At 40.1% G+C, this 101,857-nt stretch overlaps 7 protein-coding genes across 9 annotated transcripts; 4 read left to right on the top strand and 3 right to left on the bottom strand.

The window, feature by feature from the left end:
- Positions 1 to 2,197: 2,197 nt before the first annotated feature.
- LOC119740432 lies at positions 2,198 to 10,860 on the bottom strand. Of its 2 annotated transcripts, none has more exons than XM_038215745.1 (2): positions 10,548 to 10,860; positions 2,198 to 2,794 (listed from the first exon to the last, which is right to left on the bottom strand). In XM_038215745.1, the coding sequence occupies exons 1-2, from the start codon at positions 10,828 to 10,830 to the stop codon at positions 2,511 to 2,513; spliced, it is 567 nt and encodes a 188-aa protein (XP_038071673.1). In that variant the 5' UTR covers positions 10,831 to 10,860; the 3' UTR covers positions 2,198 to 2,510. The 2 variants fall into 2 exon arrangements, with proteins under 2 accessions (XP_038071673.1, XP_038071672.1); XM_038215744.1 differs by lacking the exon at positions 10,548 to 10,860 and adding an exon at positions 3,117 to 3,484.
- Positions 10,861 to 14,863: 4,003 nt separating this feature from the next.
- On the bottom strand, positions 14,864 to 15,736 carry LOC119741313 (alpha-protein kinase vwkA-like). The gene has a single exon (XM_038217062.1). The coding sequence runs from the start codon at positions 15,734 to 15,736 to the stop codon at positions 14,864 to 14,866; it is 873 nt and encodes a 290-aa protein (XP_038072990.1).
- A 2,345-nt stretch (positions 15,737 to 18,081) lies between these two features.
- Positions 18,082 to 19,376, bottom strand: LOC119741967. The gene is made up of 2 exons (XM_038217938.1): positions 18,950 to 19,376; positions 18,082 to 18,629 (listed from the first exon to the last, which is right to left on the bottom strand). The coding sequence occupies exons 1-2, from the start codon at positions 19,230 to 19,232 to the stop codon at positions 18,328 to 18,330; spliced, it is 585 nt and encodes a 194-aa protein (XP_038073866.1). The 5' UTR covers positions 19,233 to 19,376; the 3' UTR covers positions 18,082 to 18,327.
- A 2,566-nt stretch (positions 19,377 to 21,942) lies between these two features.
- LOC119741585 (sterile alpha motif domain-containing protein 15-like) lies at positions 21,943 to 26,174 on the top strand. Its single transcript, XM_038217395.1, has 3 exons — positions 21,943 to 22,095; positions 23,025 to 23,123; positions 24,160 to 26,174. The coding sequence occupies exons 1-3, from the start codon at positions 21,979 to 21,981 to the stop codon at positions 24,361 to 24,363; spliced, it is 420 nt and encodes a 139-aa protein (XP_038073323.1). The 5' UTR covers positions 21,943 to 21,978; the 3' UTR covers positions 24,364 to 26,174.
- A 5,415-nt stretch (positions 26,175 to 31,589) lies between these two features.
- LOC119741312 (putative ABC transporter C family member 15) lies at positions 31,590 to 59,673 on the top strand. Its single transcript, XM_038217061.1, has 32 exons — positions 31,590 to 31,707; positions 32,022 to 32,653; positions 34,168 to 34,377; positions 34,842 to 35,033; positions 36,047 to 36,199; positions 37,313 to 37,456; positions 38,175 to 38,309; positions 39,107 to 39,269; positions 39,861 to 39,901; positions 40,021 to 40,245; positions 40,421 to 40,504; positions 41,380 to 41,464; positions 44,788 to 44,890; positions 45,059 to 45,154; positions 45,785 to 45,950; positions 46,425 to 46,562; positions 47,688 to 47,850; positions 48,625 to 48,836; positions 49,566 to 49,720; positions 50,329 to 50,398; positions 50,813 to 50,970; positions 51,906 to 51,998; positions 52,238 to 52,340; positions 53,128 to 53,241; positions 53,941 to 54,052; positions 54,551 to 54,675; positions 54,959 to 55,037; positions 55,936 to 56,044; positions 56,521 to 56,627; positions 57,199 to 57,332; positions 58,298 to 58,360; positions 58,646 to 59,673. Exons 2-32 carry the CDS (start codon positions 32,060 to 32,062, stop codon positions 58,796 to 58,798), a joined length of 4,479 nt encoding a protein of 1,492 aa, XP_038072989.1. The 5' UTR covers positions 31,590 to 31,707; positions 32,022 to 32,059; the 3' UTR covers positions 58,799 to 59,673.
- Positions 59,674 to 60,588: 915 nt separating this feature from the next.
- On the top strand, positions 60,589 to 86,081 carry LOC119740677 (Golgi resident protein GCP60-like). 2 transcript variants are annotated; one of them, XM_038216050.1, is made up of 9 exons: positions 60,589 to 60,819; positions 72,116 to 72,257; positions 75,591 to 75,731; positions 77,022 to 77,135; positions 77,553 to 77,640; positions 78,844 to 78,955; positions 79,933 to 80,067; positions 81,093 to 81,383; positions 83,378 to 86,081. In XM_038216050.1, the coding sequence occupies exons 1-9, from the start codon at positions 60,654 to 60,656 to the stop codon at positions 83,593 to 83,595; spliced, it is 1,407 nt and encodes a 468-aa protein (XP_038071978.1). In that variant the 5' UTR covers positions 60,589 to 60,653; the 3' UTR covers positions 83,596 to 86,081. The 2 variants fall into 2 exon arrangements, with proteins under 2 accessions (XP_038071978.1, XP_038071979.1); XM_038216051.1 differs by lacking the exon at positions 60,589 to 60,819 and adding an exon at positions 69,270 to 69,391.
- A 4,382-nt stretch (positions 86,082 to 90,463) lies between these two features.
- LOC119741734 (transmembrane protein 251-like) lies at positions 90,464 to 96,513 on the top strand. The gene is made up of 2 exons (XM_038217606.1): positions 90,464 to 90,596; positions 95,580 to 96,513. Exon 2 carries the CDS (start codon positions 95,629 to 95,631, stop codon positions 96,028 to 96,030), a length of 402 nt encoding a protein of 133 aa, XP_038073534.1. The 5' UTR covers positions 90,464 to 90,596; positions 95,580 to 95,628; the 3' UTR covers positions 96,031 to 96,513.
- The last annotated feature ends 5,344 nt before the right edge of the window (positions 96,514 to 101,857 follow it).

Below are 101,857 nucleotides of genomic sequence, written 5' to 3'. Positions count from 1 at the left end.
AGTTAGTTTGCCATCCTATAATTTAAAATGGAGGGGTAAAGTTAATGAAATGTTTTTAGCTATACTGCCTCCTCCTCTCTCTTATTTGGGGCTTGGATACACCTGTTGGTTCGCAATTAACTTTGTCGATCACCTCAAGTTATTATATAACAAACAACTATTTTCAACCAATTTCAGAGTAAGTAAATTTGTAACAAAAAAGAGGGAGGGTTTGCTTCGATGGACCATGGGCGATACAATTTCGCTTCTGCTGCCACATAAAGCTGTGGGGAAAACGGTTGTGTAAAAAGATGATCCCGTGGTCCATCGAAGGAAACAGCAAGAGACTGACTGTTCCCCAAACAAAAGTTGCGTTTAAATCCTGAGACCGGCGAACAAGGGGAAGTCACATAAATGGAAGGCTCATATCCTTTTCTTGGTAGGCCCTATAATTGCTGACAAACTTATAATACAAAATTTAATCATATCTTACTTCGTCGCACAAAACGAGCCTTTTTAGTTTAACGACACTAGTCGTCGGCCCTACAGTTTCTTATCAATTGAGTTTTGGTGTCAATATAACTTTCCAAAAAGCCAGTTTTGTTTTGGGGAACAGTGGGTATCTCGTCGTTTGCTTCCACAGACCATAGGAGGTACCTTTGTTAGTTTATATGACGTTGTAAGCCTGGCTTTTGTTTAGGGAACACTCATGTTTTTAGTCTCTTGCCGTTTCCTTCGATGGACCATGGGAGATACCATTTCGTTTCTACTGCCAAATGAAGCATGTGGGGGAAAATAGGTTTTACGACTGACTGTTCCCCAAACAAAAGTTGCGTTTAAATCCTGAGACCGGCGAACAAGGGGAAGTCACATAAATGGAAGGCTCATATCATTTTCTTGGTAGGGAGAGAGAGATGTAGCAAGGGGCGTCATAGGGAAATTACCCTTTTAACTATTAGCATTATCTTGCATCACCTCAAGTTATTACATAACAAACAACTATTTTCAAACAATTTAAGAGTATATATAAGCAATTTTTTAACAAAAAGAGGGAGGGTTTGCTGCGATGGACCATGACAAAAGTTGCGTTTACATCCTGAGACCAGCGAACAAGGGGAAGTTACATGGATGGAAGGCTCATATATATAGTTTTCTTGGTTGGGGTATACGTTCATAATGACGTGAGGGAGGGAGAGATGTAGCAAGGGGCGTCGATAGGGAAATTACCCTTTTACGTGCGAGTAACTGGTTGATTTTTGACATTATTAGCAACGAATCGTGAGAAGTTGGCCCAGTGGGAAATGACATGAAAATTATATTATAATTCTTTGCTCGCGGATAGAAAGTCACTTTCTTTCCCATCTTCTCGTTTAGACGCAAAAATATCGGAAACAGTTGAATTCTGCGGGGAAAATAGTATAATTGGGCCAGAAAAAGAAAACATGCCAAAGTTTAATTGGAAAGGCGAAAACACTGAATTTGGATTTTGAAACTTCTTTTCTTTGCCACATACGATAAACCTATTTACAGGTCAGTGTTATTCGGTCTGGAATGTACGATTAATCAGCATACGTCAGAAGTTCAGTGAGGTTAATTCATGCATGGACGGCACGCTAAGAGATGAACCGAAAACCCTGCTCTAGAAGAACGCTGCATTCAGATTGTCAATTAAAAGAATGCGTTTTTGATACTCTTCAGCCAAACTGGCTTTTTGAAAAGTAAGATTAACACAAAAACTCCACTGAAGAGAAACTGCGTTGTCATCAAATGGAGGCTCGTTTTGTGCGACTTAGTCAGATATGATAAACTTGGTTTACCAGTTTGTAAGTTTGTTAGTTATAATGTGAAAAAATAGTAGGCGGCCTAATATGCTTTAATAAAATAAACAAACTAAACCATAATCCATGTGCATGAAAAACCGTGTTCGCTTAAGTGCGTTCTTACATTCAGTTTTTTTCCAAGACCTTTCTCATTAACGGTCCGAAGTGAGTAAACACTGATGTTAAGTACAAAATATACCAGTTTCTATTTATAAAAACTGTTTTCCCCACAAATTCATTTGGCAGCAGAAGCGAAATGTTATCTCCCATGGTCCAGCAAACGGCAAGAGACTGCAAGAGACATTCCAAACAAAAGTTGCGTTATACATCCTCAGGCCAGCGAACAAGGGGAAGTTAAAAACAAAAGGAACAAACAAAGTTTGTAAGTGCCTTTTTTTCCGATTTTAATATTCACCAAATCGTATTTACAATGCTCAAATAATGTACATTCACAGTCTTTCAAGACAATTGGTTTGTTGTAGTAATTATCTCGAAAGTTCGAATTCGAAAGTTTAATGAATGTTGCAACCAAAAGAAAACTTACTTCCAACATAGGTCTATATCATTTACAAAATGAAAATGTAAAATACAATATGCTGATTAACTTTTACCGCTGGAAGCCTGATATAAATAATAATAATGTTTATATCTATACATGCGGCCCAAATGTTTACAATTAAAAGGCACTGCAATCATGCACTTCATCTACGCTTAATTAACCGGTGAAAATGTCCGCAGAGTGGAGACTGTCACCGGAGTGAGAAGCGTCTCCATCAGGACTGGGGAGGTAGCGATCATCAGCTCAGGGAAGGAAGAAGGTCTGTGGAGGTTCGGTGACGACGAGTAGCTTGTCTCCATCAAGGAGGCTGGCGAGTTGCAGTCCGGTGATGATGATGTTGGAGAGGGTAGGTAGCTTGGGCTGACAGAGGGCCTGACGGGAAGAGGTAGCTGGCAATGCACAGGAGATGCTGGCTGATGATCGTCCATCTGGTCACCTGAAGAAAAAAAAAATACTTTCATACTTTGGATGTTTTAAAAAAAGCAGAACATTAGATAGGTACTGCGAGATTTTGATTCCACAATTGTGCATCCTTTTGGTTCTTAAAATGACATCACTGAGCTGAAAACTGATTGAGAATGAAATGCAGTACGAAATTGGAAAAAAATAGACACAGTGAGGTTTGGTAGTACAATCCTAGCAATGCCACACATTTGGAGAATGATCCAAGATTCCACAATTTAGGCTTTCTTTAGAGAGCTATAAATTAAAATACAAAAATGGGGGATTAAATCTACATCGTAAAAAATGGCACTTACCGAAATCATGCACATCTCGGTTCACCTGCTCCAGATCGAAGAGACGGAGAGAGAAGTCCTCTCTGCCATTCCCTGCCTCATCATCGGTGTCGTCACGTCCCGGAGACTGAGTACCGTCACTGCCCAGGTCGTGCGGCATCTCAGGGAAGTATCCGCCGTAGTGACACGGCCAACCATCGGGCCCACAGTCGGATGATGATGAAACCTCTTCGTCGTAGGACCGACGACTAAACCATACCAACTCAGGGGACAGGTTCAAAGCGCAGGCGATCTTGAAATCCATGGTATAAGGACTCGGATTGATAAACTTGAAGAACAAGGGAATATTATAGAGCAGAATATTTGAGCTGTCTTCACAGATGAGAATCTGAATCGAATGACAAGTTGACAAGATTGACTGGCTTTTTATCTCATCCCGTAACAATAGCTGTCAATCACAAGGCTTGTGTAACCTAATCAAGACTGATCGAGAAAAAGAGACCAAAGTACCGCCCTGACTTGTACCTGTACCCCCGGCTGGTGAGTGGCAACACAAGGCGACGATGAAAGTATTATGCGGTTAGCGGAAGCTTCAAAGGGCGGCGCGGCGCCGTCAGAAGTTCAGTGAGGTAATCTCATGCGCGGACAGCTGGCTCAGTCAGAGATGAACCGAAAAACCTATCCCAGAATAATGCTCCATTTGACAGTCAATTAGAAGAAGATAGGTTCTATACTCTTCAGCCAATCTGGCTTTTTAAAAAGTAAGATTGACACAAAAGCTCCATTGAAGAAAAACTGCGTTGTCATCAAACTAAAAAGGCTCGTTTTGTGCGACTTATTCAGATATGATAGACTTGTACATGTACTTCTTCAAAAATTCTACCCTGGCATTTTCGCGACTTGTGCTTCCATTCAATAATGCTTATGCGCATGCAAAATTAAAGTTATTTGTGAATTGTTTCATAGTAACGATGACCAACACATGTCATCCCACGGATTGTTGAAAAGTATCATTGTTTAATAATTCCTCGGCCACTTTTGGCTCCTTTCCCTCTTCCCTCCTTCCTGTATTATTGTAATTAATTTATTTCTTTCCTTGTAATATTACCTGATATAATTCAGTCTAGTGTATGACATAACTTATTAGCTTAATTTGTAATTACGGGTTCCAGGTCTTGTACAAGCATACGCTTTTTACCCGGATCCCTCGTATCATTTCTGTCATCTTGATATAGATGCTTGTTAATTATGTTTTGTGCCATGATATAAAAAAATAAACCATAAACCATAAACTTATTTTCAGGGGTATGGGTTCCAGCCCTGGTGGGTGAGGATCATGTTGTCTGTGTTCTTGGACAAAAAGACGCGTTGTCAGGGACTTTTTTTTATTGTGAGGAAAATTAGGACCGAGTTGTGTGGGGGCTTTTGACCACCCGCAGAACGGAACAAGCATGTGTGTATCTTCGAGGGGATATCCCTCGATCTGTCTTTCCTTGACCTGCTGCAGAAATTCGGTATGTGACAGTAACTTTTGTTAGTTGCATTTTTAACATTAAACCTACAACCACACATGATGCCGGCACCGTACTAACGAATATACTATTTGTTTTACCTTGTCTCGGATAAAAGGCATTTTTTTTGAAAAGGTGAGGACAAAAGAGAAACATAATACCGTCGTGTAAGCAGACTTGGCTACTGTGTTTATTTATCAACTACCTTTTAATGGAAACAGTTATTTAAACTTATTTAAAAAAGACATGATACCATAAAGTAAACAACTTTGGAATTTCCCGTTCCGTTGATGCTTACCGTAATAAAAGTAAAAAAAGTGATTATATATGGAGGGATAAAGTTTCTCCAAATACAGCAGTGCTAAAATACACAGAACACTGAAGCAAGGAACAAGGGGAATTACATGCCAATAAAATAAAAAACAAACAGAAAAACGAGGTGATTTATATGAAGGGATCAAAGTCTATCAGTGTTTAAGTACCCAGAACATTGAAGCAGGGAACAAAGTTCATAGCCGATAGAGGCTCAATTCACAATCTCGTGCCACTATACATACGGAAAATGTGTTTGAGTCTGTGTATAATACCAATGGATTTTGAAATCTTACTAGCAATATCATTGATGTGATGAGTCCATGTCAACTTGTTGTCAAGTATTACACCAAGGAACTTAATTTTGTCAACACGATGAATTGTTTCGTTTAACAACTGAATAGTAAGATTGGAAATATTGCAGTGTTTTCTTTTACTGTGGAAAATCATAAAACTACATTTCTTAATATTCAGAGAGAGAGAGTCGGTTGGCTTTCAGCCACTCACAAACATTAACCAGATTTAGATTGGCATTATCAAATAAGGTAGGGAGGTGCTTATCAGAAAGAAATATGTTAGTGTCATCTGCATATAGAATAAATGAAAGTAAATCAGAAGTAGATGAAATATCATTTATGTACAAAATACAAAGTAACGGACGCAGGAGTGAGCCCTGGGGGACACCATGAGTAATTGTATTAAAATCAGATATGTTATTATTATATTTGACACATTGAGAACGATTGTGAAGATAAGTTTTGAACCAATCATTTGCTATGCCACGGATCTCATAGTGATCAATCTTCTGTAAAAGGATCTCATGATTAATGGTGTCAAACGCTTCGGATAAGTCAAGAAAAATCCCCATGGCATATTTGTTGTCCTCAAAAGCATCGATAACCTTGTTGGTTAAGTCAATCAGTGCTGAAGACGTTGAATGGTTGCTTCGGAATCCATACTGGCTGTCACAGATTACATGGAACTTATCAAGAAACTTGATTGTTCTATCATACACAATTTTCTCAAGAAGTTTGAATAAACAAGACAGTACCGAGATTGGTCTGTAATTGCTTAACTCGGAATGGTTACCACTTTTATATATCGGCGTCACTTTCGCTGCTTTCAATCTACTAGGAAACACACCACAAGATAACGAGCTATTAAACACATGACATAAAGGCTTACTAATCGCATGAATAATAGATTTGACGACTCCCAGGCTAAAGTCGTTCACACCTGGAGCCTTGTTGTTCTGAAACAATCCTGCATTTCGAATGATTTCAAGCTCACTGATTGAATTGAAATACAGAGACTGCATGTTTGAATTTGTGAGATAGTCCCGGTAACTGGTTTGAGCTTGGGGGATTTCACTGTCCAACGTCGTACCGATCTGAGTGAAATACTGGTTGAATGCGTTTGCAATTTCACTCTGGTCACTGGTTTGCTTACCACTGCATTTAAAAGTGTAGTTGCGAGATTTCTCAGAAGTGGCAGGCTTCAGCATGGAGTTAATGATATTCCACGTTTCTACATTGGATTTAGCTTAAGAAAACTTGCCCTCGAAGCAGTTGATTTTTGCTTGCTTGATCACTGCATTTATTACGGTAAACTTTGTAGGTTTTTTCATTCTCCGCATTAGGCCTTTTGAGGACCTTCTGATGGTACAACTTATTCTTCGATTTGATAGACTTTAGAATGCCGTCTGTCATCCAGGATTTCAACTTCTTTTTGGGTTGAACTTTCCTCAGCGGGAATTGTTTGTTGTAAATGTAAGAGAAACGAGATGTAAATGCATTAAATCCATCGTCAGGATCATCAATAGAATACACATCGTTCCAATTAACAGTGGCCAACTGAATGATGAAGTAGTATGCTTAGTAATGTTCTTGTAGTAACACTGTGAAACATCTCTGATAATACGAGGTGAGTCATTCATCTGAGTGATTTGAAAAACTGGTAAATAATCAGTTGTATCATCAAAGGGAATACCTTGTTGTCCCTGTAAGTCATAACTATTACTAATGATGTTATCAATAAGCGTTGCAGAAGAGCTGGTTATATTGGAAACCCCTTCAGAAAACATTTTTTTTTGTAGTTGTGCCCTACTGGCAGTAAGACATATTACTATTAAAAGAGGTTGGGTAAAGATCCTTATTTGGGGTTAAAATTACATGTTTTATTACGGAGAGGCTTTACACTTGAACATTGTTTTGGCAAAATACATTCCTCTTCACGGTATTAAAACAATCAGACAATTTACTCGGGTTAATAAAGCGCTCTTTTTACAGTTTACTTGTGTGAAGAAAACGCCCGTGTCAGCCTTTTCACGGGGGATGACTCATTTCCTGCAAGCGCTGCTGCAATTTTGTTGTGATGTTTCCGTATTTGTTCATCCTCGAGCCCATGATTGCGCAACTCGAAATCGTAAGTTGAACCAGCAGGTCTGAGAGCAATAGCTCTATCAATGAAGCCATCTACTTCAGATTTCAGGTCTCTTGGAAGCCTGGATGTTTCGGGTTTGAGAAACCTTTCACAAATGCGACTGCATATGTGTGTCGAGAAGAACTTGATCATGCCGTACACTCCGAGATCGGTTGGACCGTAGTAGCCGTATTTCTTTTTCTTACAGCTGTGGATGGCTGGATCGGTGAACTTGTAGCTATTCCCTTTTTGAACCCCTTTTAAGTCGGTAACGAGAAACTCACCGTTAGACTTATGGTAGGTGTAGTGGCAAAATGCTGATGGGAGTTCAAATTTTCTTGGCTCCAAGACGAAGGAGGAATTACTCAGGAAGCACAAGTAGCCATCAAGGAAAGGTTCGATGATTAATGACGCACCTTTGTAGACCACTCCACGCTCGACCGAGGAACACTTTTCAACTTTGGTAAAGCCAGGATAAGGAAAGTTGATCGTTTCGTGGCTTCGTCTGGATTCATTAAACTGCTGTGCCATATTCATCGCCATTTCCGTGCGAGCTCGTGGCTGCCAATTGTATTCGTTCGCACTTTTTATCCATTCTTTTCTGTACATTCTCACAATGCAATTGTTGCCACTTTGGAACCAGTAGCTATCGATGGGCTTTATTATTCCCCGGAAGGTTCGTCTGGACTCTCCTTCCAAAATCCAGTCGTCTTCGTTGAATCTTGCGCACACCTCTCTTCCATTGAATGAAAACTGTTCAGATTTATGGCTTTGATCGTTACCCATCCTTTTATCCTCTGCGGATAAGATTGAAATGCATTTCATTTTACTTCGCGATTTCGTACTGAAAAATGTTTTGCTTGACGAATCCTGGCACATGAATACTGTACAACATTAGGCCCCATTCAATAGCGACACATAAAACAGCAACTGCCCTATGACGGAGATATCTAAACAATAGCTAGCGCAATGCTTTCGCCATGGAAGGTTTTTTTGTGTGATATACTTGATAGCAGGATCGAATTGATATATATAGCTCTTCTTGACTGAGTCACTGACTCACCGACTGCATAAATATCAAATAGGATTATGCCGCGTAACCCCAATGGATGTGCTAAATCCGGCCTTTATGCAATGCGTGTGCATAAAAAGAATTCTAGTGAGTAGCTAGCCATTCTGATTCGATTTAGTTTTTTCGTGCGCGCTGGGACAAGCTCTATTATGTTCCATAAGAAATCGAATTCTCTCATACAAATGAATGATACTTACATGATCTCCGAGACAATTATAGGATTGTGTTTAGATCAAATATATCCCTTCCAAAAAGGCACAGATGTCGTGTCGAGTCGGCTCTTTCAACCTTGTAGCGCGCGCACCGAATGAAACGCCAAACTGGATTTTTGGCTTCTAAAATTGAAGCTTTGACGTCATGGTATTGCGGGAATTTCCCGGTCATTGATCATACCCGTAATTATTAACCAGGGCGCCGTCAAGCCGCACTCGAGAGGTACGTGCTGAGCAAAAAGTCATTCGAGGTCGTACGGTTTGCTCAGCATGCAGCTTCCCACATATCCCGGTGTGTGATAAGTTTTTGCTGTTTTTTTTGTCTTGCGAGGCCATGAGGCAAATATCTATCCTGTTTGATATCGTTCGCATTGCGAGGCGAAAAACTCACCGTGTACGGTCAACGTGACTGAGCTATACGTGCTGAGCTAAAAACATTAACTGTCCAAGGAAATCGCGTACTCTGTACACGTGATATAAGATATTTTAAAGAAAATCTTCTAAAGCGTGCTGGTGTTAGGCCACATTTGTTATGGAGTGAGCAAGGAGCGTCGGCAGGGAAGTTATCCTTTTACTTGGGTAGGCCCCTAAATGATTGATTTTTGATACTAGGAGCAACGAATCGTAGGACGGTTGCCCAGTTGGTAGGTACATGAAAAACATGTAATAATTGACAGAATGTTTGACAGAAAAGTAATTTAAATAAGTGGTTGAAAGTAACGCTTTCTCTCTCCCATCTTCTTGAGTGGTGACTCCCGGAACGAAACCCAACTGAATAATCATTGCAAATGGTAGTTTTCTGCAGGAAAATTATAATTGGGCCATAAAAAAACCAGGCAAAATTTCACAGAAGCCCCGAAAACTCTGAACTCCAAAGGTCCCCCCCCGAAAAAAATTAATAAAAAATAAGAGAAAACGGTCGTACAGCTAAAAACATTTTAGTACCTGTACCGCTTTTTCGCATCTTAATTTGCACAAAATGTGATTACCTCATGACGAAAAACAAAAAGAAACCAACATTTTTTTTAACAAACTTTTTCTTTTTGATTTTAATATTCACAAAACCGTATTTACAATGCTAAAATAATTTACATTCACTGTCTTTTAGGACAATTGCATGGTTGTTGTAATTATCTATCTGTTTCAAGTTCCAATCAGGGAGCAAAGTTCGAAAGTTTAATAATTGTTGCAAGTAAAAAAACTGCAAGCCCACATTAAGCCTATATCATTTACAAAATGAAAATGGTAATAATTTTATAATGTTTATATCTATACATGGGTCCCGAGTATTTACCATTAAAAGGCATTACAGCCATGCACTTCATCTACGCTTAATCAGTACTATTCAACCGGCGAACATGTCCGGAGAGTGAAGACTGTCACGGGAGTGAGAAGCGTCTCCATCAGGACTGGGGAGGTAGCGATCATCAGCTCAGGGAAGGGAGAATGGCTGTGGAGGTTTGGTGACGACGAGTAGCTGGTCTCCATCAAGGAGGCTGGCGATTTGCAGTCCGGTGATGATGATGTTGGAGAGGGTAGGTAGCTTGGGCTGACAGAGGGCCTGACGGGAAGAGGTAGCTGGCAAAGCAAAGGAGATGCTGGCTGATGATCGCCCATCTGGTAACCTGGAAATACAAAACAAAAATACTATCATACTTCGGATGAATTTTGAAAACGCAGAACGTTAGACAGAACCGTAATGCAAAATTTTGATTCCCCAATTTTGCATCCTTTGACGCTTAAAACAACATCACTGAGATGAACACTTAATGAGAGTTAAATTGGAAACAAAATAAGATACATCAGGTTGGCAGTACAATACTAAAGTGGCAAAAAAGATTTGAGAATGATGCAAAATTCCACAACTGAAGCCTTCTTTAGGGAGCTGAACATTAAATCTATACATTAAAAAAATGGCACTCACCTAAATCATGTACACCTCGGATCACCTGCTCCAGATCTAAGAGAGCGAGAGAGAAGTCATCTCTGACATTCTCTGCCTCATCATCGGTGTCGTCACGTCCCGGAGACTGAGTACCGTCACTGCCCAGGTCGTGCGGCATCTCAGGGAAGTATCCGCCGTAGTGACACGGCCAATCATCGGGCCCACAGTCGGATAATGATGAAACCTCTTCGTCGTAGGACTGGCGACTAAACCATACCAACTCAGGGGACAGGTTCAAAGCGCAAGAGATCTTGAAATCCATGGTATAGGGACTCGGAGATGTAAGATAAAAAGTTAGTTTGCAATCCTATGATTTAAAATTGAGGGATAAAGTTAATGAACTGTTTCAAGCTATACATGAACATGTACTGCTTCCTCTCTCTCTTTTTGAGGCGGGGCTTGGGCTTGGATACACCTGAGGTCTCGCAATTAACTTTGTCGATTATCTTGCATCGCCTCAAGTTATTACATTACAGACAACTATTTTCAAACAATTTAAAAATAAGCAATTTGTTTTAACACAAAGAGGGAGGGTTTGCTCCGATGGACCATGGGAGATACCATTTTGCTTCTGCTGCCACATAAAGCTGTGGGGAAAACAGTTTATATAAAAAGATGATCCCGTGGTCCATCGTAGGAAACGGCAAGAGACTGACTGTTCCCCAAACAAAAGTTGCGTTATACATCCTCAGACCAGCGAACAAGGGGAAGTTACACTGATGGAAGGCTCAGAAATTTTCTTGGAAAGGGTGTACATTCATAATGGAGTGAGGGGAAAGAGAAAGATATACAGCAAGGGGCGTCGGTAGGAAAATTACCCTTTTACGCGAGTATTTGGTTGATTTTGACATTATTAGCAACGAATCGTGAGAAGATGGCCCAGTGGGGAAAAACATGAAAATTATGTAATGTTTGGCAATGGTTGTACCATCGAGAACACTTCTCTTGCGTTATTTCTTAAATGTTATCTTGCGTATGTCTGACCGAACACTTACATGCAAAGTACGTTTTCAATGCAAACCTTGAAAATACATCTTTGGTACTTGGTACTTGGTTGGTGGTCCTCCGAAATATTCCATCTAGAAAATTTAAACTGGAGGTGTGGCACCAGGGTTTACAAGGTGCTGCGGCCACTGCCAGAAACACCGGGGCGAACCCCTTCTCCTAGCGAGAAGTGTTTCTGGGTTCTTTAACGTGCATTACACAACACACGGGACCTACGGCTTTACGTCATATCCGAAGGACGAATCAATAGTGGTAAAGTGCCTTGCTCAAGAGCACAAGCACCATGTTCCCACGGCCAGGATTCGAACCCTTGTATCACGGCAGACGAGTCGACCACCGTAACCATTGGACCACAGTACCCCTCTTTGTGTCATATTTAACCTTATTTGCAAGTTTTATTTTCCATTTTGAGGGGTGTTTTTATGCCTTCTCCGTTTTTATGCTAATGCAATAATTCATATTCATTAGAAAACCTGTGATGGTTTTCCGGGCATGATTAATGTTACATGGCTATTGCAGCGAAAAAAGTTGCTACAATTTTGGATATTTTGCTTTCATAAATGTCTTTTATTTTGTGATTCTATGATACATGGCAGTAAGCCAATGAGCAACCCTTTCCCACAAATGTTTTCAATTAGCAAACTTTGGATGAATAATTTGAAAGAAAAACCCCTAAACTGAACAGTGTCTTCCTGAAATGACATCACAGTAACAGCGCGTTCATACGTAGTCCGGAAAAGCATTTAAACTGAGAAGTGCACTTTTGCAAAAAGATTAACCAAAGCAATGTTTTCAAATGTGTAGTTTTCTTACATTTCATAGTACAATGTAGTAAAGAGTTGCACAAAAGAATTCCTGAGAAAAGTTCATTGCACATACCCTTTAATTAAGAAAGAAAGGCATCTACAGATTTAAGACATCAAATATGATTTAGGCTAAGGATCATGCGGACACGTATTAAGTCTTAAAAGATGTTTGACAAAATGTGAAATATGTTTGCCCATTTAATAATTAAAATGAATGCCCGATCAACCCTCACTGCTGGTTCAGACGAAATTGAATGAACAACGCGATACATTTAATATGAATGCATCTTTGATAGGAACGAGTGAAGCTAAAAGGCGATAGAATGCTCGGATAGTGAAATTGAATGGTTCTTTTTGATTGTCGAATGCTGATCTAATTAATCTTTCAATTTCAATCTAAATCGAATAAGCCAGGCGTTAAATTTAATGAAAACTTATTGAAATTGGCCGGGAAAAGTTATATAATTTTGTGCACTCATAGAACAGCTGTACTATTTAATTCAACCTTGTTTTGGATAAAATACAGCATTTGAAAAGGTGAGGTCAAAAAAGAAACAGAATATCGTTTTGTAAACAGACTTGGCTATACTGCGTTTATTTGTTAACTACCTAATTAAAAAAAGCCATGATGCCATATATAATAAAGTATAGGTTTTCCCAGCCAATTTCCTAAAATGTTCATTCACTTCTGAAAATCGGTCATTCACTTTCGTCTGATTTGAATGCATCCCATTTCAATTCAACGAAAGTTCAATCGTTTTCATTGTCTGTGCATTTCGGTTTTGAGAAACAGACGACCAATTACGTTACCTGCGCATTCATTTACGCAAGCATACCTTTTCTTAATTGATTTCAGGTACAGCTAATTTGATCGACGGTTAATGAAAAAGAAACCCCTAATTGTATCTGCTGCCGAAGGCATTAAACTAAAAGTGAAATAGAATGGTGAATGTTTGAAATCGCCCCCTAAAAGTGAAAAAGAAGTCTTGTAAACGAATCTGAATGGACATCCATGGGCGTCGCCAGGATTTTTTTCTAGAGGGGGGCAAAGGCAAGTGCCCCCCCCCCCTCGCCCCCCCCCCCCTCGCGACGCCCATGTGGACATCAACGAAAGGTGCTGCTCAATCACTTAAATGATTGAATTGAATTGGAATCGAATGCTCTAGTAACGAAAACAAAACGCGTGTTTAGACCGATTCTCACATTCAGATGAAAATGAGTGACCGATTTTCAGAAGTGAATGAACATTTTAGGAAATTGGCTCGGAAACCTATAATAAAACATATGGAATTTCTCGTTCCGTAGTATACAATGCACTTTGATGTTTACCGTGATAAAGGCAGGAATTATAGGTGATTATACATGGAGTGATCAAAGTTTCTCCAAATACAGCAGTGCTTAAATACACAGAACATTGAAGCAAGGAACAAAAGGTCACAGCTGATAGTGGCTCGGATTCACAATCTCATGCCACTATGTGCCCTACCGACATTTATATGCAGTAAGACATACACATTACATGTTTGTCATTATTAAAATAGGTTGGGGTAGATCTTTTGGCAATGATGTCCATTCCTCTTAGAGGTATGAACATAATAATACTAGAGAACATTTATATAGCGCCAAAATCCGTCTAAAAAAGACGCTCAATGCGCTTTACAAGTTTGAAAAATAAACTAATAGTATAGCATTATATATATATTAAAAAAAGAGTAACTGTAACGTTAAAGTGTTTGAAAAAGTCGATACAAGGAATAAAAATGTCAAAGATAAAAATAGTAAGATAGAAAAACTTAATATACGCACAATCCAAAAAATATAAAAGTATCCAAAAATTACACACATTATATACACATACAAATATTATACACATACAAATTACCAACCCACAGAGACATTGACCGAAAGAATTGAAAATATAGCAGGACCCCCAATATATATGCACCCCCTTTAAAAACAAAGAAAAACTGAAATGTTTAAACTGAAAAACATAAAATTGATATATTGTATAAAATATACAATTTGCCAATAAAAACAACTGGACACATAATGAGACACTTAACTCTGGTTGGACAATAAAAGTGCCTTTTTTCTCAATCTTACATGGGTCATTTAATTCCTGACAACCAAGGTCGCCTATATTCAATTCTGTGATGTCACTTTTAATTAATGAAACATTTGAGAGTTTCTGGGATTTCTCTACAATTATAAACCAAACTTAAGACAATCACTAGTGCGCCGGGTATTATGGAATCCTTGATTCCATATACATGTGTGTGGCTTTCCTGGAATCCTGCAGTCTGTCGGGTGTGAGAAACCTTCACACATGTGATTTCATCTGTGTGCCGACAGGAACTTCATCGGTTGCCAAGATCGGTTAGACCGTAGTTACCGAATTTCTCTTTCTTACAGCTGTGGGTGGCTAGATCGGTGACGTTTAGCTGTTCCCTTTTTTTAACCTAGAAAACGCCTGTTTCACCCTTTTCACGGGGATCTATATCCTGCAAGCGCTGCCGCAATTTCGTTGTGAAGTGTCCGTATTCGTTCAGGCTTGAGCCCGTGATGGAGCAACTCGACATCGTAAGTTGAACCAGCAGGTCTGGCAGCAATAGCTCTATCAATGAAGGCATCTACTGTAGAATTCAGCATTCTTGGAATCTTGGATTTATCGGGTGTAAGTAACCCTTCACATATGTGAGTGCATATGTGTACCGAGAAGAACTTGATCATGCCGTACACTCCGAGATCGGTTCGACCGTAGTAGCCGAATTTCCCCTCCTCACAACTGTGGATGGCTGGATCGGTGAACGTGTAGCGGCTCCCTTTTTGAACCCCTTTTAAGTTCGTAACGAGGAACGCACCGTTAGACTGATGGTAGGTGAAGTGGCAAAATGCTGATGGTAGTTTTGTTGGCTCCAAGACATGGGAAGAATTGCTCAGAAACCAGGAGTAGTCATGAAGGTAACGTTCGATGATTAATGGCGCACCTTCGTAGACGGTACACTTGACCGGGGGACGAACCTTTTTAACGGTGGTAAAGCCAGGATAAGGAAAGCTGATCATTTCGTGGCTTCGTCCGGATTCATTAAACTGCTGGGCCATCTTCATTGCAATTTCTATGCGAGCTTTTGGCTGCCAATTATATTCGTTCACATTATCCTTCCGCCTTTTTGTGCACATTCTCACAACGCAATTCTTGCCACTTTGGAACCGGTGGCTATCGATGGGCTTTATTATTCCCCGGAAGGTGCATCTGGATTCTCCTTCTGAAATCAAGTCGTCTTCGTTGAATCTTGCGCACACCTGTCTTCCATTGAAGGAAAACTGTTCAGATTTATGGCTTTGAGCGTTACCCATCCTCTGTATGGTTCCTTTATCTGCGGATAAGATTGAAATGCATTTCATTTTACTCTGCGATTTCGTACTGAAAAATGTTTTGCTTGACGAATCCTGGCGCGTGAATACTGTACAACATGAGGCTCCCTTCAATAGAGACACCAGTATGCCAGTTATCGTACAAAACAAGTGCCTTATGCATATGACGGATTATCTAAACAATAGTTAGTGCAATGCTTTTGCCATCGAAGGGGGGGGGGCCTCTGTGATAGAATTGATAGCGTGTTCGGATTGCTACTATTTCTTGACTGAATCGCTGACTCACCAACTCATACTGCATGCTAACCAGAAATATCCAATAGGATTACCGCGTAACTCTAATAGATGTGCTAAATCCGGCCTTTACGCAATGCGTGTGCATACAAATTTAAAGACTGGCAGTGAATAGCTAGCCATTCAGATTCGATTCAATATATTTTGTTTCGTGCCCACTGGGACAAGCTCTATGTTCCATAAGAGATCGAATTCTCTGACTCATACAAATTAATGATACTTACATGACTTCCAAAAAAGGCACTGCCAACGCTGATGTAGTGTCGAGTCGGCTCTGTCAACCTTGTAGCCCAATGAAACCCCAAACTGGATTTTTGGTTTCTAACATTAAAGCTATGACGTCATGATATAGCGGGAAATTTCTGATAATTAACGAGGGCGCCGTCAAGCCCATCGCACACGAGAGGTATACGTGCTGAGCAAAAGTCATTCGAGGCCGTACGGTTTGCTCAGCATGTAGCTAACAAAATATGCCAGTGGAAAGAAGATGCTAGGTAACCATTATAATTAATTCTTGTTAGCACAAAGACGTATAACTGTATAACTCGTTTTAAGACCATAAGTTCACTGATATATCTTTGAAGTGACGTAATTAACATACAAGACAAATGTTTCACTTATGTGCATTTACACAAGTGCCCCTTTCGCGGACATAAATGTGCCCCCTCCAGCATAATATAATGTGCCCCTCGAGATGAAAAAAAAAACCTGGCTCAAAAATTTCGGATATGTTGTTGTCAGTAACCATTTCCCAAAATGATAAAGAGATTTCGGATGTGAACGAGGAATATGAAAACCAAGCCCCAGAACTTTTACAATGCGCCCTTCCAATCGTGGACCCAATTTGGAAAGTCGAATTACTGTTGCAACCAAAAAGAAAACTTATTACATATTCCAACATTAGGCCTATATCATTTACAAAATGAAAATGGTAATAATTTAGTGATGTTTATATCTACATGGGTTCCAAATATGTACAAATAAAAGGCATTACAGCCTTGTTGGTCTCCATCAAGGAGGCTGGCGAGTTGCAGTCCGGCGATGATAATGTTGGAGAGGGCAGATGGCTTGGGCTGACAGAGGGCCTGACGGGAAGAGGTAGCTGGCAACGCACAGGAGATGCTGGCTGATGATCGTCCAACTGGTCACCTGAAAATACCAACCAAAAATATAAATACATCGTATCATACTTTGGATGAATCTAAAAAAACCCCACAGAATACAGGACAGTATAGTGCCTAACGATTCCACAATTTTGCATCCTTTTGTCGCTTTAAGCAACATTACTGAGCTGAAAACTTAATGAGAATGCAGTACAGTACGGATTTGGGAGAAAAAAATAAGATACATCAGGTTTGCAGTACAATATATACTAGAAAAGGGCAAAGTATAAGGCAAAGTGATGACATGCGACGTGCAATTAACTAATCCTCATTATGCTCGAGACTAGCCAATGATAATGTTTGTTCTGAGATGCGGTAAAAGCACTAGCCAATCAGGCGTAAAGGGACCGCGTGCATCCATTATGGAAATGTGTCATTCACGAGGGTAGGTAAGGGGAGGGACAGCCCCCAATTTTTGCGTGTGACTCGTCACAACCCTTTTTAGGTCAGTTTTATTCGGTCTTGAATTCATGTTTTATCCACGAACATGTAGTTACTGAAGTCCAAACGAACATATCATTCGTGATAAAGATTTTTTTGGTTTAAAAGTTACTTGTCTATTCTGGTTTACTCTTAAATTCTTTGAAACTAGTTGCTATATAATAACTTTAGAACGAAAATGCGCTGCCCTGCGGTAACCAACCAATTAATTGCATACCCACAGGTACCCCCTTCCCAATAACCCCCCCCCCCCCAATAATAATAAATAAGAGAGAACGGTCGTATACAGCTTGAAACATTTTGGTAACTGTACCCCTCCATTTTGCAGTATATGATAGCAACTAACTTTTTTATCTTAGTTTGCACAAATGTGATTACATCATGACGAAAAACAAAAAGAAACAAACATTTTTTTAAAAAACTGTTTTCTTTTTTATTTTAATATTCACAAAATCGTATTATTAATATAATTTACATTCACATTTTTTAAGACAATTGCATTGTTGTAGTAATTATCTTTCTGTTGCGAATTAAAATCGTGGACCAAAGTTCGAAAGTTTAGTAAATTTCGCAACCAAAAAGAAAACTTTAAGCCATAATTAAGCCTATATCATTTACAAAATGAAAATGGTAATAATTCTATAATGTTTATACATGAGTCCCACATATTTACAATTAAAAGGCATTATACACCCATTCAACCGGTGAAAATGTCTGGAGAGCGGAGACTGTCACGGGAGTGAGAAGCGTCTCCATCAGAACTGGGGAGGTAGCGATCATCAGCTCAGGGAAGGAAGAAGGGCTGTGGAGGTTCGGTGACGACGAGTAGCTGGTCTCCATCAAGGAGGCTGGCGAGTTGCAGTCCGGTGATGAGGATGTTGGAGAGGGTAGGTAGCTTGGGCTGACGGAGGGCCTGACGGGAAGAGGTAGCTGGCAATGCCCAGAAGCTGCTGGCTGATGATCGTCCTTCTGGTCACCTGAAAATACCCAAAAAGTAAATACTATAATACTTTGGATGAATTTTGAAAACGCAGAACATTAGACAGGACAGAAATGCCAGACATTGGTTCCACAATTCTGCATCCTTTTGGCGACTAAACCGACATCACTGAGCTGAAAACTTTATAAGAATGAAATGCAGTACGATATTGGAAAAAAAACCCGAAGATACATTAAGGTCGCAGTACAATACAAGCATTGCCACAAATGTAGAGAATGATCCAAGATTCCACAACTTAGACCTTCTTCAGGGAGCTGTAAATTAAAATACAAAACTGTATTTAAAAATGGCACTCACCTAAATCATGTTCATCTCGGATCACCTGCTCCAGATTGAAGAGACGGAGAGAGAAGTCATCTCTGACATTCTCTGCCTCATCATCGGTGTCGTCACGTCCCGGAGACTGAGTACCATCACTGCCCAGGTCGTGCGGCATTTCAGGGAAGTATCCGCCGTAGTGACACGGCCAACCATCGGGCCCACAGTCGGATGATGCTGATAACTCTTCGTCGTAAGACTGACGACTAAACCATACCAACTCAGGGGACAGGTTCAAAGCGCAGGCGATCTTGAAATCCATGGTATTTCGGATTGATAAACTTGAAGAACAAGGGAATAGAGCAGAATACTGTTTGAGCTGTCTTCACAGATGAGAATCTGAATCGAATGACAAGTTAACAAGATTGACTGGGCTTTTATCTCATCTCGTAACAATTGTTGTCAATCACAAGGCTTGTGTAACGTAATCAGGACTAATTGAGAAAAGTAAACCAAAGTACCGCCTCTCATTTGTACCTGTACCCGCTGGTTGGTGAGCGGCAACACATACGCCTACCACTCGGCGCGCGATGAAAGGATCATGCGGTTAGCGGAAGCTTCACAGGGCGGTACGAGGCCGTCGGACTTATGGTGCGTGGGGTTCACTAATTGGGCAGAACATTTAAAGTTGAATTGAAAAACCCAACCTCAAAATGCTGAATTCTTACCGTGAATTCAAAGAAGATAGGCTTTGATACTCTTCAGCCAAACTGGCTTTTTTAATTAAAGGTCGACACAAATCCATTTAAGAGGAACTATGGGGCCGACAAAGTTGTCATCAAACTCAAAAGGCTTGTTTTGTGCGACTTATATTAGGTGATAATCTTGAACACTTTGTTTGCCAGTTGGAAGCATGTTAGTAATAAGCCAGATTTGTGATAAAAAGGATATAAACTCAAAATTATACATGGAATGCACGTGCTAAATAAGGGCGTTCTTATATTATTTTTTTCTTTTTCAAAGCTTATCACGTTCCTATGGTTAAGCACTGACTCTAAGTACAAAGTATAATATCCCTCCCTATAATTATAGGGAAATCCTGTTTAGTTTAGGGAAAAAGTCTAATTTTCTGTGCTGTTATTACCAAATAATATAGTCCGCTTTTAATCAGTCTTAAATGTATTTAGAACTCGCATATATACTGAAATCCGTGCGTTCATCTTCGGGAGTAAAAGGTCTTGAAATCCATGGTCTATTGGCACAACACTATTGCGTTCTTAAAATAAATGTTTTTTTTTAAAAAGTAACTTGAAAAAAAAAAAAATCCAAGACGTATCAGACAAAAGACATAAAGAGTTATGAGTTTCTGAAAAGAACCTAGGGACAAACGTTGAATATTTTTCCCTCGGTTCTTTTCAGAACCTCACAAACTCGAGAAGGAGATTGTCACCGTAAATCTGTATGTCTTTTGACTGACGTAAAAAAAGTCATCTTGGACCTTCATGCAAACCTCAAATTTGACCAAAAGTCATAATAACTTGAGATATTACGCAAGTCGTATCAATAAAAAAGACATTAGCTCGCAACTTGGGCCCATCTTAATTATCGATGTCTACTTAAGTTGTACCTCAGGTGGCGTATCTAGTAATTTGGAGGACGTTTTGAGGGTGAAATCTGATGTTTTTGTTGGGCAATGTTTCACGGCGCTGCTTAGCACAAAAATTTGCTTAGCACAAAAAAGTCTGGCCGCAAAACAGGTTATCAGCCAAAACTCCATGTGATTTTCATGCTAAGTAAACAAAAGCTGGATACTAATCACGAGCAATATATACCACGTGGAGTTTTGGCTGGTAACCTGCTTATATAAGACATACTTTTTGTGCTAAGCAAATTGTTGTGCTTAGCAGCGCCGTGAAATTGGGCCCTGATCAACCGTGTGTGACCCTACCCAGATCAAAGGCAAAGTGATGACATTCGACGTGCAATTAACCAATCATCATTATACTAGAGAATAGCCAATCAAAATGTTTGCTCTGAGATGCGGTAAAAGCACTAGCCAATCAGGCGTAAAAATACTGCGTGCATGCATCCACTACAGATATGCGTCATTAACGAGGGTGGTAAGGGGAGGGACCAACCTCGTACCCAGTGCTTACTTTATTTCCAACCGTGTTTCCAATAGTAAACCCTGGATAGGAAACTTTCTTCCTGTATCCTGATTGGATACCGCAATTGGCTAGTAATGGATTTTTATCGTGTACTTGGTGCTATATATTCACAACGTGCAGTACGTGTTTTCGCGATCATTCGTCCACGCCTTCTCGAAAATACTAATTTCCTTTCCAATTTGCTCATATTAATATGAAATATGATACTGCATGTTGTCTCGATAAGACCGTAACAGTTTGATTTCAAAAATAGTGTTTTCGTAACTCACGCCGTGCTCGCGCTGCTACGAATTGACTCTGTTTTTACCACAGACACCGCATACAAAAACAAACGCTAATGTGTAACGCATATCCAGGCACCAGACTGTTCCTCATTTGCATACGTGTGCAAAAATCTTGCACATGCAAATGATCCAATACCAGGGTGAGAGAGCAGGTAGTGGTGGGCGCGTACTGCTCGACACCCTGGGGACGAGATTGGGGAGGGACAGCCTCCAATTTGTGTGCGTGACACGTCACAACCTTTTTTTTACATCCAAACCTCGCGCCTGGTAAAACAATGAAGTACTCCGAAATGAATTTACAGTGTTATAACATACATGAAGTCCTACGGTCGGTGAAGGGCAAACACAATTATTGAATTTACATCACCCCGACGCATATCCATCTTATGAATATTTTACCCCATTTTGCTTATTTCTACATTAATTGTTTCACTTTTTTGTTTTCGATATATGCCACAACAGATTATTTTTGTTCGTCTCTATTTTCTTTCGTTAATAAGGCCCTAATTTTCCTTGATTCTGATTACTGAGCGCATTGTGAAGCCGCGCGCGCTAGCAGAGTACAACAAGTCAAGAGAGGGCGCACTTTAACTTTGGCATAGCAACAGACAACAAGATGGCGGAAACAGCGTCAGCGGCGATGAGGAAAGAAGCACTGGACCCGGCTTATTTGACTTGGTCTAGCCAGCAAGTGGCGGACTGGATGGCAGATCTGGGTTATCCACAATATAGGGTATGTTAGGTAGTCAAGCTAAGCTAAGCCTGTGTAAAATGCCACTTTTGTAATGGCTAAAATGCGAACGATTTCGAATGTTGAATATCGGACTTATGCATTTTGTCATGTGTATGTATAGCTCTACTGAGTGGAGCGTTGAATTACGGGTAGCCTACCCCTCCATACCAACGCTCCACCAATTTGCCATACTTTGGTGACACCGTCACAGTAGCATAGTCACAAACCCACGCGAGGACAAAAAGACCCCCCAAAAACGGTAAAGAGAATACAAATGAGAGAGACAGTTATCCTGGATTGATCTATGCCTACATTCTTGACATTCCATGAGACCCCTTATATTGTTCCCAAACAGCGAAAAATTTGAAAAAAACACAGCAAAATAGTCTGAAAACTTACAGCTCAATGTGTTTGCAGGGAGGCTCAGTTCTTGAATCGACTTGTCGAATGAGGTCGTCTGACGTGACGTCACCGTCGTTGCTCGATCGCGAAGAAAAACAAGTCGCGCTTTATCATCAACGACTGTTTCGTGTAATAATACGTGCTCCGATCCGCGCCACGCAGTACGACAGTATGGGCTTTGAACACACCCAAGGAGCATTCGATGTTAAATCGAAATAACTTGGAGAGTCACTGGTATTTGAAAATGTGCCAAAAACTGAACGTATGTTTTTGCTACCCCTAGAACTATGAGGCTCTGCAGCTGTAAGGACTAAACAAAAGAGGGGCCCATAACTTCGCTTACTTGCCTACATAACAGAAAGTAAAGAAGTCGTGATGATCTAAGTCTATAAAAGGTCTGTCTATACTGACTTTAATTTATAGTTAGTCCTCTATGTTGAAAATCTTTTTAAAACCTTCTTGACTGGCACCATTTTTTCTTGTGTTTTATTGTCACATCATGCCTTTTTAATATCTTTCCAATGCAGGAGTGCTTTACAACAAATGGAATTGATGGCCGTAAGCTTATTCTGGTCGATGCATCCCATCTCCCCTCTCTTGGTATCACAGATTTTGAACACATTAAGGTAATAACATAATTTTACTGAAAGTTATTTTTAAGCAAAATATATCCCTCCAGTGATTACATAATTGACTCTTTGTTGATAATCATTACATGAGCACATGACTCTTATCCGAAAAATACAGCCAGAGCACTGAAAAGTTTCTTCCAACAGTGTGTGAAATTGGAAGAGACATTCTAATTCAAATGTTTGTCCTGTCTTTTTATGAAATGTCACATATCGTTGAACAGGCTTTTTGCCAAAACAGCACAACTATTTTTTTTGGTCAGCAGCCTTTTTGTAGTTTATTTGCTATGTCTGTGAGAAAAGACAACCCAAAACACTGTGAACTACTGATAGAATGACAGCATGCGTGAATGTGAACACAGGCCGTAGTGGAGAAAAATGGAAAAAAAAAATAAACGAATAGAGGTGATTTTTTTTCTCGATTTTCAGATTTATTGATGTGTCTAATCTTTGATGTCTACTAGTACTACACATATTATAGCCCTTATTACAGTACTGAATCCTCCATTTTTAATATGATTTTACCTGCTAGGGAGTTACGGTTAAAAGAAAAAATATAAAAACTGTGAAATGAAAGTGTTTTTCAGGAAAAACAGTTATCTTTAATTTTCACGACTGCAATACAGTCAAGACTTTAATATCCGTTTTCCCAATATTTAACTTTTTGACATTGGTAAATGCAAACTTTTAACAGCCATAACTAAACGGAATGTCTGACTGAAGTGCAACAAATAGTATTGTATGGAGAAGTTTATTTTCTTTTTTAATGCCCACAAACCCTCATATCGACCTCAGCCCAGTTCTGTCTCATTGTACCAGAACGCCTCACATAAAATTATGAAGGTAAACTGCAATTAAAGTTAACGTGTGTTACCTTGGAATTGCCCATCAAATTATCCTACTCCCCTTTAACAAACCAAGATAGAAGCAACTGTAAGAATAGTGGTCACCATCTAACACACCATGATGGAGACATGGATGCACTATAATGGTATTGATGCGGGATAAAATGTTTTCTTCTCTCTACCCTCAGCACATCTCAAGGAGTGTGAGGGACCTACTAGCTATCGAGGAGCCTTACTGGAATCGTAGCATTTCCCTCCCCCATCGGGAGATGACGGGCATGTACCTGGAGAGGAAGAGCATCACAGGGCCCAAGGCAGACAGCCTGACATACGGCAAGTACCTCAAGGAGCTCAAGAAAGAGGAACTGGCCAAGAATGGAACCAAGAGGTAGATGGCAGCTGCAGCTAGAGATTGGGGAGGGATGGGTTGGGGGGATCTATGGGGGTGGGGGGAGGAGCAGAGTCGTCTCAAGTCAATCACGTGTCAAATCATCAGTCAGTCACTTTTTCATAAGATGGAATTTGTGTCGGGGTGAGGTAAATAAGGCAGTGTCTGGCCAAACCGACCTATCACTGTTTATTTTTACATTGTTGATCACTTCACACTTACGTTACAAAAGCACACCCGGTTCAGTAGGGAATCGCTTGACTGGAAACTGGTTGACTTGTGATTGACTTGTGAGAACTTTACAACAACCTTGACAGCTCTGTGGAAACGGAGGATGGGAGTATCCATCGTACTCCAATTTAAGATGAAAGCCATGAAGCCTTAGAAAGTTTCTAGACTTTACCCGTATCAACAGACCAATACTGAAAACCCGACTTAGTACACAACAACATGCAATGGCAGAGATTTGATCAAGAGGTCATAAGTTAACAAAAGTCAACATGCACAATTGCATCACAGGTCATCCTCTAGTCTCAAGTCGTGTGACAAGCAAACTGTATTAGTCATTCTTTTGTTTTGCTCCTTCTTCGTTACTTGCGTTACTTAAGTGTGATTTGACTCGTGAATAAGTTGTGATTGGCAAGTGCCTGACTGGCTAAAACTCTGGGAAATCGTTCCATGCACAGTTGCTGAGATTTCATTGGTTGCTCTACACCATGATGATCATTCCTTGAACTTTGATTGGACGAGTTCTGTAGTGCATTTAGATTGGAAACGCATTGCCTCTGTGCACAGGTGTAAGTGTTCAAATTAAATTGACCTCATGCCAGGGTTCATAAGTGTAAGAAACTGTCTTGAGAGCCCAGCCAGTGTAAGAGTCTGTATCTATTGACAAGTCCAGGTACATGATCACTGTACACTCAGGATGCCCCCTTCAATGGAGAAACCATTGTGCACGCTAATGCACAAAGCAACTGCCCCATGATGGATTATCTCAGCAATAGCTAACACAATGCTTTCCCCATTGAAGGGGGCCTCCATGATAGAGTTTATAGCGTGCCCAGAGTCAGATAGTGTATGCAGGCAAACCGAACACATTTGATTTCCCAGTTTGAAGACCCTGATATCTTAACTATCATTGTTTAAATTTGCCCCTTGAGAGAAAAGGGTGGGAATTTTCAGAAAAGAAGTGATGTAGATACTCCTAGACAGTCAAGGTTGTTGGAAAGAAAAAAAGTACATCACTGTACATTTGCCAAGGAGTGTCACAGGAGATTTGTAAACTTGGGTTTTTCTAAATTTTCTTTTACAGTATTTATTAGATGATTCCTGCCATCATGTAAAAATGTGTGAATCTGAGAGAGTTATAGTTTTATTCAGTTGTATATTTTGCTCACTAATAATTGAAGCTGGTCTCAATGGAGAAAGCTACCAGACAGTGCATGAAATCAATTTGAATTGATTGTATTTTAAAGAGTTTTACTTGTAGGGTCAAGATACGGGAGAGTGGGGGGGGGGGGATTTTGTATTCTTTTAAGCCCTGTCCGCACTGGACTTTTTTGGTAAAACTTACCAAGACTATGGGTACTTTTCCCATTTTAAGTCCAGTGCGGACAGCCTAGGACGTTTTCCTCTCAGTGACTTTTCCTGAGTCCAGCGGTTACTTCTACTGGCTAAAACTCCCATTAATCCAAATTGTTGATGTGTTGAAAAAAAGGTGCATCACCTAGCTTATGCGACTATCATTTTGTTAAAGAGTAGAAGAATCATTGAGGCCAACGCTATTATCAAGTATCGAATTTTTCTGAAAAATCTGATTTGTCTTTTTATTTTGAGAACAATTTTATTTTTTTATTGTACATGTACACCGTACTTGACGTTATAAACTAAATTATTGATCAGAAGTGATCGCAATATAATATGGACATGCTGGACTAAATTTTAGGTTAAGAATGTGCAAATTGTAGACCCCTTTTAATTCATATCTTTAGTCTGATTCCCCTGCCTCCATCATCTTTCCATTGCCTCCCTTATATAAATCATCTCACTGCGCCCATTGGCATCACCCTCCCCATTTGGCAAGTAGCCCGCATTCTGGCTTCACCCTGAAATTATTCATACATGTATTTTCATTTTTCTATTTTGTTTTTCTGAGAAGTTAATTTATGAGCACACCCATTATATTAAGTGTAGTATTTAGTAATATAAAGGCTGATAATTATTTCACATAGCACTATATTTTTATTCTGTGAATGTGATTGTCAGTATTACATTTATGTATGTTAAAAAGTATTTTGGAAAAGTATTGCAAATTTATCACTGATTTTCAAAATACTGAAAAAATTAATTGAGTTACATGTCAGGGCTTTCATTGTTTCAAGACGCATAGCGACCTTAAGAAATTGAAATGTACATACTAGGAATGCCACCTAACTTTTTGAAAAGTGGAGATCTAAAACATTAGTTAACCTTTTTGGGTCGGTATGATTGCGTGACTGAAAATAAACCAAAGCTGGATATTAAATCTGAAGACATTTCACTGGTGTTACGCTAAGTCTCATTTCTTCATTTATGTATCAATCATTGTCACATACACAGATCCAAATTCAGTCTATATTCAAATTGATCCATACTATCACATTATTTTCAACACTTGTCACTTGCACGGGATAAGCACGGATTCAGTTACAAGTTTACAAAAATAATAATTAAACCTACAGTATTAATTATAATCTTTGGCAAGTAAGGAATCGTGTTGTAAACATCTAAATCATAATAGTTGGTGTACTCTTTTCGCAGCAATAGGGTGACTTTCCCATAGACTTGTGCACAAACCTAAACTGTCACCTAACCCAAGTTCACCTTATGTTTTTTCCACGAAATTTAGTATTTATACTAATTGGACCATGAGGAATCGATCTATATGGTTAGCGACAGCAACATTCCTTGTCCTAAGGGTCGTTTTCATAAAAGGGCGACAGTTATTTTGTCGCCCCAATAAGGTGTATCGACCTATTGTGGACGGAGTTCGCAAAACCTGTCGCCCTATTACAGTAATAGTAGTAATAGAACTTCCCATGTTTAGGTACCTTTTGACTGCGATATCGAGAGCGCGTATCGCTGGCGCTGACGGGCATTACTATTGGATTTACTGCTCAAAAAGAGGTAAATTGATGGCATCAAGCACTCTCTCTTGCATTTTCTCCACAAATCTTGGGTCTGAAGACTTGCCCGTTTGCGAACTTGTTGGCCTACTCATAAGCTTTCGAAAACGTAATGGTCACCCGTAGTTCTGTCTTCAGCTTGGAACGTTCTTTCCTAAAAATAAATCTTTTGTCCTATATTGGGGTGTGTCTGTGAGATTAGCGATTACTGAATTGTCCCTTGTTGTTAATAAGGCCGGAAAAGGGATATCCCAAATATTTCTTGCTCTAGAAGTGTTCGCATTATTTCCGACAACGGTGGGGCTTAGGAAAGGTCTCTAATATTTGAAAATGCATGGACACTCCCATGGGCGTCGCCAGGATTTTTCGGGGGGGGGGGGGGCAAAGCACATTATTCCCCCCCCCCCAAATCCTTGTATTTTGTCTTGCATATTCGAGGGTGGGCGGGGGGGGGGGGGGACTTTGCGCACCCCACCCCTATTGCCACCCTGCAGACGCCCATTTTGTTCAATATGTATTTAATTAATAGCAAATATATGATTTCACACCTCTTTTTTTTTTTTTTTTTGCTTTTGCAGGGGGGGGGGGGAGCGCCCCTCGCGACGCCCATGGACACTCCACACCAATTATATCTACGATAGAAACACAATCTTGTGTAAACAACAATGAAACCAGTTTGCGATCACGTATAATATACCACCAGTTGTTGCAGTGTAAGGGGGGCCATTACACAAAACGATAGAGATGCATATGAGGTGCGTATTGTGCGTACGACTGCGTATGAAAAAATGTCAATGCGCAACTCATAAGGAATTAGGATACGCAGAAGTGTGACAGGGCCCTAACATCAAAATGTTGAGATGCAGATACGTGTAGTCATGTATGATGTGTCATTAACTTAGGCATCTGTTCTGCCACAAGATTATGGAATGCTTCCATCCTCGATGATCCTGAGCAAACGTCACCAGAGGGTAATGAATGGAAATCATTAACTGTCTTGAGCAGTGGCGGCGCTACGGGGCCAATGAAAGCATTAAAACATTGGTACTTAGGACAAAACACGTCACACATGCATTTATACAGTTTGGTACATTTATCATTCATAAAAACGACTACACGTCTAAGTTGCTCTATTGTGGCTTATTTCCGGACTATTGACACATTTCATTGCCCCCAAATTATATCCTTGCCCCCCCCCATTGCCCCCCCCCCATTTTTTTTGAGTCTGGCGCCGCCACTTGTTCTGAGCCAGGCGCGAATTTCTATTCCGTAGGTGATGCCATAAATTACTGTTCTTAGACATGACATCCACACAGAAGTTGCCAGCATCACCAGATTACTTGCAGACGATCGCCTCTTTTATAACACCATGGTGAGAACAACTTCAGTTTGATTAAAGTTTTAGCAGATCTTGAGCTGGGCAGAAACCAGTCTTGGTGCAAGAGCAGGATTTCAACTTTATTCCGGTCCCTGACTTCGCCCTGCAAACAGGACGCTGGGATACTCTGATGAATTCACGCTCTGATTGGTTGGTTTTGCGTGACCAGTGACCTGCGCGTCGTCAAGGTCATGACTCTGCAAGGTTTGAAACGGCCGTTAAGACTGATTCATTACTCTTTTATTCCAGTTTAGAGATTTTTTCACGTTGAAAAGCGTTATAATGTAGGAAATTCTGTAAAACATGTCTGTGTTGTAAATTTACAATTCCCGTCACTCGCTCAGGCTCCGTTTCGAATCACGAACGGTCGGATTGCATTATGCGACGCTCAAAATTTTGTCCACATGGTCCGCAATGAAACAGAAAGCACATCCGGTTTTGCAGCCAGATGCTTTATACATAGGTCAAGGGCCACTTCCTTCACAAGATTCTGTGAAGCTCATCAGAGTATCCCAGCGTCCTGTTTGCAGGGCGGGGGGTAGGGGCGAAATCGAAGTCCCTGACAAGCGTGGTAAAGCTGCAGATATAGAGGGCGCTATCAACAAGATCCAGTTCGCTCGTACCCCCCGCCCTGCAAACAGGACGCTGGGATACTCTGATGAGCTTCACAGAATCTTGTGAAGGAAGTGGCCTATGACCTATGTATAAAGCATCTGGCTGCAGCTGTTCAAGACCGCAGTTAGACAATGTGCGCAAATGCTATCCGAAAACTTCCCATAGAATTGCGCGCATTCAAAACCGGATATGCTTTCTGTTTCATTGCGGACCATGTGGACAAAATTTTGAGCGTCGCATAATGCAATCCGACCGTTCGTGATTCGAAACGGAGCCTGAGCGAGTGACGGGAATTGTAAATTTACAACACAGACATGTTTTACAGAATTTCCTACATTATAACGCTTTTCAACGTGAAAAAAAATCTCTAAACTGGAATAAAAGAGTAATGAATCAGTCATAACGGCCGTTTCAAACCTTGCAGAGTCATGACCTTGATGACGCGCAGGTCACTTGTGACGTAAAATCCAACCAATCAGAGCGTGAATTCATCAGAGTATCTCAGCGTCCTGTTTGCAGGGCGGGGGGTACGAGCGAACAAGATCCAGCTGCGCTACGCAGGAAATTCGCAACCTCGTCCCCAGTGCTTACTTTATTTCCAACGTTGTTTCCAATAGTAAACCCTGGATAGGAAACTTCCTTCCTGCATCCTGATTCGATACCGCAATTGGCTAGAAATGGATTTATATCGTGTACTTGGTGTTGTTATTCACAACGTGCAGTACGTGTTTTAGCGATCATTCGTCCACGCCTTCTCGAAAATATTCCTTTCCTTTCCAGTTTGTTAATAGTAATATGAAATGTGATACTGCATGTTGTCTCGTTAAGATCGTAACAGTTTAATTAAAATAAAATCATGTTTTCGTAACTCATGCCATGCTCGCGCTGCGACGAATTGATTCTGTTTTTATCCCAGACACCGCCTACAAAAACAAACGCAAATGTAACGCACAGGCAGGCACCAGACTACTCCTAATTTGCATACGTGTTCAAAAATCTTGCACATGCAAATGATCCAATACCAGGGTGAGAGCAGGTAGTGGTAGGCGCGTACTGCTCGACACCCTGGGAACGAGGTTGGGAAATTGGGGACCTCGCAAGTGTAATCAAGCTAACTGCGCGCGCGACGTATGCTCAACATTTTCCGGGTAACGCTGCCCACTGTTTCCAAGGGTTCACCCCATATAAATCCGTCCGCCGAGCTCATGAATAAAAGTTATACATTCAAGTTACATGTATTCTAATACAGAGTTTTGGGAGCCATTGAATTGGGGAATTGAAGACATTGCACTGCATGCTTGCACCTCTGGCCTTGACTTGGGGCTTTCAATTTTGAGCATTTTGGATGCAATTGGGCCCGAAAGTGGCGCTATTAGCCATGTTGTGGAGGGATCCTTTTTCAAAATGGCTACTTCTCCAGTTTGGGAAATATCATTCGTAGTCTTCTTTGGCTGACAATTTTTCAAAAAGTCATTGGGCAACCCACCAAAAATTGAACGGAAAATAAAAGACGACATGTTGAACATCATTGTCCTGTGCAACTTGAACACCTGTGAGTGTTTTGAGTAATTTTAAAAGAAATTTGAAGTATGGGGATTTATCACCGGTGTCTATTATGGGAATTTAGTTACGTGGGTGCAAAGTTTTGATTATAGTCTTGTTGATGGCGTCCTCTCGATCTCCCGCGGTGCCAGTTTTCCGTGCTAGTGTCAGGGACCGGCTGTTTTAGTGGAACTAAAATCAAATCTCGGACAAAGACTAGGCAGAAGAATACACTGTGCTCCTTTCCCCCTCATTCCAATTGGCAATGCATTGCCCGGCTATCACATGCAAAGCAGTGCGTGCCTATTTCAACTTTCGCTGGACATTGTGCACATCGGCCTTCGGTTTGTTTAATACTAATAATAGTAGGGTCATTGATGGCTCAGTGCTCGTATCACAAAGAGTTGAATAAAGCTCAGTTCCCGTATTATATAGAGTTGAATAAAAGGTCAGTTCCCGTATCATAATGAATATATAACACGGCGGCTTAACTGTTCTCTATAATTATATACATGTAGACTGCAAAGGTTCGGTGCCGGGTCGACATACGTACATGTAACAGTGACCAGCGATGTCAGACGCGCCAACAGTTTCCTCTCATGCCTTGCTTAATAAAAGTACACGAGTTTAAGTGAAGTCCTCCTGAAAGGTAGGCCTATAGGTACCGATCATCGTACCCTTTATAGGAGGAACTTTATTTATTTGCTGTTAAGATAATCGCACAAATACATCATGACTTGTCGGGGTCAAAGTCGGCTTGTACATATTTTGTCGTGTATACGGCCTACCTTTTTCCGTACCCGTTAAATCAAAGTGTCCTTGAACTGTGTTTTTGTACGAGTTGGGAAATCTCCAACAAATAAGGATATTTGCGGTATCATTTGTGTAGTACGCCCTACACTAGGAAATAATTATGACAAAGGGAAGGATGCAACATTAATGATGACGATTTTTCCCTACCAGATAGTTGACAACGAGGCTGTATAAATTGTCGTTCAAAGATGAAACTAAAGGAAGATATTTGCGTATCCAGTGATGACGCTAACACATCGATACACTGTATTCCGGATACCCGTATCATGTACATCGCAGACTACCTTACTGCTATACACCATGGTATTTTCATCGTGGTCATGTGTGCTACGTTCCTAGGGATGTGGTGGCGCTACCGACATTACAAGACACATTTACGATATGTGCGATTTCCTGGACACGTCTTCCGTTGGATCGTTTCAACTGTTCTACTGCTGTGTCTCCTAGCTTCGGTCGGGGAAAGCTTACTATCCAGCGCAACTTTACGCCAGCACATCAGCGCTGTCTGGCGTATTTCCTTACCATCCTTTTTCGCCTTGACTGCATTAGTATCTTCTTTAGTTGGCACCTATCAGATGGAGAGGTACCGAGAAAGACGCATGTTGTGGCTGCTCGGCATTTATTGGTTTGTTTCGTTGATAATGGAGGCAGGTCGGCTTGGATCGATGTTCGCGAGTGGATTGGCAGATATGAAGATAGCTAGGTGGGACCTGTCTATACTACAGCTATTTTTCTACCTGATTCTAACGTTCGTCGAGGTATATGTCATATTGTACACAAAGGTACGTTTCCAAAAGTAGCCTAGTTTTCCAAAGCGAAGGCTGGTTCATGCTTCATGCTGGCTGGTCCGGTCATGAGTGGTTGACATAAATAAGCGTCTGACATCCAAATGAAAATCAGTGCCATCTCACAATAAGCCTCTGTACTGATGACGTCACACTTTGTTTACGTGTGTGCTTTCCTATGGTGCTCAGTGGACCGTGGGCCCCCACTGGCTCCATAGGAAAGTGCACATGTAAACAAAGTGTGACGTCGACAGTACAGAGGCTCATTGTATTTGCCAACCATCGGCGGCGGATCGCTTTTCAAACTGGGGGCTATCACCAAAAAGGGGCCGCTGCTCAGAAAAAAGGCGCCTTCCGTCGGTGTGAATGAGGAGAATATTGTGAAACTATTTTCGTTCACATTGCAAGGAATACATGTTACTCGGAACAAAATTCACTAACAACATTGATATACACTTTTAAAATGTTTGCGTTAAAATTTTATTGTTCTAAAATATAAGGTAATTTTTCACTTGAGAGAGCCCTTCGGCCTCCGGCATACCCCCGGCAGTAACCTCTCTGGGTCCGCCTTTGAATTTGACTAGTTAGGCCTATGCAAAGGGCCATTTTTTTTCGTGAGAGGGGCACTGTTGCTTTTGATGGCCAGTTTGGTGACCATTACGGTGAAGAACACTTATTATTTTCAAAGGACAGTTGTTTTTTTCTTGAGAGAGGCACAGTTTTATTGTTGCAAGCGGGGCACCAACTGTGCTTTCGAGGGGCAGTTTTCCATCTCGATATGTTATCGCGAGAGGAGCACTGGTGTTTTTAATGGCCAATTTCCCATCTCGAGAGGGGCACAATAATATTTTATTTTTGCGAGAGGGGTATTTGTGTTTTCGAGGGATAGTTTTTCATCACTAGAAGGTTCACAATCTTGTTAATGCGCGAGGGGTATTTGTGTTTTGCGGGCACGTGTGGTCTAGAAGTGGAGCACAGGGTTCGCGATCGAGAGGTTGTGGGTTCGAGCCCCACCGTGGCCATGCGTGTTGTGCCCTTGAGTAAGGCGCTTTACCTCAATTACTCCTCTCAACCTAGGTGTTAAATGCTGGTACCAGCATTGTTCAATGCTGGGATGATGGTAACAGACTCGCTGCGGAGGAGGTGGGGCGACCCCCCCCCCCCCCACAGCAGCATATGAGTCTGGCCCAATCGCTTCGAAGGAGAGATGGGCACTCCGTTCCTGTGAATACAGGTTCGTCCCCCTTTATTTGTGTTTTAGAGGGGCACTTTTGCAAGCGCGATCATAATGCTTCATGTGTGCGTTTGAGGGGCAGTTTTGTTTTCATCTCGAGGGGGCACATTATTTTATGACCGTGAGAGGGGCAATTTTGTTGGCCTGGGAAAATCTGGGGGCACCTTGTCGTTTCATTTCATCAACTATAGTCTTATTCGAAGGTTGTTTGGAACCAATATACTCTTTGGAAATCTGCACCCATATATATTTCGTCTTTCGGTATCCACTGTTTTAGGTCACATCTGAAGCATGCGTGAATGATACTACCGAGACTCTATTTAGACCGAAGGAAACAACCTTACCGTCGGAGCTGTTTGCCTGGTGGCTGGGCTGGTTGTTTGACCAAGGAACTTTGACGACTGTTGACGAGTTGGGACAGCTACCATCAGAATACGGCGCTGAAACAATAGGCCAACGGTTCAAAATTGCTTACGAAGAAGAGAGGGTCAATCTTTTTTAATTTTTTTATTTGGTTTCAATTCGATTTGATTTGGCATAAAGAGTTCCATACCTGGACATCAGTTGACACCCTGTGCACAAATCCCATGAGACTGATATGAAAAACTTCGTGTTTTCTCAGTAAATGCTTCAATATTTTCCCTGCTAAATTTGACCTTTTTAGGACATGTTATCGCTTTCCGACGGTTGATAGGTCACAGCACGGAAAAATGTATGTCCATGTATGGAATTCTTCCCGAAATGCCATTGCAAAGACTTCACATGATCAAAATTTGACACACACACAAAAGGTAATTCCATGGACAGTGCATGACATTTTAACAACCTATTTGTTTATCCATGTAAATTTTGTTAGCTTGGCTTGGCTTGCTATTTTTTGCTAATCTGAGACAAGTAATTCTGAACTTTTAACGAGAAAAACAATCAGGTTTTTTTCCTCCTATGATACAGGTAAGAAATCGGCGAACGAGTCACCGCTACCCATCCTTATGGAGAGTTTTGTTGAAGACCAATGGCGTGGCAATGGTTACCGCAGGAGCATTTTTAATTGGAAACACCTGCCTGATATTAATTACACCATTCGCCCTCCATAGCCTTTTGAAATATGAAAAAGCGTACATATTCGGCACTACTGATGAAGAGGTAAGACAAAACAAATCGGAGGAAATACTGGACGTTCATCATGGAAAAGAAATTGCTACTTCAAATGCGACGGAACATACTACGCGTACTTTAAAATCTGACCGGTCTAGCCCTGAGGATCTTTTTGAATTAAAACAAAAATTAACTCTGATGACTGCATGCATAGAGATAATCTGGCTTTGACAAAATGATAACCTTGGAAGTAACTTATAAGTGTCCCTGTAGTTTATAAGGCCAAAAAGGTCTCCGGCTTCTGGTATGGAGCATGCCCCAAAAGTTGTGCGCTGACGAGGTTCCCCCCCCCAACTTTTGTTTTCTTCAAATGTCGGCCGATGTTGCAGATGACGCTTCGATCCCCTTAAAACTCTCAAAAATATCCTTCAGAGTGGAGCTTCAGGTGACCTCAGTAAGGCTATAAGGCTTGAGAAGTCTGCAACCACTTACGATCTCGACCGACACGGGAAATTTGGGAAATTTGGATAGTCGAGACAAAAATCAGAGAAAACGGTAACGTCTGATCATACAGCGACATCGACATCGTGCATGAGCTGCCAGGCTGGTTATTAGTCTGCTCCCTTACATATTTCGCTGATTAAAAAGCGTTTACAGGTTCCAGATACACGATCATCACTCCCTCAGTCTGGCTTCCAGACGCATTATTACAAAATCACAACACCGTCTGCAAATGGTGCCCGACTAAATTTGGTGCAAAATATAAGGGAGCCCAAAGAGGCCACATAAAGCTTATACTTAATCGTAACCCCATCTAAAAAAACACGTTAAAATAATTGTGCAGCAGCAGGATTCCAATCAAACCAGTGAGTTTGGCGGTTTTGAGACATCATCTTATACATTGATAAAAACTGTTTAATTTTGCCGACGCGCATGGCTACGGCGACGCGCGTGCAGACCAAAAACCGGGGACTTTTTTTGCCTAACATGTCATTTGTAATAAGCCTAATCAATGTTATGTAATCATAAGTATTGTGACAATTTTCCCGGTTTATTTTCAGGTACCACATTACGTCAGCGTCAGTGAGATGACGACAAATGTCTTCGTTCTGATGTTCGTTATATTCCTTGCCATGTTCTTCCAGGGGATATTAAATGCTTCCTATCGATTTACGGCCGGTATGGAGGCAGTGCGGATCATATCAGCATTACGGGTATGTTTATTATTGTCAACAGGCACTGAACACCCAGTCCACATATGATCTCGGGCAGGATTCGAACCCGGTGTACTCTGAAATTTGGACTCCATTAAATACGGACTCATTTATTGTAATGCGCATGCCCATTATAAGGACAGTGACAGCTGAGGTGTGAAGGTTATAGAATCCATATATTTATAAGGTAAAAGATACCAGATTTCATAAGAGTATACATTTCATATGACACTGGAGCACAGAGGTGGAAGGCCAGGAAAGGACCCCATGTGCCAACCTGCCTCCCCAAAGACACGTTTCCTTTACCAAAAAAAAAAAAAAGAAGGAGAAAAGAAAAAGTAAAAAAAGAGAACACTATTAAAAAAAACACATGACAAATTACCATAGAGACAGAGAGGTTGATAGTCCCGTAATAAATATCTATATACCATGTGACCTGTGACGTCTGTGATGGAAACCCAAAACATTTCAGCATCTTTTGCATGTTATTTGGCCCACATAAAACAGTATATGTCAACCTTTTTAAACCACTTACATTTCAAGAGATATACATCGAAGAAAACCGTTCACTGGAAGGTGGCATCACATGACCACAGCATCCAATTTGGTAAACAGAATCAATGTGACATGGTCTATGTCAGGCGGACGTCTCTATAGTCCGAAGATTTACCGAAGTACCATTGGTCCGAAGTCCCATTGGTCCGACGTCCCATTAGTCCGAAGTCCCATTGGTCCGAAGTCTCATAGGTCCGAAATCCCATTGCTCTGTACGTTCCATTGGTATAATCGTCCCATTTGTCTGACGTCCCATTGGTCTGACGTCCCATTGGTCCGACGTCCCATTGGTCCTAAGTCCCATTGGTCCGACGCCCCATAGGATTTGGGTTAGGGTTAGGGTTAGGGTCAGTCAACCTGAACCAGTGGAACTACACAGTATTATGTTTCATCGGACCATTGGGACTTCGGACCAATGGGACTTCGGACCAGTGGGACTTCGGACCAGTGGGACTTCGGACCAATGGTACTTCGGACCAATGGTACTTCGGACTATCGAGACTGAACCCTATGTCAGTACTCTGGGCTATGTGTTACCTTCCTTCAACCATTTTACAGCTAGCCGTTTTCGAGAAGTCGTTACGTCTCTGCCATGGGCTGGATATTTCTTCGGGAGAAATCGCCAATCACATGTCCGTTGATTGCGAAATGTTCTTTTACGTGGCGAGATGGATCAGCAACGTCTGGACGTTTCCCATTTATGTAGGTATAGCTTGTATGTCAATCCGCATAAAGACAATAACGCAACGCCTTCTGGTGGATGTGCTTGAAGAAATTGAATCGAAAATGGTATGGCTTTGTCCGATATACGACACGGCCTCGTCTTACAATCAATGTCTAGGAACGTCACTTGTAAACTGATGATCCCTTGAGATATGCATCCAGACGATTATTGGTCTCATGCCTGACACGCAGTCCTAATAGTTGCATACTGCCGACATTTGCCTGATATCTTACTTTCTTGTTTTTGAATGGTAATCGCCCATCACAATTAAGGCCAATAGAGGGCCACTCAAGGTGTGGGCTACATAGGAAAGTAAAGCGAAAATAGTTTAACTCAGAGAGAGAAGATATCTATTCACTTTTCTTTTGAAACAGGGATAGATTATAAATTGGTGGAAAACAGAACTCAGGTAAGGATTTCCAAAGTGCAGCAGTACGAGGAACAAAGCTAGAAGAATACATCACAGTACTGGCCTTTGGAACAGATACAGTGACGGGATGAGAGGAGATTGCACAACGTGTGCTGCGAGTGATGGTGCAAACAGAAGGGACAACAAGTGAAAGACCGTCTGAGCACATACCATGATAAACGATACTGACAAAACTTATAAATAAACCAATTGCCAAACTTAATATGTTGTCCAGTTAACATTGTCTGTCTTGTGATTGCCCTTAATTACCTTTTATTTTTCGACAGGGTACCATCTGGTTGTGCATTGCATATAAATTGCTGGGATTCTCGGCTCTGGTTGGTTGTTTGGTATTCGTGTTAATGATAATCCTTCAAGGAATCATCTCCAAAGTAGGAGCGCGATACTGCAGAGAAGGCCTGGTGAGTTTTATGTTGTTGAGGAATATCATTTGCATTTGTTCCTTCATTTTCATGATGACTTGATGAGTTGGGCCCAGCTGTCCCTGTCAAGCATAGTGTTGGAAAGAGATGGACCACTCAGGCCAGTTTCCAGCTCGATGGATGTTTTCAGGGCCATGTTGGGACGACCTCTACGACGAGGGGTATCAGGATTCCAGAGAAGAACACGACTAGCCGGCTCAATAAGTATAAAGAAATGATCAACTTTAACATTCAAAAAAGTAACGTTGATAATTAAAGAGTGATAATATACCAGGGAGTCAGGTTGGCTTAGCGGTGCTTTTCTCGCCTTCCACCGCTGTGACCCGGGTTCGAATCCCGCCCGGGCCAATATGTGGATTGGGTTTTCAGTCCCTGACTGATTCCGTGGGTTTTCCCCATAATATTCTTCTGGGCTTTTCCTCCCACCTCTAAACTGTAACTTCTTCTTATTGTCTTCTCTCCATTTATCCATCCTGTTATTGGCGCTTGTGCTGTTGGATGTGGCTGAAATAAAATAAAATAAAATAAAAATAAAATAAAATTGAAGACGAATTGATAACTAAGAACTGGTTATCTAAAAACGCTACAATGTGAACAATCGAGAAAGTAACGTAGATAAGTAGCTGGATTAACGGAATCATGAACGCATGAAAACACGCGTGATGACTTCACTGATAACCAGAGTATAGTCAAGCAGGTGAGAATTAGAAAACAATTGATGTTCATGGAGTTTGTTTGTTCATAGGGAGTCTGTTGATAATTGGATATATTTGTAGGCTTATGGAGATAGACGATTGCAGAAGACAAATGAGATACTACACGGCATTCGGTTAATCAAGCTTTACGGATGGGAAGAGATATTCTACCGGTCCGTTGAACAAATCCGCAAGAAAGAACTACGGTGGAACCTCCAAAGGAACATATGCCACGGTTTGACTTGTACGTTACACATAGAAGTAAAAACATGTTCGATTGATTTTTTTTCTTGATGTGTGCCTTTGCTGTTGAGGGAATGTATAAGTTGTGTTTGTCAAAATCTACATCAAATTTAAACCGATAGGGGTTGACACACTTCAGAAAGGTTTGTTTTAACGCTTCAAGTATATAGCAATGTTTTTTTTTGTTTAAATCCATTTTAACGCGTTAATGTGTTAGTAAATAGACATGAGTGCGTAGCGGAGAAGAACCCCAAAAGGTCCAGGTTAGAAATACTTCATGAACACTTCATTTTTTTCGTAAACGTTATCCGAAATGAAACGTTTATCAGAAGGAAACAGTTTGTTTTAAACTTGTAAGATTTCGTATTTGTGTATTTTCTTTGAAGTGACAAGCACTTTACACACTTGGTACACTTTTTGTCAAACTATAAAAGGAAAACAATTGCTTGTATTTATTTGGATATGATTTTATTTCATAGATAAAAAAACATGCAATGGTATCACAGTAAGAGTCTGTATATAATGAGGTATAAACTGCACACATGTATAGTTGGCTTCGATTGAATATAATTCATACTTTCCTACCCTATAGCTTTGATTGTCGCGTCATCTCCAGCTATTCCTACTTTGGTGGTATGTAACGTTTCCCTCAATTTATCAGACAGATTTTTGAAGTTTCTAGTCAACGTGGTAGTGCAACGCTGTGCTTGACACTCGCAATTTATAATAATTTTGTCGGCATTCTCTTTAAGATGTTCTCCACGCACACTCTTCTGTTCGGCAATCGAATCACCGCAGACATCGCTTTTCCCAGCTTGTTTCTAGTCGACTTTATGGGCCAACAAACGCGCGAATTCATCTCGTCCCTGAAATTCCTCGTCGACGGCTTCGTGAGCATGAAGCGCCTGGAGAAGTTCCTCAGCGCACCAGAAATTGTTAACACCAACCGAATCAGCTCCAATCTGCAGCTTTATAAGGTATCAACGATTACTACTATCAAATCTTCAAATCTTAAAAAAAGTATCAAATATTATGATTATAATATATAGCCAAAAAAGTCTTTAAAGAGTTTTATTTGGATAAAACTTTACCGCTTCAATTTTGTTTTGTATTTCAAGTGAACTATGATTCTACATTCATTTTAACATGTAGGACATGCCTCCCAAATTGTCGAACTTTCTCAAGAGAGGCCGCACTGATGGAAATCACGAGAGACATCAAAATGGTGCGGTAACAGTAAGTGCTCTTTGGTGAACTTTTATCTAAAAACACCGCAAAAAAGAAAGTCCACACCCATTGCAGGGGTCACAATTTCGAATCTGATTCTCTTATGATAAAGTCATTTATATAGACCTTTGAGGAATGTTGTTAGCTACATTTTGATACCCCGTTTGCTACCAAAGAATATGTAAATCGTCCAAAAATTGACTGTTTATAAACAATGATGCAGTTTGAAAAAATGCAAATTTAAAGAGTACGCGAGTCGAGTGGAAATTGCTGTGAGACAATGTGACACTGCCCGAAACGAACGGCAGGGAAAATCGATCGCACAATGTTTGCATGTGCATGGGAGCACGTGAAATTTAATATCCCACGCTTTGTTCGGGCACTTTGCAGTCGATAGGGGCCAATGAATTACGGGCAGGTGTCTTGGCGCGTAGTATTTTCTCCTCACTATCTCTTAAATTGCAACTTTTCAAACTGCATCGTTTTTCATAAACCATTGCTAATCTTGGACGATTTACAATCTTTGGTGGCAAACGGCGTATCAAAATGTAGCTAACAAAATTCCTCAAAGGTGTATATAAATGACGTCACCATCAGATTCAAAATTATGACTCCTCCAATGAGTGTGGACTTTCTTTTTTTTGCGGTGTTTTAGTTGTTATTCATGTCTCATTCAATGCTGCGTGAAATGGATATTATTCCTGATGATTTATTAACGATCAGTGGGATTGGCTGGACTGCCTGTAAAACTGCCTTTAAAAGATGATGCTAACGTTTTACTGATGACGATATGCATTTTTCAAATTACTGTTAGAGATAAAAACAAATTGATTTCTTACATCTGCATAAGCAGAGACTACCTTTCATGTTGTCTTTTAATGCAGATCAAGGATGGAACGTTTTCGTGGGATTTAAAGAAAACTGGGGTACAACCAATAATATCGGACATCAACCTGCAAATACCGGAAGGTAAGACTATGATGTTGCGATGGATTTTGTTTGGTCTGCACAGTTACCAAAAGGTACTTTGATGGATTTTGTTGGATCAAGCATAGCGAAAATTGGACAGAATAAAACTGATCAGGATCAGGCCAAATGAGGCTAACGTCCTGCATAAATTCAACCGTTAGCGTTTGCATATGAATATTTAAAGCCACCAAAGTAATTTTTACTTCTTCAAAGGGGGGTGGAGTGACTGCTATGCTTCTGTCCCAGTGCGGTTAATAATAACAATGTGTTAGAATGGGTCATATTTTGAACGCGTGCGGGCGATCTTTAAATTGTATTGTCTATTATGTTCGGAAATATTCCTTTTTTTCCAGTTGAAGGGTAAGTTGGGATTTTTTTTCCCGTTTCAGTTCGCCCCTCACATTGCATTTAACGTTACGCTGCTGAAGGGCAATATTTTGTATGTCTATATTAACATGTACAAATTCATCTTCGAAAAAAAGTAAAGTCTGTCACAAGCCAATGTGGCCCAGGCCGGCGTTTACCTCCGGTTTCAGTGGTATGAAAAGACTGAGAATATTTATATTCCCGCTGGATGGGATGCCAGTCCATCGCAGCTTGCTCCCCAGCTTGTGCCTGTACCAATATATATTGCTGGGTGGAGAGAGGCACATGGGGATGAAGTGGCTTGCCCAAGGACACAACACATGGCCATCAGCTGGATTTAAATCCCTGACTTTCTAATCATGAGTCTACGAACCCTAACCACTATAGGCCACATTCCCCTCGCATTTAAACATCAGATTTTCTACATGAAATGGAAGTCGTGCCTCAATATGTGACCTGCTGAGGCAAAATGAGGAATGTCCCCCAAAACCTTGTTTTAAGCAATCGACACCTGAAGTCGGATATGGGTCATTCCATGTCAGACCAACGCACTTTTTTACCTCATGTCTTCCGATTTTGATAAAAATTGCTGTGCTTGTAGGTCCTAATGAGCAATGAATACACACCAATTTTTAGCCCGATCCGACCTATTATGTGGTCAGGGCAGAAGCCACAAAAAAATGGCATTTTTAGAGTAAAATACCACCCTTTTGGTATAAATACATCAAAACTATGGCAATTTTCATCAAATATATGTGAATTTGGTATTAAAATAATGAGGATTGCATGCTCAAATCACTTCTTTTGTCAAAATTAAATTTTATGAAAAGTAGGTCACGTGACCTTTAATATGCTATCGTGACCTTTGACCCAATTTTTGTAATAATGTATCATTCCGAAAATCTACGAAATAAAAATAACTTGCTAGAGCATATCTTCCTCTATCAGAATCTACTAAAAATCAGTTGGGGTCTTCAAAATTTACAACTTTACGACTACTTTTGTACAGTTGGTAGGTTACAAATGAGTCAATTTATAGACTTTACATAAGAAATACACCAACACAACTTACTATTCTGTTTCTTAAGTTACTAACATTTAATTTTAGTAACTTAGGAAACAGAATAGTAAGTGGTGTATTTCAAATTAATCTAGATTTTTATGTATAAAGTACAAAGCCAGGAAAAACAAAATTCTACCTTCTGATTCCAAAGAAACTGTCTAATCAGAATATCTGGACTCGGAAGTGTGCTAACTACTAACAGTAACCAGGCCTTCACCCAGTACAGCGGACTCACGTCCAGGTGAAATTCATCTCAAAGGAACAAAATGCCAAGTCTGTGAGAGTCATTAAAGTTCAAGAAGCACAGTGATGAATGAGTAAGGTAACTTTGATTGTAATATTAAGTATTATCTTCAAGCAAACTTGAATCCTAGACCCTGATTAGTCCATCTATAGCAACAACTGTGTGATTTTATATAATGTTGTACAGCTATATTGCACCCCAGATATTAAAAATGTACGTGTACATATGTTGTGTTATTTCCTGCAGAACGGACCAATACACTACATGTATGCACGTACATCTTCACCGCGTGTACGCATTTGATATCAAGTTTGCTTGAAGATAAATTGGTTATAAATCCCACTTGCGCTCGTGGAACACGGAATTATGTAGTGCATCGAGTGGCATATGGGTCACAGCCTCATTGCATTATTTCATATTCCAAGCGCGCTCGTGGGATAACTAATTATCAGTGGCACCCAGGAGGGGGGGGGGGCTTGAACCCACCCCCAACATTGTCAATTTGTTTGTTTGATTTTAGGCTAGTTTTTGTTGGTCCAATACAGAAATTTGAACAAAAAACGATTTATGACCCCCCCCCACCAAAAGCCAAATCCTGGGTGCGCCACTGCTGATAATTTACACTATGAGTCTGGTTAGACCTCATCAGCCCTCAGAATGAGAAATTCACAAACCAAGATATATTTTAGTAACTTTAGAAACAGAATAGTAAGTTGTGTTGGTGTATTTCTTATGTAAAGTCTATAAATTGACTCAATTGTAACCTACCAACTGTACAAAAATAGTCATAAAGTTGTAAAATTTGAAGACCCCAACTGATTTTTAGTAGATTCTGATAGAGAGAGACATGCTCTAGCAAGTTATTTTTATTTCGTTGATTTTCGGAATGATACATTATTACAAAAAATGGGTCAAAGGTCACGATAGCATATTTAAGGTCATGTGACCTACTTTTCACAAAATTTAATTTTGACAAAAGAAGTGATTTGAGCATGCAATCCTCATTATTTTAATAACAAATTCACATATATTCGATGAAAATTGCCACAGTTTTGACATATTTATACCAAAAGGGTGGTATTTTACTCTAAAAATGCCATTTTTTTTGTGGCTTCTGCCCTGACCACATAATAGGTCGGATCGGGCTAAAAATTGGTGTGTATTCATTGCTCATTAGGACCTACAAGCACAGCAATTTTTATCAAAATCGGAAGACATGAGGTAAAAAAGTGCGTTGGTCTGACATGGAATGACCCATATACTAGAAAAATCTTGTTAAAATCGATATTTATTGTTTTTTTGTTTTTGAGTAGCCAAGGTATCCAAGATTCACACTATGCATTTCAGTTGGGAAAAAATACCCAATAAAAATGAAGAACGTGTTTCACTGCTGTTGGCGGCGCAATGTGTGTCTTTTTTCCCAAGCCGTTTTCTCGAAATTAGGTTAGCGAAATTCGGCAGGACACTGTTGAAGTTCCTGCGGCATATCTTTGGAATAAATTAAGACACGGGCATAAATTAGGTATCATAGGAAAGCCAATGATTTTGCGCTTTATCATGTTGTACATAATGTGAAAAGTCAAAGTTGGGGGTTATTCCTCATTATGCCATGGCAGGTCACATTCATGGTTTCATTGACCTAATTTGAAGGTAAACTGACAATGATCGTTGGCGAGGTAGCGAGTGGGAAGTCATCGCTCTTGGCAGCAATCCTTGGAGAAATGAACGTACTGAAGGGATCTGTCAAATGCAGGTACAATGTGAATGCATCACTCAAACTTAAAATGCAATATAGTCGGGCGTCAGAATTTGACATAAATATGATGCTAAACAATTATTCCACTCATGATCACGATCAACACAGATTAATTTTATGTAACGACAATTGACTATTTTTCTTGGTTTTAATTTTTCTTAAAAGAACATCAAAGGTTGGCTATTCTGCTCAAAAGGCATGGATCCTCAATACGACGCTGAGAGAAAATATTATCTTCGATAGTCGGTTCGATTCAGTACGGTAAGTGTGTGGTATAACATAGGAATAGGACATGACACTATGTATCCCTGCGTGCCATCAAAGTCCTGAGGCTGTATTGTGTGGCATTTATAGACATCTAATTAACATCCAATAGTTCGATACACTTTCTGTTTGGGCAAAGATTATTTTCAAAGTTTGCTCTGACAGAACTGGATTGAAATTACTGTTTGTAAGAGTTTTGCTACTGATTTTTGCCTATTTTTGGTAGGCCTATAAGTGCTTTATAAATAATAATATTGGCTTCTTGTATATGGCGCTCATGTCCGTCACGAAGTGACGCTTCTGGCGCTCCAATATTACCCTGGCTTTAGCACGGCTGCCATTACGGCGATCAATCATTAAGGAATTTCTTCCTACCAGGTACCCATTTACTACATCTGGGTGGAGAGAGGCAATCGTAGTAAAGTGCCTTGCCCAAGCGCACAAGCACCATGTTCCCGTCAGGATTTGAACCCATGTACCACGGCACACGAGTCGAACACCGTAACCATTAGACCACAGCACCTCACGATTGATGATTTCGTGGTATTTCAAAAACATTACAACTTCCTTCGTATTTAGATCGCCACTGTGCAAAATCTAACTCGCCCCATTCTTTATTTCCTGTAGATACCAACGTACGCTAGAAGCATGTGCTCTCAATAAAGACATCGGCGATCTGCCGGCCGGAGATTTGACTGAAATTGGCGAGAAGGGGATTAATCTTAGTGGTGGACAAAAACAACGAGTCAGCTTAGCACGAGCTTTGTATTCCCAAACCGAACTAGTTCTCCTGGTAAAACCAAAAGCCAATCTTTTTATTATCCATGGTCATGAAGTAAACATACCTATGATGAATTTGTTAACATCCCCATAGGAAGGCTTATTCTTGAGGCTTTCAATATCAATGAGATATTAAACAATAATATTAATTATGTGTGGTGGACATACAACGCTTTCCACTCAAGATAGGTCTCGAAGTGCTTCACAATTATTATCCCTGTTCAACAGGCGATGTCCTCTTTTCTGAATCCGAAATCAGCGCAATGTGGTCTCTACCCTCCCAGGTACCAATTCGTACCCCTGGGTGGAGAGAGATAAAAGTGTCTTGCCCAAAGACACAAGCACCACGTTCCCCGTCAGGGTTCGAACCCGGTGACCATGACACATGGGTCGAACACCGCAACCATCGGACCACTGCGCTCTAGCTTCAAATTACTTTGGTGTATTTCCATAATGTTTTAACCTTCACTTTGTACAAACCCCACAGGATGACACTTTATCTGCTCTTGACAGTCATGTTGCCCATCACGTGTTCATGAATGCAATACTTGGTCTTCTGCGCATGGAGAAGAGAACTGCAGTGTTGGTTTCTACAGACGGAAAGTACCAAGAATTCGCCGACAAGGTGAGACCATTATTCCTTCTATGGCCGCGTCCGAGTTACTGGCTACGGCTGGAAATAACACACGGGTCTATGGCCAAAAAAAGTCTCCGGTTTCTGGTATGCGCGCGCGTCGCCGTAGCCATGCGCGTCGGCAAAATGAAACAGTTTTTTTTTTCAATGAAAGATGATGTCTCAAAACCGCCAAACTCACTAGTTTGACTGGAATCCTGCTGCAAGGGCGGATCCAGGGGGGGGGGGGGGGCCCAAAAAAAAACGAAACCAATTTTTTTTATATGTGACATCGCAATAAAGGCAGGCAATTAGTACACCACCATCTTTTCCTAAAAAAAACATTGGTTAAAGTGGTCAGAAATTGCCTCAGATCGCACCACAGAGCATCTAGAATCCAAAAAAAATTCCGGGCCCTTAAGCGGGCCCCGAACCCCACGCCGTAATTTTTTTGACCCACTTTTTGGGGGGACCACAAATTTTTTTGGCCCCCCCCCAAAAAATTGTGTTCTGGATCCGCCCTTGTCCTGCTGCTGCACAATTTTAACGTGTTTTTAGATTGGGTTATGGTCGAGAATAAGCTTTATGTGGCCTCTCTGGACTCCCATATATTTGCACTAAGTTTAGTCGGGCACCATTTGCAGTCATCAGCCGACATTTGAAGCAAAAAAATCAGGTAAAAAAAAAAAAAAGCCGCGTCGCCGCACCCTTTTTGGGGCAAGCTCCATACCAGAAACCGTAGACTTTTTTTGGGCCTATAGGAAGTGGCTCAAGTCTGTACAGGAAGCCCATGTAGACAATGTTTATTTTGTTCATGCATGGCGCGTCTAAACGGACTGCTCCACTCAAATGTTTATAAGAAGGCCGCACACAATTCGTAGCCTTGTCTTTGCATTGAAAGGTAAATTATTTGCCAACTTATACATGATAAGACGAGGCACATCGCAAATGAATAACCAAATTTAAGTATACTAGTTTTGCGTTAACAGACTGAATGTTGTGCATTGGAGCCTGCTCCGTATTACTCTCCAGTCATTAGCTGTTATGTTGCCCTGTTATGAAAGCCATTTGAAGCCTGCATAAAATACTTACCTTTAAATTTTTTTCTTGTAATTTTTGTTGTTTTACATTTTCAAGGTTGTAACAATACAGAGAGGCGTCATAGTCCACGAGAAGGTCTCACCCGAGTTGGATGAAACGCTTCAACGGAGAATACCTTCAATTCTTACAGACCCATTGGCGCATACTGAACGGCAAGAACAAGTAAAACAAACATCTACGAATACTGAAAACAAGAAAGGTACACAATTCAATCTTTTTAAACACTGGCCAGAAATATTGAAAATTCCATTAGCAAAAAGCGTCGCAATTTTTCGGCCTTTGGATAACTTTGAAGGGAAAGTCGCGTCCTCTAACTTTCATAAATTTAAGATATTTATCATTTCTGATCATCTATATCTTTCAAATCCCATGTGTCTCTTAGATATCTTCTTATTTAGTACAAGTGCTATGTTACGTTTGCCCATTAGGCCTATTGGGATTAATTAAAAAATATTACAACTTTGCAATAGTTATCACCATCATTACAGATGCATACCCCATTCTCTTAAAAACATTATAGTTTCTCCTAACTAATTCTTAATTTGTATTTTTTGTTTTAACGAAAAATTACTTTATTCAGATGTGGGCGTCTGCAACCCTCTGAAAAGGGCTTTGATTCATTTAATGCACAAAGTAACCCGCCCTGCGAGTCTGGTAGTCAATAATTCGAATTTTGTGAAGAAATATAATTCAATAGCTAAACGTAGGTGGATTGTTTTGATTCATTGTCTCATTCAAAAGTGCTAGAAAAATAGCAATTGAAATATATCACGGGGAGACATCTTTAAGCATGTATGAATGATACATCCAAATTTTGGTCTTAATATTATGTACATCAGTCTGAGTTCAAGTCTGTGGCGATAAACTGATTCAGGTTTTCTGTTTTATTCAGAGAAAGCCAAAAGTGTTTGTCATTACGCCAGTCTGCCAGTTTGTTTTACTTTTGGCATCACATGCCGTTCACATTATACAGATGGGGTTAATGCACACGTAGGACGGCTTATTGACGAGGAGGAGAAGGCAAGTGGTTCAATATCCCCGCACGTCTACATCTTCTACTTCAAGATCATGGGAGTTGCTTTTGTTGTGGCAGTGATACTCAGCTACATCGGGAAGCAGGCCCTGACGACAGCCGCGGACTTCTGGTTGGCTGGATGGGCGGAGCACAATGTTACTCTGGTCAATGTAGGTTTACTGATTGAGTTGGAATCTGACAAGCAACGGGAGCTAAATACAAAAAAAAACCATAGTGGAGGCAAACAATTGCATTGACATTACGCTACCGTCGGGAAATGGATTCTTTCAAACAGCATTTTTGTTTTTTACCGGATTCCAAAACAAAGCGCTTTATCGACGCCACTCTGTATGGATTGCTATTTTACAGGATTCCTTTTCAGCCAACCAATCAAAACAGTTTTTCCTGATGCTTCACTTTGAAGTTTCGTAACGTCTTGCGTAGGACTTGCTCTATGTCGTGCACCTTGAAGCGTTTACCCATATAATTTTGTTTCTCTTTTTTTTCACGACAGTTCAAGTTCTACCACTTCCACAGTTTCAGAGACATTTCGAACGCGTGACATGCTCCTTATGTTTTAATATTATAATGAGCACTTCCAATTCTACGCACTTTACAATTATACACTAAATTCAATGAAGTACACTATAATAATAAGTGTTTTATGAGTGCTAGAATGAAGAGACCAAGATCATCACAAATGTCATTTAGGAAAATACCAAAGTAGGAAAAACCATACCATTTTAGCAAAATAACAGGATTGTAAGCTCAGATACATTATGATAGAAGTCTAACAGCGTAAAGCATACAGAAGATTAGAAAAGTTGGGATAATCAGATCCGTATGAACAATACTCAGTTCATATATACCAGTTCACGTTTTTCCCGATTCAATATTAGGACGACATCACTTTACACTACGTGCGTGGATATGCCTGGCTGACAATAGCAAATGTATTGGCACCAGGAGCCATCCTCTTGTGTATTGGAAGCACTCTAGCCAGCAAACGGATACACAAAGCTATGATCCAAAATATCTTCCGACTACCTGTAAGGTATTGAAGCCTCCATTCGATCTAATCATTCTGCATATAGATTTAGATGTAAATGTAGCATTGCCGGATCCGGGTCGGGGGGGGGGGGGGGTCATCCCCTCCCCAATATTTGTTTCTAATCGGAGGAGTGAAGACACCTTTTTCTCTTAAATGTCAGGAAATTACCTTAAAACGTTGCGTATCTCCCTCGCAAGCCATAAGCTACACACACCGTTTAGTTTTAATATTACAATGTGGAAATAACGCATGATACCATATACTTAATCGCCTTCCCCTTTTTGAATAAAAAAAAATGTACTCGAGCCCTCTTGGCCCCCCCCCCCGAAAAAAATTGGTTCTGGATCCGCCCTTGTTGTAATGTAGTTATTTCCTTTACCAAAATGGTGCCTATTAATAGGGAGACATTCCCATAGACTTGTGCCCAAACAAAAATCGTCACTAAAACGTTCCCCAACCAAAACTCTCTAATAATACATTGGTATAATTATGACGTTTGTCATTTTAGAGCGCCAAATTATAATTAAAGAGATAGCATATAATGTTATACATTTCAGGCCTGCTCTTACAAAGTTTCTTACAAAGTTTCTATATATTAATGCATTTTCCAGGTTTTTTGACATCAATCCTGTCGGCCGAATTCTAAATAGACTATCGACCGATACCTACAGGGTAGATATGGTAAGATTTGTTACTTTTGAAAAACATGTTATTGTCACATTAACGTTATACGTTGTAGTTTGCATCTGTAACCAGGTTGTCCCTATATTTGACCCCTTTTATTACCGATTCAATCAGGAATCAGACTTTGACATTTATTACATAATACTGTTAATTTTATCTTTTCGTTATTTATGAAAAATCCTTGAATTTTTGCTTGCGCCACAAGTGTAGCCCTATGTTATGAATATTTGGTATTGTATGAAACTCCCCCTCAGTTTACTATTTCTTATTTTCTTATTTCTTATTTATTCTACTATTCGAACCACAATCTTTGTCGAACGATCGTTAGTATCCAAGTATAGTCGATGTGAGTAAAATTCTTGAGTACAATCAGATGCTAATTTATTTGTTTAATTTTTCTTTTTTCCCCAGAAAATTCAGTTTACCTGGATGAATATACTAACATTCACCACCGCTTGTGCTGTCAAGATTGCTACAATCGTCGCTATCCTTCCAGGCTTCACGGTCCTGTTGGTCCCAATGGCGATATTGATATTCTGGGTTCAGAAACGATTCATTACTGTATCAAGGTACTTCCCTTGCGTCTTTTTGATGAAAGAAACCCAAGACAGGCGCGCTGGGTATATTATAGACAGATAGGCAGATAGATGTATACATGGTTTATTTGTTTCTTAGGACAAGATTTGGCAATCACAAATTGAATTGCATCAAGTCGAGACCGGTAATAAATCTCGTGCACAGTGCTTATAAATACATCCAAATAAAATAAAAGTAACCAAATGCAAATAATAGCAATTACCCAGATGTCGACTCCCTAACAAAAGTTGTTTGTCCCAGCTTCAGGCCCAAAAGTACCAGTAAATTGCAAATCCTAAACTTCATTACTTAATATTTTCAATAAGAAGGCTAAAAACAAATGTCATTTGGTATCCACTATATGGGCATGGGTTTGCAAGTGGACAATTTACGACAACTTTTTTTTTCTGAAAGATATATTTCCCGTGCTTTTTTCAAATTTCACCTAGAAAACTGCATTTTTTTCACCAATTGTACAATTTCTTAGCGATATAAAAGTTATTCACTTTCGAATGAGGCACCCGACAAAAAAAAATCTACCGACTTTTAGTTAGTGAATTATCTCCTCTCAAAATTCGAATTATAAGGCTGCCAGACAATAATTAGGCTCTCACAGGGCGGGTGGTTTGTGTACAGAATAAAAACCTTTTGTTTAGAGGGTTGCAGACGCCCAAAATCAGAATAAAGTACTTTTCTTCGTTTAAACATAATATACAAATTGAAATATCGTAAGGAGAAAAAAAAATCCATTTTTTGAAAGGCATGGGATGGATCTCTTACTCAATTGTTTGCCTTTGCCTTTCGCACACGGTAAATTTCGTTATACGTGTATATTGTGCCTAAATTACTGGGTGCATGTGTAATATTATTGTCTTCTCCTGCATTACAGTGAAATCAATTTGTATTGGTTTTATTAATTACTGAACAGAGAATTGGAGAGACAGTTCAGTACCTCCCGATCACCTATCTACGCTGATTTGTCTGAAATGTTGAATGGGACTACGACCATTCGAGCATATAGGTAGGTTTCATTGTGTGTCTCAAGGATTCATCAACTGATATTCATGGTTGTTGCACTCTTGTCAAATCGCTTAAGGTCGTCAATGTGTTTTGATTTTCCTCTCAAAATGTAACAGATTTCGTAAAAAAGTAGCCGACCACCCAAATTTCGTCAATTCTATAATCCATTCGTTTAAAATCATTAAGTAACGACTTGCAGCTCCACACTGAGTATAGTTGACTGACATTTGACATTTTCAGACATCAAGAGAGATTTTGCAAGAGGCTTCGACATCACATAGATGTAAGCAATACCAGTCGCTTGTACCTTGAAGCTACACAACGATGGTCATTAACAAGGCTCGTGAGTAACTCTGTTACCATTTCAATTCAGTAACATTCTTTTTCACAAATCATGCAAGAATAATTTGCTGTTCATTATTGGCTTCACAATATTAAAGATGCACATTCGGCTTGATTTCACCAACTTCAATGTTTTAGATTTAGTTGTTTATTTATCTTCTTTAAAAGGTAAATACATATAGATTATTGTCTTACATGTACGGAGAAAACATAAAACCGCCGTTGTTTACATCGGACACGGCAGCGGTTTTTGGCCTTGTCTGGACCCATTCCCTTTATCGAATTCAAAATATCAACAAATGACTGGCGCCTCCTTAATGAATGTGACAATTCCGAGTGATTTTGAGGATCAACACTATATCTTTGTACTAAACTATCTGTGCGCGGTAATTACTTAATGTAATTAATCAGCGAGCGGTGGGTAGAGGGTTGGTGTTGCAACGTCATGTTTATCCACCGACTAGTTGTAAAATGGGGCCAAAAATAATAAATGGATTGCTAAATTAAGTTCCTGCATTTATTCTCTAATTGCCTTAGAATGCAACAGAAGTCGGTAGACGCATTTTTGAGCCCAACATATACTCTCTTTCCCTTGAAAGTATTCTCCTTTAATAGAGTTAATGTGAAATGGCTGAACAATCTAAAGTGTGAACTGACTTCAAAGAGGATAACATGGAACCAAAATAAGTTTGGAACCAAATATAGTTTGTAGGTTTTTTTTTTACTGTTTGAAGATTTTTTCCCCAATAATTTAAGACAATTTATTTCTCATATATTCTTTCTTCCAGGATGGCCTGTCTTCGGTTATAGTATTCGGTGTTACTCTGGTCTCGTTAGTTGCCTTTTTGCTAGGCGGCCTCAGCAGCAGTTTAACAGGACTTTGTGTCGTCTACTCAATCCAGGTATTACGTTAGGGTGCAAAATTAATATATAATCAATTTAGGCCTACACAACTTTTGTTTCTTCTAATTTTCCAAGATAAACCCTCGTCCATTTTGTACAAGCCATAATGTTTCCCTAACAAGTTTCCTCTGCTTATTTGAAAAACCATCTTCCAAAAAAAACCACGAAATCATCCCACTGTGTTCAATTGACTTAATATACTTCCTTACTCAATTTTGTTACACAATATAGGCCTACATTAATTCCACCATCCACTTAAAGATGTCCAGGCTAGACGTTGTTTTGATTGATATATCTCCATTGATCACTTAAAGCCATGGTCATTTGCTTTTCATGCATTTTGTTCGTTTCCAATAATAACACCAATACAATCCAAAGAAAAATGTTAAAAAACTAACCTGTGGAAGTTTCAGCTCAGTGGATATCGAACTTTTCCAGAAAATAATGAAAAAAAACCCCAACCTTTTGATCACGAAACACGATTTCGTCTATAGCAATCTGTATTTAGAACAAAAAAAAATAGGCGATGACTGATCGTTGGAAATGATTTCTTCGAAAATGACACCAATGCAGGCGGATTATTTCACAGGGTATTTAGTATCGATACGAGCCAAGTAAGCTTTTTGATAACAATTCGGTAAGTTACTTTTGGCATAAATGCAAATGATCCTTTTTGCCTTTAAACTTTCTTTCCACAGTCGACATCCAATTTGCAAAGTTTGGCTCGTGCAGTATCGGACTGTGAGCTATTCATGAATGCAGTGGAACGCATTATGCACTACGCCAAACTACCAACGGAATCCTATGAAGGTATCTGTTACTTTCTATTTACAGTGTCTCGTCTTGCTTAGCTACTGTCAACCTGTTGCTACTACACTGTAAACCTTTTATAAATTGTTATAAAAGATTTTTGAAACAGTTTATAAACATTTAGCACGTTTAACGAGAGAGGGGGATTTACTATATTAAAAATCCTATGGGTTTAAATTTTGAGTCAGCTCCATTACTCAGATATCCACGCACCAAAACAAAGCCTCAGACAGCCGGGTTTACTTTTGCTGCTGCTTGTAATTTAAAGTTGACTTTCACGCAGGAAAAGAAATATTAAACATTCCTTAATTGTGTTATTGTAAACGCCTCGTGAACGGCGCTGTTTAGGAATACTAAACATCTCGTACAACTTGTAAACAGTTCCTTACTTCCTAAGCAGCGCCGTTCACGAGACGGCGATCAGAATGTTTAAACTTTGTTTTCCTGAAATGAAATTTCACTTGATCTCGTTTCTGATTTTTTCTTCTATACACAAAGGGAAAAGGCCAAAAAATTGGCCTGGATGTGGAGATATTATGATTAATAACGTGTCAGCCAGATATGCTGATGACTTGGAACCAGTCTTGCGCAATATCACCGTGGACATCAAGTCAGGACAAAAGGTTTGGTAGTAGCAATTGTTTTGTTTTGATCAGTGCTCAAGTTTGGTTCCTGATGTGGTCTACCAACTGCACATAATTGTTTGACATAGTAATAATAATGCTTACCTGTATGGATTGTTTCTTCCATTTTGCACCCAGACATCAAGTTTTATTTTGCAAAACTTAGGCCCTACTCTCATAAAATATTTTCTCAATTTATTCCGCAGAGATATGCTCAGGTTATACAATAATGCAATAAATATGAATTGATAATTTTCCTCAATTCTTAATCTTTTGTATATAGATCGGCGTATGCGGACGTACTGGAAGTGGCAAATCATCTCTTATGTTGACACTTTTTCGATGCTTAGATGTATTTGAAGGTAAAGTTAATGTAAACAATAACGAATAAACAATGAATATGTATATAATTAAAGGGAATATACAACATTTGCAAACATCGAAAAATAAAACTACAAAGTTTTTACGAAATACCTTACTAGGACGTTGGTAAATGACAGTCTAAAGCATCCTGTAAAATTATGGCACTTGGTGTGCAGTCATTTTCAAGAAAAATGTATTTTTGTAAAAATTTCCAGCAATGGTCAGCCGACCACCGTTGGAAAAACATAACTATTTTTCAACTACTGCTCCAAATTTACCATTAATTTAGTCAACATTTTGTTTGCTATTTGTTACATGTTCATGAACGGGTGCAGGCCAGCTAGACTGGTACCCTTACCTTACAATTTTCCGGCATCTGTAAATTGATTCATTTTATATTTAGTGGAGTCAGGGAACCAGACTACTTGAACAGTTTTGTTTTTCTTGGTTTTTCCAGCAGTTTCGAACACAAAACGTCAAACATGTCAGTGTAACAATATTTGATCTATTATACTAACCCCTCAAATAGTTCATTTCTGAAAATTACAGCAAAGGTCAATGATGTATATTCCCTTTAATATGAATATAATGATGAACATGTCTCAATCAAGATGCTAGTTTACTGTTGCAAATTAATACGGTTATAAATAATACATACATACTTGTAAAATAAGACAAGTAATCAGTAATAACATCAATAACACTCAGCACGTGTCTTTTAAGACATTCCCACGTGTCCCAATGATATGCTAAGTATATTCACGGAGGCCAATGGCAATGCCAGCACTGTGCAAAGCAACTGCCCGTTATTTGATATAATGCATTAAAAAACTGAGGAAACCTATTTTATGCATATTATATAGAGTTACAATCCAAGCTATGTTTCATCCCTTACAGGACAAATCTTTATAGATGGTATTGACATTTCAGCTGTTCATCTCACTACACTACGCCAACGTCTATCCATTATCCCACAGGATCCAATTCTCTTTAGTGGCTCCATCAGGTAGGCCTATGTCATCATTGGCATTATTATGATATATTGCTTAAACGATTTCTGCTATTCTAGTAGGTTAATAATGAGTCTTTCTGGTGTCGTGCACAAGACTGTATAACGTTCGACAATGTAATCCAATGCAGAAGTATGCCAGTGACAGAGATTGGGTTAAGCGCCGCAATCTGATGAGGATGACGTTGTATAGCTTCGATGTTAAGCCCTTTACCTTGAAAAATATGGTCTGGACGAACTGGAGGACATTAGATTAAAGCATTTTCAGTTTGTAATGAGCAGTTTTATCGTAGCACGCAGTTACTAGTTTTATTATTATATTGTAGTAGTTTTTGGTCAAATCGGCTTCCTTTATTCCATGAAAAACAAAATTATGGATTGCTTTATTTGCGTATTTAGTATACAACAATAGGTATGAGATAGAGAGAAGAAACCTGACGTTTTCAATACATATATTTTACTTTCCTTTTAAGGAGCAATTTGGATCCCGAGGGGACTTACACGGACGATAAGGACATTTGGCACGCGTTGGAATTGGCCCAGCTCAAAACCTTATGCCAAGCCTCGAAGAAAGGATTAGGTAATAAAGTGCTGTTCCCTGACGTGGCGCACTTCGACATTTACCCCGACTTTCCACATCAGTGTTGCCAAACTTCTTTGTTGACAAACTTCAAACTCATTCAGTAAAATACTGGTACATTTACCTTATTAATGCTTGCTATTTAACCTCTGTGAACAATTTAAGTTTCATGAAATTCAATCCGAAATTCAAAAACGGTGGTGTCCGGATATTGGGCACAAATCGGCTGAGTGTTCCACAACGTGGCGCACTTGCATAAATCTTGAAAAATTCCAAATTAACATTAAGAATTTCTGTAAAGTTGATAAATTCTGATAAACAGTTATTATCTCTACCTACATACCCAACTAGAAGTTTGTTAGCAAATTATTTTCTATTTTTTGGGGGGACATTTTCAAAGGGTTCACTGTGCACTTCGAAATGAAATCGGAAAATCACGCCGAAGTATTTTTTTCTTTTTACTTTGTAATATTGGCGTTGGCGCACGGAGCCCATACCCGTTCTCTTTCGGTATGTTATTTATGTCGACATAGAGCGTTTAATTTACCATCTTATCTATTGCATCTTACAGATACAGAGGTACGAGAGGGTGGGAGCAATTTTAGTGTTGGACAGAGACAACTCTTCTGTCTTGCCCGTGCCATATTGCGAAAGTCAACCATACTAGTCTTGGATGAGGCTACAGCGTCTATCGACCTTGAAACGGTACAAAAATATGCTTGATTTTACTTTTTATCGCGGCAATTTCAGTCTTATTGTCGGCAACTCATGTCTTCTAAGTCTTGAGAGGTTCTTCACTTAACTTCAGTTATTGTCATCAACAAAGTGGGCAAGTCGGATCCAGATCACAATTTTGGGGGGCCGAACAAATTTTGGTCCCCCCCCCAAAAAAAAAGGGTCCCAAAAATTATGGCGTGGGGTGCGGGGCCCGCTCAAGGACCCCTAATTTTCTGGGATTCTAGATGCTCTGTGGTGCGATTTGAGGCAATTTCTGACCACTTTGACCAAATCTTTTTTAGGCTAGGAAAAGATGGTGGTACGGTATACGCAGTGCCTGCCTTTTTTGCGACGTTACTTAAAGAAAAAAATTGTTTCTGTTTTTTTCCCGGGGGGGGGGGGGGGCATGGCCCACGTTGCCCCCATGGCTCCACCCTTGAAAGTGGGGCGGGTAATGTCATGACTCCTTGGGGCTCTCTTCATCGAGGATGAGACTATCTATGTCATCTGACTTGAGGTGGCGCTGTTCGTGAGAGTGGAGAGTGCTGCAGGTACATAGGGCACAGACGCCATAAAGAGAAAACAATCGCGTACACATTATGACGTACGTGGCATATAGGGGCCCCGCTCACCTCGGTCCCATGGTGTCAAGCAGTACGATCTCACTTAAATAATAGTAAGCAGTTAAGAGAGATGGGGGCCCGGTCCTTTAGATCCGCCACTGTGTGATTGTGCTTTATTGATCATTATTTTTAAAATCCAGGTCAGGTTTATTCAAGTGACTCACCAAGGACATTTCTAATGACTCCATTTTTTCCTCGAAAATTCTTGGAGGCTTAAAGCAACACACAGCTGAGAAATAACAAGTGCAATTTTCAAATACATGTGCCGATGAAATACGACCATCCATTCACATAGCATTGAACAACCATAAACATTTTTTTAAATCACAGGACCAAGTACTGCAGCGTGTAATTTCCGCTGCATTTTCAGGCAAGACAGTTATAACCGTTGCAGTAAGTATTTATTTTTTAAAGACTTACCCAACGTTTCTTCTCTTTAATTCATGCTGCCGAATGCCAAAATGTATTATCGGATAGGGCCTAGTACACAGAGTCTTCACTCTCCGGGTAGTGATCTCATCGAAACATTAATGTGGCATAATTATGATGTATGACTCTGTAAAGGAAAGAATAGATTGCTACGCACGTGTTTTGTTGTCATACCAGAGCAGATCATGTAATCATCCTCCATCTGCTCATGTTCCTGTACTCATTCGTTTCCTTTGATCCACTCCTTAGCATCGTTTGGACACCATTCTGAAGTCGGACAAGATCATTGTCATTAGTGGAGGTAGATTGGTGGACCAAGGCTTACCGCAGGATCTGCTCAGCCAACCAAATACGGAGTTCTCAAAGCTTATCCAATCCGCCTCGATTGACAGTAAAAAGTAAAACGATTACTAAGGGAATAAAATGTGCGTGGCCGGTTAGAAACAAGCAATTTTTAATCTGGCTTTATAGGCGCCTGGTCGCTGATAATTCGGGCCGACGGCCAAGCACTTATTCCCATTCGTAAAATATCTTTCGGTAAGAAAGTCAAAACAAGTCAAAATTATACATTTCTAACTATTTTGTTCAACAGTTTTACTTCCTGTTTTTTAAAACACCCCTCCAACTATGTTTATGGTAGGCCTATGCCCGAGTAATACTAAAAATCTCCTTTTTATTTTTTATTGCTACTTTTTAACTGACTAGTTAACTTTTTTGTAGTTTTGATATATTTCTAAAGCGTTTTGAAATTTTAGTGTAAAACGCTATATTATTTAAGTGTAAAATATTATTATTATTGGCGCGCTCGAACACAGCAAACCCCGGAAAAGTTTCATCCAGTCAACCGTTTAAAACCGCGCACGTGACGGGCTCTCGACTAATAGGAATGGGTAAACTGTCTTAGAGAGTTCTGAATGTCTATTTCAATCATTTTTTTTCCAAATCATCTTCTTTATGCTGGGTTTGTATTGTCGATTTCGAGGGCACAAAATTAGGGATACATGTATTGGACCGATCAGAAGACTGAATTAATACCAACCCGCCTGCCGTAATCAATCGCAAGGGGCGGGGGATCGCGGGATCGCGGCCGGTGTGGCCGAATTTTCGTCCCCCGTACCAACCGACCGCGGGTGACAGAATATTCATATCCGGACCGTATTCTGTTCCCAATTATCGGATATTATTTCTGACCTCCATTTTAAAGTCAAGTACTGGCCATGCCCAACTGTTGTTTGAGATTTTACAACTTCTAGTTAAATAAAAGAGAATAATTGCGACAGGTCTATTTTTGTGCCATTAATTCTTGTGTGTGACATTGTATTGGATGATAATAGGCCTATAATGCCCGGCAGAAGGGCACGATATGTGCATGCTCTTATGAGCGAAAGCGTAATCACCAAAATGTTCCCTGCAACTGGGCATTTGCAGAAAACTGCCTCTATTTTAATAAAATTTCAATATTTTCGGCACAAATTAATACAAGTAGTTCTAAAACTTATATTTTATACGGGTGACAACTTTCAAATTCGTACGATTTATGTAACGTGTGGGAGAACATTGGATTTTTTTTTTTTACGTCAGAACGCTCATATAGGCCATCAGCCTGGGGTTTGGTCAGTATCAAATCAGGGCATAAATGATTATAGTGCGCATGCGCAAAGTATACCGCCCCTAGAGTGGTACTAGCATTTTGATGGACAATTTGAAAAACAGGGTGATACCACACAAAAAGCTGCCACTGCTGCAATGCTATCACATATTTTCCAACTCTGGAGGTGTATACCTTGCCAAAAATCGCTATGACGATTATTCCCCTCATTTGATACCGGTGGCCAACATTTTGGACAGAGGCTGATGGCCGAATATGCCATTCTGCCGGGCACCCGACTGGTTTCGAAATACCCGCATTGCCTATCGCTGTTGTTGATTGAATATAGCAAGAATATGATTACAATGTTGATATGATCACGATTAAATACAACAAATCTGTTCCTTGCTCTATGGTACAAAACAAACGTAAAAACCCGCATCCGCTTGGCTTTCCTAAACAGTGAGTGTCGTCTGCTAAATTTCTTCACAAATGAACATAAGAGGGCGCGCTACATACCGGAAGACGCTAATTGTTGTCTGGTCACCCATTGTTCCATACGGAATCCTAATACATAGCGCGTACGGAGCCAGACTCATTTTCTACTGCGTGTGTGTGTGTGTATTCACGAATACGTGGCCGATTTGACGTGCAGTGGGCGCCGCCGACATGTCGGATTTCTTGGTTTCTCCTGACGGCATGACCCCAATCGTTGATGAAGACCCTCCATCTTCAGCAAAGGAGAGTTCAGCGCAAAATGACGGACAAGATGTGGAATCTCAGTGGGGATTCTGTTTACCAGAACTGTACAAACTTTCCTTAACTTTTTTCAAAGGTAAGCAGACGAGCTGATTTTTATGAAGAAAGAAGGGAAAGGGTTGGTAATTCCGACAGGCACGGTAAATTATTTAATATAAAACATTAATTAAGTCGTTCATTGTCGATGTAACATTAAATTCAAGGAAGAAATTAAGTATCCAGATGCGGAGCAACTACAAAATGCAGGGCCACGCCGGAAAAGTTTTTTGGGGGGTAGGCCTAAATTGTATTGTGTAGTTTTGGATGCGATGTGCAGGAATGTGACTGTGTGAGGAGTTACTCCTAGAACTATGAGGCTCCACGTAGTGGAGCCTCATAGAGTCAGAAGCCCGCAAAATTGTTGTCAACACAAAACACTAATTAAGTACAAAAACGTCCATTCCAAATAAGCTATTTCCCACAGAACCGCTGCACAGTTTGCCCCTAAACTCCGTACAATACCTCATGACATACTCACGTTATGTGCACCCAACAAACATCGGTGGATTCTGTCTGTTTTTAGGCCAAAACGATGAAAAATATGCCCTTTCCGCACTGAGCCAACCTAACACTTGAAGCGAGCACGCGCGCTGATATCGCAGTCATTTTCGGGTTCGATCGCTCGGAGCGCGCCGCGGGGGTACGTACTTGCACTTGTACGCATGCGCATACTATCAATCCGCTCCTACACCATACCCCCCGCGGCGCGCTCCGAGCGATCGAACCCGAAAATGACTGCGATATCAGCGCGCATGCTCGCTTCAAGTGTTAGGTTAGCTCAGTGCGGAAAGGGCATATTTTTCATCATTTTGGCCTAAAAACAGACAGAATCCACCGATGTTTGTTGGGTGCACATAACGTGAGTATGTCATGAGGTATTGTACGGAGTTTAGGGGCAAACTGTGCAGCGGTTCTGTGGGAAATAGCTTATTTGAAATGGACGTTTTTGTACTTAATTAGTGTTTTGTGTTGACAACAATTTTGCGGGCTTCTGACTCTATGAGGCTCCACTACGTGGAGCCTCATAGTTCTAGGAGTAGTGAGGAGTGGGGTTGTTGTTTACTCCTAGCATGCCTAGAATAGAAGTAAAATTGTTGTCAGCTCAAAACCCTAATGGTGGTAATCCTTATCTTTAGGACACCTCTATTTTTACGAGTTCTGTTCAAAACTGACTTTTGCAGTTGACTGTCCAGTACCAAAGTGACTTTTGCAGGCTAAAGCAGTCTGTTTTCCTCAGATAAACTCATGTTAGTTGTCATTTTGAAAGCACTTTCAAAGAAAATGTGACTTTTCTGCCTTTTTTTTGCAGTTTGCCATCTTGCTATTTAAATATATTTTCTGTTTGCCATCGTCGTCTTTAGATAGTGGATATTTTGCCGGAGGTAATGACGGCAAACTAACGATTACTAAAGGTTTGCCGGCGGCAATCCATATCAACAGAGGGCGCTGTACTCTTTAAAATAGGGCTGAATTATAAGATGTATTAAATTCCCACCAAACGTTGTGTAGCACGTTTGGTGTAATGGTTAAGCAAAGGCTCCAGCATTTGTCCAGTAAGCGGGATGACTCGCGTTCGATTCCGATTGCACCACATTTTAAAGTTTTTTTTTCTCATCCCAAATAAATAAGAATATTCTTCTTTTATTATTTTAACATGTCTCAAACATTTTTTGCAGAGTACATTGTATTACATTTTCTTTTTTCAGATTTGTGGCTCTGGAGGATTTTTTTTAAAAGGGAAATAAAGCCCAAAATTATAAAATGGTCTGAATCCCATCTTGTGAATACGAGGTAACAACGATAATTTTGGCATGGAGCCAGACTAAAACTTGTCACCGGAAAATGGTTCAAGTACAAAAAAACAGTAACTGCGCATGTTCAGTGCATATCCGGCAAACTAACGTTTACTAAAGGTTTGCCGTCTCCGGCAAAATATACACTGCCTCGTCTTTAACCCCTCATAAATCAAAGCCCTGCCCTCTTTTTACAAAATTTAACCTGCTGATATTCAAGAAGTTGTCATTGCCAACTGTTCAAATGTGTCAAGAAACATCAGAATGTCACTTTTCAGTGTCATTTAGTCAGCTGTTTTGGTGAGTCTTTTAACCTTATATAGGTACGGGGTCCTAAAAGTAAGGATTACCACACTAATTAAGTACAAAAACGTCCATCCCAACCAAGCTATTTCCCACAGAACCGCTGCACAGTTTGCCCCTAAACTCCTTACAATACCTCATGACATACTCACGTTATGTGCACCCCACAAACATCGGTGGATTCTGTCGGTTTTTCGGCAAAAATGATGAAAATATGCCCTTTCCGCACTGAGACAACCTGACACTTGAAACGTGCACGCGCGCAGAATGATCGCAGTCATTTTCGGGTTCGATCGCTCGGAGCGCGCCGCGGGGGGTACGTACTTGCACTTGTACGCATGCGTTTGACTGTCCAGTACCAAAGTGACTTTTGCAGGCTAAAGCAGTCTTTTTTCTTCATATAAACTCATGTTAGTTGTAATTTTGAAAGCACTTTCAAAGAAAATGTGACTTTCCTACCTTTTTTCGCAGTCAGATGTGCATGTTGTAGTTCTCACACGCGTGAAAGCCCTACATAATGAAAGCCCGATGCTGATTGGCTGCTACAAAAATAAACAAGATGTTCATTTTTTTTATCAGCCAATAAGCATCAAGCTTTCATCGCATCGAGCTTTCACGTTTGCCACCTTGGTTTTTGAGTCTGTTTTCTGGTTGTCTTCGTCGTCTTTTACCCCTGAATTTCCCTCATAAATCAAAGCCCTGCCCTCTTTCCACAAAATTAAACCTGCTGACAGTGATAGTCAAGAAGGTGTCATTGCCAATTGTTAAGTGTGCCAAGAAATATCATAATGTCAATTTTGAGTGTCATTTTATAGTCAACTGTTTTGGTGAGTCTTTCCCTTCCTATATAGGGACGGGGTCCTAAAAGTAAGGATTACCACTTTATGGCTTTTGGAAATGCCCTTTGCATGCTTTGATAGACAAAATACCTTTGTCTGAAATTCCACTTTCTGAAACACAAATCCACCAAAAAAGTTGAGCTGGTTGATCTATAACTCCAGGGTTCTCCCCATGTACAAACCTGCATATCGGCCCGATACGCTGGAATTGCGGCCCGATACACCGACAAAAATGCCGATCACATTTTTCAGCCCCCGATACGCACAATATAATTATTATACAAGCCATTAAAATGCACAACATAATACGCCATACACTGTTTTATACGCCATTATTTCATCTTGACATGCAAAATCTTGACAAAAATCCCGTTTTTCTGATGCATGTGTGATCAAAATGCACCGATGACGTGTCTTTCGCGTCGACCGCCAGGACCCAGCTATATATTAGCGCATACAGCATGGTACACTGGTTCCCTCCGCGTGCTAACAGTATTAATGCTATGATGAAGGACCGGAACCAGTGACTACTGCCTCGTGCGTGCATACATGATGATGATGTCGGCCGAAGTTGGATCATAAAAGCACCAAACAGACATCGATGGAGAAAGATAATTTTTGCAAATTAATTCACAGAATGTGATCTTTATTTTCTGTGTATGTGTTTTCCATTAAAATGACGAGATTGCAAAGCTCGAACTTGTGGCGAAACATCGTAGCATGCTTCTTAGAAGCAGTAGTACAAAATTTTCGGCCACATGGGATGGGCCGTACACAGTGCAGTAATGCACACTGATACTGCGCCGTGTACACGGCGCAATGTACGACCGGCCAGACTGAATGTTGACGGCGCCAGGGGCCGTGATGTACGTTAAGCATATAGTGGAATCAACCACCTCAAATATATTTTTAATTAGGTGAGGCAAGTTTTAATCACTTTTGATGGTCGGTCTTGATAATTTTCGTGGTGCAAAGGAAAATAATCCAGGCACAAAACTAAATGATTTTTTGTTCAATATGCTCCATTCAATCACGTGTTTTTATTTCTCCATGATTCAATCGGCAGCCAAAAAAATTGGCGAAATAATTTTTTCGACCTACAGACGCTATTTTGAAAGGCATGTAATCAGAAGCAAAATTGATTTTTTTTCTTCACCTTAATTTCTTAATTTGAAACTTGCTTGTACATACTTTCTAGATCAGGAAGTTTTAACACAGGTTTGGAAATGTTGATATTTTTTTAAAGTAAAACATTTTGATATTTGTTTATCTTTAATTACCAAAAATATCACAAGATCTCCTCTAAATTTTAAGGAAAAATCTTCCTCTATAGACTCCCCAGATTTGCTCTAAAATGCACCAGAGGGCCTCTAAAGTTCAAAATTTTTCGGGGCCCTTAAGCGGGCCCCGAACTCCACGCCCTGGCTTTGCAGGTTGGTGAATCACAACAAAACTTCCCCCACAGTTTTGAAAAAATCCTGGGGAGAACCCTGAACTCTGAAATGTTTTAGAACGATTGACATTTGGATCATGGGACAATTGTTTGGGTGGAAAATCTGAGTTTGTACTCACCAACCTCGCGTTGCCGATCCGTTGAAATACAGCGGTCATGGTCATGTGTGTTTACGTACGTTGAGCGTGCGCTGATCTTCGCGTGACCTCAGCAGGTCAACTCTACATTCCGCTCGACCATTTGGGATGGAGGGGAGATTGTATGCTTTGCATCGCAAAACAGTACATGTACATGTACATGTACATGTACATCATGATGTACATGTACGTTATTTTGGCGCACTGAATACACTGCGCTGTGTCGTTAGTTGTCAGTTTTGGTGGACTGTTTTTCAATTTGACAAAAAAAGGGATGAAAAGATCCATCAGTAAACAGTCCCCCCCCCCCTGCCCGAAGTCCGATGTCGGGATTTGGTCACATTTTTCAGGCCCCAGGGTGGGGATTTTGGTCACTCAAATTACATTGTTAACATTGGCGTACTAATGGAAAGGCAATCACTAGTGCGCCTCAGTCGCCCCATGTTTGTAAGTCGGGGCATGGTCGGGGATTGTCACTTAAATTGGTGGGGATTTTGTCACTTCAAAAGTGACAATCCCCACGTCTTGGGTGGGGGAGCCCGGGAGGGGAGGGGTGGGGGAAACAATTGATAGGCGCATAACTATTACCACTTTTTACTCATGTACAAAATTTATTGGGAATTCAAACTTGTTTAAACATACGTGTACGTTTTGCAATAACCTCAAGGGATGCAGGGGGCTGTTCTGTTGTACTGGCCTCATAGGCCCCATGAGATACCAGTATGTGAGAAAAGTCTTCCAAAGCCATGTTTACCTTATGAAAAATGGCGGAGTCCTGAGCCCTGGATCCATGGATACCTGGTCAAAATCGGGAACACGAAGGCATCAAAGGGGCAATTGACTGGATGTGTGAGTTTAAGAATATTGAGTGAGTTCACTTCATGGAAAAGCAGCTTTAGTGCCAGCTCGCCGTAATGCACTGTTAGTTACTGCATGAAACTTCATTGATTTGCAGAGAGAACCAACTTGTAAATCAAGTGAGAAAGTAAAGGTTTCTGTGAAAACACTGTTGCAATGATAATTGCTCAAAGAATATCAATTTTGGCTGCACTTGCTGAAGTCAAATTGAACAATTGAAACACTGAACTAAGAAAGAAAAACCACAGAAATTAAATCAAAATCTATGCTTTGACTGTACAAATGTAGGTGATTGATAAGCCAGCTGTTTGTACCAGTACCACTTACCTGCTTTACTCTGTTGACTGAATTTGACTAGTCTCAGTACTTGTGTGAAATACAAAATGTTTGATCTGACTGTTAGTAACTAGCCTGTGTAAAAGACAGGGTAGGGGAGAGGATAGCCCGACTGCGTCTGGCCGTACAGTACTATCGCAAGCTCTGTAGTACGGCCAGACGCCCGATGCTTCCACAGAGACTGAATTTTTTGGGCCGCCGATGTAGCGATTTTGCTACATCTTTCGATCGCGATTATCTTTTCATCCAGGACACAAATTTCCAAAGTTAAGGTTCGTAGTCGTAGAGCAACTCATACCTTTTCGAAAAAACGTTCTTTGGTCTCAATATTTTCATCCATCTGGCCACAAGACGAATTTCAGTCATCAGATTCCACAAATATCGTCCCCCATGCGATCCCCCATGCGATTTCAAAATGGCGGCCGCGCTGTAATGTATGCATTATGCGAGCGCGTTTGGGCAACATAATGAATATGCATCATAGTTTATGACGTTTTACGGACACTCAGCGCGGCTGGCCATACAAACACGAGGTCATGAACTAAATAATGCATATTCATTATCTTGGCCAAGCGCGCTCGCATAGTGCATACATTACAGCGCGGCCGCCATTTTGAAATCGCATGGGGGATCGCATGGGGGACGATATTTGTGGAATCTGATGACTGAAATTCGTCTTGTGGCCAGATGGATGAAAATATTGAGACCAAAGAACATTTTTTCGAAAAGGTATGAGTTGCTCTACGACTACGAACCTTAACTTTGGAAATTTGTGTCCTGGATGAAAAGATAATCGCGATCGAAAGATGTAGCAAAATCGCTACATCGGCGGCCCAAAAAATTCAGTCTCTGTGGAAGCATCGGGCGTCTGGCCGTACTACAGAGCTTGCGATAGTACTGTACGGCCAGACGCAGTCGGGCTAGGGAGAGGACTGATTTTTTTTTACTGTCTGTGACTGTTCAGAATGCAGAAGGATTAATAATGTGCCTGTAGTTGTTGTATAGAAAATCAGCATTGATCGAAAATGATTGTATTTTTATCTTCAGTGTTAGGATATTATTCCCGAGCCCCCCACCTTACAAAAAAAAATCAATGTGCTGAGTTGGAACCAACTGCCAGGCATTGCCTGCAGTTAAACACAGTATAAGGTAACGAACATCTGCCTACATGTAGCTGTTGACTTGGTAACAACAGTATGGAGTTTTTTTGTCAGTACATACGATACGTGTACAAACTGAAGAGACAGTATTAAAGAGAAAATATTTTACTGCATGTACCAGCAAGCTTAATGATTGAATGGTAATTATTATTATTGCTTTGTATTTGTTTATTTCATTAATGGTAATAAAGTGCACCAGGCACTGTAGCTAGCAAGCCTGAAGTCTTTGTAGAGAGAAGACAATGATTTTATTGGTGGGAGGAAAAGCCCAGAATATCATTCTTGGGAAAACCCATGGAAACCAGTGGGTACTGTAAACCCAATCCACATGTGGCCAGGGCAGGAATCGAACCCGGGCCACAGGGGTGGAAGGCGAGGAAAGAACTGCTGCGCCAACCTGACAACTACTGTACGTCTGCAGTAGCAAATAAACAAATAAACCAAATAGCATTTTTTTTTCTAAAGGGCTCTTGGAAGGCACAGCTAGTGTTTCAATGTACACAAAACAGTATACAGCACAGTATACTATAGTTGGCATGTTAATGGGACATTTATTGGACACACAAAATACCATAGTGATAGAGATGTCTCATGGCATTCCTGCATTTACAATGTATGTCATGGTGCACCGATCTGATACACCATGCCCTCTGGAGACATGCACACAATAGGGAACAAAAGATTGTATACTGTACGTGTCCACAGGTCAATTTCTATAGATGAATACATCTCCACAAGGTTTTCACTAAATATGGATTTTACTCAAAAACTAGGAATTTCCAAGGTATGTTGATCGGTCGCAACTGGTAGAGTTTAAGAAAAGGGATATTAAGTCCGAATTTCAGCCAAGGAAATTAAATCTGGTTAAAATAAGAGCATTTTGAAACTGTACTGTCAAACTCGAAAACTTTAGTACACGAGAACAAAGAAATGTCTCCACATGGATAAATTTCAGTATGGGTGTACCGGCACATGTACACAAAAATAAAAATGTACATGTACATTTATACAATGTATGTGTCTTTCTTTCTATGCATGGGCATGATTTTCACAAAAAATACAATTATACAAGTTCAGTCAAAGAAAACACTAGACCAGCCACAAACCGCCATTAAAGATTAAAAGTTTGAATACATCCCAAGTTCTAAAACTTCTATTAGGCCCAAACAAATAAAATTAAAATGTTAAATTGAATAAAAGTTAACAATATATATAAAAATATTTAAAACAAAATACACCAATAAATAAATGAACAATTGGAAACTAATGAAGTGAAAATTGTTAGGTTAGTTGCAAAGGGCTTTTCAATACATAGAACAAGAATATATATTCAATACATAGAACAAGAAGGAGTTTGCCCAGTGTTTCTGGCCTCCTAGTTATACTCCATTGTGGAAGTCCTTAGGAGAAGAACCAACCAAGTACCAAGTATAATTGTATGCCGTCTGTCAAGTCACTTACACTTATTTAGCTTCCTGCCCATTGACTATCCCTCATTGAGAATGGAACGGTCTGACATCTAGGCTCCTATTATCATCTACATAATGCTCAGTCGACCCATATGCTTGATATTCCTAAACTGTAGGAAAGCGCAGGCACACCTATCATTCATTGTCACCGCCATTGCATTTACTCTCAACTCGATCTGCATGTATATTGTGTCCTGCTACCGGTACCGGTAACCCCCAGAAATCAATTATTGTCTGATATTGGAGGTTTATTACTGACTGGTGAGTTTTTGTTTTATATAATAAGAAGGTAAAAAATGTTTCATAATGGACTTACTATTTTTGTATACAGTCTGACAGTGATGGCTTTAAATATATACCGGTGCAGTATGTCATGTATGTGTACAATAAACGCTAACAGTGTATGGTACCGGTAGAAACATTTGTAAATTTATGTTTAATTGTATGGAACATCAGTAACAATGTACACGTGCATTTTACTACATGTTTGAACATGTACATGTACATGGTATTTCAATGTACAATGATGTATGTTCATGTCTTTTTTCCCCCATGTTTTCCATGTACACAATAATTGGTTACCATACATGTACCGGTACATGTAAATTTATGTAATTTCATTCGTTCAATCAATCAAATTCAGGTTTTTAACATGAATGTACAGTTTCCTGAATGACTATCATCATCATCAGATATGGGCTGGTGTTTAAATCAGTTTTTTTTTATAAAACTTTCGGGGAAAATTTCCCTTTCTTTTGTTTTTCAAAATTTTCCTTTCCTGGGGCATTTTGTTTAATACATAATAGCCATTGTGTTGAGGAATATTACCCCTTTGGCAGGTTGAATATTTCCGTTGTCATTGTTCAATTTAAAAATTGGAAGTCAAATGATGATAAACATTAATGTACACGTATGAATCAGATTGATATACATGTATGTAATTTACATGTACATCCATCGAAAAATACATGTCACGTCAAAGGTTCTTGCAATTCATGGAATTCTTTTCATACCAATTTTATGTAGATGGCAAAGAATTGAGTTTCGTATTCTAAAAATAACAACTGTAGCCTACATGTACATAGAAGCATAGAATTAAAAGCAGCAGGCTGCATTTTTTTGTCTCGTTATTTTTAACAAGGAACACAGCTTCTGAAAATGTACATTGTACATGTGTACATCTTGTACACTGTTATGCTTTGTGTATGCTCAGCCTTTTTGCATGTACACTACATACATACATGTACATGCATACATGTACACATCCCCCCCCCCCCCCCCCCCCAGGTACATCCATATTCATCAAAGATGCAAAATTGCTTTCGGTTTTTGTACTGAAATACAAATGTGTGGTATATATTGTTCTTAAAGTTATTAGAATATGGTACAATGCTGTACTTTATCATGTTCACATACCGTACATGTGTGCTGTGAATAATTAATGTCATTTTAAATTTGCGGAAATGTATTCAGTTAATTTGCCCATGATTGACCTACATGTATTAACATGTACATGTACTATGCATACTTGCATGTAGCATATTTGTCATTGATTGAATATGGAAAAGGTTTAGTTTAGTGTTTATTAAGTAGTAAAACTGTCATTTAAAGGATGAACAAGAGAACACTGTAAAAAACAATCGTTGCTAGAAAGAAAATAGTACAATGTACATGTACATGTGTATACATGCCTACATGCATGACATGTGGGTGGCACTGAAGCATACACATGAATGAGCAGAATGCATTCCTTTATTTTCAAAGATAACGATCGAAATACACATGTATGTAATTGTATCGGTAGAATACTACATTTAAAAAATGTGTGGGAAGCAGGGTGCATGCATGATATGACTAAATGAAAGAACATGTACAATGTACTGTATACATGTACATGTAAATCTGTTAAAAACAAGAATACAGAACAGAACTGTCTTAAATTCATTTTGTTTAAATTCTTTGAAAATGTCACGGTAAAAATTAAAGAGAATGATACCGGTAATTATTTGAAAGTCCTGAAGATAAACAGGCTCGCTCTGCCTTGATGTTAAAATTCAATTTACAACATGTTCAAAACACCATCTTCGTTACTACACATAATATTCTGTTTGGAGAGCGTTGACTTTGTAAGATAGAAAGGGTGGGCCATCTTCACACAATCTGTGTTGTGTACATCACGGACCAAAATGGTCTGTGTACATGTTCATAGAGCTATATTAAATTACTATAGAGCGCTAACTCCTCATTCTTGCCCGCGGAGACGTTTTGAAGCCGTCCTGGGCGCAGACATTTTGAATTCATGTGCGTGTTTGTACTAGAACAAAATGAAATTGGATGGATCGAATTTTGAAAGTGTACTCTTCATGCAACGCGCAAGTAGAAGATACGCAAACAACTTAAGCCCGTCATGACTGTTCAAAAACGTTACGGCAAAAATCATCTGCAGCGAATACGCGCACGCGTTGCGCTGTTTGCGTAGAGCAAAATGACACGCTTATTTGCGGATCGTGCGTTTCGGTTTTGGGCGTATCGGCTTCGATGACGTACCGGTATGGAATACAAACGCAGATATGCAAATAGCCGTACAAAAGCCGTACAAAATTGCTAGTTCTCCATAGGTTTGTGTACAAACATGGATGCGCCAATCAGGCATCTCTTTGGACAAAGAGTTAGCGCTCTAGTAATTTACTATAGCTCTATGGTACATGTACATGCACAGTTATACACCCAATTTTTGTTGTACATTGTACATGTTGTACATGGACCTGTCCATTTGTGTGTTCATGTTGGGACGTGTCTGCAACATTTATCGTCCAAGATAGAAAAACACTTTTGCTTTCCGCTCCTGTATTTGCCTTAATTGTGATATATGTAGACCCAGACATTATAAAGGATCACGTGCTTTAAATGATAATGAACATTGGGAGTAATATTTATTATTATTTTTTTAATATTAACTGTCCTGTCTTTTTTATTTATTTACAGAAAAAGAGGGAAAGGCATTTCATCTTTCCTACAGGGACAAAGTCCAGTTAGTGGCCTACGTGAGGCAGATAACCAACGGTAAATACGATCCTACGAACTCACCGCCTGTCGGCTATCTTGACGTCGTAGGCAACGACAGAAGGTAAGAGATGCCCGTTGTGTTGGGCATTTGGGATAATCACATGACACATTCTTGATTCTTCTTCATCATCAGCAGTTTGTTTGCATTTTACATGTACATGTTCCGGTACATGTGTATGCATGGTCCAAGAAAGCAAAAAAGGAGTGAACCATGTTTTTTTTTACTTGTACAATGTCTAGCTAAGTGTATACATTTGCTAAGTGTATACATTATTGTGCATTTTATTTTTATGCGAATAAAGAATCTGAACTGAACTGAACTGAACTGAACATGTACTAATACATGTACATGTACATGTATGCACATGTTCCTCATATATACTCACCGGTACCAGTGTCTCATCTATAGCCACCCGTCCACCCGTCTTTTGGACCGGCAGTTTGTGATTCCGGACGGCCACTTTGCGAAATGGACAATAAAACATGACGGGTAGAATTTCAGCAAATGGACATTAAAATTGACAGTTTGGTTTTGTGTGGCAAAAAATTAAATAAAAACAAAGCGCGTAAGTTGTATTTTTGTTTAGAAAGAAGACACAAAAGTACCCAAAATACCTCTAAATCTACGCGAAAAATCGGCCGCCACAGTCAGCCAAGTGCATTGTGCAGCATTAAAAGCTTCGTACAACAGTATAAACACACGCAGCTACATGTACATGTAGTCACGCACATGACAAAATGTGTCTTTTTTGTTGCGTGACGACAGGTACTTTTGAAAGTGCACCACGGTATGACAGGCAGTTTTGGTAATTCTAGATGAAACCCTGATACTTACATACATAATATACATCTCATACATGTACAATGTACATGTACACGATGTTCATGGATAAGTGTTAACGTGTTCCATCAATCCTTATATCTTGTGTGCTCAGATATATTGTATGCTAGACATGCTAGAGCCTTGAGGAATATTATCACAGTCGCCAATAATAAATGATGTACAGTGTGTGTAGTATACATGTATCTATACATGTACCGTGTACACCATGTACATGTACATGGACATGAGGACAAGCACATGAGGGTCATCTACACAAATACATATATTATTGCCGAGCAACTACGACAATTTTTCCTTGAGTATTCATCAGCTTAAATATTTTATGTAACTGATACATACCGTTATTTCTACAATAACGTTTGTCATGAATACATCACCACAAATGAGTAAGTAGCTTGCCATAATTAACATTTTATTTAGATGTAAGGAACCGTCTATTTGTTAGACAGGAATTCATTGAGAAAGATGATGAAAAAAATTAAAAGTTTCATTAATTAGGCCCTAAAACATATTTTGGATTTCCAAGTACATGTACATTGTCCTACATAATTTCCCCTGTAAAAGCCATTCTTGATGCTGTTTATTTGAATTTTGTTGAGACTGACAAATCCGGAAAAAAAAAGGGAACACGACATTTTTTTGTGTAACACAAATTATGTGAAGTTGCTGACACAAAATACAGTGTACATGTATGATGCATCATCTTTGTATGGCAACTGTATGGAGTCCTCTGGATGTGTTTTGATGTATCAATCTCTGATTGTTATCTACTTACAACACCTGCACCCGATTTCATCAAACTCTTCGTAACATTAGATACATCGCAGCGATGCGACGCGTCGTATCTCTACGATGCGTCGCAGCTGCGACGCGTCCTGCGATTCGTTTCACAAAACACGTCGTAAGTGCGACGCGTCGTAGGTGTATTTATAGCACAACTCGTTGACTGTTTTATGTATTTTGTCAGCGTACAGTAAATAGTCGTCTGATATTCAACAAAGGGTCGTCGGATCTCAGCTCGAAATTTGTTAAAACGTAAAACAAAATGGCGGCCGTGCGATGCAATTTTGAAGGAAAACAAGCTCTCATTGGACTGTATAGCTACTTTGAAATTTCAACTCTATTATTCCGGTCTAATTCATAATTATTCAATGAATTTTCCATTTACAACTTTACACACATTGCCTCGGTATTATAATCTCGTTAATGTAATGTTTATGGCATAAAACTGGCTTAGAAATGACTCTTCTTATTTTGCGACGACCACTACACACATCTTAACTTGCGACGTGTTTTAAGCCGTTGTCAAGGAACTTACAATGTACGACGGTTCAACACATCGCAACTTTCGTGAAATGGAAGATACGACGCGTCGCGAGTTGCGACGTGTTACACGTCGTAACTCGAGTTGCGACGCCTCGCAGCGCTTCGTGAAATCGGGTGCTGGGGTTGTTAATTCGTTAAAAATGCATTAGGCCTGTTAGGCCAAATGTTATCACTTCTGTAAAACTGAATGCTATCAATGTAAGTTACATGTACATGTATGTGGCATTCACTGTCTGTGTTTTCTACAAAGTTAATTTACAAACTAATATATTAACACACATACATACATGTATTTCATGCTTGATGGTTTAAACATATTCATTTACACATTTTGCTCACTATAGTAATATTAAGGACATAAGTACTGTCCATGCAATTGTCTAGCTTCAGCCCCCAAATTTGATTTTTTAATTGAGCACTGATTTTGACACATCGGATCCGGTGAAATCGGATGCCAACAAAATGAAACATGTTTGATTTCATCCAGTCGCCCAGTGTATGGTCAGATCGGTGTACATTTTCAGCGCATACTTACAGTGTACAAAGGCTTGATGATCCGATGTTACCTGTAAAATTTGAAATATGTGTACACTGGGCTTTAACCTATAGTCATGATGGTATGGTTTGTGAAGTCAGACATACATGTAACGGTTTAACCACAGCTCGATCCTGGAAATACACAATAAGAATTACAGCCTGTCTCAAAAAAATGGTACAATCGAAAACAATTTTTTTTTCAATATTAAATCTCAACATAAGTAAGTCGTTTTGAGCACCACATTAAAGAAAAAAGACCAGGCTTTCCAATACTTTTTGTTTCATCTCATTTGCTTTTGTCAATCCAGAGATAACTCCAGTTTACTGCGGAACACAAAAATCAAGTTTGTGCTACTTTCTGGTTGAGTATGGCACTGTACTCGAAACAACTCTGCCCATGCATAAAAGTGGCACAAAATCGATTTTGGTGTATTGCACTAAATTGATTCTATACATGTATCTCTGAATTGACAAAAGCAAATAAGATCAAACAAACACTATTGGAAAGCCCAGTCTTTGTTCTTTAATATTATGCCAAGTAAGAATGACTTATTTTGAAATTTCATATTTAACCAATTTTTTTTCTGATTGTACCATTTTTTTTGAGACAGGCTGTATACAAATGTACATAAATTTGTTCGCCCTGTTATTAACATATTATGTTGTTGTATATTTGTATCATTCCAGGAAACAATGGCAGGAACTTGGTGGCATGACCAAGGAAACTGCTATGCTTGAATTCTGTCTACATCTGGATAAAACCTGTACGCAGCTCAAACCGTACATCGAAGCCCACAGGAGGGAAAAAGAAGAGCAAGAAAGAAAAAGGTACACACACAGTAATGTGCACAAAATGTCATACATATGGAAGGTGGTTTAAATTACGGAAAAGAGTACTTTTTTATTGAGTGACCAGGCAAATGCTTTTTTGTATTGAAAGAAATAACACCAATTTCAGTGATTTTCCCATGTGCCATTACTCATTATATTTCTGGCCAATCTTAGGTACATGGACATGCAAATGTGGGCGCCATGGCACTGACCATGCATGCAAGAACAGGTGGGAGTGTGCCCGTTTCCGAAAATTTCCGGAGTTACTCGAATAAATTTTCTTTGACACCTGGATATTTTTGCCATAGCACGGGTATACAACAGTACAATGTATCCGTGTGTAAATTTTGATTTGCAGGCGTAATGCCCAGTAACTGTATTTACTGTCCATTTGGGCGTATCCACTTGGTACAAGGTCGGACCTTGGCTGCGTTACTATTTTTGAATGCGACGGTTACCTGACCTATATGTATGAGATGTCGGGTGATTGTCAGGTCAGGGAACCAGGCTTTTGAAAAAAAATGAGTACAAATGTGCATCGATCATGAATGTTCTAGTTCCGTATTCATGTACGTATTAAACATATTTGGCTTTCATGAAATAATGTCAGTCAATAACATAATATATCCCCTAAATGGAGCATCTAGAACAAAAAGGAACTTTCAAGTTGGATCATAAACCCCAAACCATGCTTAACCGTTAACCCTACCGTAACTCCCTGGGCATTTTTATTAGGATGCAACCTCAATCCTGCAAAATCCTGCAACTGCCACTATGTAAAAATTGCATACAGCCTCAATGCTCCAAAATCATCAGTTATTTCTTGAATGTGGTCCTTGGAGGGGTGACCACCGCCTCAATCCTGCAAAATCCTCCAGCAATCACTGTCAGTATGTTAAGGTAGAGCCAGTGACATCCTGGAGCAGTGCAGACGATTTCAATCCAGGCCTAAATATGCATGGCTAAGCATTAACAAAACAAGGTCCAGCCTAAGACACAGTGCATCCTCCAAAATATCAGGCACACATTTTTGCCATACATGTATACCGTAGCCTCAATTTCGCAAAATCCTCCCTATTGCAAAGATAATTTTGGAGGATTTGGGAAGATTAAGGTTAATTCTTTGCATTCACCAAGCTGACGTAACAGCTAAAAATGGTGTCCAATCAAGATGGCGAGCCAATTATATCGAAAATAAACGTTGTAGTGTATTGTTTTAATTCCATCTTTTTTTCAGGTAGTCCATGTAAATTCGTTTATGTGACCTCTCCCCAATCGTATCTTTAGGAGAGAAGAAGAAGAAAGACGGAGACAGGAAGAAGAAGTAAGAGAGAGACAACGACTTGAAGAGGAAGAAAAGCGAAGAGCAGAGGAGGAATTACAGAGACAAGAACAGGAAAGGTAGGCAGTGATTTTTAACCGAGCAGAGGTGGGGGTTGGGGAAGTGATGGAATTTCTGGTCTAAGCATAAAGCCATTGATGAAGGGATTGTTTGTTGCAAAACTAGGAATAAGGAGTTTTGCAGAGGAGCAACAAGAAAAGGTTTTGACACTGGTGTATTGGGGGGGGGGGGTGTGCAAAACTACTTCCTAAAATCCACAATCCTAGCCCCAAAAACTTTTGCGTGGAATTAATTGCCCAATTGATATATAAAAAACGTTACATGTAAATGATATTTTTGGCCTGCAAAATTGGGACTTTTAAAGGTTTGGCATAATTTGTTCAGAGCCTGTAATGTGGTCGGAGACAAGTGTATTGAACACATCCTTTCAAGTGGTTACTTCCGTATTTTGATATTCTTGTTTATTTCTGTGACAGGTTACAGTTTAAAGAGGCAATATATAAGCAGCTACTTCCACAGTTACAACCAGTCGTAGAACAGCAATATCCCAATAACCCACAGCAGGTGAGTCCCAACTTTACTGAATGTATGTAATCATCCCGAAACAACTATTTATTTACAATGAAGAAACGTGATCATCTGTCTTTTAACCCTAACTCCGGGCCCTATTCTACTGTTACACCAAAATCCATCAATCACACTGCTTCCAATGCATGCTTCGCTTTAAGCCTTCAAGCCCAAGTCCATCATACTCCATGAAATTTAGTCAAACCAGGCCTGCAGGACCAAGTCCACCAAAATGGGGGGATGGATTTTGATGGAGTTGAGGAATTTAGGGTTAATACTTGACCCGATTTGCATAAATGAATTTACAAATGAATGGCTGTTCAATATGGACAATACTTGATAGACAGAGGTTTCTTTAGCAATTGTCTCTGTTTCCTTTTTCATCTTCAATTTCCTGCGGTTTCTGAGTAGATTTCAAGTGAGCTTTTCAAGATCACATTGAAGTACAGTCGATTTCTGTATTAAAAGGCAGTTTATTACTCTTTGTTCTATGAGAACTGCTCTACTAGTACATGATGTAGAGCTTCAACCTTTTGAAGTACATGTACATGTACATGTATGTAAAACTCAAACCAATAATAATATTAATAATAATAATAATATTTTTTCCACTGTCACTCTTTACATAATGGGTCATAAAACGGCTGCCTACCGATACCTCACCTACATGTAAATAGCTTTTGTGGTTTTAACCTCTAAATGATTGTGTGACTTAACCCTGTGCCCCCCAACCCCCCCCCCCCAAAAAAAAATCCCAACTACAAAACTCAATACATGCATACCACCCCCACGTAGGCTAAGATCATCAGACTCCTGCCTTCTTCAAGTTCCTAGATCCCGACCCTCTTGGGGTGACCACAGCTTCTCTCACGCAGGCTTCACTCTCTGGAACAGTCTACCCCTCTCTATCCGTCAAGCTCCCTCTTCGATCTCCTTCAAACAAGAACTCAAAACCTACCTGTTCACACTCCAATGTCCTTTTCGGCTTGTACCTTGCAATTTATATGTCTTGGACTCAGCATTTATACATTTTGTAGTTTGTATAATTAATCATTGTATAGCGCCATGAGCGTCACTGAGTGATGGCCCTGTTGCGCTTAATTATATGCCACAATTATTATTATTGTTATTATTTACCATTTATCATCAGTTTTGAAAGCTCTCACAAAGCATTTTTTTGGTCATCTTTCTTCTCAACAGCAACAAGTTTTTCTACGGCAGTTACAGGAGCATTACTACCAACAGTACCTGCAGCAGTTACAGCAGCAGCAGCAGGGGAGAATGGAACAGCAAGGGGACAGCCCTGTCACAGGTCCGTAATACATGCTCTGACAACCATGCTTGCCTTAACCGTAATCCTCCTCGATCCTCTAAATTCCTCCTGCCCGTTTTTGAGGATTTTGGAGGATTGAGGCTGTGAATGGCAAAAGAGTGTCAGTTGATTTTGGAGGATGCATTTGTCGAATTCGTAGGTTGTACCCCGCATTGTTTATGTTCAGCTATGCATAATTGAGCCCTGCATTACGCTCGATATCATCTGCACTGCTTTAGAATGTCATCGGCACTGCCTCAACCCAATAACAGTGATTGTGGGAGGATTTTGAAGGATTGAGCCAATGGTCACCTCTCTATTGTACAAATTCAAGAAAAAACGGATGATTTTGGAGGATTGAGGCTAAATACAATTTTTGGTGGCAATTGGAGGATTTTGCAGGATTTAGGATGGTTCCTAGCCAATAAGGGCCTAGGGGTTAAGAGAGAAGCAGTATAAAGTTGGCAAACTAAGTAAAGTGTGTCTGGTGTTGATGTTTCTGAATTAAAATTATCTGAAATGTAAATGGATGGGCCGTTTAAGCTGAAAAATCAAAGAGACGGCTCTGCAAATGTGGCCATCCACCACTGATTGCAAAGTTGGAAAAAAAAAATCACTTTTAGGGAATAATGTTTATTTGAACAGAGTACATCATCAGCTTTTGAATGCACTCAATGATTGATTTGCGTAATGGGCTAAATCCGGCCCATTGTGTATGAACAGACTCCCAGTGAATAGCCATTGGGAATCATTGGAAAAGAATTTTGTGCGTTCTGGGACCCGTTTAACCAGGCTTTGGCTTTGTCTTGTGTAGAATGATATCACTGCCTACAGATTGTCATGTGCATCGGCAAATTGGGAGTCAAATTTTCGTGACGCGCATTGGCTGTGCCGCATTTCGAACAATTTTTGAATGGTTTCACGTATGGTATTTCAGTTTGATGTAAAACCTCTTCTGCCATAATTTCTTTGCATAGGAAGCAGTGGTGAGGTTTCGAGTGCCTCAACAACGGGTGATCTGGAGCAGGGCCTGACTAATCTTCAGCTGTCTAACCAGGCTCAGGCACCGAATGGGGATGTCAACAGGAGGGAAGACGAGTTACCAGACCGAGGTAAGTACATGTGTACACATGTACATTACATGTACGTGGCAACAAAATCTCACGAGTAGCTTAAACCATGCATGATATAGAATGAAGACCTTATATACACCAAAGCCCATGACCCTCGTAGGATGCTGGAAGAAACATCAATGGTATTTTGTAACTTTGAAAAATAGAAAAAAAGCGATATTTATCACAATATTTTGAAATTGTAATTTAATAAATGATGCTCTGTCTTGCTTTCATATCTGATTTACACATGCAATTCATAACCTGTTTATTAGAACTCGTTACTCTTTTTAGCAATTTTTTTTTAATTATGAGACAAATCAACCACTTTGAATGGAATTTTCAAAACCTGGAATAGCTTTTTGGCCAGTTTTCAAAGAAATATCCAACATGTTAGTACTGTTTTGATTGAGTGATTTTCTCCCTGAGAAATTTGGTTTACTTTAACCCCCTTTTATTTCCAATGAGAGAAACCACAAGATTTTTTTTTCCAATGGGAAAGAAGTGAATGAAACAAAGCATTTCAAGAAAATTAACCCCTAAAAATGTTGTCAGTTTGAAACCATCCATTCATCACAAGTCAATCACAAGTCAACCTGTCATCCAAGCGATGAACTATTTGAGTAACATTTGCTTAAAGGCATTCCTTTATTCGGTGTTCATTCCCTGTCACTTGTAACATAAATAAGGGAATAAATATGTGCTTGGCCAGTTTTAAACAAGTATGTTAAAGATCGGGAGCCTGGATGCGGATAATGGCCCGCACGTAAGTAGTACTAAAGATTTCTTTATATGGAGATAGGAACGCGCACGCTTGTTATGCGTGATGTGGTGCAGAACGTGGCGATGACGGGGAAAAGTGTTTAAAACCAGCCGGTGTTTTATCAACTGTTTAAAACCACCCATGTGATGGGCTCTCGACCAATGGGAATGGGTAAACTGTCTGAGGTATTTATGAATTGTGATTTGAGTCGTGATTAACTTTGGATTGACACGATTATAACTCTTTCCCCTGGTTCCCGCAGAATCCTTACCAGAGATCGCCAAGCCCAACTGCTGGACAACAGAAGACGTCCAGGATTTCAAGGAGAAACTGGCCAAAGATTCAGAGGGCATGATCCGCGTCGGTCACGGCGAGACGGTCACGGTCCGAGTCCCCACCCATGAGGAGGGCAACTGCATCTTCTGGGAATTTGCCACGGACTACTGTGACATCGGCTTTGGTTTGTACTTTGAGTGGACGGTTGCCCCTAGCAACGCCATCAGCGTGCATGTCAGTGACTCCAGTGAGGAAGATGAACTGGATGAGGATGAGGGTTTGTGCAAATCCATTTTTTTACCGTATTTTTTCTTTCTCTGTCTGTCTCTCTCCAATGATGCACTTTATGTGCTATTTTCAAAATTTCACCCTGAAAAATATAAGGGAATAAATGTGTGCTTGGATGGTTTTGAACAAGTCCGTTTAAGACCAGCTGGGGGAATGGATGCCGATAATAGCCTTAGCCGAAGGCGAGGGATATAGGTGACCAGGCCCTCAGCTGGTCTTAAACGGACTTGTTTAATACCGGCCAAGCACATATTTATTATCTTATATTTCATAGGAGTGCAATGAGACAAAGTTATGGAATAGTTTCTGTTCAAGTTTTGAATTTTTTGTGGCCCCGACAATAATGCACTTCTCAAGGCTGATTCCCACCCCATCCAATGTTGGGATAATTTGTATATCATTGACACCATCTTCCCATGGGGGCGTTGTTTAAAACTGACATCATGCTCAGTGTCAAACAATAGGTGGTGCTATTCGTTTTCCACAGGACGTTCAAACAAACAGCCACTCATGAAAAACAAGGGTTTTCGTGAAAAAGAAACAATAATTTGGAAAAAAAGACATTTTATGTTCAACTTGCTTATCATGGCAATTTTAGCATTTTAACCCTAACCCTGCCAGTCGTAACTCGGTGCATCAGGTGTAAAGGTCTGTGGAACCTTGCAGGCTGCTGCATTGAGCTATCAACACCAGTGCATATAAATGGTCATTTCTGACAAAATGAGAGTTAGTCACATTCAACAATGCCACAGGAGGTGACTACAAACTCTCGCGCAGTTTTTCCTTGAGTGATTTTAACCTGATGGATCTTGTGACACTGAGCAGGCTTGTCATGTTGACAAGTGTGTTGCATGTACATGTAGCTGGTTTAACAGGTTTTAAAAAAAATACCCCAGAGGGAGGGTGAATGGTGTTAGGCCATTAAATACCGTATATTCCCCCTCACTGTTCATGTATGAGCTGCATTCATGACTACATGAGTTGTGATAAAAAAAAAAAAAAAAAATTCTGTTGTTGTCAAACAACCCAGTAGCATTCCTGTCGTGTGGTCACGTTGAGTTTGTGCAAATTCCATTGAAATGTTGTTGCTTGCATTCTGAGTCGTTTGCATTAATGTGTGCATGTGATGTCAAGCCGTACCTGGTAGATGCCTTCTCCATTTTCTTTGTAGAATTTGTACTATCCCTATTTAGCCCAGGTTGGACTCTTCTGTTGTGTACACGCAACGGAGTCTCCTGCCAAAGCGAAAACAATTCTAAAACATTTACAAAATATTTTTACCTGATGGAGGAAGCTGAAATTTCGTTTACATCTTCCTTGTGTCCAGAATTATGCATACGCTTTCGTTGAAAACATTTTCAGTAGGAACTCCCCGTATGCGAGTGAAGAGTTACGCGCACGTGTGCATGCACACCCCGCACACAGCCGCATATGGCACGCGCGTGTAAGTCTTCACACGGGGAGTTCGTACTGAAAATGTTTGCAACGAAAGCGTGGAATTGCAGTTTAATTTCGGTAAACACATCGCCCACGGACATATTTGCCTTTTCTAAACCCAGCGTATGTATAATTCTGGACGCAAGGAATATTTAACAACATTTTAGCTTCCAGCATCAGTTAAAAATATGAAAAAAATGTTTTAGAATTTTTTTGCTATGGTAGTAGAATTAATACCCAGGACGTCAGTCGTAATGCAATGAAGATGTTGTCCAACCTGGGCTATATCCCCATTGAACTCAAGTATGTATAACACTTAAGATTACATCCGTTGATGTTGATACGATCTCAACATGGCTTTTTGGGTTGACGATAATCTGCGTAAAGGAATGGAAATTTCTGAAAAAATATACTTTTTTGAGAGAGGGGGGTGGGGGGCTGGTGTGTTATGGGGAGAACTGAGTTAAGGTCAGTTGTGCCATTGGCATTCTGTATTAAGAATGAATCTTTTTCCATTTTGTCTCTTCGATCCTCACCCTCCCTCAGATGGCAAGACAGACCCAGAGCGGGGTACCAAGGAAAGCGGTCCCCCTATCGATGAGATCATACCCATCTACCGGCGAGACAGCCACCAGAAGAAGTTCTGCGGGAGCCATCGGTACCCGGGCCGCGGAGTCTACCTGCTCAAGTTTGACAACTCCTACTCCCTATTCCGGGCCAAGTCGCTGTATTATAAGGTTTACTACACGCGGGATGACCGCTAATCTAGAAAAACATAACTTCGAAATATAAGCTTAACTTGATGGTTAAAGATACAAAGGAGCTCTTTGATCTACAGGCACACCTGTGGAAGAAGCACTGACCAATCAATGTTCAACTTGTTATCGTAATTGTTTTTGCATTTGTCTCTACCCAGATGTGATACCCTTGATGCCACTCAGTAATACATGCAGCACTCCTTTGTCCCACTCCAGTTGTGTGTAGGCTCGGGTAAAGGGGGCAAGCTTGCACAAATTATTGATAAGATGGAATTTGCGTTGGGGTGATGTAAATTCAATATTAGGTTTTGCCCTTCACTGACGTATTTTTGTAAACACTGTACACTCAGTGTTGTCCCGAGTGAGTGTGAAAAAAACTCAGATTTGAATCAGCCAGCCGACCACAGCAAGCTCGCTGGTCGAGTGGTAAGACGTTTGCACTAGTAAGCAGGAGGTCTTTGGTTCGAGTCCCACCTGAGTGATTTTTTTCTCTCAATCTCTCGGGACAACACTGAGTATACAGTGTTTATAAAAGTACGTTGGTGAAGGAAGTTTTGTATTCTTATAAAATTTGGAGTTCTTATATTGTGGTTTCAGGTGCAGGAGAAGGATTGTTGGACCAACATATAAAATTAATGCCTTAAAATTTGGCATAAAAAGAGCTTCTTCAAGCTTTTAAAAAGCAATATTATAATTTGGCATCAGTGCACCACCCCCACTCCCCTCTCCATATCCAGTAGCTTGAAACTACAAATTTCATTGTGATAATCTACAAGCACATTACTGCTTCCTAATGTGGAGTGGGAATACAAATTAACTTAAAGTGACCATCCCCGATTCCCCGATTCCGTGATAAATTATCTAGGAAAGTCCAACGGAGATGCCTTTTCAAGATACTGCATCAGGGAAAGATGTCTTCTGAGATAAAATTCCTTGGAAAGACATCTTTATGCAATGATGTTGACACCCTAGTGTTCCGTCTTCCAGTGATTGTTAATCAAGACAACATGGATGGTCGCTTTAAGCTTCCGTAAATGGTTGATGGGCAGTCATTAATTTTCAGTGCGTACTGCAGATGTGCCTGTTGATCTACCATTGCACCTATATGTAGCCTCTTGACAGAGTCTATTTTCGCGGTTGTAGCAACCATCAGCATTGTGAAATTTCCACGATATGACAAAGTTGGCCGTCCTTTGGAAAAACGCTGGTTGTGGTTTTGTTGTGTTCGCAAATACGACAGTAAATTGCATATCTTGATGTCAGTCATGCCGTCGCGTTTACCCAAGTAAGACAGTTCGCTTCAGTGTTAACATGAATGAGCATTTAACCTATGATGCAGAATTCACAACCTACTTTCAAAGGAGAGACATTTGAAGCTTGTCAGTGGTTAACATATTTATTGCAATTTGAGAAAATCATTAGTATCATAATTTATCATGACAGTGAAATTGCCATGATGACTGAAGATAAACAGTCGGCTTTGTAAACAAAGATTGTAAATAGGCTGTAAAGAGAGGTTGGTAGTAGGGGGATATCCGCTTTGTGTTGACTCCTTAGGATGCTTTTAGCATTCATCACCGCCAGAGCTAAGGATGGTTTTAAAACCTCCGTTCAGTTCTGTCTTCAGTTTCATTTCCACATTCAGAATCATAAACAAGCCATTTATATCCTAAGCAAACAGAAATACCCTGAACTTGGGCTTCATAATGTAGGATTTTGTTTTTACTGAAACAGAATATTGACCATATTGAGCCAGGGGCCACAGTGGGTCTAATCCACTGAGCTCCATGTCAAAAATCTGGATAGCTCGTTGGCCATTCCAAGCTGTATGTCAAAAATCTGAGCTCCATGTCAAAAATCTGGATAGCTCGTTGGCTATTCCAAGCACATGTCAAAAATCTGAGCTCCATGTCAAAAATCTGGATAGCTTGTTGGCCATTCCAAGCTGCATGTCAAAAATCCGAGCTCCATGTCAAAAATCTAGATAGCTCGTTGGCCATTCCAAGCTGTATGTCAAAAATCTGAGCTCCATGTCAAAAATCTGGATAGCTCGTTGGCTATTCCAAACACATGTCAAAAATCTGAGCTCCATGTCAAAAATCTGGATAGCTTGTTGGCCATTCCAAGCTGTATGTCAAAAATCTGAGCTCCATGTCAAAAATCTGGATAGCTCGTTCAAGCTGTATGTCAAAAATCTGAGGTCCATGTCAAAAAATCTGGATGGCTCATTGGCCATTGCAAGCTGTATGTCAAAAATCTGAGCTCCATGTCAAAAATCTAGATAGCTTGTTGGCTATTCCAAGCTGTATGTCATTAATTTGAGCTCCATGTCAAAATCTGGATATTGGCCATTCCAAGCTGTACACAAAAGTGAAGCTACGCACTGGTTCCCGATACCTCCATGCGAATGTGCGCAGGGTACCAGCCTCAACCACTCCCATTGTTCAAAATAATTAAACTAGAGTTGTGTAAAAGTACATGAAACTTTTTATTCTAAACATAATTTTTATATAAAATAAATTTTGTTGCCATATTATATTTTCTTTAGAAAACAAAACATTATAATTTTTTGAGTGAAAGGCGTACATGTCAATTGAATTATATTTCTTTCTTTACAAATCTATTGTTCTTGGAGTGGTAATATGGCAGATGGTGACTACATTTGTGTTGGCCAATGGGCTATCCAGATATATATGGAGATCATCAGTGATTCCCTGCAAAGCTACGTGTGATTCTCATGCGGATCAAAGAAAGACTTCTTTCAGACACAACAGAAGACAGTTTATCCAGGGGCCAATTTCACCGCGTTGCTAAGCACAAACACTTGCTTAGCACAAAAAAAAGACTGGCTTATAAAAGCAGGTTACCAGCCAAAACTTTATATGATGTATATTGCTCGTGATTGGTATTCAGCTGTTGTTTGCTTAGCATGAAAAACAGACAGAGTTTTGGCTGGTAACCTGCTTTTATAATCCAGACTTGTTTTGTGCTAAGCAATTTTTTGTGCTTAGCAGCGCCGTGAAATTTGGCCCAGGTGTTAAAGAGGAGATAACTTTTTGCTTTTAGTGTAGATGATTTTTTTTACACTGCTGATTATGGTAAATGTTATTTACATAGTTAAAGACATTGTGCCAAACCAAAATGCTATGTAGTCGCCAAAAAGAACCAAGATTCACTATAACTTTTGTTTTAACTTGACAAGGAAAACAGAAAGTGGCACCAGATTTTCCTACATTTGTTTGAACTTAGCTGTTCAGTAAGGAATGAAATATTTAAACAAATAAAATGTCTTTCATTGTGTGACGCAATCAAACTAACGAAAGATTCCTTTTTAGAAATAACAGTTGCTTTTGTTTGCCCTTGTTTGCCCTTACTTGCAAGAAGGAACATTTTACGTTCAACCTTATCCAAGCAATTAGGACTGTGTAGGTGTGAAATGTGGGGAAAATTCCACATTTAACTTTTTCCAAGAGGTTATGAATGTTTCCTGCCTGTAAAGATTTATTTTTTTGATATCACATTATAGTCTTAATAGAAAGAGCTTATGTAATTCGGAATATTGGTGACAGTTCAGTTACAATTTTATTTTTTACTGGATCGTTTCAGAATTTGTTTTAGAGTTAATCAGACGTATCCAATGTAAGCACAGCAAGAAGCATGATCCATGTTTCAATTGGACGATTTGAATTAGTTTGATTTTGGATATCTTTTGGATATATCCGTTGCGTTGCATTTTGTTTATGAATCAGTGGAATTTCGAATGGTGGAGGTTGAGTTGGTCCTACCCCTCCCTTTTTTATTTTCCTCCAGGATTCAACTGAAACATAAACATTTAACTTTTACTGGCAACTGAACAGCTAGAGCCACGCAACAAGAAAGTCTGTCTTCATGCATAAACAAAAAGACATAGTCAATCAGCACTGACAAAATTAATTTAAAAACAAATTGGCTAAGTGTCTTATCGAAAAAAGGCAAAGCAAAAAATTTCTAAAAGTAAAAGTCAAGCTCTCTGTACCCAATGAACGGCCACAGGAATCTTCTGGAGAAACATTTTTTAAGTAGACGTAGCGTATTTGGATTTGGTGTTCACAGGTTTTGCCCGTCTGTATGTTACTGCTCCGACTATAGCATAGTCCCAACTATAGTTGTGACTGTCCTATATATTACATAGTTATAACAAGGTAATTCGTAAAGTCTCAAGGACCTTGTTATAAAGGTGTTCGACTGTATATAGTTGGGACTGCCCTATATAAGGTTCGGACCGTCCCATCTGTAGTTGAGACTGTCGGCTAACATTAGACCGACCGCTCACTGCCATACCAGTTCCCTATATTGATACAAAAGTTATTTGCTTCATTGGAAACTTTGTTATGTCAGCATTTTTATACATCACATGCATGTTGGGGAAAATTACGCCATCAATTCTTTAAAATGTATTCTAAATGGATCGAGCACAATGATCTCAACTGGATGAAGAAAACCTCATATTTCGAAATCACCAGTTTAGGCTTCGCCTGTATTAATTCCCAGCATAGACCATTGGACGGTGCGCCAGACACTGACGACAAATTCAGGGACGGTGAAAGTTCAGAGTGTATTTTTCCTTGTGCGCATCACGTGTGCATGAACAATCAACGGAAACCTTTTGAGAAAAAAAAAAGGTTGTGGAGAGATTTTAAAGAAGATTTTAAAACTCGAGTGTGGGAAATAGCTATATTTTGTATAGTGGGTGGGCCTGTCATTTGATTTATGTTGATATTGCTGGGACACTGATATATTGTATTTGGTGTAAAATACATGTATATTGTTAATACATGCGTTATTATTTTCTTTTTGTTCAGTTTATATAAAAAAAAACAATCGTCGTGTAAGTTAATGTCATTGATATAAATATTAAATGCTTAAGAGTAAGTCACTATTCTGCCATTGTGTCATGATTTGCAACTTGTCATACATTGTACCATGCTCTGATGGTTTTGTAATGTCATCAATCCATACTGCGGATCAAGCAATGCCGGGACAGTCTTTCACGAAGAGAACAATGTAGTGTTAAAATTAAGTCATCACTCGTAAAGGGGGCATTACATTGGTCTTCATGGCTTGTGATTCGCCTTTCACTTCCAGACGCTATCAAGAGGAATGAGTGAGACTTCAGGGTTTGCATGGTGGACATGACCAATGAACGGGAGGTTTGCGGTAACACCATGTGAATGATATCTCTTTGTGAGTTGTTTGGTTCTGAGAAGAACCAGTTGGTTTCACACGACGTTTCGAACAATATGCACTGTTCGTCATCAGAACCACACAACTCGCAAAGAGATATAGAGGAACTCGTAAAAAAGACTCGTAGGAAACATGTTTTTAATGTTTGGTTAAGGTTCAAGGACAAAATCTGATACAGCCTTATCCAAGCAGAGTTGTACGAAGGACGCATAGTGCCAGTCGATAAGGGATGAATACATTTTTTTACAAACGGGTAAGAATATTTTTGTTTATACATTTAGCTGACGGCCGCAATTTAGTATCTGGCGGCAACCACTTATTAGTGTCAGTCGATAAGGGATGAATTTATTTTAGCTTGGAAACGCGCAAGAATATTTTTTTTATACAGTTATCTGGCAGCTGCCACTTATAATATTATAGCACGGTAATAATAGACCCATGGCGAATGCCAGGAGTCTTGCCCCGTGGATGGCGACCGCCACTTATTATCCGGCGACCGCCACTTATTATCTGGCGACCGCCACGGATTAGTGACAGTCGATAAGGGATGAATATTTTCTTGGAAACGCGCGAGACCTTTTTTGGTACTGTTATCTGGCGGCCGCCAATTAAAATATGACGGCCGCCACTTAATATCTGGCGGCCGCCACTCAATATCTCGCGGCTGCCACTTAATATGGTGGCCGCCACTTAATATCTGGCTGCCGATATTTGGCGGCTGCTATGCTTATTATCTCGTGAGAGTTCACGAAGGAACACATTTGCCCGCGGTGCGCTAAAATAAACAGAAGTTTTGAACAAATCAGGTTTTCACTTGAAGAAATGAAGATATTGCCTATTATAATAATATTAGAGAACATGTTGACCACTCATGCAGTGATGATAAAGATAGAAAGCTGAGATCTCAAACTGCAAAAATGTACCGAATAATTTAAAAACAATACATTAATTAATCGCTGATTAATTATTGTCCATAAATTTGTCTGTTCGTGAAAACTCGAAATCGACGATTTTTCCGCGGCACCCTCAATATGTCTGTTCGCGAAACACAAATTCACATACTCGCACTGTGTTTTTCCCATCAGACAACTTAGTTTCTACCTGAAGGGCCTACCTGAAAACAGCCTGACACTTTTTGGAGACACGGTGGGCCTATACCCGTATCCTTTGAAGTGTTTTTCTGTTTACAGATTTTGGTAAGTCTGTAATAATAATGTTTTTTTGTAAAAATTAATTTAATTTTTTCATTCAAAAGGTTAGATTTACTATTTTCAATTATTATTTCATAAAGCTATAGCATTATGACATCCAAGGTAACGACCTTGGATGATCCGATCGAGCGGCAAGAAGACCATGCAGCTAATTGATGATACAACCTATTCGTTTTCAATTTTTGCCTGATAAACTTGTTGTTTTAAGGCAAACCTTGAACTAGATTTAATTGAAGTTTTCATGATAAATGTGATCATGCAGTGCTGACTCTTTGCATTTTCTTCTTGCCAGCCTGGAAAAAATTGATTCACACGCGTTTACGTACCATACCCAACGCAAGCGGCGCTCCTTCAATATACATGTAATGACGTCATGCCGTTTCGTCGGGCGCTGTACATAAAAAGGTACCCAGTGTCCTTCCCGGCCCCGATCTTCCATGCTGCATTGCAACAGTACAGTCTACACATACGACCGTAGACTACAACGTGGAGGCTAGTTCTGTCCGACTGCCGTTATTCCGTACTTTCATCAAATTACTCGGTTTCATGGGACAGTCGAGAACGGTTTGAAAGGTAAATATAAAATAGGTGGGAAATAATGGGCGATCGTGTAGTGTAGGGCCCCTGTTTAGTTTCGCTCAAATTAGAGACAGATTTTACTCAAAAATGACCTTACTTTAGTTTTAGCTGGAGTTACAATGTACCTAGTCCGATAGCCCAGGTTGGACGAAGTCTTCATTGCATTACGACTAACGTCCAGGACGAGAATTCTCTACATAAGACCACCCAAAATTTGGACCAGATTTTTGTTACGTTTTACCTCGTTACAGAAGCTTATTTCACGCCTACATTTTCTATGTGTCCTTCTGGCTTCTCTATTGATCCTAGCCCCATAAATGTGGCCTATTTACTGGACTGCCTCCGTAAACATAGGCCACACATCCACATGTACAAAAATCGTGTCGACGGAGCCAAATTTTGATTTTCACATTTAGGCTTAGTTTGTAGGGTTTTTTTGCTTTAGAAGCATACTCACCCTCTTTATAGGCTAATCAGAAAGTGCTGCCTTCTTCAGATGTATATTTTTCGTGAAATTTCCAGATTCATTTTTACACGTTTGCGTATCAAAATTTCAACATGAAATTTCACAAAAATTAGACATCTGAAAAAGGCAGCACTTTCTGATTAGCCTGTAAAGAGGGTGAGTATGCTTCTAAAGCAAAAAAAACCTACAAACTAAGCCTAAATGTGAAAATCAAAATTTGGCTCCGTCGACACGATTTTTGTACATGTGGATGTGTGGCCTATGTTTACGGAGGCAGTCCAGTAAATAGGCCACATTTATGGGGCTATATTGATCCAGGGGTTCAGGAATTCCATATGTGATGCTGACCTAGCTGGAGTTACCCAGCCCTGAGTTTTATCATTGGGTTGTCATCTAGGGCTGGAGCGCATTTTTCTCAAAACTTGTAGTATTTGCAAAAAAAAGTTGGAAAATGTTCAATTTTGTCCCCGTTACACACTAATTGCAACTGCAACTCACCCCAAACTTGCCTGGAATAACCATTACACAGGTCCTTGAAGTAAAAAACGATCCACGATGAAGATTCAGCCTACAATTGCAGTGAAAATAGGAGGAATAACCGCTAACTTGACAACCTTGCTGGATTGGCCAGGACCGCTATTGGTTTGTGCACAAAAAAAATTGTGTACAATGAATGGCGGTCGATTAACAGGCACAGAGAGCGATCGCTGTCAACTACTCGTTTTGCCGGCTGCGCTGGCTGTTGGCGCATGACGTCACGCGGAAGCGTAACACCCGATGACTGTTTCATGCACTATTGGTTGCGGTTCCAGTACCAAAGCTGTGATGCGAGTGGTAAACCTTATACTAGTGCATAAAACAGTCATCGGGTGTTACGCTTCCGCGTGACGTCATGCCAACAGCCAGCGCAGCCGGCAAAAACGAGTAGTTGACAGAGATCGCTCTCTGTGCCTGTTAATCGACCGCCATTCATTGTACACAATTTTTTTTGTGCACAAACCAATAGCGGTCCTGGCCAATCCAGCAAGGTTGTCAAGTTAGCGGTTATTCCTCCTGTTTTCACTGCAATTGTAGGCTGAATCTTCATCGTGGATCGTTTTTTACTTCAAGGACCTGTGTAATGGTTATTCCAGGCAAGTTTGGGGTGAGTTGCAGTTGCAATTAGTGTGTAACGGGGACAAAATTGAACATTTTCCAAATTTTTTTTGCAAATACTACAAGTTTTGAGAAAAATGCGCTCCAGCCCTAATAGACAACCCAATGATAAAACTCAGGGCTGGGTAACTCCAGCTAATGCTGACCGACATTAATCAGGAAAATAAACTCTAAAGCAACGTTAAACTTGTACGTGGTTGTAGTCTCTTTTCATCAGTTTTATTCCCGAGTCGTACGTCATGTACGTGCGCACGAAAGCGCGCACGCACGCTAGCGCCCTCATTTGTTTAGTTTTGGTTGGAACAGTGACGTCACTCCAGCCAACCGATGTCACGAAAACGCTCAACCAATGACCAAAGCCGAAACGTGTTTCTGGTAACTGGCGGGAAAACACGCTCGGTCATTGGATTAGCGACCGCGCCTTCAAGTAAGTGCGCGTGCGTATGAGGGTGGTTACTAAGCAAATCGCGCGTGCGCACTGCATATTCATGCTGCATAGTCTGGCCCCCGGACCAGACGTGATATGAGCGTCGAGAATAATTGTCCGGTCTAGGGAACCAGACTACACGCTGCACAGACGTACATCATGTACGACTAGAATAGACTCGGCGGTGAGAAACTGATGAAAAGAGTCTACAAACACGTACAAGTTTAACGTTGCTTTCGAGTTTATTTTCCAGATTAAGGTCGGTCACCATCGCATATGGAATTTCTGAACCCAGCGGCCCAATAGATAAGGCTACATAGAATACTACGACGTAAAAATTAGCTTCTCCAACAAGGTAAAAATATTAAAAATACTGGTCATAATTTTTTTCGCCCGGTTTTGAGCACTTTATACCCTGGACTCCCTCCGTTACGTAGGGAGGAAAGCAGGGCTCGATTTACAAAAAAAAAGTTGCATGCACTGGTGCATGTAGACCAAAAAACCTACATGCACCAAGAAAAACCCACATGCACCATAATTGACTTACACCCGTCTGCTTCTCTGAAGGCATTCTTTCTCTTTGATTTATCAAACTTTCTACAGACAGTACAGTAAATAGCCTTTTTTACTCGATCGTGCTCAAGGCAAGCCTAGACCCGTGAACGTGGCGTTGTACACAACGCCACGCTGTTGTGGCATTTCGAACATGGCGAAATTGATCCGCCATACATAATTTCGTACATATGTTGAGTACTCACATAGAAAGCTAAATTTGCCTTCCCGTGTGTTCAGGATGTGTCATTTCGACGAAATTTGCCGTCGATGAAAACCCATACGAACGTAGAAATTGGATTTCAACCTGACAAGTGCCACAAGTACCCAGGGTCATTTACGTGCAAAATTATCAGAGTCCTCCGAGCTACCCGTCTGCTTCATGTGGGGCATATGATAGGCGGCGTCCGATAACGAGACCACGTGATAAACGCAGCTAATAATTTGGAATCACACTTATGATCGGGACATATGAATGTCCGGAGCATCAGTGCGATACCAAGTTATCAGCGGCATGTATCACGTGGTAAATCACGTGCATGATCGGAGGCGGTTGCAGGACGATCTTCCCAAATTCTACCGCGTACTCGATACTCTGAATCTGCCGCGAGGAATAATTTATGGATATATAAAAGAAATAACACGTTTGTACACTATCTGGTCAAGTATTCAACAAACTTTATTCTTATTCTCACTCATTTGTAAACAGTAAATATATGCATGAAATGAGTATTTTGGCGGCTAAAAAAGTTACATGCACGTTGTGCATGCTCAGTAAAAAAGCTACGTGCACAAGCAAAAATCTACATGCACTGGTGCATGCGTGCACCCGGGTAAATCGAGCCCTGGAGGAAAGAAAGTCCACCTGGGCTACCTAGTCCGAGTAACTTGGACCCAACTTATCGCCTTTTTAACATTCGGACATGGTCTGGCGATAGTAAGGTCCAAGCTAAAAGTGCGAGCTGGACAACATCATTCTGTCACTGTCCCAAAAACCAACATTTTCCAACAAAAACCATCAGATTTCACCCTCAAAACGGCCTCCAAATGACTAGATATGCCACCCGAGGTACAAGTAGACATCGATGATAAAGATGGTTGTACTGAAGTTTACTTACGATCCGGAAGAAAAGTGAAATTTCCCGTTCAATTCTGAGAGCTCCCCTCGCGATCTTGAACACGTTAAATTTCCGACTCGTGTTAATGTTTGAACGACGCGATTTCTTCTTCATGCCCAGCGTACATTCGATGGTCCCCGTATCCCGAGTGCGATTCCGTTACCGAGCGCGCGCGATGCATCGATTATGATAATGAGTCACATATGTAAACACAAGTGCATTTCGAACTGTAAAAGGGAATCGGGAACCAGCTTGAACTGGTATCCGCCATAAAAGCTGCGCTAGTTCCCGACTCCCTATTATCGTTCGAAATGCACATGTGTTTACAAACGTGATCCAGTCCACTCATTATCATAATCGATGCATCGCGCGCGCTCTGTAACGGAATCGCACTCGGGATACGGGGACCATCGAATGTACGCTGGGCATGAAGAAGAAATCGCGTCGTTCAAACATTAACAGAGTCGGAAATTTAACGTGTTCAAGATCGCGAGGGGAGCTCTCAGAATTGAACGGGAAATTTCACTTTTCTTCCGGATCGTAAGTAAACTTCAGTACAACCATCTTAATCATCGATGTCTACTTGTACCTCGGGTGGCATATCTAGTTATTTGGAGGCCGTTTTGAGGGTGAAATCTGATGGTTTTTGTTGGAAAATGTTGGTTTTTGGGACAGTGACGGGATGATGTTGTCCAGCTCGCACTATTAGCTTGGACCCTACTATCGCCAGACCATGTCCGAATGTTAAAAAGGCGATAAGTTGGGTCCAAGTTACTTGGACTAGGAGTTACCCAGCCCTAAATTTTATCATTGGGTTGTCATTTAGGGCTGGAGGACATTTTTCACGTGAACCAGCAGAGTTGGCAGGCCCCAAAAAAAATTCGAAAAAATTTCGAAAATGTGCAATTTTGTCCCTGTTACACGCTAATTTCAACTGGAACTCAACCAAACCTTGCCTGGAATAACCATTACACAGGTCCTTGAAGTAAAAAACGATCCACGATGAAGATTCAGCCTACAATTGCAGTGAAAAAAACGAGGCATAAACCGACAACCGTGCGGTCATGGCGAGGCCCGCAATTGGATTTGTGCACAGCGCGTTTACCAGTTCGTTCTTGCCGGCTGCGCTGGCTGATGGCGCATGATGTCACTAATGCGGAAGCGGATTACCCGACGACATACTTTGTTATTTAAAAAAAAAAGAAGTTCTTTGAGTTTTCACGCTTTTAAACTACTGTTTATGATTTCTCTTCCAACAGCACTAGTGTCTTTCTGTTCAGCCAGCAACCAGTTCAATCCCTCGGCGAGATGAACTTCCGTCAGCGCATGGGTTGGCTCATGGTGGTCCTGTTCCTGTCTCTCAGTGCTCTGATCTTGTACTACATGTTTGAAATCAGCGAGACATACAATGGCCTGATGTTGGAGCATGTCCAGTCCTACGCCAGCTCACTCAAGAACAATCCCGGCGGTATCACGTGGAGACAAACCATCACCAATCACCTGGTATCTCTCCCCTTCTGGCTCTGGGTGGTGATTCTCATGGTGCCCTATCTACAAGTGTTCTGCCTACTGATTGCGTGCACCAAGAATGACCCCTTGACAGCCAGCATTGCCCTGGCACCCGTCTGTTTGTTTCTCAGACTATGCACGTGTAGGACCAGTGAAATGCCCAGCAACCAGTACGGACTGGACGTACCTGTACACACTTGAGTCGTCCGACTTCCCTGTACAGCATGATGTTGATATTTTCAAATTGGCACTCTCGAGTTTGGATTCTTGAAGTGATAAATTCTACAGGCAGGTTCCACGTACTGCTGCAAGAAACTCAGTCTTCATGTGAAACGGTGGTAGTCTTGCACTTTTAGAAGTTTTAGGTGGGAGGCAGTGTTTTTTTCTCTCTCTATTTGACTTGTTGAAATGTTTGTTACTTTGTTATACTTGCTACTCAAATTGAATTAGGCCCCCCCCCAAAAAAATAATAATTCTGCTTCCGATTACATGGCATTCTAAAAATAGGGTAGGCAGGTGGGGAATTTTGTGTGTGTGCGATAATAAGGAGGCGTCTTGGTGTAGTCAAGGGTAAAAGGTAGTGATTGATGGTTTTGGGTGTTTTTTCCCTCATTTTTCCAATAAAAAAATTAGGGTAGGGGCTGTCAGAATAGGGTAGGTACTAGGCAGGGAAACCTGAAGCAGGTATTTTTTGTTTTTGGCCTTAGTAAATCGTATTTTCAAATACTGCCCCATATTTTATCAAATTTAGTTTTTAATTTTGTTTGCAATCAGTAATCGGTTACACATCTGTGAATGGGTGCAAGTCTGCTAGACTGGTTCCCTGACCTTACAATTTCCCACTGATCTCTATACTGACTGGATAGCGCTTTCGACCTATGCATGTGCACAAGACCGTATCGCCCTCGCAAAAACGCGGCGGCCATTTTGAAGCTCCCTAAAAAGCCCCACAACAAGTCCCACAATGCATGGATCTGTATATAAAAAACACAAAATTACAATAGTTTAGGAAGCGATTGTGGATCATCAAACACGTCTTTATTTATTCATTTTGCCAACAGTGTTATTTTACTCAAGTTAATATTCGTTGCAATATTTAATTTGGTTTTATGACTGTGCATGCATGTACTTTTACGTGGCCAAAGGGAGCTTCAAAATTGTGTCCAGTGACTTCATCTCCCATGGCCCAAAGCGTTATCCAGTCTGACATTATAATAGAGATCAGTGGAATTCCTCGACATCTTTAAATTACTCCAGACTACAAGAACGGCATCTTTTTCGTGGTTTTTCCAGCATATCTGAACACAAAACAGGGCAGTGTAACAATAATTTGCCCTACTAATCCCAAATCCATCCATATCCGAAAATCACAGCAATGCAAATGTTGTATGTATAAATGTACAATGTATTACCTTTAAGGTGCTACTTGAGTCTGTACAACAAGGTTGCCAGTGCCAATCACTTGTTTCAGATCAGCTGGGCCCAATTTCATAGAGCTGCTTAAGCAGAAAATTTGCTTAAGCACGAACAAAAATTGCTTAGTAAAATTAGGTTACCGGCCAAAACTCCATGTGATGTACATTGCTTGTGACTGGTATTTAGCTGTTGTTTACTTAGCATAACAATCGCATGGAGTTTTGGCCGGTAACAGGATTTTATTATTAAAGCAAGACGTTTTTGTGCTTAAGCAAATTTTGTGCTTAAGCGGCTCTATGAAATTGGGCCCAGGACTCATTAACAAGGAGCTGCTAAGCAGGGAGGATTAATTAAACAGTATTCTTTTTTTTTGGTAAAACGTTCGGGTATTCGGTTGATGATTGAATGTTCGGGTTTTCGGCATATTCGGCAATCGGGCATATTCGGCATATTTGGCACATTTGGCCAGTGGCGCGCACCCAGGATTTTGGGGGGGGGGGGGGGGCTCACAATTGTTTTTCCCAATTTTTTCAGAAGAAAAAGTTGGGTTTTTGTTTGGCGTTTGACGTTGGTGGCGTGACTTACACCCTTATTTATACCACTCCAAAATAAGCCACATCACCAAGGTCAAATTGACAACCTCTTGGGGGGGGGGGGGGGTCTTAAGCCCCACCAATTGCCCCTTGGGTGCGCCCCTGTATTGGGCACATTTGGCATAGTCGGCACAGCCTATGCGCTGCAGTCATCTTTGAGGCGTGTGCTTTGTTCAACAGGGATTGTCAATGAATTAAAATAACAAAACACATGTCAAAGATAGCTTCTGAATGCAACAAACATACATGATATTGTGAGTGGTAGCCTATACGTGCTGAGCAAAACATTTTTGTTTTTAGCTCAATTCTGTCCCTTAACCCAACATGTACATGTACAATGTAACTCCCTAGCATGATTTACTAGGAACCACACCCAACCTGGCAAATTCCAACACCATATGGGAAACTGCACACATATATTTGTGACTTTGATTCTGGAGGTGTGCCAACCCAGTGTAAAAGACTGTCAGTTTAGGGGTACTGTACCCATCCTGACAGATTCCAACAAATCATGCCGTTGGGGTTTGATGGGTTGAGTTCTGTTGGGGTTCATTTCAGCCCTATAAATTGGGCCAAGGGCCAGGCTGCATGCATTACCCTGATATGTTTTGTTTCCATGCAGTTGTAATGTACATCACAACCAATTGTAATGTGCTGAAGGTGCCATATGGCATGTATGGGAATGACCACAATATGTTTCCATGGCTTGTAGAAGGAATTCAGTTTGATAGATGTATACATACAAAAATCAAACACTTTCAATCTCAGGCTGTGCTCCGTGGTCATATATGGGTCGATGTGGCCGGCAGCCATAGGCGCCTTTACGTGCCAGCGGCCCGACCACGCTGTAGCCGCGTCCTTCGCAATTCAGCATCCCAGCTGCCAGTAAGGATGATTAGCCTCCCAAATTATTATTATTAATTATTACATACATTTGAATAATTGGTTAATTAATGCAGACCTGTGTGTTATTATGGCCTGGCCGAGTAAGTGTACAGGTACAACTTCTGTGCAAACACCGAAACAGGTGTTAGTCAGCATGTTGGGCTTGCAGGCATAATGTTTACATGTATATTTGCCTTCCTCACAAATGTCATGTGACAGCCACATCGCTTCCTTCACATGCACATAATCTCGTCTTTCAGATTGAGCTCATGTAACGTACTTTATTGAATTACTGGGTTTTTTTGGGGGGGGGGGGGTAAAATGTATTGCAAATTTACATTGTTTGCAAACGACTTAAGACATCATGACGCCACGCTTTGTTTACATAATAATCATTATAATTCATGTAATTTTCAATGCATGCAAGTACACAATTTTAGGCGATCTCCAGTTTACAAGCTCTGTTTTTTTGGAGGCCTCCTCCAATTATTGTTCAATCGAAGTCTCACAATGACGTGTACAAATGTACATGTACTGTTATTTCCTATGATGAAGTGAATAAGTGTAAATACATGTAAATGAACTGAACTGAACCGAACATGTGCGCTTTGCTATGGGAGCCAGATTGGCCGGCCTCACCAGTCACCACCTGGCTCCAAAAGGAAAGTGCATATGTAAACAAAGCATGACGGCATTATGGCTTAGGTCTATTGGCAGATGTACGCATTTATGTCCAATTCGTGTTAGACTGGCACCCTATACTTAAAATGAGCTCAGTTTGGAGTATTTTTTTCTGAAGAAAAGTCTGTGTTGGCCTTTATAAAAAAAATTACTTCATACGGTTTCAGGTCTAGGTTTCCAAAAATTCTGATTAACTTAATTTCTTCACAAAAAATGATACCTTTAACTTGAACTTGAATCATACGCCGCAGATTTGTAGAATATAGCGCCTATTTGTAAGCGATTAAATTGCCTTTCTGTCTTGGACTGAAATGCCATACTCATTGTATATGGTAATGGTATGTACATGTATGTACTGATGCTTTTAAAATACATAAGAACTTATAATATCTTCAAGTTCTTATTATTATGCTTAATGGTCAGAATTCATCCCGAGGTTTGTTGAAACCATCAGTTTTTGGTATCATTGCAGGGCATGAAGTTGAGAGAGCATATAGGGGCTCAAGACCAAAATGTATTGTAGTCAAAACAGCTGCAAATTCCATCCCTCAGAAGGAAATGCAAATGTAATACAAATAATTTCAAAAGAATTCATGTATAGTGGGTTTTTATTATTTCTCTTAATTTGTTTTTGTATTGTTTGTTTTCGTAAAATACATGTGTAGATAGGTAAAACAAACACAGCAATAGATAGGTAAAACAAACACAGCAATATTTTAAACATGGCAAACGTACACATCATCTGTCCCTGTAGCAATTAAAAGGATATCTAATTCAAATGTTTACTTCTTGAATACATTTTTTTCCAGGCATGAGTGAAGCTTTTACAATGTAATACTATTATGTGGAAACTATTTTTGTACACCGGAAAGTACACACATGTATTTACTTACATGTAAAAGATGTGTATTTTCTACTTTTCTAATTTATTTGTACAGTGCGCAAATGTGTATGGCATTAATGGTTAAAAACGTAAACAATTAAGCTATAAGGATGTATTGTCTGTGCACTTCTACAATTTGCTATTGTTTTCTCCTATTGACATTTGTCTTTTTGTATTGTTTTGTTTTATTCAAAGGTGAGTAACTTTTAAATCGCTCGAAAATCAAAAACTTAAAACAAAATTTTTTTGGGGGGACAAAACTGGAAAATTGCACAGACAGTACATCTATTACAAAGCTAGCTTTAACTAAGCCAAGTTGGCGTTAATCATCAGTAGGCGAATTTTACATCTGAGTACATGTTCTTGTTTTCAGTATAATATCTATTTATTTAGATTAAAAAAAAGAACAGGGATTGAAAAAATTCATACTTGGTATCTTTTTGTGTCAAGTGCAAACTTGTGCATGTAACTGGGCATGCTAGAGACTAAACATCTTCTCTTATTCTTCTGTTTCATTTGTTCCTGTTTATATTGAAATAACCCCACTCACAGTATTAAGAATGAGGGACACATTGACATTATATGTAATGAAAAGTGGTAGAGGATTTCTGCAAGGTACATTAATGTAAAGAGTTTAAAAACGATGCCCGACACGGGAAATAAATGCCTGTTTTGACGGCTTTAGCTTCCAACCTTTATACCCTCAAAGTTTTTAAAAAGTTATCATGTCGGAAACATCAATACTACATTTATATTTGGTTTTCCTAGTTCTATTTCAACCATTAGAAAAGCCACACGTTTGTCTTCATTAACGTGTACAGCAGTTATGTTAAAAATGGTTGACCAAATGTTCGCTAAGAACATTATCTTCATTATCTTCTTTCAGTGGCGCACTCGAGGGGGGGGGGGGGGGAAGGGGGTCTGGGCTTGAGCCCCCCCCCCCCCACCCCCCCCCCCTCGAGTGCGTCACTGGTCATGCAAAATCCAACCAATCAGGGCGTGAATTCATCAGAGTATCCCAGCGTCCTGTTTGCGGGGTGGGGGGGGGGGGGGTACGCTGGTCAGCCGACCAGCGTTGGAAAAAAATACCACTTTTTCTTGAAAATGACAGTATACCAGGTGCCATGATTTTACAGGATGCTTTACATTGTCATTCACTAACAGTCCAGCAAGGTATTTCAAAATGATTTGGTAGTTTTATTTTTTTGATGTTTGTGTAACCGTGAAAAATGACACACTTGGGGAACTCGCAAAAACTAAAGACTCAATGGGGATTAACTAACAAAACTAAACTAAACTCAGGATCTTTGAAGGGAAAAGTCGCGAGGAAATTGAATTAATAGAGACCAGAGACGAATTCTAGATTTCAAACAAAAAAAGGACCAAAAAGAATTTATTCACAAGAACCTTAAACCAAAAACCAGAAACTAAAAGCAAAGAATAAAACCTAAAATCCAAATACTTAAACCAAAAAACCAAGAAATTGAGACTTAACCCTAAAATCTAAAACCAACACAGTGTGAATAGTGGATCTTTCAAAGAACACTCAAGCAGGAATAAAGTCAAAGCA

Source organism: Patiria miniata, unplaced genomic scaffold, assembly GCF_015706575.1.
Source record: "Patiria miniata isolate m_02_andy unplaced genomic scaffold, ASM1570657v1 HiC_scaffold_5, whole genome shotgun sequence".
Taxonomy (NCBI): Eukaryota; Metazoa; Echinodermata; class Asteroidea; order Valvatida; family Asterinidae; genus Patiria; species Patiria miniata.
This window is presented reverse-complemented; position numbering and strand designations above follow the sequence as displayed.

Excerpts from the sequence above, each read along its gene's own strand:
- LOC119740432 (XM_038215745.1), bottom strand. The coding sequence starts at position 10,830 with ATGGATTTCAAGATCTCTTGCGCTTTGAACCTGTCCCCTGAGTTGGTA. Across the intron at positions 2,795-10,547 it reads CCGAGGTGTACATGATTTAG|GTGACCAGATGGACGATCAT; the intron begins GTGAGTGCCATT and ends TTTTTTCTTCAG.
- LOC119741313 (XM_038217062.1), bottom strand. The coding sequence starts at position 15,736 with ATGGGTAACGCTCAAAGCCATAAATCTGAACAGTTTTCCTTCAATGGA.
- LOC119741967 (XM_038217938.1), bottom strand. The coding sequence starts at position 19,232 with ATGGATTTCAAGATCGCCTGCGCTTTGAACCTGTCCCCTGAGTTGGTA. Across the intron at positions 18,630-18,949 it reads CCGAGATGAACATGATTTAG|GTGACCAGAAGGACGATCAT; the intron begins GTGAGTGCCATT and ends GGGTATTTTCAG.
- LOC119741585 (XM_038217395.1), top strand. The coding sequence starts at position 21,979 with ATGGCGGAAACAGCGTCAGCGGCGATGAGGAAAGAAGCACTGGACCCG. Across the intron at positions 22,096-23,024 it reads TGGGTTATCCACAATATAGG|GAGTGCTTTACAACAAATGG; the intron begins GTATGTTAGGTA and ends TTTCCAATGCAG. Across the intron at positions 23,124-24,159 it reads CAGATTTTGAACACATTAAG|CACATCTCAAGGAGTGTGAG; the intron begins GTAATAACATAA and ends CTCTACCCTCAG.
- LOC119741312 (XM_038217061.1), top strand. The coding sequence starts at position 32,060 with ATGAAACTAAAGGAAGATATTTGCGTATCCAGTGATGACGCTAACACA. Across the intron at positions 39,270-39,860 it reads CATATGCCACGGTTTGACTT|CTTTGATTGTCGCGTCATCT; the intron begins GTACGTTACACA and ends CCTACCCTATAG. Across the intron at positions 41,465-44,787 it reads CAACCTGCAAATACCGGAAG|GTAAACTGACAATGATCGTT; the intron begins GTAAGACTATGA and ends CCTAATTTGAAG.
- LOC119740677 (XM_038216050.1), top strand. The coding sequence starts at position 60,654 with ATGTCGGATTTCTTGGTTTCTCCTGACGGCATGACCCCAATCGTTGAT. Across the intron at positions 75,732-77,021 it reads GAAGAGCAAGAAAGAAAAAG|GAGAGAAGAAGAAGAAAGAC; the intron begins GTACACACACAG and ends TCGTATCTTTAG. Across the intron at positions 81,384-83,377 it reads TGAACTGGATGAGGATGAGG|ATGGCAAGACAGACCCAGAG; the intron begins GTTTGTGCAAAT and ends ACCCTCCCTCAG.
- LOC119741734 (XM_038217606.1), top strand. The coding sequence starts at position 95,629 with ATGAACTTCCGTCAGCGCATGGGTTGGCTCATGGTGGTCCTGTTCCTG.